Genomic DNA, 144,179 nt, shown 5'->3' on the forward strand with positions numbered 1-144,179 from the left:
GCTCAGCAGAGTCTGATGAGCCTCCAGGCTGAGGGACCACTGTGTTTATGTGCTCGGTACAGGCAGTACGAGTCTACATGCAGTGCATATTAAGAACAGCCTTGCTCTGATGTGAGACATGCTGCAGAAGTGGGGGCTCTGTCCAGAATGACCCCCAGCAGAGTATATAAACAGAGTATATAAGCAGCTGCACAACCGGAGGTTGTGGCTTGCCAGACCGTTTAACATACATCTCTGTGCCCTCCAGTCCCCCAGCCCAGGCCCCCATTTGTCACAATGTGGTATCTCTGTGCCTATGCAGACATTGAGAACGCTGATAAAATGGCGACCGGAGCGAGGAGAGGGGGCGGGGCCTACTCTGAGAGCGGGCAAATGAGGTATACAGGGGAGGGAATCTTTCCTCAGTGAGGAGTGTCCGTTCCCTGTGCTGAACAGCCGCTGGGCGGAGCCGCACTGTCCCTCTGCATGACTGACATGCAGGGGCAGTGAAAATCGAAACTAGGCCTTAGGCGAAGCCGGGGCCTAGATTTAAACATGCGGCCAGCGTGCAGGCACCATCGGCGCGGTTCTCCAGTGAAAACTGGAGAACCGGCCGGAAATGTTAACACAGTCATAAAACACACTCTCCCTAATAAATAAAGTACAAGGGACCCCTGGAAAGACGACTTTCTGTGGTAAAAACGTCTCAGTACTTAGCTTGTGAGACGCAGGTGCCAGGTCCCTGGGGGGTGAGCGTTCCGTCCGGCAGGATCCTGAAAGGGCTGCGGATGGAGACCGGTCTCCTGCAAAGCAGTGAGAACCGTGATGGCTCCCACTTCAAGCCAGAGCCCCAGGGGATGGTGAAGGAGCACGGCATGTGAAGGCTCCAGCCTTGTAAAATCAACCTTAACAGCACCGCCGACACAGTGGGGTGAGACGGGACATGCCGGGAGTCCAGACTGGACCCGCTTTGCTTCCAAATCTTTGAAATCCAAAAAATCAAAAATCAAAAATCAGAGAATGCATGTGTGTGTGACCTCCTGAACACAAAGCATTGAAACTAGGACTGGCTACCAGGGGATGTATATGCTAGGAGGGAGGAGCTACACGTTTGAGTGTAGTACTTTGTGTGTCCTCCGGAGGCAGAAGCTATACACCCATGGTCTGGGTCTCCCATAAGGAACGATGAAGAAAGGATTTGCTTTATACTCTTTAATGAACATGAACATGAAGAGTATTTTGGTGATTTTGACTCTTCTCTTGATGAGCATTTTGGTGCGGAGAGGAGATTCCCAAAAACGTGTTGGCCCCCTTCTATAAAGAGCTTTGAAAATTCACATTTTGCTACAACTTGCTGCTGTGCTAAAATTTTGCGATATTTGCTCTGCTCAGATAGAGTGCGGAGCTGGGATGGGCGCAGAGACTGGAGTAGGATTAGTGGCGAGGCGCACAGAGGTCTATGCTATTCATTTGGCGCTCCTGATTCATTAATCACCTCTTCATTTGAGATGAGCGAACTGGAGGTTTGGTGTTCGGAGTTCATACCAAACAGACTTTACGCATGCAAAACACTTGTGCAAGCATCGCTGGGCTGGGGTACACTCTGTGTTCAGCCCAGTGTGAGCCTCTTGTAGTGTTTGAACGGCTCGTACTGGGGTAACAAAAGTGTGATCGGATATAGTGTGCCCAAAAAAAGAAATAAATACAAACATACCGGCCCCCTCACCCGAAAGTGTTCGGATTATGGCTGCATGTGGGCGAAGACCCAAACTGCACAATTAGTGACTTCCATTAGAGTTCAGGTCAAGTCCGGGTCCCAAACCGAATTTTATCTAAAGTCTGGATGAACCCGCCAAACCAAACTGTATGCGTTCGCTCATCTCTACTCATCATGACTCAGGAGTGTCTGACTCCAGCATACCCCCGAACAACACTGGTCTTGATGGATTGGGCACTGTATGGACACCTAGTCTATAAGCATTAGACTATTGTCGACCAAACCAGCTGATGTAGACTGGTTTGACCCACAGTCTAATGTGTACAGGGGCGCCGGCCGCCTCATGGGCGGGAGAGTTGCTCAGATATCTAACGGCCGACAGCAATCTAATGTTTTGGGGGGCCTTTTTTCTGGTTCTCTGGGTAATTAGGAAAGGAAGCTTAAGTGATTCTTTATACATTCTGTATCTTCCTCTTGCAGTTGTGAAGGTTTGGACCTTTCCTTTACGCTAGTGTTCCTAAATATGGCCCACACCTGAGGTTCCTGTACAGTGTGCTTCAGTCTTCTTGGTCCTGCTGTAGGAGCTATAGAGGTATCAATCTTAGATAGTCGTGCACCTTAGGGGACTACAGTTTCCTTTGCCAAAGATACTATATGCTGTAAATTCAGTTCAGAAAACACCAGGGATCCAACTGTAATAACCAAAATGGACTCTAGAAATGCAAATCATCTTGCACGGATTGTTATCCTTTGGTCACCCTGAATATTCTTTGTGCTTCTTTGAATATGTAATGTTACCTTGTGGTATACAGTATATACAATTTTTGACAACAGTACCTTGTAATGGTCTGAAGATGGCACTGTAGCATTGCGATCACTAATGAAACAACATGCCTCTTGTAATCCAGATAAAGGAATTTATGGCGCTTTCACCTGTGATGTACTGGCTGATAAGATGAGGAAACTAGAGTATGGCTATGTGCACACAGTGCGTTTTTCGCGGTGTTTTTGGGCGTTTTCCGGGTGCGTTGTTGGCCTCAAAACTGCAGGACTTTGCTTCCCCAGCAAAGTCTATGAGTTTTCATTTTTGCTGTTCGCACACAACTTTTTTTTTTAAGCTGCGTTTTTAAGCTTGAAAAAAAAAATGGACATGTCAATTCTTTCCTGCGTTTTTCTGCGTTTTCCCCCCATGCAATGCATTGGAAAAACGCAGCAAAACGCAGAGATCAAAAACGCACCAAATCGCGGTAAAAACGCACACGTTTTTTGATGCGTTTTTTCGACGCGGGTGCGTCCTTTCCATTCCAAGTGAAACTTTTCAGTATATCTGTGTGCACAATAGACATGTAAGTGCAATCCTTGAATAAGGCTCTACTAGCTGAAACATGTTGGATTTCTCTTAATGTGTCCCCCCTCACTGTTTTCATGATCGATGGATCTTTTTTAATAGAACCTCAATAAATATTTTTAACCTTCTTTGAAGTGCTGGAGATCATACTCTAGTTTCCTTGTCTGTGTTCTGCCTGAGGCCAGGGCAACTCCGTGCACCAACACCGATCCTGACCTGGACTTTAGGAAGGGTGAAAGGGTGAGCTGAACTACTTTTTCTATTTTCTGGCTGATAAGATGGACCTTTTTTTTTTTTTTTTTTCTTTCTTTAAGGCGCCATTGAATGTTGGTGAGATCTACCACCTATAGAAGAGGCTGCAGTCTAACAAAATAGAAACACATAAAATTCCTTTAATCTTCAATTACTGGGGACTAATGCGTTCCAGATTATCAAGCATTTTAGATTAGACAGTTATAGAAAAGTATACAAAATTTATTTTAGTTTTAAAAGACATCTCAAAATAATTAAGAAAAAAATGCCTCCATGAAATATACCATATTAATTTGTGGAATGCTGTAATTCTGCTAAATCCGAACATTGAAGCTCTGGGCTGGAAACAAGTGTAAACTATCAGAATTTCTCAAATATTGGATTAAAGGAAATTCATAGGAAATGCGTACATACATTGTGAACACTTATTATGGGTTATTACCTGGATCTGGTTACAACCATACAATCCTGATGCAAATAAAGCTTTATACATAGTGCTGTATGGCTCTTCCTTAAAGGGAATCTGTCAGCAGGTTTTTGCTGTGTAAGCTGAAGACAGCATGTTGCAAGAGTTAACACGAGAATTCAGGGCTGCCTGTCTTGTCACATTCCAATCTGTTGTTTATTTGCTGTTAGTTTAACCAGCAGGACTTCTTATTGGACTACAATGTCACATGGACAGCAGTCTAGCACGCCCCCTCCTCTGACTGACACCTAATTGTCAATGTACAATCTCTATAGAGAGCCTGGTGGGAGCTTGTGCAGATCTCTCAGCTCTGCTACATGGCTAAATCTAAAAATTCTGATTGTATCAGAACCGCTACACCCGGTAATCTAAGTGATACATCATTGTATTCAGGCTCTCTTTGCCTACATTATGCTACTCTCAGATGAGGTAGCAAAAACCTGCTGACAGATTCCCTTTAAGGCTAGTTTCACACTTATACAGTGCTCTATGTCAAGTGGCTACGTCTGGGTTTCCATTAGAATTCCTGAAAAACTATTGCGTTTTTGCGCATGTCTCAAAGACGAATACTGCAATCATGGAGTCTATACTGTGTACTCAGTGATTCCCATTACATTCAAGTGCAAACCTACGTCACGGCTTTGTCAGGGTTCCCATTAGAATACAGTTTTAGGGGATTCCGATGGAATCTCGACTTATGCATGGTATAGAGCACTGTATATACTGCCTAATCTAAGATTTGGATCAATATATGGACTCACTGTCTTTTTCAGATGGCTGCTACCCGAAAAAAAAATAATAAATGAACATAATGCACAGTGATATAAATACAGTATTCTTGTGCCCATGTCGTCTTCTGCTACTTCTTTTAACCATTTCAGAGTTTGGAAACTGAAGCTGTTGAAAGAAGAATCATGCCCATTCTTTGGGCGGCTCACTAGTTATAGTTTTATAATGGTAAAGTCCCAGAAAAACTAAACCGCATCAGGAAAAAGAATGACAGCATTTTCCTGAAGCAGCTTTGCCCAAGAAAACCTCGTTGGGTATGCTGACGTCTTAAAGACACCATGTGCACATACCCTCACACAGTTATTATGGCCTTATATTCCAGTGCCTTTGTTTGACAAAGACATGAAAAAATTCCTTGAACTTAAAAATGCTTGAAAAGAGTAAAAAAAAAAAAACAAACCTCTCAAATTGTATTCTTTACCCACTATTGACTCTTAGCTGATATCTGTCTGCGGTGTGTGTGTTTTTTTTTTTTTTTTTATACTAAAAAGTGCTGAGAAATGCTTGAATCCACCCAGATGATCCATAATCTGATGTGTTGTTTAAGCCCTAAAAATGAAGGCTACATATATATGTGATTGTATTGGATCTGAAAGCCTTTAACCCAGGAGAATACAGACACAGAGAGAATCTTTAAGTTCACGTTCACACATTGAGTATTTGGCGAGTTTTTACCTCAGTATTTATAGTTATAACCAGGAGTGGGGCAATCAGAGGAAAAATATAATAGAATCACGTCACCACTTCTGGATTTATTACCCACTTCTGGTTTTATCTTACAAATACGGAAGTAAAAAAAACCTCACCAAATACTCAGCGTGTGCACATGGCCCAAAGGAGTTTTCTGGGAATAATTAGTGTTCATTGCATTTTTAAACATTTCTATTTAGGCCTCTTAACCTTTCCCCTACTCTGCGACTGAAAAGTGATTATACATTTGTCATGTATAGTCACTCTACCTGGTGCCCTTCCTTTGCCTCCCACAACCTACTGCAGCTTGGACCTGTGTTCTAGTCCATTGGCATCCAAAGTGGCCACCACAGGGCCATAGGGAGCAAACGTAAAGGCCCTGTCACACACAGAGATAAATCTGCGGCAGATCTATGGTAGATCTGTGGTTGCAGTGAAATTGTGGACAATCAGTGCCAGGTTTGTGGCTGTGTACAAATGGAACAATATGTCCATGATTTCACTGCAACCACAGATCTGCCAAAAATTTATCTCTGTGTGTGACGGGGCCTTTAGTTTGAACCATGCCATCACAGCCCAAGAAAGGCAGGGGAGGCCTTGTCCAGCCTTCCCTATGCCGCTCCAATAACCACGAGGAGGACTGGAAGCTCAGTTTTAGTAGGGAACGGTAGTAGGAAGCAAACGCAAGTCACCAGGTTGGGTAACTATACATTATAAATGTATAGACATTTTTCAGTGCCAGGGTGGAGCTCCATTTTAATACACACCATAGTAAATTTCTCATCTTTGGAGGACTTCCTTTGGTGACTGAAATTACAGTTGCCTGAACGAGGCCTAGCAGAAATATTTTTGCCTCTTCTGATTTCTTAGACTTAAGGCCCTGTCACACACAGAGATAAATCTGTGGCAGATCTGTGGTTGCAGTGAAATTGTGGACAATCAGGGCCAGGTTTGTGGCTGTGACAAATGGAACAATATGTCCATGATTTCACTGCAACCACAGATCTGCCAAAGATTTATCTCTGTGTGTGACGGGGCCTTTATTCTTAGTTTTATCCTACAAAGGCCTTATTCACACAAAACTATTCTGTTCCGTTTTTTTCATCGGGGTTAGTAGGTCAACACCAGAAATCTTTCCAAAAAGAGGAGAGGTGCACAGAGCTGACCTGAATACTGTCGGGGCCTAACTTTGAAAAAGAAATTTTAGATGAGACGGCCATTTTCCTAGTCAATATAATCGCATCACTTGTGTCCAGTTTATTAATGGGAGTGGTGTATCCCTTATAGGATGTCCAATAAGTGATTTGCCGTATATATTATACCGGCAACATCATCTGTAAGTTTCTTCACAGAATGTGCGTTGTCCTTAGGGTTAAATACAAAAAAATAGAAATTGCATTTGTCCCCACGCCCATCCTCCTGCCGGTCTGTCCATTTGGTTCAATGCGGCCAATTATCCCCATAAGAACCGAGACATCTGCAGACGTTTCATAGGGAAACCTCCATCACCATGTGTTTTGAAGAAGGAGACGTATATCATCTTTTCAGCAAGTGCATTAGCTAGATAGAATACTATGTACAATATCTTTTACCATAATAAACAAAGCGGAACCTCACGACATATTTTTTTGTTATCTTTTTAGTACAAGATTGTCCCGGCTCTGAGAACTGCACCTGAGAAAACAGCCGGCGTGGATTAGTTTGGCCTTAAAATATGTAATATAATAAACATTAACATCAGCAGAGCCCAAAACTGTGGTTGGGGTAAGGGTGCAATGTTCAGGGTAAAATCCATAGCTTGATGATGCTTAGAAGGCAACGTTGGCTCAGAAGCACACTGGATCAGCGGGGGCTGATACGAGGTTGGCCGCTTTTTGGGTGCTGATGGACTGGAGCCATCTGTTGGCCTTTCTCCCATATACAAGAGATATCTCCCTTGGTTGTCCTGTGCAATCTTAAAGAGCTCGTATTCTGTATGAGGAAGCCTGATGCCCAACACGGTACAGCCTCCTGTCATTGTAATGTCTTGTTCTTCCCCTATAGCCCATGATCCCGCTGAACCACAACTTCCAATCCGAGAGGCATTCAGCATCCGTAAGATGGCCTGGTTCAAAGGTGTGACCCATACTTGGCTTACGGTAAACACCAGCTCTGTGCCACCTTTTACGTTTTTGGAAGGCACTCCTTTGGTATAGTGTCCCGCAGCTCGGAGTGTAAACGTATGCTGCTTGCAGATGGGGTCAGCGTAGTGGTAGTAAAAGCCTTCCCAGGTATGGTTATCTCCATGGATGGTCAGGTAACGAGTAAGAAACAGCACAGCAGGGCGAATTTCACATTGGCTGCTCACCCATTTACCTCCAAGATGGGCTGGTGGTTCTGTAACATCAGGTAGGATGGGTGGGTGGTGTTCGTCCCCGTTGTATATTAGGCCGCAGACGTCACATGGGTGGACGTGGTGCTGGAAAGGGAGGAGTTGTGAGGGTTAATAGAAGGGCATTGCAAAATGTAAAATATATGACTGAAGAAGGAATTCAACCCTGTAATTTGACAGTTTGAAATTTTTTTATTTTTTTTTAAAAACTAATGTTCACCATTATTACTGGCAATTTAATGCTAATTTATTTTTCTGTGTACAGCCCGTATATAGTTATGCATGTTATCCATATTTTTTTATATATCTCCTTATTTGCAAAAATTAAAGGCTTACTTAAAAGGGGAATGTAACTTTTCTAAAATTTCTTAATTTCCGACATGACAGAAATGAGGACACTTGTGAAGTCTTTAGATTTACAGAAGACACTCATTGGAGATTTTGGCAGTGATTGAGTCAAATAATAATCAAACATTGTGCCCCCTCTGTCTGTGACTGAGGTATGGCATGTCAGAAGATAAATGGAGGTGACAGTCTCCTTCAAAAGAGTCTTTGTGTAGATGACAAATTACTTTTGAAAACATTTTGTGGATGTTAGTTACCCATCTTACACAGATAAGTGAGACTACTGCATCTGGCATTGATCATTGGGAGGGTGACTCCTATCTACTGCTGGAAGCTAAGGGTTATAGGTCAGCTAGGGTCGATATACATTAGTTTTGGTTCTGCTGATCTGGGGCCACTGTCTGTCCGTTCCCAATGAGGAATATCTGTACTGCAGCCCTGCATAATCATCACAATGACTACTAGGGCCTCTAGACAGAGGGCAATTTAGTTTCTTTATCTCCTTTAGGCTATGTGCGCACTAGAAAAGTGATTTTTCTCAAGAAAATTTCTTGAGAAACTTCTGGGAGTTGAAGATTTTTGCACCTGCGGAAAAATCCGCGGGAAAAACGCATGCGGCTTTGCCGTGGATTTGCCGCGGATTTACCGCAGGTTGGTCCCTGCAGTTTTGCAATAAATAATATAGATAATCGATAGACAGATAATGGATAGATGAATAGATAGATAGATGAGAAAGACCTATATAATGTCCCACCTCCCTGCATTTTCTAAGCTGGCACCCTTTAATGACTTTCATGTAGCACTAAAGGGTGCTTAGCCTTGTATTTAGCCATAAAATAAATAAATAAATAATTAAAAAAAAAACGACGTGAGGTCCCCCCATCTTTTTTAGCCAGCTAGGGTAAAGCAGACGGCTGCAGCCTGCAAACCACAGCTGGCAGCTTCACCTTGGCTGGTAATCCAAAACAGAGGGCACCCCACGCTGTTATTTTACATTAAATAAATAATTTAAAACAAAAAACGTGGGGTCCCCCCCAAATTGCATCACCAGCCGAGGTAAAGCGGACAGCTGTGCTCTGGTATTCTCAGACTAGGGAGGTCCACTGTTATTGGACACTCCCCAGCCTAAAAATAGCAGGCCGCAGCCGCACCAGAAGTGGCGCATCCATTAGACGTGCCAATCCTGGCGCTTCGCCCCAACTCATCCCGTTGCCCTGGTGCGTTGGCAAACGAGGTAATATATGGGGTTGATGCCAGATGTGCAATGTCACCTGGCATCAAGCCCTGGGGTTGGTGAGGTCAGGTGTCTATCAGATACCCGACATCCCCAACCCAGTCAGTAAGAAATAAAAAATAGACAACAAAAAAAGTTTTATTTGAAAAAACACTCCCCAAAACCTTCCCTCTCTCACCAATTTATTGAAAAGAACACGTCCGGCGTAATCCAATAATGGGGGGGGGTCCCACGGCGATCCATACCATAGTCGCTGTCCCAGTCAATGAACAATAGCCCAGGTCACTGCATGGGATGCCGAGCGCTGCTGTCAGGAGGTTAGATGAGATCATTACATGCTGTGATCATCTCCTGTACTGCTGATGTCAGCGCTGTCACTGACTTCTATGCCCGCCGCGTTGTCAGAAGTATCGCCAGAGCCCGTGACGTCACCGCTAGTGACAGTCTCGGGCCGCTCGCGAGACGGGCATACACAGCAGTGACCGCGGTAACGTCAGGAGGCAGGAGATCGTCACAGCAGGTAATGATCTCACCTCCTGACAGCAGCTATCGTCATCCCCGCGGCTGCCAGCACTGCAGGGTGTCAGTGTCTGCCTGCGCTGCAGCGTGACAAGCTGCTGACACTGCGGGCAGACACTGACACCCTGCAGTGCAGTGTCAGTGTCTGCCTGCGCTGCAGCGTGACAAGCTGCTGACACTGCGGGCACACACTGGCACGCAGTGCAGGCAGCCGCGAGGCTGGAGCGGGACACAGACTGCACGGGCACCTGGAGGTCGCACGGAAGTGCTTCTGTGCGGCGTCCAGGGAGTGTGACGTGTGTGTTTACTCTACTCCGCTTCCTTTTCCTGGCATAATGACATCGCTTCCTGCAAAACCGCAGGCAGCGATGAGCATTACCGCAGGTAAATCGCGGCTATACCGGGGGTATACCGCACATCATTTGCTACCTGCGGTATACCCCCGGTATTTCGCGATTACATTACAGTGAATGGAGTGAAATTCCGGGGGTATTCCGCAGGTACCTGCGGAAAATAATGGACATGCTCATTTTCTCAAGAAATTCTTCTCAAGAAATTCTTCTCAAGAAAATTTCTTGAGAAAAATCCGCAGTGTGCGCACAGCTATTTTTTTTTCACATAGGATTTGCTGGGAAATGTCTGCAGAAAGATTGCAGACATTTCTCAAGAAATTTCCGCGGCAAATCCGCGGGTAAAACGCACTAGTGCGCACAGGGCCTTAGGCTGGAATCACATTTGTGCGTGTAAAATCGGTCCGATTCTCATGCTAGAAAGTCGGACGATTTTAGTTAACTTTTCATCAGTGTGCTGTCAGTGTGCAATCAGTTTTTGCCCTCATCAGCTGCTACTCATGTAATGTTATGTACAGAAGCATTTATATTGTTTCCTGCTACATGCGTGAAATGTATTGAGAAAAACGGATGTCACTAGGATTGTGTATGTGCCGTCCGTGTAACATCCGTTTTTTTTTTTTTTTCACGCACCCATAGACTTGCATTGGAGAGACTCGTGCGAGAAACTCACCAAAACGCAGCATGCTGCGATTTTTTTTCTCAGTCCGATTTGGACTGAGAAAAAAATAGCAGATGGGAGTTGCCTCATTGAGTAACATTGGTCCAAGTGCAATGTGAGATTTTCTCGCATTGCACTCGTGCGAGTTAATCGCAAGTGAGAAGCCGGCCTTTGGCTAAGGACACACAGCGAGTAAAATAGAGCAAGTGGAATGCGATAAAAAATCGCATCCCACTCGGACCAATGTTACTCTATGGGCCCGCTCCCATGAGCGATTTATTTTTTTCTTTTCTAATCAGACCGAGAAAACAATGGCAGCATTCTGCGGGTGGAATCCGATTAGTTTTCACTCGCACCATAAAAGTCTATGGTTGCGAGAGAAACATCGCATTGCACTCACATTACAGCAGAGTACAGTGTGATACACGCATCAGCTAGCAATGGAGGAGATAGGGCGATTAGCCCCTGCCTCTCCTCCGCAGCGCCCACCCCCCTCCTCCGTGGCTGTGCTGCGATCGCAGGATCGGATCACAGTGGCATGACACTCGGCTTACACTCTAGCAGAGCAGGAGCCGAGTGTCATGCGATGCACTCGCAGTAGTGTTCATGTGGCCCCAGCCTTAGTGACCAAATTTTTCAAATCTAACACGTGGCACTTTGTGGCAATAACTCTGGAACGTTTCAAAATATCCCAGTGCTTTTGAGATTATTTTTAGCCGACACATTATACTTAATGATAGTGGTAAATTTAGGTTGATCTGTTTTGTGTTTTTCAAAAATTTGAAATTTTCGAACTTTGAGGGCCCAATTCATCAAAGCTTTTTTATACCAGTATTCTAGTGTAAAAGCTTTGAAAAGTTTCATAATTTAGCAGTTTTGGAAATTTTGGCATTCTCACACCATTTTCGTCCAATTACAACAAAGTAGGCGGAGCTGGGGCAGGACAGGGATATGGCGAATTCATGACAAACAGCAGCGTTTGCTATGCGACAGATCGTACTCCAGCAGTGACTGGAGCTGACATTCCTCATTCATAAAGAGGATCTTCATGAATCGGCAATGTCTGACTTTAGGACATCTCATCAAGATCGGCATGAACAGCTCCGATGTTGATGAATTGGTTGTGAATGTTTATATCTTTAATATTTAATTTTTTTTCAAGAACATTTACAAAATTTATTTTTTAGGGACCTATTCAGTTTTGAAGTGTCTTCGGGGAACCTATATATTGGAAACCCCAACAATGACCATATTCAAAACTGCTGTCGGGTAATAAAAGTTTGTTATTGTTAACCCTTTAGATCCATTTCGGGAATTCATTTTTCATTCCTCTCATTCCACTTTGCATTAATTTTTATCACTAAATTGTTGCAAACATCGGAAAAGTCCTCTGTAGCTGGCAGACTCTAAGGCCATTACTTTGGCTTTGGTTTGCCATGACAGCCATCGGGATCACATAATTGCAATCTCAGGGTGCTGATAGAGTTAGAGGGAGCTCTCACACTGTTAACCATCTAAATGCAGCTATCACTATGGCCAGCAGCATCTATTGTGTTAACTGACCATGTGCTGTACAAACACCATTTGTGGCTGATGCAGCAGAGTGTGCGCTATAGTATACAGTCAACAGCTGCCACATTTTAACCCGCTAGGGGGTCACTATTCTCTTATATCTCAAGTCAGTAAAAAGGCATACTGGTGGTTACAGGGTTAAAGCATAATTATAATTTATTTATTTTTTCCATATATTAATAGAACATCTGTAAACAAGAAACTTTTTAATATATTTGATTAGAGAAATCCACTTGTATCTCCTCTTGGACTGATATCAAAATGCTCAATTCCCAAGTAAAATGTGTCTTCAGTGAATACAGACCTTCCCATTAATGAGATGACAGTTGGTGCTCATAAACTTCTATGGAGACCTGTAATGCTCTGTTCCCACTAGAAAAAGGATTTTTCCTCAAGAAATTTCTTGAGTCTGAAAGATTAGCGCACTTGCAGTCAAAAAACGCACCAATAACGCACCGAAAAACGCATGCGGTTTTACCGCATTTTTGTGCGTTTTTGATGCAATTTTTCCGCAGGTTGGTTCCTGCGTTTTTTTATCATTATCTATGGCAAAAAGCGCAGGTACCTGCAGAAAAGTAGTGACATGCTCAGGGCTGTATTTTGCCTTCGTGCTGCCCTAGGCACTTTAAGTGGTCGCGCCCCTTAGTGACAACGTAAAACTGAGTTTTCGCACACGACATCTGTTTAAGGCAGATCTACTCTGTAGCACACTTTAAAAAGTATCAATAAGAAACGAACCCCCCCCCCCCCAATGGGAATCACCACAGGCACATCAAAACATAGCATGAGTATAAAATATTCCCACCACACCGTCCCCACTTATATACTGTGACTGTGACACTGCCCCTAATAAACACCACACTGCCCTCCCTTATAAACTACTGTATATCCACCACACCTTCCTCGATTATGAAATATGATCTGTACATTGTGAGGAGGGAGCAGCATGATGTGAGGACAATGTCCCATGCATGCTGCCCCCTCCTCACAATGTCCCATGCATGCTGCCCCCTCCTCACAATGTCCCATGCATGCTGCCCCCTCCTCACAATGTCCCATGCATGCTGCTCCCTCGTCACAATGTCCCATGCATGCTGCTCCCTCCTCACAATGTCCCATGCTTGCTGCCCCCTCCTCACAATGTCCCATGCATGCTGCCCCCTCCTCACAATGTCCCATGAATGCTGCCCCCTCCTCACAATGTCCCTTGCATGCTGCCCCCTCCTCACAATGTCCCATGCATGCTGCCCCCTCCTCACAATGTCCCATGCATGCTGCTCCCTCCTCACAATGTCCCTTGCATGCTGCCCCTCCTCACAATGTCCCTTGCATGCTGCCCCCTCCTCACAATGTCCCATGCATGCTGCCCCCTCCTCACAATGTCCCATGCATGCTGCCCCCTCCTCACAATGTCCCATGCATGCTGCCCCCTCCTCACAATGTCCCATGCATGCTGCTCTCTCCTCACAATGTCCCATGCATGCTGCCCCCTCTTCACAATGTCCCATGCATGCTGCTCCCTCCTCACAATGTCCCATGCATGCTGCCCCTCCTCACAATGTCCCATGCATGCTGCTCCCTCCTCACAATGTCTCATGCATGCTGCCCCCTCCTCACAATGTCTCATGTATGCTGCTCCCTCCTCACAATGTCCCATGAATGCTGCTCCCTCCTCACAATGTCTCATGCATGCTGCCCCCTCCTCACAATGTCTCATGTATGCTGCTCCCGCCTCACAATGTCCCATGCATGCTGCTCCCTCCTCACAATGTCCCATGCATGCTGCTCCCTCCGCACAATGTCTCATGCTTGATGCTCCCTCCTCACAATGTCCCATGCATGCTGCTCCTTCCTCACAATGTCCCATGCATGCTGCTCCCTCCTCACAATGTCTCATGCATGCTGCCCCCTCCTCAGTGTCCCATGCATGCTGCCCCCTTCTCACAATGTCCCATGCATGCTGCCCCCTCCTCACAATGTCTCATGCATGCTGCCCCCTCCTCAGTGTCCCATGCATGCTGCCCCCTTCTCACAATGTCCCATGCATGCTGTCCCTCTCCATGAGCTCCTAATGCTGCCTTCCTCTTTTCCATAATGAGACCTTCATGTTGCCCCACTCATGCTAAGACCACCACACTAACGCTTATGCTGAGACCCCCCCCACACACACACTACCCCACTCTTGATATTGACTCCCCTACATTGCTCCACTCCATACTGATCCCACACATGCTGCCCCTTCTTTACAATGAGCTCCCAATGCTGCCGCCTCTTATTCTGAGTCCTTACACTCCCCCCACCCAATCGATTTTGTCATTGCACTATCCCTCATCCCTTGTCCTCTGTCTCTAGTATTAGCCCCTCTCTCCCTCTCCCCCAGCATCAGCCTCTATCTTCCCTCAGCATCAGCCTCTCTTCCCCAGTCTCAGCCTTTGCCTCCCCCCAGCCTCAGCCTGCCCCAGTCTCCGCCTCAGCCTCCCTCCAGCCTCCCTCCATTCTCAGCTTCAGCCTCCCTCAAGTCTCAGTCTCAGCCTCCCTCCAGTCTCAGCCTCAGCCTCCCTCCAGCCTCCCCCCAGTCTCTGCCTCTGCCTCCCTCCAGCCTCCCCCCAGTCTCTGCCTCTGCCTCCCTCCAGCCTCCCACCAGTCTCTGCCTCAGCCTCCCTCCAGTCTCAGCCTCAGCCTCCCTCCAGCCTCCCCCCAGTCTCAGCCTCAGCCTCCCTCCAGCCTCCCCCCAGTCTCAGCCTCCCTCCAGTCTCAGCCTCTGCCTCCCTCAAGTCTCAGCCTCAGCCTCCCTCCAGCCTCCCCCCAGTCTCTGCCTCTGCCTCCCTCCAGCCTCCCCCCAGTCTCTGCCTCTGCCTCCCTCCAGCCTCCCCCCAGTCTCAGCCTCAGCCTCCCTCCAGTCTCAGCCTCAGCCTCCCTCCAGCCTCCCCCCAGTCTCAGCCTCAGTCTCCCTCCAGCCTCCCCCCAGTCTCAGCCTCCCTCCATTCTCAGCCTCTGCCTCCATCCAGCCTCCCCCAGTCTCTGCCTCTGCCTCCCTCCAGCCTCCCCCCAGTCTCTGACTCTGCCTCCCTCCAGCCTCCCCCAGTCTCTGCCTCTGCCTCCCTCCAGCCTCCCCCCAGTGTCAGCCTCTGCCTCTCTCCAGCCTCCCCCCAGTCTCAGCCTCTGCCTCCCTCCAGCCTCCCCCCAGTCTCTGCCTCTGCCTCCCTCCAGCCTCCCCCCAGTCTCTGCCTCTGCCTCCCTCCAGCCTCCCCCAGTCTCAGCCTCTGCCTCCCTCCAGCCTCCCCACAGTCTCAGCCTCTGCCTCCCTCCAGTCTCAGCCTCTGCCTCCCTCCAACCTCCCCCCAGTCTCAGCCTCTGCCTCCCTCCAGCCTCCCCCCAGTCTCTGCCTCCCTCCAGCCTCCCCCCAGTCTCTGCCTCTGCCTCCCTCCAGCCTCCCCCCAGTCTCTGCCTCTGCCTCCCTCCAGCCTCCCCCCAGTCTCTGCCTCTGCCTCCCTCCAGCCTCCCCCCAGTCTCTGCCTCTGCCTCTCTCCAGCCTCCCCCAGTCTCAGCCTCTGCCTCCCTCTAGCCTCTTCCCAGTCTCTGCCTCTGCCTCCCTCCAGCCTCCCCCCAGTCTCTGCCTCTGCCTCCCTCCAGCCTCCCCCAGTCTCAGCCTCTGCCTCCCTCCAGCCTCCCCACAGTCTCAGCCTCTGCCTCCCTCCAGTCTCAGCCTCTGCCTCCCTCCAACCTCCCCCCAGTCTCAGCCTCTGCCTCTCTCCAGTCTCAGCCTCTGCCTCCCTCCAGCCTCCCCCCAGTCTCAGCCTCTGCCTCTCTCCAGTCTCAGCCTCTGCCTCCCTCCAGCCTCCCCACAGTCTCAGCCTCTGCCTCCCTCCAGTCTCAGCCTCTGCCTCCCTCCAACCTCCCCCCAGTCTCAGCCTCTGCCTCTCTCCAGTCTCAGCCTCTGCCTCCCTCCAGCCTCCCCCCAGTCTCAGCCTCTGCCTCCCTCCAGTCTCAGCCTCTGCCTCCCTCCAGTCTCTGCCTCTGCCTCCCTCCAGCCTCCCCCCAGTCTCTGCCTCTGCCTCCCTCCAGCCTCCCCCCAGTCTCTGCCTCTGCCTCCCTCCAGCCTCCCCCCAGTCTCAGCCTCTGCCTCCCTCCAGCCTCCCCCCAGTCTCTGCCTCTGCCTCCCTCCAGTCTCTGCCTCTGCCTCCCTCCAGCCTCCCCCCAGTCTCTGCCTCTGCCTCTCTCCAGCCTCCCCCCAGTCTCAGCTTCTGCCTCCCTCCAGCCTCCCCCCAGTCTCTGCCTCTGCCTCCCTCCAGCCTCCCCCCAGTCTCTGCCTCTGCCTCCCTCCAGCCTCCCCCCAGTCTCTGCCTCTGCCTCCCTCCAGCCTCCCCCAGTCTCAGCCTCCCTCCAGCCTCCCCACAGTCTCAGCCTCTGCCTCCCTCAGTCTCAGCCTCTGCCTCCCTCCAACCTCCCCCCAGTCTCAGCCTCTGCCTCCCTCCAGCCTCCCCCAGTCTCAGCCTCTGCCTCCCTCCAGCCTCCCCAGTCTCAGCCTCTGCCTCCCTCCAGTCTCAGCCTCTGCCTCCCTCCAGCCTCCCCCCAGTCTCAGCCACTGCCTCCCTCCAGTCTCAGCCTCTGCCTACCTCCAGCCTCCCCCCAGTCTCAGCCTCTGCCTCCCTCCAGCCTCCCCCCAGTCTCAGCCTCTGCCTCCCTCCAGCCTCCCCCCAGTCTCAGCCTCTGCCTCCCTCCAGTATCTGCCTTTGCCGCCTCCCCCCCCCGCATGCGCAGATCTCTGGTCTGCATTAGAGACACTCCCACGCTCCTTATGAATCCACTTACCTGCTCCAGTGCCCGCCGCCATCTTCCTGGCTCACGTGAGTATCCTCTTCTGACACCGGCTTCCATCACGGCGTCCTCCACGGCGTCCTGCTGTGAGCTCTGCATGTGACGTCCACACAGCAGTGGACGCAGCACAGAGGAAGGAGCTGATTGGCGCGCGCCTGTGACCCCGGAAGTGCAGGCGCCGGCAGTTCCGGGGTCAATCAGCTCCCTGTGCTCGGCGGCCACAAAAAAAAAATGTAAAAAAAAAAAAAAAAAAAAATAAATTTTTTTTTTTTTTTTTTTTTTTTTTTGCTGCCAGAAGGTGCCGCCCCTCACAATCTGCCGCCCTAGGCACCGGACAACGGGTGCATAATGGTAAATACGGCCCTGGACATGCTCATTCTTTTTCTCAAGAAAGTCTGCTGGGGAATGTCTGCAGAAAGGTTATAACCATTTTCTCAAGAAATTTCTGCAGCAAAAACGCAAAAAATCTGCGGGTAAAAACGCAGTGTGTGAACAAGGCCTAAATGTTGCTGCAGAATGTCTTTCTGCCTCGAGCTCCTCCTCACTCCATAGAATTTTAAAATCACCAACTGTCGTCTCCTATCTCCGTATTGTCAAAATATGTAATGACTGAATACAGATTTTACCCAGGAGTTGAGAGTAAATGATCAATCTAGGAGGGGAAATAAGAAAATTTCTCTAAGATATAATCTAAATGTCCTTATTTTCATGTGTACTTTTGAATTATTAAAACAATAGTTACTCTTTAAGGGTACAAGATGTCACTACAAACTATACAGGATTCTCTTCATGTGCATTCTGTATAAACACTCCCTATTCCATGTAGCCTTTTAAGGTGGACCTGGTCCTCGTTAGGTGGACCTAGGCACATCCAGATACTCATCATGGCTGCCAAAAAGAGCTTGTTTCTCCCCTGATCATATTTGATCATGGGGACCTCTTGAATGACGGTTGTGGAAAGTTAGAGCTTATATTGTATACCAGAGCATCGTCCACATTTGTATCTTCCATCATTCCTTGCGGAGTCGGTCTGTATAGACCTTCCAAACTGAAAAACACGCTCAGGTTTTCTATAGTAATCTGATTTAGAAGGAAAATCTGTTATAGGTGTTATTTATGACAAGCTTGTACACTTGTGAATAACAGCCAGCAGAACTATGAGTGCAGCTCTGCAGCATAATACAAGCTTTATCTAAAGGTGGATGTACAATATAAAGATTTGGTGTCAGATAGTAGGACAAGCCTCATATATGAGACCTCAAAGGCACATTGGGATTGTATCAAATTGCCTTTTAATAAATCAACTGAGAAAAATGTAACCTGAAGATAAGACATGTTTGTTTGTTTTTTTTGCGGACATGTAATTTCACAAGAGAAGCTGATATTTACGTTACCGTCATTTTTAGCTAGGTTATACTCACCAGGGCGCTCTGTAAGGGCTGCTGGTATCCATTAGGTCTGTAATGGATTCTCTCTGACGTGTCTGTGTGGATATCTCCCAGGAAGAGCTTCTCCACCAGTCCGCCCCTCTCCGGGGAAATGTACTGTTTCTCCAGTCTCACCAGGCTAAGCTCATGCATGGTAAAGTTGAGCGCGGCCGTGCAGTCTCTGTCCGCCTTGGCACTGAGGAGCTCGTATATTCTTCCTGGAGCCAGACTTCTACCAGTAGATACAAAACCCACACAGGTCCTGTTCATCTGGGCTCTGATATTACTCATGGCCTCATGGGTGTAGAATACAATCCCAACTTTATGCAAACTATAGTCTGCCTCTGTAGCCCCCCTAGTTATCCACGAAGCCTGGCGAAGGCGCATTTTACCCTTGATCACAAGAGAATACAGGGGTCTTTGGCACTGCGGGTCCGAGTAATAGAACTGAAGGGCCTTGAACAGCCGGTTGGGGTAGAATGTGTATGATCTTGTAAGGAACTCTGGTCCAGGTCGAACTTCACATCTAATGGAGGACATAAAGTATAATTAATATCATGCCAAGTCCAACCTCCAGTTTTGCACTGGCCAAGAGCTGAAGAATGTATTATGCTCCAGAGCAGTATTCACAATTAACTATTCCCCAGCATTATTAAAGGTGAAATAAACTATCGATACACAAGCCAGGTCGTCCAAAGTGGGAGAGACACAAAGAAATAGATGAGGGTCCTGAATGGTTGGTAGACCATCTACCAATACTGTAATATATGAAAATTTGATTTTCAAACCAGTCAACCCCTAAAAGGTTAATTCCATCTCTGACTATTTCAAGAATATAGCGTGTTGTGTACTGTCCGGATTGGAGAGGTGGTAGCGTGAAAATTGGCAGGTGCGCCTGGAAGCCATTTTTGGAGTTTTCATACTAATGAATGGAGAGAGTCATGCATGGCCACCTCTCCACTGACCGCCAGACTATATCACAACTATCACTCATTTATAGCATATGACATAAACGTGCGAGAAGGGATAACTAAGAAAACTTGATGTTGCATATATATATATATATATATATATATATATATATGTATATATATATATACATATATATATATATTTATTTTTGTATATATATATATATATATATATATATATATATATGTATATATATATAGATAGGCATTGGCATACTGTTTTCTTACCCTGTGGAAATCCAATGACCTTCTATATTAGGCGGTAAAACAGAAGAAATACGCGCCCCGTCCTGTAGATGGCGCAGTTGGTACTGACATTCAGGCTCCCAGGTCAGTTTTCCAGGACCAGAGAACTGATCAGAAGGGATTGGCACATCCCACAGTTTATCTCCATAGACCAGTGCTGAAAATACAAAAAATAAGCAAAAAAAAAGTCATATCATTGGTGAAAAAGTTAATATAATGTGCAGAGGATATTATGTGGTATAAATTACATCACTACAGGGTGGGCCATAAGTATGGATACACCCTGATAAAATAGAAGTGGTTACTGATATCACCCTACCTTTTTTAGCATATTAGTACATGAGGGGCAAAACACTTGAGGCCGGGTGATGCCCATGGCGGCCATCTGCAAAGCCGCCATTTTGATTTCATCTTTACTCTTTTTTTTTTTTTTTTTTTAATATATATCAGGGTGTATCTATACTTATGACCCACCCAGGGTGTATCCATACTTATGGCCCAACCTATATTTTATTTAAAGTTATAGCAGAGCTGAATTTATCACTTTATTCTTTGGAATCGAATATTTGAGATTCAGGATAATATTTGTTTTGTGTAAAACATTTTGTAGTCCCATGTAAATAGTATTTGCTGTGTTTTATACAGCAATTTCACATAATGTTATAAACAACTGCTTCCTCTACAGAAATAAGAAAGAATCTTATGAGAAATGTTGTTAAAAATGTAAATCCACTTTAGGACATATTGAAGGGGGGGCCCAACTTTTGGGACCTTCCCTGCACCCAATTGCCAGAATAGTGGTCCTGTATACCCAATTTGGTTGGAGCAGAGATGCACTTCAGCTCTATTTTAAATAGGTTGTCCCACAAATTTTATTTTAATCAATAGATCTTGAAATAATAAGTTCCAAAATTGGATTATTAATTGTTTTTTTATTATTTATATATATATATATATATATATATATATATATATATATATATATATATATATATATATGCACCTGCTATGTACTTTGTAATGTGTAACATATTCCCTAGACCGCGGGAGGAAGTATAAAAAGTATACAGACATTACAGCATGAGATCGCAAATTATTCTTTCTTTGAGTTAAAACATTTTTGAAAATCGGGCAGCGAAAAGTTTTACCTCACAAAAAGAATCAGCTGTGACCCCATGCTGTAATGTCTGTACACTGTCTTTAATGTCCTCCCAGCCCATGAGCTGTGTTATGACCAGACCATGTCCCTGTACGGTCATCACACAGTACATAACAGGAGCAAATTAGGCACATTTACAAGATTATCTCAGCACAGGGACAAATTTTTTTTTTTAAACATCCAATTCTGGTCATTATTATTATTGCAAGATCAATTGATTAAAATGAACTTTAACTTTGTGGGGAAAACCCCTTTGAGTCTATGGGACTGATGCAGATTGCAGAGTGCAAGGCTTCGCAGTCTCAAAAGTCCTATAGGTTGAACCCCGAATAATCTAATTATAGAATGTGGAAAGGCGATAACTTGTAATAACCAGAATACCCTTACCCTTACAGAATACATTTCAGACATTCTTTAATATTAACTACAGTTTTAATATTTATTTTCATAAATCATAAGAAGTGAAGATAAAAACTTTTGTAACGTATCTTATTAGCGAAAAAGGCCTCTTTCCCAATTTATGAGCCACTTCGCTCCTGCACTGGTCATTCACTCTCAAAAACTGCTAAGAATTTTTCTACTAATCTGTCTTCAGTAAAGATGAGCGGACCTGTGGAAGTTCGGGTTCGGCCGAACTTTAGTTAAACGATCGGTTCAGGACCCGGACTTGACCCTGGACCCCGTATCCCATATAAATCAATAAGGACCCGAACTTTTGTGCTGTAAAATGGTCATAGTAAGGGCTAGGAGGCTGCAAAAGGAAGCAAAATAGGGGCAATTGCCCTGCAAATGTGGCCATTGAATAATAAAAAAAACAGACAGCTATAGGCTGCAAATCTCAGCTGTTAGCTTTACCTTGGCTGTTTACCAAAAATAGATCATATATACTTTTTTTTTTTTAATAATGTCCAAATAATTAAAAAAAAAAAAACAGCTTGGGCTCCGCTCTATTTGTTTTTATAATCAGCCAATGTAAAGCAGACAACTGCAGGCTGGTATTATCAGGCTGGAAATGTCCATGGTTATTTAGCTCCTCCCAGCCTAAAACTATCAGCCCACAGCCACTCCAGAAATGGCGCATCCATTTGATGCGCCAATTCTGGCGCAATGCCTGGATCGGTCCAACTGCCGTGGTGCGGTGGCAATCGGGGCAAAATTTGTGGCTGTAAATTGACAGCTAACATCAAGCCCAGGAGTTAGTAATAGATAGACGTGTATCAGACACCTTCATTGCTAACCCGGTAACTGTAGAGTTAAAAAAGATACAGACACAGAAAAAAAAAAGGTTATTTGCATAAAGACCCCCCCACACACCGTCATTCACCAATTTATTACTTCAAATTAAATCCTGGCAGTTCCGACTTAATCCAACTCATAATGTCCTACAACATCCATTGATTTCTATGGAGCGTTTTATCTATAAATGAGTGTTAGCAATGGGGGTGTCTGATAGACGCCTATTCATTACAAACCCCTGGGCTTGATGCCAGCTGTCCATTCACAGCTGACATCTACCTCAAAAATATTCCCAATTGCACCAGAGCGATCGGGAACAGCCAGGTAACACGCTGTAGCTGTCTGCTTTACCTGCACTGGAAATTAAAAGTAGAAGGAACTCAACGTCATTTTTTATTACTATTATTTATTTGTTCACAGCAGCTTACAGGCAGCTTACCCATGCTGAAAAGTTGTTGATTAGCTGCCCTGCAGCCTTTCAACAATCTTTATTAACATGTGATAAAACATCGCATTCCACTCGGACCAATATTATGTGCCAGCACCCATGAGCGATTATTTTCTCAGCCCTAATTGGACCGAGAAAACAGTCACAGCTTGCTGCAGGTGCAATGTGAGACTCTTTCTCTCGCACCCATTCAAGTCTATCATGCGAGAGAAAAATCGCACTGCACTCGCAGTACACCGGTGTACTGTGAATGCAGCGCGAGAATGGCAATAGCCGGCAACGGAGGAGAGAGGGAGAGAAATCCCTCCCTCCTCTCCACAGAGTCGGGCCGCCCCCCGCAGCTGTGGTCCGATCACAAGATCGGACCTCAATCGCAGTGACACTCGGCTCCCGCTGTGCTGCCAGCATGGGCCGAGTGTCATGCGAGGATCGCAGTAGTCCATAGTGTGTCCCCGGCCTAAGCAATGTGTGCACATTGAGTATTTGGTTACAGACATTCCTGTACCAAATCTTCATCTCCTGGCAAAAAAAAACACATCAAAACTGCATGCATTTTGCCTAATCCAGTAATTTGGCATTGAGTTCAATGACTTCACATGAGGTAAGGTCAATGATTTCACCAGAGGTCAGTTCACTTAAGGTCACAGCTGGGGTACCATGGGAACGAACCTTCAGCTGTGATGTCAGGTGAACTCTGTGACATTACCGCTCACAGTTGCAACTCCGTTAGTGTCCCTGTAGCTGCAGTGTTTGGTCACGTTTTCTAATGTGACTGCACACTGCGACCTCAGATGTAACAGAGCCAGAGTCATTGTGGGACCTTGTGTGGATTACGTTGGACCTGCAAGGGTGTTTTGGGGGGTTAATAAACTGGTGACAGAGGTTTTTTTTTTTTTATACTTGCAGGCTTAGTAATGGGGGGTCATTAACTAACATGAGGCTTGATGATAGCTGTGTGTTTTGTTTTTTTTTATAAACCACAGCTGTCATTAACCCCTTATATTACCCCGATTGCCACTGCACCGGGGCAGTCAGAATGAGCTGACTAGTTGAGACATTTTCTTAAAAAATAAAGCCCAGTACATGTTCTTATTATGCTATATCAATAAATATGTCTTCTTGCAGTGAGAGGCCATCTCAGGGCTGTGGACAAGAGACCTATCAGCAAATACTTGCTTTTCCAATATTAAAAGAATTCTAGACTATCTTTTCTAGCACATAATACTTTTGGAAATATCTGTATAGACTGGTAAAGCCGAATTTCCATTCTCATTGTCACCTTATTGACATTTCCAGGAGCAATAACAGAGAAACGTCAAAATGTATAGTTCTATGAAAAGATTATTCTAACTTATTATTTCATGTGGAGTGTTCGGTTTTACAAAGAAAACTGACGTGTCTTCTTTAAAGGGAATCTGTCAGCAGGTTTTTGCCACCTAATCTGAGACCAGCATAATATAGGGGCAGAGATCCTGATTCTAACGTTGTCATTTACTGAGATGCTTGCTATAGTTTTGATAGTCTCTTGCTGATAAAACAGTTATTTTGTTTTATCATTTGAAAACTAGTAAACCTGCCAGGTAGTCCTCCATATTCATGAGCTCTTGTACAAATCCGCCCATACTCACATAATGACCTTACAAGGGTTTGTCATGCTCACCCTTCAGGACAATACCTGCTGGATTTTATGGTTCTTCTAGTTATTATTGTAATAGCTTTCCTATTAGGGAACTGCTATTTATGCATAACCTTTTTATTGTATAGACATTTCCATAAAGAGTGAGAATGAGAAATGTGCAATAATTCATTATCAGAAGTCATCTGTAACAAGATCTATGTTTTTATAAAAATGTCCCAAACCATCCATTATTCCTCCTCATGGTCGGAGACCGTGAATCATGACACTTCCCACCGACCGTCCTCCCTGCTCTGTATCCTGGGCAGCATATGGCAGCTCCAGTTGTCTGGAGACTGTGAGACAGGATGGCACCCTGTTAAACCACATGGAGACACCCTAATCCTTTCTGAATCTCCAGGAGTACAGCAGTGCCTTATCGCAAACACAGCCAGAACATTATACAATATCACAGACTCCCTTTAAAGTCTTATTAGAGAGCACAAGAGAGTGGTGTTTTAATGCCGCGCCAATAGATCACTTCAGATGATGTTCAGACCAGTGTTACTTTATTGTTTTCCAGGTCAACGCGTTTCTGGGGCATCTGCCCCCTTCATCAGGACCACCAAAGAAACAGATAACATCCAATCTGTCTAGTACAGACAATGTATACAATATATAGACACATTGACATCACAGGCACATCCCCTAAAGAAAAAAACGAGCGGGAAGGACTGCCACGTTGCATGGAATGACGTCAAACAACCACTTAACATAAAAAAAAAAAAAAAAAAAAAAAAAAAAAAAAAAAAAAACCAACACAACAAATAAAAATAAAAATCAAAATTCATCCATATTTGACATGTATTAACATATATTTCCTTATACAGGGATACACATTATTTTCCGTATTGTGTAAAAGAGAAATAAATATATATATATGTGCACAATAAAAGGCAAATAAAGAAAAGTGTGTAAAACCATTCATCTGCAATATGTGAAATAATACGTGTACACCCATGGATATTAAACTTGTCTTATACGCCGGACAAGTCAGCGATTTCACAAGGGAGGGATGAGAACCCTCGATTTAATATGTGTAATCCACTTCAGACATTTCAAAGCCACGGCATTATAACCTGCCGCCACCTGTGCTTTTACATCTTTCAACCACCACCATGAAACAGCAAGTGCAGTGTGCCTAACGAAAGAACTAAAGAGATTCAGAAGAACCGCTTCTGATCTGTGAACTCAGACCGCAGTTCAACCCAGGACAAGACCGTGGGAAAAAAAGCAAGAGAGCATGCGTCGAAGCAAAGTACAGGTAATGAGCCGGCACAAGTTCACGGGAGTGCAGGAGCGTGGGAACCAAAACCATTACGCATGCTCAGCCAATCTAATTCATAGACGCCCTGCAACAACCTATAGAACCTGTATAACCTCAGACTTTGAGCCGACCATGAGATTACTCATGATCGCGCTAAGATCATACTAGGGTCAAAAAATGATCTTAGCGCGATCATGAGTAATCTCATGGTCGGCTCAAAGTCTGAGGTTATACAGGTTCTATAGGTTGTTGCAGGGCGTCTATGAATTAGATTGGCTGAGCATGCGTAATGGTTTTGGTTCCCACGCTCCTGCACTCCCGTGAACTTGTGCCGGCTCATTACCTGTACTTTGCTTCGACGCATGCTCTCTTGCTTTTTTTCCCACGGTCTTGTCCTGGGTTGAACTGCGGTCTGAGTTCACAGATCAGAAGCGGTTCTTCTGAATCTCTTTAGTTCTTTCGTTAGGCACACTGCACTTGCTGTTTCATGGTGGTGGTTGAAAGATGTAAAAGCACAGGTGGCGGCAGGTTATAATGCCGTGGCTTTGAAATGTCTGAAGTGGATTACACATATTAAATCGAGGGTTCTCATCCCTCCCTTGTGAAATCGCTGACTTGTCCGGCGTATAAGACAAGTTTAATATCCATGGGTGTACACGTATTATTTCACATATTGCAGATGAATGGTTTTACACACTTTTCTTTATTTGCCTTTTATTGTGCACATATATATATATTTATTTCTCTTTTACACAATACGGAAAATAATGTGTATCCCTGTATAAGGAAATATATGTTAATACATGTCAAATATGGATGAATTTTGATTTTTATTTTTATTTGTTGTGTTGGTTTTTTTTTTTTTTTTTTTTTTTTTTTTTTTTTTTTTTTATGTTAAGTGGTTGTTTGACGTCATTCCATGCAACGTGGCAGTCCTTCCCGCTCGTTTTTTTCTTTAGGGGATGTGCCTGTGATGTCAATGTGTCTATATATTGTATACATTGTCTGTACTAGACAGATTGGATGTTATCTGTTTCTTTGGTGGTCCTGATGAAGGGGGCAGATGCCCCAGAAACGCGTTGACCTGGAAAACAATAAAGTAACACTGGTCTGAACATCATCTGAAGTGATCTATTGGCGCGGCATTAAAACACCACTCTCTTGTGCTCTCTGTTATCTACCGTTTTGGTGGCTGCAGCCTTGGATTGTGTGATACATGCGATTACAGTAGTTGTGGCTTCTCACAACTACATCTGGTGAGTAGTTTCACTCCCCCACCCCCACCCCTCACATATTGGGGTAAGACCCTATGCGCTTGTTTTTCCACAGCTTTTTCTCCGTGTTTAAAGTCTTATTGAGACAGCCTGTTTACCATGAAATAAAATCTAACTTTTATTCACAGTAAGCAATCAGAGAAGTGAACAATAGTGAAGAATTTAACCAGAAAGTATTTCCAAATGTTGTTCTATTTTCTATGATAATCATTATTCCTAAAAGACTTAAACCCTTATCCATACGCTACAACATATTTGTCTTATAGATATGCAGGTCCCACCTCTGGGATTTCGAGAAAGAGGTCCCGTCTCCTGCTGCTAGGGCTGGAGAGGTGGCCACGCATGCATATCTCTACATTCACTTCTGTGGACGTTCAGAATATTCGCCAGCATCTATAAAACATTTATGACCAATCCTGTGGATATAAGAATACCCCCTGGAAACAGGAATACTCCTTTAAGAAGGCAAATTAAAGGTTATATTATGGACTTAAAAAAAAATGGTATGCCCAAAGACTAACAGACAAACAGGCAGGTAGTTGCTACCTGCCTGTTGTGCCCGATGCCGTTCTTCACCAGCACAGAGCCGTCAGAGTCCGCTCGTGCCAAAGATACAGTGGCTTTGTCAACACAGCGGAGGTTTCTTTTACGGCCTACTCTGTAGACAGGGTGGGACATCTGACGTCATTCTGACTGACAGCTGCCTAACTGGGGGAGGCAGCTGTCAATCAGAATGACGTTGGCTGACACACCCCATCTAGAGAGCAAAGTAGATGAGAAGCCGCCACTCTGTTGATGCAATGAGTAAATGTTTCTTTTAGGCTGCTTTCACACCTCCGTTTTTTGCTATGCGGCACAATCCGGCACTTTGCAGGAAAATCGCAACCGTTTTTTTTTGCTGCCGGTTGCGTTTTTCCTGCAGAGACTTTAATTAGTGCCACATTGTGCCGCATGGTCTTGCGTTCCGTCCGGTTTTTGCCGCATGCGGCAGATTTAGCCGATGCGGCGGCCGGATGGAACGTTGCCTGGCACTTTTTTTCGTGCGGCAAAAAAAAACACATCGCGCCGCATTCGGCCGATGCGGCACATTTTTCAATGCATGCCTATGGCGGCCGGATGCGGCGCGATGCGGCAATAACCGCATCCGGCCGCCGCATGCGGTTTTTGCCACTGCGCATGCTCAGTAGCATGCCGCAAGCGGCAAAAACCGGACTGGCCGCAAAGGAAAAACTTATGCAAAGGATGCGGTGTTTTCACCGCATCCGTTGCATAGCTTGCACAGCCGGATTGAGCCGCAGAGCTCAAGCCGGATGTGTGAAAGTAGCCTTACATTCTACTCTAGACAGGGTAGGACAGCTGACGTCCTGCTGATTGACAGACGGCTCCCTGCTGCCTACCTTGGGGAGGCAGCTGTCAATGAGTATTAAGTTGGCTGTCCCAACCAGTCTACAGAGCAGAGTGGATGAGAAGCCGGCGCTCTCTTGACCCAATGTCAGCGGAAACAGCTGACTACCCAGCAGGAGCGATCTGTGCCTGTGAAGAATGGTACCAGGCACAACATGAAGGTAGATAGCAACTACCTGGCAATTAGTGCTTAGGCACATTTTTTTTTAAAGTCCTGCATATACCCTTTAAGGACAGAATTTTCTGATACATTTTTCACCATTACAATTTCCTCCATCAATATCATCAGCAATGAGTTTTGTGCATCAATATGTAAATTTATTAAAGGTCCTAAAGTTTTACAGACTCAACTAAATCCCTGCTCAGTTAAATGAAAACAGGAACAAATCTCTTACTTGTTCTCAAATCTGTTCTTGTCTATGCTATTATTTCTTTAGCTTAAAACTTGGCTGTAAATGTTCTCTAATGTTTAATATGATAGAGATCTCCATACAGGAGACAACTATTTGGCGCTGTTTGTCCTGTGCTATGTATTAACAAGATATCACTCACTTTTTTTTAATAGTCGTCCAAAGAAAATCAAATAGAGTTCAGTTTTTTATTACTTAGCTATGGCTCAACATTCCCAGAGTTGGATTACGTGCCTTTGTGCCTATCATAAGGATTTGTTTTAAGACCATGTTGTGATCTAGTTTTTGTTTTCATTTTTATAGTTTCACTCTTTAGGCATAGGTTGGGGTAAATGTGGATCCCATCGCTGTTCCACTGTCTTTTACAAATCCCTACAATTTACTAATATATTTCTAAAAGTGGTTTGTGGATTACAGCAGTAATCTGATTGCTATGGGAAGCAACTACACTTTTTTGGTTGGAGGCCCTACACAGATTGGACTGGATGACAAATTCAGCCATGCACAGATGCATCCATAATAAGGCATTGAGTTCACTGGATGTAGATCAAAAATGATACATATCTACACCTACACTGCAGAATTATTAGGCAAATGAGTATTTTGATCACATGATACTTTTTTTACATGTTGTCCTACTCCAAGCTGTATAGGCTTGAGAGCCAACAACCAATTAAGTAAATCATCTCTGTAATGAGGAGGGGTGTGGTGTAATGACATCAACACCCTATATAAGGTGTGCTTAATTATTAGGCAACTTCCTTTCCTTTGGCAAAATGGGTCAGAAGAGAGATTTGACGGGCTCTGAAAAGTCCAAAGCTGTGAGATGTCTTGCAGAGGCATGCAGCAGTCTTGACATTGCCAAACTTTTGAAGCGTGATCACCAAATAATCAAGCGTTTCATGGAAAATAGCCAACAGGGTCGCAAGAAGCATGTTGGGCAAAAAAGGCGCAAAATAACTGCCCATGAATTGAGGAAAGTATGAAGCTGCCAAGATGCCATTTGCCACCAGTTTGGCCATATTTCAGAGCTGCAACGTTACTGGAGTATCAAAAAGCACAAGTTGGGCCATACTCAGGAACATGGCCAAGGTAAGGAAGGCTGAAAAACGACCATCTTTGAACAAGAAACATAAGATAAAACGTCAAGACTGAGCCAAGAAATATCTTAAGACTGATTTTTCAAAGGTTTTATGGACTGATGAAATGAGAGTGACTCTTGATGGGCCAGATGGATGGGCCAGAGGCTGGATCAGTAAAGGGCAGAGGGCCCCACTCCGACTCAGGCGCCAGCAAGGTGGAGGTGGGGTTCTGGTATAGGCTGGTATCATCAAAGATGAACTTGTGGGACCTTTTCGGGTTGAGGATGGAGTGAAGCTCAACTCCCAAAACTACTGGCAGTTTCTGGAAGACAACTTCTTCAAGCAGTGGTACAGGAAGAAGTCGGTATCGTTCAAGAAAAACATGATTTTCATGCAGGACATTGCTCCATCACATGCATCCAACTACTCCCCAGCGTGGCTGGCCAGTAAAGGTCTAAAAGATGAAAAAATAATGACATGGCCCCCTTGTTCACCTGATCTGAACCCCATAGAGAACTGTGGTCCCTCATAAAATGTAAGATCTACAGGGAGGGAAAACATTACACCTCTCCTAAAATGTCTGGGAGGCTGTGATGGCTGCTGCACGCAATGTTGATTGTAAACCGATCAAGCAACTGACAATGTATGGATGGTAGGCTGTTGAGTGTCATCATAAAGAAAGGTGGCTATATTGGTCACTAGTTTTTTTGGGTTTTGTTTTTGCATGTCAGAAATGTTTTTTTCTAAATGTTGTGTAGTTATATTGGTTTACCTGGTGAAAATAAAGTGAGATGGGAATATATTTGGTTTTTATTAAGTTGCCTAATAATTCTGCACAGTAATAGTTACCTGCACAAACAGATATCCTCCTAAGGCTGTTTTCACACATCAGTTTTTTGCAATCAGGCACAATCCGGCGCTTTGCAGAAAAAACGCATCAGTTTTTGTTGCCGCCGGGTGCGGTTTTTCCTCATAGACTTTTATTAGCGCCGGATGTGCCGCATGTACTCGCGTTTGATCTGGTTTTTGCCGTTTGCGGCAAAAATCATCACTCCAGCGCCCGCACAGGACGCAGAGAGGAACGTTTTTTGCCAGCGGCAAAAAACTGCACAGCGCCGGGTGAGGCGCTGTGCGGCATGGTGCATAATGAAAGTCTATGCACGCCGGATATGGTGGCATGCATCAAACGCCAGAAGCATGTACCGGATTCGGTTTTTACTTCTGAGCATGCCCAGAAGTGATATAAATTCATTGCTTGTCAGAAAATCAATCACTCTCTCTCGCTCTCACTCACTGACTCACTTTCACCCACTCACCGGTGCGGCACTGCACGGCTGTCACACTGCTGGCAGCTTCTCATGATTTGAAAATGCCGGCCGCCCATTATTCAATCTCGTATTCACTGCTTTCCCCGCCCACCGGCGCCCATGATTGGTTGTAGTCAGACACGCCCCCGTGCTGAGTGACAGCTGTCTCACTGCAACCAATCACAGCCGCCGGTGGGCGTGTCTATATCGTGCAGTAAAATAAATAAATAATTTAAAAAAACAGACGTGCGGTCCCCCCCAATTTTGATACCAGCCAAGATAAAGCCACACGGCTGAAAGCTGGTATTCTCAGGATGGGGAGCTCCATGTTATGGGGAGCCCCCCAGCTTAAAAATATTAGCCAGCAGCCGCCCGGAATTGCCGTATCTATTAGATGCGACAGTCCCGGGACTCTACCCAGCTCATCCCAAATTGCCCTGGTGCGGTGCCAATTGGAGTAATAAGGGGTTAATCATGGCAGGCGTCTATGAGACAATTTCAATGATTAACCTGTAAGTGAAAGTAAATAAACATACACCCGAAAAAATACTTTATTTGGAATAAAAGAAAAAAACACCCTTTTTCACCATTTTATTAAAATCTCCAAATACCCCTGCAGGTCCGACGTAATCCACAGAGGTCCCACGACGATTTCAGCTCTGCTACATGAAGCTGACAGGAGCGGCAGGCGGCAGTAGAACACGACCGCTCTCTATCAGCTCCACGCAGCAACTGAAGTGAATCGCGCTGTCAGCAGGGACGTCACTGAGGTAATGCCAGGGTGTGTGCGGTGATGATGCATGCGGTAGTGCCTGTGTGTGCGGTGATGATGCGTGCGGTAGTGCCTGTGTGTGCGGTGATGATGCGTGCGGTAGTGCCTGCGTGTGCGGTGATGATGCGTGCGGTAGTGCCTGCGTGTGCGGTGATGATGCGTGCGGTGTGCAGTGATGATGCGTGCGGTAGTGCCTGCGTGTGCATATTTGTGTGTATATATATATATATATATATATATATATAAAAATATTTCATTTCGCCTCACCATTGCATATATATTAGCGATAAAATTAAAGTATTTGGCACCTAAGCAGTTACTTTTTTAAATTTCCAAGGGGGCATTTACCAGAGAGATTTCAGTAAGGCCGTGTACTTCTTCCTCTTTTTGATGCTGACCAATCTAAAGCAGGTAGCAACGTAACGGGAAAAGAACACAGCCAACCCCACCACAATATCTTAGTACAGGCTGAGTATGAGAGGTATTGAAAAACCGTCTGCATTCCTTATTGCAGAGTGATGTCATGCTGGAGCACAGCAGACCTGAGTGTGATTATATCACAGTTTACATATTTCATATCTGGCAGTCAGTATGGGGGAAGGGGTAGTGCTGCAGAGTTGAGTCTCAGTATAAAAACGTTTAGCAGCTGTCATTTCAAAATTCCGTCAGCTCTGCCAATCATAAGGAGGTATCCACATAGAAGGTGAAAAGGAACATGCCCCCCTGCATATGAGACATAATGACACTGTCGTCTCTCTTCATACCAGCGTGATTACATGTGCCACAGCACAGCAGACCTCATCATGATTAACAGTTTTCATCTTCAGGTGTGTGCGTGCGCCCTTGGCAATGCTAATGTGTATAGGGTCTTGCCGATAAAACTCATTTGATTTCAAAGGAGATCTAGTAGATGTGTTTGTAATGAGAGCTAACTTCCGCAGTACTGCCCCCACTCAATCTGACTGCTGTAGATGAGAGCTAGAAGCTGTCAGTTGAGCACACTCAGGTGTTCTGTGCGCCAGCACATCACCACTCTGCAGTAAGGAGAGCAGACTGCCTGTCAATACATGTCTCACACTGAACCTGTTCTAAGCTAGTGCGTGCACATGTGCGTGTGCGTGTGTGTGTGTCGGAATGGGGGATGTGCTCTTCTTTCACCAGTCTGTTGCTGCCTGCTTATGATTGGTCAGCATCACAACGAGGAAGAAGTACACGCCCCCAGGTAAATCTAAAAAAAGAATACCTATTAGGATAGCTAAAATTTCTGCAATGGAGAGACGAAATAAATAATCCCAGACATTTTTTATTCTGCTCCGCAGCCACTATTACATCATTTTTCCAGTTCAACATAGAAAAAAATTGATCAACGTTCTTCTTTATGGTCCCCAGACGCTTTAGACTAAAGTTGGGCAAACTTGCTTATATTTGGGGACTCGTGGATAGTCTGAAGTGTATTGATGCCCCCTGACTCTCCCCTGATAGATGAGCCAAGAGTTACTGTGTACGGAAGGGTCAGGGGAGATAGCTGCAGGCCAAATGATAATTCGGCTGACAACTATCTAATGTGTATGCGGGGCTCAAGGGAGATAGTTGTCAGCTGAAGTATCATTTGGCCTGCAGCTATCTAATGTGTATGGGGGGTAGATTTTTTTTTTCTCTCAAAACAATTTTTATTGATTTTACAAATTTTATACAAAACTATAACAAAAGAAGTATGATTGCAAGAGACAGGCATTCAACTGCCAGAATATGCCAAATAAAAGGGTAAAACCCCAACTTACTATTCCAAAATATTCTTCAATTTGCAATGATATAAAATGAGTCAGGATTAGAAAGTCCAAACGTAACACATGTAAAACAAACCCCTGAACCCCTGTGTCATTCTTTAATAGTTCCAATATCGATGTCGTGCCTTGATATTTCCATGACGTCTCACCTTCGTCCTCACCTCGAGTCCCCGCTAAATAAACCTCAATTTTCCCAAACTACCCTGGATTTCATTCAGAAGGTACCACTCCGTATGCCTGAAAGGTGTCACCATAGTGGGGTACCACAGGGGTCAGTATTGGGCCCGCTTCTTTTCAACATATTTATAAATGACCTTGTTGGGGGCATGCGGAGTAGAATTTCAATATTTGCAGATGATACTAAACTCTGCAGGGTAATCAATACAGAGGAGGATAATTTTCTATTACAGGGAGATTTATGTAAATTGGAGGATTGGGCTGAGAAGTGGCAATTGAAGTTTAATGTAGATAAATGTAAGGTCATGCACTTGGGTAGAGGAAATAACATTTATGATTATGTACTTAATTGTAGAACACTGGGTAAAACAGACACAGAAAAAGACTTGGGTGGATGGTAAACTTCACTTTAGTGGACAGTGTCAGGCAGCTGCTGCCAGGGCTAATAAAATAATGGGATGTATTAAAAGAGGTATAAGTGTTCATGAAAAAAATATAGTTCTACCTCTGTACAAGTCACTAGTGCGACCGCACTTAGAATACTGTGTACAATTCTGGTCACCGATATATAAGAAGGACATAGCTGAACTGGAGAGGGTGCAGAGAAGAGTGACCAAGATTATTAGAGGAATGGGTGGGCTGCAATACCAAGACAGGTTATTAAACTTGGGGTTATTTAGTCTGGAAAAACGAAGGCTTAGGGGGGATCTAATCACAATGTATAAATATATGAGGGGACAGTACAGAGACCTTTCCAAAGATCTTTTTACACCTAGGCCTGCGACTGGAACACGGGGGCATCCGCTACGTCTTGAGGAAAGAAGGTTTAATCATAATCACAGACGAGGATTCTTTACTGTACGAGCAGTGAGACTATGGAACTCTCTGCCGCATGATGTTGTAATGAGTGATTCACTACAAACATTTAAGCAGAGCATGGATGCCTTTCTTGAAAAATTTAATATTACCAGTTATGTATATTAGATTTTATGACAGGGTATTGATCCAGGGAACTAGTCTGATTGCCGGATGTGGAGTCAGGAAGGAAATTTTTTCCCCATTGGAACTTGTTTGCCACATTGGGGTTTTTTTTGCCTTCCTCTGGATTAACATGTTAGGCTACGGGTTGAAGTAGATGGACTTAGAGTCTCCCTTCAACCTTAAAAACTATGATACTATGATACCAAATTATTTATTTCTTCCCGTGTGAAATTAATTTCTATAAAAGTTTGCCACCTCCCAAAAAACTTGGTTGTCTTATTGTCTTTGTCCCTTTCTGCTTCTAATTTCTCCAACCTCAAAAGATTATGTAGTTCGTCAATGACTTCCCTTGTAGGTGGAGCCTCTTCCTGTATCCAGTGCCTTAAGATGCACCTTTTAGCTCTCATGGCTATGTCTTGTATGATTGCAAATGTCTTTTTGTCCCGAGTATTCAGTCCCCCTCTAACTCCACCCTCAAAGAAGTGAAAAATCCACACCATTAACTCTGATTTGCAAAAAATTCCCCATGTTGTCTGGAGCAATGTTCTAACTTGATTCCAGAACCTCTTTATTGTCCTACATTCCCACAAACCATGTAGCATGTCTGTTTTTTCTTCGTGGCATTTAGGACACCATGCATCTCTGCCCGGTATGTTGAAACCCAAAACAGCCCTGTGTAATATCCTAAATTGGGTGTCTCTCCAACTCTCATTGGTGACCTGCTTCCGCATCTGTACCCATCCTTTCAATATGTCACCCACCACTTCTTGTCCTTTCAGTTATTTCTCCCACGCTAAAAGTGTACAACTATCTTCCCTGGATATTAGCACTCCTCTAAATGTTCGATATATTTGAGAAACATTTACATTTGTTGCATCACATTCCATAAGCTCGTCAATTATACTCTTGTTCAGTTCCCTTCCAATCTCACCAAGATCTCTAATTACTCCATGCTTCAATTGTTCGTACTGAATAATGTGGAAACTGTTGAGGTCATATTTATCAAGAACTTCCCGTCCTGTCAGCCACCTTCTCTCTTCAACATTTATAACATCTATCATTCTCCTACTGCCCTTCTCTTTCCATCTGAGAAATAATTTATTCTCTCGCTCCTGAGGGAAGTTTGGTGATGCCCAAGGATTTAGGTATTTTGATACCTTCCATGAAAGTCCCAATTTCCGTCTTACCAGTCTCCAGGTCAACATGGTGTCTTGGAATATAATTGAGTTTCTTATGTGACCTTCGACCTTAGACAATGGGGAGTGGAGAATGGACGTCAGGTCCCATGGTTCTGCATACTTGTGTTCCATACCATAATCTGAGTGTCTGCTCATTCCTCTCAGCCAGTCAATCACGTATCTCATGATGCACACAATGTTATACCCCCTGACGTCTGTAAAATGTATTCCTCCCTCCTCCACTGACTTCATCAGCGTACGGAGCTTTATTCTGTGTTTCCTTCCCCTCCAAACAAAATCTGCATACTCTGAGTTGAGTCTGTTGACTTCGTTTAGTGTTATCAGTAACGGAATCGTTTGGAAGGGGTACAGCAGCCTAGGAAAGCTCATCATTTTTATAAGGTGGCATCTTGCCAATAGTGGTAAGGGTAGTCCCTTCCAACCCTTCAGTTGGTTTATGATTTTTCTGATTAGTGGACCATAATTCAGTTTGTAAATTGATTCCACCGTCCTCCCTATATACACTCCCAGGTATTTAACTGATGATTGTGCTATATGGATTCCATGTACATAACCCTCACTTGAGTTTCTCCCAATTGGCCCTTGACCTCCCCTCAAGAATAGAATCTCGCATTTCTTTTTGTTCAACTTAAAACCTGAAAAGGATCCAAATTTTTCGATCATGTCAAGTGTCCGGGGCAGGTCCTCACCAGTGTCCCCCATATACAAAATCACGTCATCAGCGAAAAGCGCTATCTTCATTTCTGCTCCCCTTATGTTGATCCCTTTGAAACTATTGTGACCCTGCAGCACCCTTGATAATGGCTTGATTGCCAGATTAAATAATAGGGGGGATAACGAGCATCCCTGTCTCGTCCCTTTCATCAGGGGAAACACGTCCGACAGGAAACCCGGGGTGTGAATCCTTGCTCCCGAATTAGCATATAAGCTTTTGATGTAAAGTCTCATCTTACCTATGATCCCCGCAGCCTCCATCACCTTGTCCAACCAGCCCCAATTAACATTATCGAACGCCTTCTCAGCGTCGAGTGTGACTAAAGCAGGTCTTGCCCTTCCCTCAGTATGCCCCAATCTAACCGCATCAACCACTAAAATCATCTTCCTGATGTTGGTCACCGCATTTCTCCCTTTGATAAACCCTACCTGATGTTCTGAAATTAACCTAGGTAGGACCATGGCCAATCTATCAACCATGATTTTAGACATTATTTTTAAGTCCTGGTTGATGAGCGAAATGGGCCTGTAACTCGAGGGGTCATCCAGATCTTTGGTTCCCTTAGGTATTAATTTAATGTATGTTGTATTGGCATTTCTACGGATTTCTGTTCCTCCCAGGATTGCATTAAAGACTGAGGTTAAATCCAGTGTAATCAGATCCTTAAACGGTACTTTGCACACTACGACATCACAGGCCGATGCTTGCGATGTCGAGCGCGATAGTCCCAGCCCCATCGCAGCAACAGCAGTAGCGAACATTATCGCTACGGCAGCTTCACATGCACTTACCTGCCCTGCGATGTCGCTCTGACTGGTGACCCGCCTCTTTCCTAAGGGGGCAGGTCGTGTGGCGTCACAGCGACGTCACACGGCAGGCGGCCAATAGAAGCGGAGGGGCGGAGATGAGTGGGACGTAAACATCCCGCCCACCTCCGTCCTTCCGCATAGCCGGCGTGAGCCGCGGTGACGCAGGTAAGCTGATGTCCCTCGCTCCTTCGGCTTCTCACACAGTGTTGTGTGCTGCCGCAGGAACGAGGAACAACATCGTACCGTCGCTGCAGCGAAATTATGAAAATGTCAGACACTACACCGGTGATACGATTACGACGCTTTTGCGCTCATTAATCGTATCAAAAAGGATTTACACACGACGATATCGACAGCGACGCCGGATGTGCGTCACTTTCGATTTGACCCCACCAACATCGCAGCTGCGATGTCGTAGTGTGCAAAGTACCCCTAAGAGCTTTATAAAATTCGCTATTGAAACCATCGGGTCCTGGTGCCTTATTAGTGTTAAGTTCCCCGATTGTTCTTGAAACCTCCTCCACTGTAATGTCTGCGTTTAGGGCTTCCAGTTCCTCCTCCATTAAGCTAGGCAATTGGGCTCGTCGTAACCACTCTGCCTCATCAGTCATGTCGTTATGTCCTGGCCCATATAACTTCCTATAATAATCTCCCAACACCTTGTTAATTTCCTTGTGATCTGAAGTCACCCCCCCACCCTTTGTTTTCAATTTAGAGATTACCGTCGTTTTTCTGTTACCCCTTGCTAAATTTGCCAACTTCCTCCCCGCCTTATTATCAAATCTATGAAGATCAGCTTCCTTGTGTGACCAAAATAGTTCTAGCCTCGCTGTGAGAGTTGTAGTTTTCATTCGTCTTCCGTTTAATTGTAAGATCTGTTAACATTTACATATATAGGTTAGAAGACTGTGGACTTTTCCTTGTTATGCTGCCACCTACTGTCAAAACAAAGAACAGCAGGCACAAACCCCTACTACTTGATTTACTTGGTACAGTCCTGAACAGGATGTGCAGAGGAGCTAGTTTGGTTTGGTAGCTGTTTTGATGCAGAGAAGTGTGTGTCCGGACGTGCGAAACAAGGCAAGGCCGCATTCTGCCCTGCTGAACAAGGTCCAAGTACCTGAGTGTTGCGTGACATCTCCCCAAGACACAGATCCAAGAAAGGCTGGATGTGGAGCGAGGAGCCAGACAGCACGGGCAAATTACAGATCCGGGACAAAGACTGAACTTTAGAGGTGTCTGCCGGCGGAATACGGGCCCCAACGGTGACGAGGTACCCCACGCTGAAACCTGCAGTTAAGCGTGCACACTACTTTAGTTAGGGACAGATAGGAAAAGCCTCTGCACTGTGTTATACGAGTAAGATAACAAGGACGCTGCGTTTTTTGTTTAATAAGGATTTCTGTGTTTTGCTTTTGGGAGTACAATCTGAGGCTTCCTATCCTTGACAAGTTATTCAAAGTAGTTGTATATATATTGCATTATCTCTACTGCTGTGCTCCTTTCCCGCATTTTTCCTCCACCTGTGTTGTGCAATATGTTATTAAATTTGCATTGATTAACCCCCGTGGTTCCGTGCAGTCCTTGCGTATCCCGTTACCTGCAGGTTATTACATTTGGCGTAGTCGGCAGGATACGCAGGCTGGTACGGAACAATGGACGGACAGGGGGGTGTCGCTGATGGAGGTGTTCTAATACAACCTGATGGGGGAATACCAGCAAGGCAGCTGTCCCTGGGGGCTATGCTGACCCATATACCAAAATTTACTGGCAGCAATGTACCTCTCCATGACTGGGCGCAGAGAGTGAGGGGCATGTTGAGAGTAGCAGGAGTGACTGCAGAAAATCAAGTGGAGATACTGTTGATTGCCCTTGAAGGCCATGCTCAAGAGACTATTTTATTGCGCCCTGAGAGTGAACGGAAGACGTTAGAGCAGGTGGTGAAGATTCTTGAGAGAGTGTATGGCGGGAAACCAGAAGCAGGAGATTTACAGGCGCAACTGTTCTACAGGCTGCAGGGTGAAGAAGAAGGTCTGCCACAGTATGCAAATGCACTCCAGAGAATAATGAGACAAATGCTTACAGCAGAGCCAGAGCTAGCACAAACCCCCGGTTATGCTGACCGTACCCTACGAGATCAATTCCTCCGTGGGTTACATAACCCCAAGATTAAAGGTGCCCTCCGTGAACGGCTAAGGGTAGAAAAAAACCTAACTTTCCAGGAGATATTGGAAGAAGCAGTCTCCCGCACACAAACTGAAAATTGCGACCCGCAGAACGCCTGTGGAGAAGTTTGTATGCATAAGGTAGTCCCGGGTGAGAAAAACCGAGAACCGAGCCAGCTTGAGGCTAAAGTGGATCAGTTACAAGAGACTGTTACTGCTCTACAAGAGTTGCTGAAGAATATGCAAGCCCCGGCGTCAGAAGTAAGAACGACAGCACCGCGGCCAAATACCCGCACGCATACCTATCAAGAAGAGAGGGGACAGATCGAGCAGAGACGATCAAGACCCGCTGGAGACTACCAGTGTTGGAACTGTGGAAATCGGAACCATTTATTCCGACACTGTCCGGAGAGGAAGACGTCTCAAGAAAGACCGCCGTTAAACTAGTGCCTCCCTCCATGGATGGGCACATGGCGGGGAGACCAACTGAGTAGTGATGAGCGAGCATGCTTGTCACTACTCGGTACTCGCACGAGTATCGCTGTACTCGGGCTGCTCGGCGGGGACCGAGTAATCTCGCGATACTCGTGCTGTACTCGTGGTCTTCATTTCTGCATGTTGGCGCTCTTTTGAGAGCCAGCCCTCATGCAGGGATTGGCTGGCAGACCACTGCAATGCCACAGCCCTGTTAGTTGTGGAATTGCAGTGATTGGCCGGCCTGCACAGCGTGACCGAGCCTTTATATCGGCCGGCGCGCTGTGCTCTGCTCACAACTATCCAGACAGTCAGTGCAGGGAGAGTGTCGCTGATTCAGGGAAAGCTTTGCGGCCCTTTATAGTTAGTTCCGGAGCAGGGCTGCAAACAGTGTGACCAGAAGTCCTTCTCAGGACTATTCTAGTTGTATACAGGCAGGCAGGGTATAGCCAGGTCGGAGTACAGTAGCAGAGTCCTTCTCAGGACTATTGTTGCTATATACAGGCAGGGTATAGCCAGGTCGGAATACAGGCTAGTGACCAGAAGAGTCCTTGTCAGGACTATTGTAGCAGTATACAGGCAGGCAGGCAGGCAGGGTAGTGGTGACCGTATACCAGCCTTCATCATATCTGGGGCTGGTGTACACAGTGTAAAACAGTCCAGATAGTGTCAGACTTCTCAGTAATTGTCGCTCCTAAAAACCAGTTAGGTTCTTATTGCGTCCGTGCTTGCATTTAAAAACAGCACGTGTGTGGCAGTCAGTGGCAGCGTACAGGTGCGCGTTTTGCACAAACTATTATATAACGCACAAGTCTAGTGTATAATAATACACGTCAGTCAGCAGTGTCTGATAGTGTCAGACTTCTCAGTAATTGTCGCTCCTAAAAACCAGTTAGGTTCTTATTGCGTCCGTGCTTGCATTTAAAAACAGCACGTGTGTGGCAGTCAGTGGCAGCGTACAGGTGCGCGTTTTGCACAAACTATTATATAACGCACAAGTCTAGTGTATAATACACGTCAGTCAGCAGTGTCTGATAGTGTCAGACTTCTCAGTAATTGTCGCTCCTAAAAACCAGTTAGGTTCTTATTGCGTCCGTGCTTGCATTTAAAAACAGCACGTGTGTGGCAGTCAGTGGCAGCGTACAGGTGCGCGTTTTGCACAAACTATTATATAACGCACAAGTCTAGTGTATAATAATACACGTCAGTCAGCAGTGTCTGATAGTGTCAGACTTCTCAGTAATTGTCGCTCCTAAAAACCAGTTAGGTTCTTATTGCGTCCGTGCTTGCATTTAAAAACAGCACGTGTGTGGCAGTCGGTGGCAGCGTACAGGTGCGCGTTTTGCACAAACTATTATATAACGCACAAGTCTAGTGTATAATACACGTCAGTCAGCAGTGTCTGAAAGTGTCAGACTTCTCAGTAATTGTCGCTCCGAAAAACCAGTTAGGTTCTTATTGCGTCCGTGCTTGCATTTAAAAACAGCACGTGTGTGGCAGTCGGTGGCAGGGTACAGGTGCGCGTTTTGCACAAACTATTATATAACGCACAAGTCTAGTGTATAATACACGTCAGTTAGCAGTGTCTGATAGTGTCAGACTTCTCAGTAATTGTCGCTCCTAAAAACCAGTTAGGTTCTTATTGCGTCCGTGCTTGCATTTAAAAACAGCACGTGTGTGGCAGTCGGTGGCAGCGTACAGGTGCGCGTTTTGCACAAACTATTATATAACGCACAAGTCTAGTGTATAATACACGTCAGTCAGCAGTGTCTGATAGTGTCAGACTTCTCAGTAATTGTCGCTCCTAAAAACCAGTTAGGTTCTTATTGCGTCCGTGCTTGCATTTAAAAACAGCACGTGTGTGGCAGTCAGTGGCAGCGTACAGGTGCGCGTTTTGCACAAACTATTATATAACGCACAAGTCTAGTGTATAATACACGTCAGTCAGCAGTGTCTGATAGTGTCAGACTTCTCAGTAATTGTCGCTCCTAAAAACCAGTTAGGTTCTTATTGCGTCCGTGCTTGCATTTAAAAACAGCACGTGTGTGGCAGTCGGTGGCAGCGTACAGGTGCGCGTTTTGCACAAACTATTATATAACGCACAAGTCTAGTGTATAATACACGTCAGTCAGCAGTGTCTGATAGTGTCAGACTTCTCAGTAATTGTCGCTCCTAAAAACCAGTTAGGTTCTTATTGCGTCCGTGCTTGCATTTAAAAACAGCACGTGTGTGGCAGTCAGTGGCAGCGTACAGGTGCGCGTTTTGCACAAACTATTATATAACGCACAAGTCTAGTGTATAATACACGTCAGTCAGCAGTGTCTGAAAGTGTCAGACTTCTCAGTAATTGTCGCTCCGAAAAACCAGTTAGGTTCTTATTGCGTCCGTGCTTGCATTTAAAAACAGCACGTGTGTGGCAGTCGGTGGCAGGGTACAGGTGCACGTTTTGCACAAACTATTATATAACGCACAAGTCTAGTGTATAATAATACACGTCAGTCAGCAGTGTCTGATAGTGTCAGACTTCTCAGTAATTGTCGCTCCTAAAAACCAGTTAGGTTCTTATTGCGTCCGTGCTTGCATTTAAAAACAGCACGTGTGTGGCAGTCAGTGGCAGCGTACAGGTGCGCGTTTTGCACAAACTATTATATAACGCACAAGTCTAGTGTATAATAATACACGTCAGTCAGCAGTGTCTGATAGTGTCAGACTTCTCAGTAATTGTCGCTCCTAAAAACCAGTTAGGTTCTTATTGCGTCCGTGCTTGCATTTAAAAACAGCACGTGTGTGGCAGTCGGTGGCAGCGTACAGGTGCGCGTTTTGCACAAACTATTATATAACGCACAAGTCTAGTGTATAATACACGTCAGTCAGCAGTGTCTGAAAGTGTCAGACTTCTCAGTAATTGTCGCTCCGAAAAACCAGTTAGGTTCTTATTGCGTCCGTGCTTGCATTTAAAAACAGCACGTGTGTGGCAGTCGGTGGCAGGGTACAGGTGCGCGTTTTGCACAAACTATTATATAACGCACAAGTCTAGTGTATAATACACGTCAGTTAGCAGTGTCTGATAGTGTCAGACTTCTCAGTAATTGTCGCTCCTAAAAACCAGTTAGGTTCTTATTGCGTCCGTGCTTGCATTTAAAAACAGCACGTGTGTGGCAGTCGGTGGCAGCGTACAGGTGCGCGTTTTGCACAAACTATTATATAACGCACAAGTCTAGTGTATAATACACGTCAGTCAGCAGTGTCTGATAGTGTCAGACTTCTCAGTAATTGTCGCTCCTAAAAACCAGTTAGGTTCTTATTGCGTCCGTGCTTGCATTTAAAAACAGCACGTGTGTGGCAGTCAGTGGCAGCGTACAGGTGCGCGTTTTGCACAAACTATTATATAACGCACAAGTCTAGTGTATAATAATACACGTCAGTCAGCAGTGTCTGATAGTGTCAGACTTCTCAGTAATTGTCGCTCCTAAAAACCAGTTAGGTTCTTATTGCGTCCGTGCTTGCATTTAAAAACAGCACGTGTGTGGCAGTCAGTGGCAGCGTACAGGTGCGCGTTTTGCACAAACTATTATATAACGCACAAGTCTAGTGTATAATACACGTCAGTCAGCAGTGTCTGATAGTGTCAGACTTCTCAGTAATTGTCGCTCCTAAAAACCAGTTAGGTTCTTATTGCGTCCGTGCTTGCATTTAAAAACAGCACGTGTGTGGCAGTCAGTGGCAGCGTACAGGTGCGCGTTTTGCACAAACTATTATATAACGCACAAGTCTAGTGTATAATAATACACGTCAGTCAGCAGTGTCTGATAGTGTCAGACTTCTCAGTAATTGTCGCTCCTAAAAACCAGTTAGGTTCTTATTGCGTCCGTGCTTGCATTTAAAAACAGCACGTGTGTGGCAGTCGGTGGCAGCGTACAGGTGCGCGTTTTGCACAAACTATTATATAACGCACAAGTCTAGTGTATAATACACGTCAGTCAGCAGTGTCTGAAAGTGTCAGACTTCTCAGTAATTGTCGCTCCGAAAAACCAGTTAGGTTCTTATTGCGTCCGTGCTTGCATTTAAAAACAGCACGTGTGTGGCAGTCGGTGGCAGGGTACAGGTGCGCGTTTTGCACAAACTATTATATAACGCACAAGTCTAGTGTATAATACACGTCAGTTAGCAGTGTCTGATAGTGTCAGACTTCTCAGTAATTGTCGCTCCTAAAAACCAGTTAGGTTCTTATTGCGTCCGTGCTTGCATTTAAAAACAGCACGTGTGTGGCAGTCGGTGGCAGCGTACAGGTGCGCGTTTTGCACAAACTATTATATAACGCACAAGTCTAGTGTATAACACACGTCAGTCAGCAGTGTCTGATAGTGTCAGACTTCTCAGTAATTGTCGCTCCTAAAAACCAGTTAGGTTCTTATTGCGTCCGTGCTTGCATTTAAAAACAGCACGTGTGTGGCAGTCAGTGGCAGCGTACAGGTGCGCGTTTTGCACAAACTATTATATAACGCACAAGTCTAGTGTATAATACACGTCAGTCAGCAGTGTCTGATAGTGTCAGACTTCTCAGTAATTGTCGCTCCTAAAAACCAGTTAGGTTCTTATTGCGTCCGTGCTTGCATTTAAAAACAGCACGTGTGTGGCAGTCGGTGGCAGCGTACAGGTGCGCGTTTTGCACAAACTATTATATAACGCACAAGTCTAGTGTATAATACACGTCAGTCAGCAGTGTCTGATAGTGTCAGACTTCTCAGTAATTGTCGCTCCTAAAAACCAGTTAGGTTCTTATTGCGTCCGTGCTTGCATTTAAAAACAGCACGTGTGTGGCAGTCAGTGGCAGCGTACAGGTGCGCGTTTTGCACAAACTATTATATAACGCACAAGTCTAGTGTATAATACACGTCAGTCAGCAGTGTCTGAAAGTGTCAGACTTCTCAGTAATTGTCGCTCCGAAAAACCAGTTAGGTTCTTATTGCGTCCGTGCTTGCATTTAAAAACAGCACGTGTGTGGCAGTCGGTGGCAGGGTACAGGTGCACGTTTTGCACAAACTATTATATAACGCACAAGTCTAGTGTATAATAATACACGTCAGTCAGCAGTGTCTGATAGTGTCAGACTTCTCAGTAATTGTCGCTCCTAAAAACCAGTTAGGTTCTTATTGCGTCCGTGGTTGCATTTAAAAACAGCACGTGTGTGGCAGTCGGTGGCAGCGTACAGGTGCGCGTTTTGCACAAACTATTATATAACGCACAAGTCTAGTGTATAATACACGTCAGTCAGCAGTGTCTGATAGTGTCAGACTTCTCAGTAATTGTCGCTCCTAAAAACCAGCTAGGTTCTTATTGCGTCCGTGCTTGCATTTAAAAACAGCATGTGTGTGGCAGTCGGTGGCAGCGTCAGGCTCCATATTGTCCCTGGATAGAGACGTGCATGATGGCCTGTAAACATGAAGTGCCCATTGTAAGGAAGTGGGTCTATTGTAGTATAGCCCTTAGGCAGGGCAGCCAAAAATTGGGAGGCTCCACGTTGTCCCTGGATAGAGACGTGCATGAGGGCCTGTAAACCTGAAGTGCCCATTGGAAGGAAGTGGGTCTATTGTAGTATAGCCCTTAGGCAGGGCAGCCAAAAATTGGGAGGCTCCACGTTGTCCCTGGGTAGAGACGTGCATGAGGGCCTGTAAACCTGAAGTGCCCATTGGAAGGAAGTGGGTCTATTGTAGTATAGCCCTTAGGCAGGGCAGCCAAAAATTGGGAGGCTCCACGTTGTCCCTGGGTAGAGACGTGCATGAGGGCCTCAAAACATTGTTCCCATTGCAAAGGAGCGGGTCTCCTGTCGTTGTAATGTCCATTCTGCAAAGAATGGGCGAAAAAATTTACCACTGGGGGTATACCTGAAACAAAGGCCTAAGTATTGCAATTTGTAACGGTCATCATCATGGTGGCGCATGAGGAGAAGGAGGAGCAGTCCAGCGATTATCCAAAGTCCAGAAGTGTGTACCCATGGGTGAGTGGAGGTACATGGCAAACTTTAAATTCCGCTCTCATTTGCTGGTGGTGTGGTGAAGTCTGGCCCAATCCAACCCTTGTTCATCTTGATCAGAGTCAGCCTGTCAGCATTTTCAGTTGACAGGCGGGTGCGTTTATCTGTAATGATTCCACCTGCGGCACTAAAAACACGCTCTGACAAAACGCTAGCAGCAGGGCAGGCCAGGACTTCCAAGGCGTAGAGAGCCAATTCATGCCACGTGTCCAGCTTGGATACCCAATAATTGTAAGGCACAGAGGAATGTCGGAGTACAGTTGTTCGATCTGCAAGGTACTCCTTCAGCATCTGGGCAAACTTAGGATTTCTTGTGGCACTACCCCGCACCTCAGGGGCTGTGGTACGTGAGGGGCTGAGAAAACTGTCCCACATCTTAAAGACTGTTCCCCTACCTCTGGCGGATTGGACTTGTGCCTCTCTCGGCTGTACGCCTCGGTTGTCCACTGATTCATGACCTATGCCGCTAGCGTTTTGTGAGGGGAATGCTTTGCCTACTTCCGTGACTATGGCCTTCTGGAACTGCTGCATTTTGCCTGACCTCTCCGCCTCGGGAATAAGAGACATAAAGTTCTCCTTTTAGCGTGGGTCTAACAGTGTTACCAACCAGTAATGATTGTCGGCCAAGATGTTCTTAACGCGAGGGTCACGAGACAGGCAGCTTACCATAAAGTCAGCCATGTGTGCCAGACTCTTAACAGCCATCACTTCAGTATCCTGACCAACACGATGACTGAACATGCTGTCCTCCTCCTCCTCCTCCTCATCATCTACCCTGTCCTCTGGCCAGCCACGCTGAACCGAGGATATGACTGCATGTCATATCCTCAATTTGGCCAGAGAGTTGCTCCATGTCTTCATCCTCCTCCTCGTCATAGTCCTCCACTGCACGTTGTGATGAGACGAGGCTGGGCTGTGTGTTATCATCACCCACACCCACTACTGTTTCTTGCTCAAACTCATCGCGCTCCGCCTGCAATGCATCATGGTTGTTTTTTGAGCAGAGACCATTTTAGAAGGCAGAGAAGCGGTATGGTGACGCTAATAATGTCGTCATCGCCGCTCACCATCTTGGTGGAGTCCTCAAAGTTTTGGCGGATGGTGCATAGGTCGGACATCCATCTCCACTCCTCAGGTGTTATGTGTGGAGTTTGACCCATTTCCCGACGACTTAGGTGATGCAGGTACTCAACAACTGCCCTCTTCTGCTCACATATCCTGACCAACTTGTGCAGAGTTGAATTCCAACGCGTGGGGACATCACACACCAGTCTGTGTGCCGGAAGATGCAAACGGCGTCTTAAGCCGGCAAGGCCGGCTGAAGCAGTAGGTGACTTTCGAAAATGTGCAGACAGGCGGCGAACTTTTACCAGCAGATCAGACAGCTCTGAGTATGACTTTAGAAACCGCTGAACCACGAGGTTGAGCACATGGGCCACGCATGGAACATGTGTCAGCTGGCCTCGCCTCAAAGCTGCCACCAGGTTCCGGCTATTGTCACACACGACCTTTCCTGGCTTTAGGTTCAGAGTTGTGAGCCAGTGATCTGCCTGCTGTTTCAGAGCTGTCCACACCTCTTCTGCATTGTGGGGTTTGTCACCTATGCAGATTAGCTTCAGCACTGCCTGTTGCCGCTTCGCCGAGGCAGTGCTGCAGTGCTTCTGTGTCGCCCTGGACAAGCCAGGGGCCACAGAGCACAACACTTAAACACCCCACACTCCCTGCAGGCATATCATAGTCAAAACACAAAATCCTTGTTGCCTTCCCCAGGGGCTGTTGTCCACACCAGGGTGTGGAGCCAGGCGGTTGGTCTCCACCCACCGAGGAGGAGGGAAAACACAGGCAGTGAGAGTTAAGCTAAGGAAGTGGAAGGAGGAAAGTAGTAGAGAGGAGAAAAGTGACAGCAAAGAGCCTGAAGTTGGTCCGGGTGTGTGGCCCGGACAGGACAGCAAGGTTGGCAGGATGTGGTGACCGTCTGCAGTGGAGGCCGATTGGAGTCTGCCGTAAGGACCGTGGACGGGTGGTGACCCGGCCGTACCGGACCGGTATACAAAGAGAAGCCAGCACCATTGGCAGAGGACTTTCGGATCCCGGCAAGGCTTGGTGTCGCCGTGAATTTGACAAATCCGTTAGTGAAGGGAACCTCAGGGTTTCCAAACAGCCAAGTCCAGATAGAAGGCAACCGTACAACCGTGAAGGGGAGACACAGCCACCGCCAAGGGCAACCGTCTCCCAGGGCCAGCGCCTGTGGGCAAAAGGGGCTCCTCCGGCCCATATCCAGGTCGGGGAGCGGGTTACCGTTGGGAAACCATCACTACCAACACTTAACTTAGGTGCAGGGAGAGACAGTCATCACTAACCTGCAGGGAGGAACAACCGCAGCCGTCCGAGTGACCCGTCCATCCAGCCACTTGTTTAACCGTGAACTGTGTCATCATCATTGGGCTGAGTGAGTACCTCCGTGCCGTGCGGCACAGCGCTGCCCCTGCGACCCTGCACCTCATCAGGCCCCGCAACCCGCCTGTCATCCATGTCTACCCCATCACCAGGCCCCGGGACAACCAACCCCCCTACCCACGGAGGGGAGAAATAACAACAAAGCTGCTCCCTGTCACAGGCTCCCGGGATCCCCGTCCAGAGCAGCGGTGGTGTCCACACAATCACCACAACCGTGGGTGGCGTCACGGACAATATCCCCAAAACCCAAACCACCCCTTTTCACTCACGGGCGAGTAGCGCCGCTCGAGTCCTCGGGATCCAGCCATCGCTCGAGCCAACGAGCAGCAGCAGCCATAGAGCAGCGTCAGCCGGACCTGAGCAGTGGGAGAGCGCACCGTCCCCTCCTCCGCCCGCGACACTTCCAGCTTGGGACTGGTGTGGAGGGTAAAGTGGATCAGGATGCGCAGGAGGAGGAGGAGGCTGAGGAGCATGACATTCCGGAGCTGTAGAGTGTGTGTGAAACCCTGACTGAGGTAGGGCCTGCAAAACTTGGTGTGTGAAGGACGTGTTCCGTCCCTCGCTCAGACTGGGTCCCAGCTTGCACAATATTAACCCAGTGTGACGTCAACGAGATGTAGCGGCCTTGCCCACATGCACTTGTCCACGTGTCTGTGGTTAGGTGGACTTTGGCTGAAACAGCATTGTTCAGGGCACGTGTGATGTTTTGTGACACGTGGTTATGCAATGCGGGGACGGCACACCGGGAGAAATAGTGGCGGCTGTGGACCGAGTAACGTGGGACAGCTGCCACCATCAGGTCGCGGAATGCTTCTGTCTCAACCAGCCTAAAAGGCAACATTTCCAGCGCAAGCAGTCGCGAAATGTTAGCATTTAGAACTGTGGCATGTGGGGTGTTGGCAGTGTATTTGCGCCTGCGTTCAAAGGTTTGCTGAATGGATAACTGAACGTTGCGCTGGGACAAGGATGTGCTTGATGATGGTGTTCTTTCTGCGTAGGCAACTGCAGGTGCAGGAGTGGAGGAGGCTTGTTCGCAGGCAGCATGGACAGGGGATTGGCTCGCATGCACAACCAGCGAAGACGTAGCAGTGACATCAGCAAGCACTGCTCCTCGACTCTGTTGTACTTCACACAAAGTCGGGTGCTTGGCTGACATGTGCCTGATCATGCTGGTGGTGGTCAGGCTGCTAGTTTTGGTACCCCTGCTGATGCTGGCATGGCAGGTGTTGCAAATGGCCTTTTTAGAATCATCTGGAGCCAACTTAAAAAACTGCCAGTGTCAGAGTTCCGGGTTTTCCAGTTTTCTTTTGAAAGAGCTTGCCCTTTGTTAACATGGAGTTTTCTGTTCTGTTGCCCTACTTCCTGTCCATCTGTTTAAAAGCCGCCCCTAAAGCTTAGTCCAGTGCCTGAGTATACTGCTTCCTGTGTGCTCCTGCCCTGCTGCTTTTGGTTCCTGATTGTTATTCGGATCCTCTTGGAAAACAACCGACACCGACTCTGGACTTCATCTGGTATCATCTAGCTGTGCCCGGACTCCGTTTGCCGTCTTTGGTCGGCACTTCTGCCCGGTTCCTTCCGTTTAATACCACTCTGGACTCACATCACGTACGGACATTTTTGGACTTACCTATTGCCCTTTTGTGTCCCGGCTGCTGCGCATTTAGGGCTTCTGGGGTGATTGCCAGACAGTCCCTGTATAGGGGTTCGCTCTTGGTGGTCTCCCTGGGGGAGTCCGGTGCGCGGTCCCGGGAATTCCCTTTCGCTCCGTCCCTGGAAGGTATTTCCTGTATTTATGTTCTACTGTGTTTTTGTTCCGTTTATGTACATATTTGCTGGTTGCATATTATAAACGTCTTGCACCAAGAACTCGTCTCTGGTTGTCATTGCCCTAACGCAATCGAAATCCTCAATACATACAATAGTATTACAGCCAGACTCGGGAAGACCTAACATTTGTACAGGCACCTTGTGTCGTGTTGTTCCGGGGAACAGTTGCCTGACGTCTGCCTGGGGCCACCACTCTGCTTCTTACTGCCTGTTGTGATGCTACGCCTCCCTCCCCCTGTGCACTGCTGTCCTCGCTCTGCATATCCTCCTGCCAGGTTGGGTCAGTTACTGGATCATCCACCACGTCGTCTTCCTCTTCCGCACCCTGCTCCTCCTCCTGACTTCCTGACAATTGTGTCTCATCATCGTCCACCCCTTGTTGAGACACGTTGCCAACTTCGTGAGAACGTGGCTGCTCAAATATTTGGGCATCTGTACATACAATCTCGTCATGGCCCACTTCAACAGGAGCTGGCGAGAGGCCAGAATTTGTGAATGGAAACGTGAACGAACAGCTCTTCCGAGTGTCCAAGTGTGGGATCAGTAATGTCCGTGGACGTGTACTCGGCCTGGTGGTAGGAAGGAGGATCAGGTTCTGAAATGTGCGGTGCAGTATCACGGCTACTGACACTTGACCGTGTGGAAGACAGAGTGTTTGTGGTGGTGCCAATCTGACTGGAAGCATTATCCGCTATCCAACTAACAACCTGTTGACACTGGTCTTGGTTCAAGAGCGGTGTACTGCTGCGGTCCCCAAGAATTTGGGACAGGACGTGCGAGCGACTAGATGTGGCCCTTTGTTGTGGCGAAATTAGAGCTTGCACACAACCTCGGTCTCTGCCTGCACCACCATCACGTCCACTTCCTTGTTCGTTGACAACGCCCTTGCGCATTTTGCAATGCTGTGCTGACGTGTATTCACTAGACTTGTGCGTTATATCCAAGTTTTTGCAAAACTCACACAAATGCAGCGGAAAGCTGCCACGAACAGGCACACACGTGCGGTTTTTAAATGCAAGCACGGAGGCACTAAGAACCTAACAGGTCTCTATCCAGGGACAACGTGGAGCCTCCCAATTTTTGGCTGCCCTGCCTAAGGGCTATACTACAATAGACCCACTTCCTTACAATGGGCACTTCAGGTTTACAGGCCATCATGCACGTCTCTATCCAGGGACAATGTGGAGCCTCCCAATTTTTGGCTGCCCTGCCTAAGGGCTATACTATAATACACCCACTTCCTTACAATGGGCACTTCAGGTTTACAGGCCCTCATGCACGTCTCTATCCAGGGACAACGTGGAGCCTCCCAATTTTGGGCTGCCCTGCCTAAGGGCTATACTACAATAGACCCACTTCCTTACAATGGGCACTTCAGGTTTACAGGCCATCATGCACGTCTCTATCCAGGGACAATGTGGAGCCTCCCAATTTTTGGCTGCCCTGCCTAAGGGCTATACTATAATACACCCACTTCCTGACAATGGACACTTAATGTTTTGAGGCCCTCATGCACGTCTGTATGCAGGGGCATTGGTGAACCTCACAATTTTGGACTGCCCTGGCAAAGGAAAATACTACAAAGACTCAGTTCCTCAAAATGGGCACATTAGACTCAAGAGGCCTTCATGTACGTCTCTTCTCAGGGACATCGGAGTGCCACACAATGTTTTCACGTAAAATCTTTCATGTATTAATCTCAAAAAGTAACATACACCAGCTCTATCTCACTATTGGGTATGTGCCCTTAACATTTCCGCCATGAAAAATCATTTTGGGGTCATTTTGGAAGGTTTTCTGGTGAGTCCGTAAAAATGGCGTAAAACGCGGACAAAATTGTTCACAGCTGTGACTTTTCAGTGATAAATGCTTCAAGGGGTCTTCCCCATGCTGTTGCCATGTCATTTGAGCACTCTTCTGAGACTTTTGTGCCATTTTTAGGGTTTCTCCATGCTGCCGGGGGGTCATTTCACAAAAATACTCGGGTCTCCCATAGGATAACATTGGGCTCGTTGCTCGGCCCGAGTACACGAGTATCTTGGGAGGCTCGGCCCGAGCTTCGAGCACCCGAGCTTTTTAGTACTCGCTCATCACTACAACTGAGCTTAGAGAAAACCAACGCCCTGAAGAGATAGCAGCCTGCACGCCAACGATCACGGACGAATTTGAAGGGAAAGAAGTAAGATGCCTGATGGATACTGGGTCCCAAGTGACCACCATGCCAGAACAGTTCTTCTACCAACATTTTGGACAAACTGTATCCATTGACAAAGGGGCACATATCAAACTGAGGGCTGCAAACAATCTTCCCATTCCGGTTGTAGGGGTCGTGTGGATGGACATACGTGCCTGTGGCCAGAACTTAGGCAAAAAAGGGATTGTGTTAACGAAGGGCCGGTACGACAGAGAGGTGCCAGCTATCGTTGGCATGAACGTCCTGAAAGAATTAGACCAGTTACTCTTCAACAAGGGGGGCTGTGATTACTGGAAGACAACAGTTGCTAACAGGCCCGCCCAAAAGGTCTTCCAACACCTTATCCGTGCCCGAGGACTGTGGAAGAATGGCGGGAGCCGCTACCCAGTGGGGAGGGTTCGAGTCCCAAGACAGACAACAATTACTCTACCTCCAAATCGTGAGCCAGTCCTCACCTTGCCAGTCGGGGCCCACCGTACACTCGAGGGGATGGAGGTGTTGGTGGAGCCTTACCGTGGTGAAGAGAATGGAGATGAACCGTTGGTGGCTCGCACTTTAGCAACAGTAAGAAATGGAAGGGTCCCTTTCCGTTGCGTGAACACCGGTGAACAGGCCTACACCTTGAGCTCGGGAGTTGTTCTGGCCCATGTCTACCTGGCGCATGAAGAGGTGGCGGCCGCAGAATCAATTGAATTGCAGCCCATGGCAGGGGAAGCCTGGACTTGGGCTGTTTCCATGGAAAGAAAAGAGAAACCCACTGATCAATGGAACAGTCGCGTCATCTTAGGGCAGATGGGAGTGGACCTGAGCCCCTTCGATTCGGAGCAAGCCCAAGCCATAGAGGACTTTATTTGGGAGAATCAAGCCACGTTCTCCCGTCACGCAGAAGATTTCGGCTGTACTGACAAGATTCAGCACGAAATACCCACAGGAGATGCCCCACCGATCAGGGAAAGGTACAGGCAAATACCCCCAAAGTACTACCAAGAGGTAAAAGAGCTTTTGGCGCAGATGCTGAAGAGCGGGGTGGTAAGAGAAAGTCAGAGTCCATGGGCTGCCCCAATCGTGCTGGTCAAGAAAAAGGATGGGTCTACCCGCTTCTGTGTTGACTACCGCAAGCTTAATGGATGCACGGTTCGTGATTCCTACCCTCTGCCCCGGATAGAGGAGTCCCTGTCGGCATTGGGAAAGGCACGTTACTTCTCCTCCCTCGATCTGGCCAGCGGATATTGGCAGGTCCCTGTGGCAGAGAAAGACAAGGCCAAGACCGCATTTATTGTACCCATGGGACTCTTCGAGTTCAATCGCATGCCGTTTGGACTAAATAATGCCCCAGGAACTTTTCAGCGCCTCATGGAAAGTTGCCTTGGAGACATGAACTTTGAGGCCACATTAATTTACCTGGACGACATAGTAGTGTATTCTGCAACCTTTGAGAAACATCTAGAAAACCTGGGCCAAGTGTTTCAGCGGTTACGGGCCCATGGGCTTAAACTAAAACCAAAAAAATGCCGGATCTTTCAGGAAGAGATTGAATATCTCGGACACAAGGTGTCAGAAGCCGGCGTACAGCCCTCCGATGGGAAAGTGAGAGCAGTGCTACAATGGCCCACACCCAGCACAGTGCGAGAGGTTCGAGCTTTCCTGGGGCTATCCGGATATTACCGTCGCTTTATCAAAGATTTCGCGAAGGAGGCAGAACCTTTGCACGAATTGCTCCGAGGGACTGCGAAAGGACCAAAAGCACAGAAAATTTGCTGGGGACCAAGACAAGCAGAAGCCTTACACCGATTGAAAGAGGCCTTGGTTAGCGCCCCTGTGCTTGCCTATGCAGACTATAACCTCCCTTTTCGGTTGTATACAGACGCGAGCCTCTACGGCCTGGGTGCAGTACTGGCCCAGGTACAGAATGGTACTGAACGGGTGATTGCATATGGAAGTCGGACGTTGCGAGAAGCCGAGCGCAATCCCGAGAATTACAGTTCCTTTCGGCTGGAGTTACTGGCACTAGTATGGGCAATAACCGAAAGGTTCTCGGAATATCTCACGGGAGCCCAAATTGAAGTCTATACGGATAATAATCCCCTGGCTCACATCTCCACCGCCAAACTGGGAGCAATGGAACAGAGGTGGCTGGCACGACTCTCCAGATACAATTATCATGTTCAGTACCGCTCTAAGCATGAAAATCAGAATGCGGATGCCCTTTCTCGTGTTACCACCGAAGCCCCAGTGGGGGAGAGAGATGAACAGTTGGAGGAAGACGAAATTCCGGACTTCAGTAAATTCACCGCTCAAGTGGTAGAGGCTCGTATGCTGGAAATTACATCGGGCACGACATCACGCCTGCTTGGCCAAACCAGAGAGGAATGGGTGAAAATCCAGTCATCTGACCCAGAATTGCTTCAAGTGAAAGAGTGGGTGATCCAGCAGAGCAAGCCTAGAAAGGAAATACGGGCCACGCTGTCGCACGTGGCCCTCCAGATTCTCAGCCAGTGGGATAAGCTGTCGGTGCAAGAAGGGATGCTGTATCGGAAGGTGCACCTAGCTACAGAGTTGGAAGTACGGTGGCAAGTAGTGATACCCCAGAAGATGGCAGTACCACTGGCCCGAGAGGCGCATGAGAAGGGAGCCCATTTCGGACCAGACAAGACTTACCAGTGGTTGCAAAGAATAGTATACTGTCCTCAGATGCTTCGGGCAGTAGAGAAGGCCTGTAAACTGTGCCGTTCCTGCGAGTTAAGTAAGGCTCCCCCACAGCAAGCACCAGTACAGACTATTGTAACCAAAGAGCCGTTGAAAGTACTCATGATTGATTATCTGAAGATTGGCCACTCCCACCGGGGCTATCAGTTCTGCCTTGTGATGACAGATCACTTCTCCAAATTTGCGGTGGTGACGCCCACCAGAGATCAGACGGCTGAATCAGCTGCTCGAGCCATCAGTGATGACTTTATCCGGGTGTACGGCTGCCCCAAAAGAATACATTCCGACCAAGGGGCTTGCTTTCAGGGCAGTGTCATGAGAGAGCTGCAAAGGATTTACGGAATGCAGAAGTCAAGGACTACGCCTTATCATCCGCAGGGCAACGGAGCCTGCGAGAGATTTAACCGGACCCTCCTACAAATGCTACGCACGTTGGAGGATGATCGTAAGAATCACTGGCCCGGCTATCTCGCAGAACTCGTGTGGGCGTACAATAATCGTGTCCACTCCACCACTGGGTACACCCCGTACGTGCTACTGTTTGGAAGAGCCGGAAGAGGCATTGAAGAGCTGAACCTAGCTCCCCCCGAGATCAGTGAAGGTCAGAGCGTAGGTTCCTGGGTTGACTGTCACCGTCGACGGCTGGAGACTATCCATCGAATTGTCACCAAGCGGCTGCAAGAAAAGACACACCCACAGCGGAAACCTGTGTGTGAAGCCCCGTTCGTGCCAGGAGACCGAGTACTAGTTGCAGAGAAACACCCGAGACACAAGTTGAGTGAGCGCTGGAAAACGGAGCCGTACATTGTGATCAGAAGAATCTCTCCCCACGGATCAGTATACGAAGTGAGAGGCGAGCGAAGAGGCGACACCCTCATCCTGCATCGTAATATGCTGAGGCCCTGCTATTCAGAAGACAGGACCAGACAAAGCACCTCGGAGACGGTGCCCGTGCCCGTTCCTGTTGCCGTCGAAGAGGGCTCTGACGATGAAGAATGGTGGCGGGCCCCGACCAACCCAGCAGACTGGGAGAGATCCACACCCCCATCCATTCAAGACACAGGTGCCACCCCTGCAGAGCAGGAGTCACCAATCGCCAGCGATGGGGACGAGAATACTGTACTCCCTGATACGGCGCCGACGTCTGGTGACTTAGCCGTAGTACCACGCCGGACTGAGCGGGCTAATGCTGGTATTCCCCCTGATCGGTACTTGGCAGATGAATTTGTGTGTTCTGTCACTGGATCCTGTTTTAAGACATTGGCTCCCAAGCACCAGGTTGTGAAGCAGGGCAGGAGTTGCCACCGTGTGCCCCTGTGCAGAGCGCCTCAGGAGAGTATCGGCCGGGACGGCCGAGGTTAAAGAGGGGGGGAAATGTAAGATCTGTTAACATTTACATATATAGGTTAGAAGACTGTGGACTTTTCCTTGTTATGCTGCCACCTACTGTCAAAACAAAGAACAGCAGGCACAAACCCCTACTACTTGATTTACTTGGTACAGTCCTGAACAGGATGTGCAGAGGAGCTAGTTTGGTTTGGTAGCTGTTTTGATGCAGAGAAGTGTGTGTCCGGACGTGCGAAACAAGGCAAGGCCGCATTCTGCCCTGCTGAACAAGGTCCAAGTACCTGAGTGTTGCGTGACATCTCCCCAAGACACAGATCCAAGAAAGGCTGGATGTGGAGCGAGGAGCCAGACAGCACGGGCAAATTACAGATCCGGGACAAAGAATGAACTTTAGAGGTGTCTGCCGGCGGAATACGGGCCCCAACGGTGACGAGGTACCCCACGCTGAAACCTGCAGTTAAGTGTGCACACTACTTTAGTTAGGGACAGATAGGAAAAGACTCTGCACAGTGTTATTACGAGTAAGATAACAAGGACTCTGCGTTTTTTGTTTAATAAGGATTTCTGTGTTTTGCTTTTGGGAGTACAATCTGAGGCTTCCCACCCTTGACAAGTTATTCAAAGTAGTTGTATATATATTGCATTATCTCTACTGCTGTGCTCCTTTCCCGCATTTTTCCTCCACCTGTGTTGTGCAATATGTTATTAAATTTGCATTGATTAACCCCCGTGGTTCCGTGCAGTCCTTGCGTATCCCGTTACCTGCAGGTTATTACATAATCATGGCCGCATACCCACCCAAACGCCCTCTCAAGACCGCTTTCGCCGTTTCCCAGAATAGTACTGGGATCACCCTGTGTTTCTTGTTACTTCTGTGAACTCTTCCCACCACTCTTTTATTATCTTGTGGAAATTGTCCTGTCGGAGGAGAAACGACGGGAATCTCCAAATAATGTCTGATCCTCTCTTGAATTTCTCTCTGAGGTCCACTCTCACTGGACTGTGATCAGAGATCACCATATTCTCAATCATGTAGTTTTGTACTCCATTCACAAGTTCCATAGACATCCAAATCTGATCTATACGTGACCAACTGCCATGCGGATGAGAGAAGTGCGTCTACTCTCTGTCGTGCGGGTGAGTTAGTATCCAAATGTCTTTTAGACCTACATCCTCTAATGAAACATCTCTATGGGCTGAACTCTTGCCCCCGGATCCCAACTCTCTCTCTCCCCTCCTTCTATCCTCAGCTGAGTCTGGCACAGTATTGAAGTCTCCCACCACTATGATGTTAGGTTCCTTGTCTGATAAAATTATGGCTTTTATGGTGTCATGAAACATGTTCTATTGTGAGTTTGGACCATAAACATTATATATACTGAGTGTTCCCGCTGGACTAGTAATTGTTAAATGTTGCCATCTTCCTTGATCATCCGGGGGGTAGATTTTTCAAACGTTAAAACTATATATGACAAATGAAAATATTCACTTGTTACAAATGAGGGTCATTGTCGCTTTAAAATAGGAACCGCATGGAACTGGGTTACAGATAAGGGTTTGGCGGTTCAGCTTTATCTAGAGTCCCCTTCACATGTTCGCTATCACTTTATTTCTGGACTTATCAACTGAGTCAATTCATGGCTTTGCTGATTATCCTCACATGTGGGTTCCCTTGTCTTGCCTGGATGAAAAACAGATTGTGCATGTGTTTTGTTTCTGTGTAGACGGGAAGGAGTGGGGTCACTTAGAGAGACACGGGATCTTACACTTTACAGTCACTGTCAGTAGTGACCCGTGCTTCAGCACGTACCTCATATGTTTCAGATGTACAGATGGTTCCAATGCCGGCCATTAATAAGCAGGCACGATAACAGACATGCAATGGCTTACAGCACAGTAGATGTCACTCTGACACCTTATGCCCAGATATATTCTTCAATGATATTTCTGGTTTTAGAAATTGTTTTATGTAAAGTACTGTACGAAAATTCTAGGCAGGTGTGGAAAAAATTCAGCAAAGTAAGAATAAGCATTAATAGCTTATTTTTATCAGTTAAAATGCAAAGTGAAAAAACAATAGAGAAATCTAAATCCAATAAATATTTCGTGGGATTTTAGCCTTAGGGTACCTTCACACTTAGCGATGCAGCAGCGATCCGACCAGCGATCTGACCTGGTCAGGATCGCTGCTGCATCGCTACATGGTCGCTGGTGAGCTGTCAAACAGGCAGATCTCACCAGCGACCAGTGAACAGCCCCCAGCCAGCAGCGACGTGCAAGCGACGCTGCGCTTGCACGGAGCCGCCGTCTGGAAGCTGCGGAGACTGGTAACTAAGGTAAACATCGGGTATGGTTACCCGATGTTTACATTAGTTACCAGTGTGAGCAGGGAGCAGGGAGCCGCGCACACTGAGCGCTGGCTCCTTGCTCTCCTAGCTACAGTACACATCGGGTTAATTAACCCGATGTGTAATGCAGCTACATGTGCAGAGAGCAGGGAGCCGCGCACACTGCTTAGCGCTGGCTCCTTGCTCTCCTAGCTGCTGTACACATCGGGTTAATTAACCCGATGTGTACAGCAGCTACATGTGCAGAGAGCCGGAGCCGGCAGCACAGGCAGCGTGAGAGCTGCAGAGGCTGGTAACTAAGGTAAATATCGGGTAACCACCTTGGTTACCCGATGTTTATCTTGGATACAGCTTACCTCAGCTGTCAGACGCCGGCTCCTGCTCTCTGCTCGCTTCATTTGTCGCTCTCTCGCTGTCACACACAGCGATCTGTGTGTCACAGCAGGAGAGCGGCTTTGAAGAAAACGAACCAGGGCTGTGTGTAACGAGCAGCGATCTCGCAGCAGGGGCCAGATCGCTGCTCATTGTCACACACAGCGAGATCGCTAATGAGGTCACTGCTGCGTCACAAAAAGCGTGACTCAGCAGCGATCTCGGCAGCGAGCTCGCTGTGTGTGAAGCACCCCTTAAAGGGAACCTGTCATCAGAAATTTTGCTTTAAACCTAAAAGTTTCCCTCTCTGCAGCCCCTGGGCTGCATTCTAGCAAGGTTCCTGTACTTTTTGTCGCCCCTTTTAAACCAAATTAAATACTTTATAAACTTGTACCTTTTGCTATGTAAATTTTGTAAATCGTCCATGGGGGTGGGCTCTCTGGTGACCGTTGCTGTTCCTCCAGCAGATTTACGCCCCCCCAACGCTGAATTTCATATCTCAGGACGCCGCCCCTGGGCGCCCGTGGTCCCACGCATGCGCTGTGCGACTGTAGCGGGACTGTGCACTGTGTGCACGTGTGACCGCTGGTGATGTTTTGCACAGGCACGAGGTTATGGGCGGCGCTGTGAGTGTCATCAGCAAGTGCCGCCCATAATCTCGTGACCGCACTTTCCCCTCTTCCTCCAGCGTTCTGCGCAAGCGCTTGCTGGCCAGATGACCCGACGTCACCTCTTTCCCATCTTGCCTTGCTGCAGGGTAAGATGGGAAGGAGGTGACGTCAGATCATTTGGCCGGCGAGCGCTTGCGCAGAACGCTGGAGGCAGTGGGGGAAAGCGCGTCCACGAGATTATGGGCGGGCACTTGCGATGCAATCACAGCACCGCCCATAATCTCGTGCTTGTGACACACGTCACCACCCATCCTGGCGTGGGCGGCATCTCGGGCGCAGTGGGCGGCGTCCTGATGGATGAAATTGAGCGTGGGGGGACGGCGTCAATGTGCTGGAGGAACAGCAACGGTCAGCAGAGAGCCCGCCCCCATGGACGATTTACAAAATTTACATAGCAAAAGGTACAAGTTTATAAAGTATTTAATTTGGTTTAAAAGGGGCCACAAAAAGTACAGGAACCTTGCTAGAATGCAGCCCACGAGCTGCAGAGGGGGACACTTTTAGGTTTCAAGCTAACTTCCTGATGACAGGTTCCCTTTAAATTTTAAACCAGAATCAATTCTTCTAGGTACACTTGCACAAAGGTTTTGGCAGTGGTTGTTCCAAAAAACTTGTAGGCCAAACCACAGATTTCTTCATGAAATACCAGACAGAATAGATGATGAGATCAGGGCTCTGTGGAGGCCATATCATCACTTCCAGGACACGTTGTTCTTTACGCTGATGGCAGTCCTTAATGACATTGGCTGTATGTTTGGAGTCCTTGTCCTAATACTATATAAATTTGGAGCTAATCAGACACCTCCCCGATAGTATTATATGATGGATAAGTATCTGTTTGTATATCTCTGTAATGTAAGAAAAAGACTGATGGCACATCCTATATTTCTAATGTGAACAGGTGCAAACTGAATATGAAACATAGTAAAAAAGGAGACAGTTGCACACTGCAGTGCTAAGATATGTGGAACACTGAATATGGGACTATAGATATGCATTACTGCTATGAAATGAATATTCAAAAATTGAAATGCTTAGCATACAAAATTGGCCAGATTTTATGTGAATCCAACAGCCAGCGGCAAGGTGACCTCATTTTTGTTGGGTCCCTATCAAACTAATGCCTCTCTTTGGGTTAAAAAAATAAATAAAATTTATGGGCGGACAGGAATGCATGTCTATATTCCCATATTCATTGTTCCACGTATCTTAGCACTGCAGTGTGCAACTATCTGTATATTTCAGCATTGAGGAAACCATAAATCCTGACCAAATCGAGAACTCCATTTGCTGAAATGCAGCCCCAAATTTAACGGACCCTCGACCATTCTTCACTGTTCTTGCAGACACTCATTATTGTACCGCTCTCCAGCCCTTCAGCGAAGAATCTGCCTTCTGTTACATCCAAATATTTCATATTTTGGCTCATCAGTCCAGAGCACTGCTGCCATTTTTCTGCACCTCAGTTTCTATGTTTTCATGCATAGTTTAGTTGCTTGGCCTTGTTTCCATGTTGTGTATGGCTTTTTGGCTGAAATTCTTCCATTAAGACAACTTCTGGCCAGACTTCTCTGAACAGTAGATGGATGTTCCTTGGTTGCTGTCAGATCTGAGATGATGGCACTGCTGGACATATTCCCATTTTGAAAGGAAGTAACAATGATGTGTCTTATCTTCTGCACTAAGTTTCCTTGGCCGGCCAATGAATCTACGGTCCTCAGCACTTTCTTAGTGTTTCTTCACACATCAGTCTACTTTGAAGTCTTTTCCTGGTAGAGGCCTTGCTGATGCTGAATAACTACCTGGTGCCTTGTTGCTCTGCTCAACCAAAGCACTTGACCTGCCAATAATACAAATCTATCATACAGAGAGCTACAACCCACAACATGATTGTAGTCTCTTTCTACCATACTCTGTACATCGATCACCACACCTCCCATAATGACCAAATCGTGGCCATACTACTATTCTGTTGTAATTTATATATAAAACTTTACAACTTCCAACATGACCGGACCACGGAACATGATCTTAACACATTTCTACATTGCTCAACATGTTGCAGAGTGTTGTTTGTGCTAATGTGATGTGCCTGTGTGGCCTAAACATGCCACCCCATCCTGCATCATTTCCAGACTCATCTCCAATTGAGCACATTGGTTGGCAACTGAAAAAGCAGCTGCCAGCAGCTGATCTTGATCATTTGCCCAAATGCATTCAGTGTGGCAGAACATTCCTCAAACAACCATTAATAACCTCACTGATAGCAGCCAAGGCGTGTAAGTGCAGAGATTTCTATGTGTGGCACTTATACTGAAAATGTTCAAAACGTCTACATTTATTCAGAATTATTTCTATTTTGTCATCATTTGCACATCATTGTCATGTCTATCTATCCTTTTCAGAATTTCTCCACTTTTCCTTCTTGGTGGTGCAAATTCAGTGTTGAGAAGTGCACTATTCATAGACTACTACAACATGACATACAGTGCCTTTCGAAAGTATTCGGCTCCTTGAATTTTTGAATCTTTTCCCACATTTCAGGCTTCAAACACAAAGATAAAAATTTTAATGTTATGGTGAAGAATCAACAAGTGGGACACAATTGTGAAGTTGAATGAAATTTATTGCTTATTTTAAACTTTTTTAATAAAAAAACCCTGAAAATTGGGGCGTGCAATATTATTCGTACCCTTTAAGTTAATACTTTGTCGTGCCACCTTTTGCTGCGTTTACAGCTACGAGTCGCTTGGGGTATGTCTCTATCAGTTTTGCACATCGAGAGACTAAAATTCTTGCCCATTCTTCCTTCATTCTTGCAAACAGCTCGAGCTGAGTGAGGTTAGTTTTCAGCTCTTTCCACAGATTCTCGATTGGATTCAGATCTTGACTTTGACTTGGGCATTCTAACACCTGGATACGTTTATTTGTGAACCATTCCATTGTAGATTTTGCTTTATGTTTGGGATCATTGTCTTGTTGGAAGACAAATCTCCATCCCAGTCTCAGGTGTTTTGCAGACTCCAACAGGTTTTCTTCAAGAATGGTCCTATATTTGGCTCCATTCATCTTCCCATCAATTTGAACCATCTTCCCTGTCCCTGCTGAAGAAAAGCAGGCCCAAACCATGATGCTGCAACCACCAAGTTTGACAGTGAGAATGAGGTGTTCAGGGTGATGAGCTGTGTTGCTTTTACGCCAAACATATTGTTTGGCATTGTGCCCAAATAGTTCGATTTTGGTTTCATCTGACCAGAGCACCTTCTTCCACATGTTTGGTGTGTCTCCAAGGTGGCTTGTGGCAAACTTTAAACAACACTTTTTATGAATATCTTTGAGAAATGGCTTTCTTCTTGCCCCTCTTCTATAAAGGCCAGATTTGTGCAGTGTACGACTGATTGTTGTGCTATGGACAGACTCTCCCACCGCATCTCTGATCAGTCTTCTTGTTTGAGATGAAAGTTTGGATGGACGGCTGGGTCTTGGTAGATTTGCAGTGGTATGATACTCCTGCCATTTAAATATGATTGCTTGCACAGTGCTCCTTGGGATGTTTAAAGTCTTGTAAATCTTTTTGTAATTAAATCCGGCTTTAAACTTCTCTATAACAGTATCATGGACTTGCCTGTTGTGTTCCTTTATAAAATATATAAAAATAGGAAGACGGGTTTTAGCCGCGCTGAAAAAACCACTGGTACAGGATTAATGAAGGGGTTTCTTTTTTATTTCAGCATTTCCAACGCGTTTCAGAGACTGGAACCGTCTCCTTCCTCAGGGAAAAAGAAATCATTTCATAATTTTTTTATTTCTTTTTCCCTGAGGAAGGAGACGGTTCCAGTCTCTGAAACGCGTTGGAAATGCTGAAATAAAAAAGAAACCCCTTCATTAATCCTGTACCAGTGGTTTTTTCAGCGCGGCTAAAACCCGTCTTCCTATTTTTATATATTTTACAATTGCTAGCCACGGGGCCGCTGCTTTCAAACCAATCTGACACTCACATGCGATCTCAGGAGTTGTGACTGGCACAACCAGATCAGGTGAGTGTACTCTTATTTCTGTCATCTCCAGTCATACCGGGTAAGACCCTATTTGCGCCTTCTGTCTCCCCACCTCTAGCACCTGTTGTGTTCCTTGGGCTTCATAATGCTATCTGTGCTTTAAACAAAACATTGAGACTATCACAGAGCAGGTGCGGAGACTTGATTATACACAGGTGGCTTATATTTATCATCATCAGTCATTTAGGACAAATTGGATCATTCAGAGATCCTCAATGAACTTCTGGAGTGAGTTTGCTGCACTGAAAGTAAAGGAGCCGAATAATATTGCACTCCCCACTTTTCAGTTATTTATTTTGTAAAACAGTTTAAAATAAGCAATACATTTCGTTCAGCTTCACAATTGTGTCCCACTTGTTGTTGATTCTTCACCATAACATTAAAATTTTTATCTTCATGTTTGAAGCCTGAAATGTGGGAAAAGGTTGAAAAATTCAAGGAGCTGAAAACTTTCGCAAGGCACTGTACTTAGTGCACTAAAACCACTAACAGGCTTCTCAGGATTAGCGGAATACAATTCTATTACACTCTATATCAGGGGTGGGGAACCTCCGGCCCGCGGGCCGTATACGGCCCGTGACGACTTTTTATGCGGCCCCCGGGCACATTCCCGGGGACCATTGTGCTTTGGTGGCAGCCGCGCTTTTCCCGGCTGCCGGCCCTTTAAATCCCACAGCCTGATGCCCTGTGGGTAGATGCTAGAATGTACGGGCTCTCTCCAGATCCTGACTTCCAGGACCTGACTGCAGCCCATACATTCTAGGCTTATCCCCGGCCTGTGTGCTCTGGTGGGCGGGTAAGCAGCAAGCTGCGATAAAGTCACACAGAAGAGCTGCAGCAGGTTTACCAGCCTCCCGAAACTGTGCTGTGTGTGTGTGTGACTCTCCCTCCCCCTCACTGCGAGTACTCAACCCATCGCTGCCCCCCCCCCCCGCTCAGTGCTGTGTACACCCTCGTACTGTGTGTACCCCCCAATGCTGTATGTACCCCCCAATGCTGTGTGTACCCCCTCGTGCTGTGTACCCCCTCGTGCTGTATGTACCCCCCAATGCTGTGTGTACCCCCTTGTGCTGTATGTACCCCCTAGTACAGTGTGTACCCCCTAGTACAGTGAGTACCCCCTAATGCTGTGTGTACCCCCTAATGCTGTGTGTACCCCTTAATGCTGTGTGTACCCCCTCATGCTGTGTACCCCCTCGTGCTGTGTACCCCCTCGTGCTGTGTACCCCCTCGTGCTGTGTGTACCCCCTCGTGCTGTGTGTACCCCCTCGTGCTGTGTGTACCCCCTCGTGCTGTGTGTACCCCCTCATGCTGTGTACCTCCTAGTACAGTGTGTACCCCCCAGTGCTGTGTACCCCCAGGTGCTGTGTGTACCCCCTAGTGCTGTGTGTACCCCCTAGTGCTGTGTACACCCCAGTGCTGTGTGTACCCCCTCGTGCTATGTGCCCCCTAGTGCAGTGTGTACCACCTAGTGCAGAGAGTACCCCCTAGTACAGTGAGTACCCCCTAATGCTGTGTGTACCCCTTAATGCTGTGTGTACCCCCTAATGCTGTGTACCCCTTAATGCTGTGTGTACCCCCTCGTGCTGTGTACCCCCTCGTGCTGTGTACCCCCTCGTGCTGTGTACCTCCTAGTACAGTGTGTACCCCCCAGTGCTGTGTACCCCCAGGTGCTGTGTGTACCCCCTAGTGCTGTGTGTACCCCCTAATGCTGTGTACACCCCAGTGCTGTGTACCCCCTCAGCGCGGTGTAACCCCTCACTGCTGTCCGTGCCCCCCTAGTGCTGTCTGTACCCCCTGGGTGATGTCTATGCCCCCCCACCAGTGCTGTCCGCACCACCTAATGCTGTCCATGCTGCCACCAGTGCTGTCCATGCCACGGTGAGTGCTGCCTGTGTCCCCCTTATGCTGTCCATGCTCCCCAGTGCTGTGTGCCACCCCTCAGTTCTCTTAACTCGCTACTGCTGTCTGTACCCTCCCACTGCTTTCTATGCTCCCCAGTCCGTGCTCTCCTATTGATGTCTATGTTCCCCCAGACCTGTCTGTCTCCCTAATGCTGCCACCCAGTGCAGTCCGTGCTGCAGCCAGTGCAGTGCGTGCTGCCACCCAGTGCAGTGCGTGCTGCCACCCAGTGCAGTGCGTGCTGCCACCCAGTGCTGTGCGTGTCCCCAGTCATGTCTGTGCCACCGCCAGGGCTGTCCATGCCCCCTACTGATGTATATGCCCCAGCCCCTCCTGTGATGTATATGCCCCAGCTCCTCCTGTGATGTATATGCCCCAGCCCCTCCTGTGATGTATATGCCCCAGCCCCTCCTGTGATGTATATGCCCCAGCCCCTCCTGTGATGTATATGCCCCAGCCCCTTCTGTGATGTATATGCCTCAGCCCCTCCTGTGATGTATATGCCCCAGACCCTCCTGTGATGTATATGCCCCAGCCCCTCCTGTGATGTATATGCCCCAGCCCCTCCTGTGATGTATATGCCCCAGCCCCTCCTGTGATGTATATGCCCCAGCCCCTCCTGTGATGTGTACTCCCAGTGTCTCCTGTAATTTATGCGCCCTGGCCCCTCCTGTGATGTGTATGCCCCCAGCATCTCCAGACAGAGACAAACCTGGAAAAGCAGCTGTGAGAAACAAGATGATCAATATCACCGAACATTACAATCGCACCAAAGAGAAGCAGCTCCGGCCACCACAATAGGGGTGAGTTAATCGTTTGACCAAATATAGCAGGGTTATTTTTCAGGTTGATAATGTTGTGCGGCCCCCAAAGGTTAGTAGGAAATTCCAAATGGCCCCCGGCAGTAAAAAGGTTCCCCACCCCTGCTCTATATGTAGAAGACTACAACTCCCATGAAGCCCCGACCACTTGAGATGATCATAATACAATTCTATTGTGCTCTGTTACAGAAGAATACATGCCCCATTAGGTTCTAGGACACATATGATACGACTTATAGGGAACACGTATATTCTGCAGACAGAAGAACCTTTATTTCCCCGGCACGTTCTGCCCTTGAGTAAATCTACTTTATTGTACCTAATCCTTATGGCATTTCCTTTCGGGTGCTGGACAATGAGGTCACGGCTGCTGCAGATCTTCCGTCCTTTATGATATTGGGATGTTTGATAGAGAACACATGAGGCTGGTTCACCGCCCGCCATCCAGCTGTACAGTGTAATGTGAGTAATGAGCGCCTCATATGAATGAGCTGTATCTGAACATGACATAGTGATATTTTACCACTTTACCATCAACTGCTGCAGAACATGATAATAAATACCTGAGTTTATGCTGTACAGAATAATATACGGAACATCTCAGCTGCTGCGGAACCTCATCATACACAGTTCACACCTCAGATGTTGCAGAATGTCATAATACACAACTCAGCTAATGTAGAACATCATAATACACACCTCAACTGCTGCAGAAGATCATAAAATAAATTTTAGCTGCTGCAGAACCTCATGATACACAGCTCCGTTGCACAACATCATGATATACACCTTGGATGCTGTAGACAACATAATGTGAAAAATATACCTCATGACCATAACTATGCAATTTAAGTTCACGGATGCCCCCTGTGGGGGCCAACCATGACTAGCAGTAAGGGGTACTTTGCACGTTGTGACATCACTACTGCGATATCGTCGGGGTCAAATCGAAGGTGACGCACATCCGGCACCAGTAACGACGTCGCAACGTGTAAAGCCTAGATGCACCGATAAACGATCGCAAAAGCGTCGAAAATCGGTGATCTGTGTAGCGTCGGACATTTTCATAATGTCGCACCAATAGGAGATATGATGTTATTCCTCGTTCCTGCGGCAGCACACATTGCTGTGTGTAAAGCCGCAGGAGCGAGGAACATCTCCTTACCTGCCTCCACCGCCAATGCGGAAGGAAGGAGGTGGGCGGAATGTTTAAGTCCCGCTCATCTCCGCCCCTCTGCTTCTATTGGCTGCCTGCCGTGTGATGTTGCTGTGACGCTGCACGACCCGCCCCCTTAGGAAGGAGGCGGGTCGCCGGCCAGAGCGACGTCGCAGGGCAGGTAAGTGCATGTGAAGCTGCCGTAGCGATAGTGTTCGCTACAGCAGCTATCACAAGATGTCGCATGTGCGACGGGGGCGGGTACTATCGCGCTCGGCATCGCTAGCATCGGCTAGCGATGTCGCAGCATGCAAAGTACCCCTTACTCCATGTATAAAAAAACAGGAGAACCAGAGTAATCAAATGTGAAAAATATAACAATGTTTATTAATACAAATACACAAGACACACAAAAAGGAAGGAATGGCCATAAAAATAAAACCACTAAAAACACCATGGAAAGGGGAAGAGTGACCCTTAAGCAAGGACAGAAAAACAGCTACATAGCTGTAAAGTGCATATAACCTGAGCCAATAATAACTGTCTCATGTGGAATATGTCATACATTGATACATCATATGTACGGTAACAGTTTGCAAAAACAGAGGAGACATAAATTATTGCATCTTGCCAAAAGTAGAAGTATACAAAGGCCTATAATAATAAAACTATAATGGACATATACCAGCAATATTAAATATAGCCTGTAGGGTACAGATATGGCAATCAGTGGTAAACAGGTTACTGGAAGCAAAAAAAGCAACAAAACAAACAAACAAACCAAAAAACACAAAAAAGGTGCTGTGTGTAAAAGGTGCTACATGTCCCAGAAAAGGGGGTCCCCTTACAGATAAGCCCCCAAACCATCCAACACACGTTTCGCCGTTATATAAATACCATTGTGATTACAGCTTCATCAGGGAGGGAAGGCGATTGTCAATTGACACCATAATCCACACCTTAGATGCTGCATAACAACATAATACTTATCTCAGCTGCTGCAGAACCTCATAATACACATCTCAGCTTCTGTAGAATATTATCATATACACCTCATCTAATGCAGAGTCTCATCATGCATACCACAGCTTCTGCAGAACATCTTGATACACACCTAATAATGTCCCTTTGTCTAAAGCTGGCTTTACACGCTACGACATCGCTCAAGTGATCTTGTTGGGGTCACGGAATTTGTGACGCACATCCGGTCGCTTTAGTGATGCCGTTGCGTGTGACACCTATGAGTAATTTTGCATCATCGCAAAAACGTGAGAAACATGAGAAATCGCTCATCGGTGACATGGGGGTCCATTCTCAAATATCGTTACTGCAGCAGTAACGAAGTTGTTCCTCGTTCTGCGGCAGCACACATCGCTATGTGTGACACCGCAGGAACAAGGAACCTCTCCTTACCTGCCTCCCGGCTGCTATGCGGAAGGAAGGAGGTGAGCGGGATGTTCGTCCCACTCATCTCCGTCCCTCCGCTTCTATTGGGCGGTGGTTCAGTGACTCTGCTGTGACGCTAAACGAACCGCCCCCTTAGAAAGGAGGCGGTTCGCCGGTCACAGCGACGTCACAGGGAAGGTAAGTAGTGTGACGGGTCCGGGCGATGTTGTGCGCCACGGGCAGAGATTTGCCCGTGTCGCACAACCGATGGGGGGGGTACGCACGCTGGCGATATCGGTACCGATATCGCAGGGTGTAAAGCGGTCTTAATGCTTTGATCATGGCATGGAGCTATGGAGTCCTATTTGCTGACTGGCACCTGGGGAACATCGCCCCACATCCGTATCCTCTAGCTATTCCTCAGCCCAAATTTACCTTTGTTATCTGCATTTCTACTATTAGAAGGAGTAATGCAGTAATACAGCAAGTAAAAGTAGGTCCCCTCTATTGCCCTTGCAGACTATTGGCAGCATAGAATTTTAGGGCAGCTTCTATCTGTATATATAAATCTCTACTATGTAAAATGTTGGCTCACCTGTGCAATCTACAGTGTGTCCACCCATATCCTGTCCACCGCCATTACCTTGAGAACGGCGGCAGATATAGGCATAGAAGTGGTGTCTATAGTAAAGTATAGTAAAGTGAAACCACCTATAGCGCCACCTGGTGTAAAACAACGGAGTTAGCATTTTTATCTCGAAAACGGAACGAGATAGAGAAAAAATGTGAATTCAAAAATTGTAGGTCATCATCAATTCAATACGAATCGACACCTTGCATACAGAAATGCTATGATATGAAACCCATGACCCCCCCAAAACATTGAATGCTAGTCACGCATATTGCACTCATTTAACTTTGATGCTCAAAGTGGCCACCGTCAGCTGCAATGCACATCTGGACTCTGGACAGCATACTGTATCTTGCTGCACATTGTGCAATATGGTAGGTGACACGTTTGCACAGGCATCTGTGATACGTCGTCGTAGGTCTTGCAATGTTGGTGGAGGGGGTCACATACACCTGCTGTTTGATGTGACCTCACAGAAAGAAGTCCAATGGGGTCAGGTCAGGTGAGCGTGGAGGTCACTCCACGCAGCCACCATATCCAATGACTTGTAGGAAGGTCTCCATGAGGTATCGCTTCACGTCCGCAGCCTTGTGAGTTTTACACGTTCTAATCATAGCATTTCTGTATGCAAGGTGTCGATTCGTATTGAATTGATGATGCCCTACAACTTTATAATTCACTTTTTTCTCTATCTCGTTCCGTTTTCGAGATAAAAATGCTAACTCCGTTCTTTTCCACCAGGTGGCGCTATAGGTGGTTTCATTGCGTAGCGCATGGCTACTTTACTATACCTAGACACCACTTCTATGCCTATAGCTGCCGCCGTTCTCAAGTTAATGGCGGTGGACAGGATATGGGTGGACACACTGTATACTAGAGGGGTAGTTTAAAATCCTTCCAAAAAAAAGCGCCACAACCGTCTAAAGGTCAAGTTTGGTACTGCAGCTTAGCTTCATTCGCTTCAATGGAGCCTAGATGCAATACCAGTCACAAGCCAAGATCTAGAGCGGCGATGTTTCTGGAAAAAAAAAGAAGTTGTCAGGTTTGTTTTTTCAACTTTGGACAACCCTTTAAATGTGTCTGCTCCAGAGATAACGGGAAGAATTTAGTGGACAGAGAACACATTATATATAATAATTTGTATCTATCGGCTTAGGATGCAGGGGCTCAGAGTTATTTGTAGCTGTGAGACCCTCTGGGTCATGTCGCTAATAGAAATATAAAATACCAAGTCATGGAGCGCGGTTCTAGCTAATGAACACAAATATAAATCTCACTTGCAGTGAACTGGCAGAAAATGAGATCATATCCCGATGTTAAACACCATCATCCATAGGCCGGGGTTATAAGATCATCGCCAGACAAAGCTTAATGTCTTCCTTCCCAGGGAATTAATCGAAAACATAACAGTCCGGAACTTATAAAAACAGCTCAGCCTGGCCCCGTGGGGCCCCAGAGGAACTTGGCCTGTTTTTATTTGCCTTTTAATTTCGGTAGATTGAACTTTTTATAAAGTTATTTTAGCTATGGGGGTGTCAGCCTTATAAATGGAGGGCTGAATGGGGCATCAGACGCGATGATGTGTCATACATATTGGTATGTAGATAAAGATGAGCTAGGCCTAGACTGGACCATTTTACTTGGGGACGCTGGTCATTAACAGAGCAAATTAGAGCAAGACATGTTCTATAGACAAAGGTATTGGGGCAGAGCTATGAGGACAAATTTAGATGTCCGTGAAGCAAGCTCTGAGTATGGACGATGATGTATGGACTGGCCACAAGTCTCCTGACCGAAACTCCACAGTCTCATATATGCCTAACATACACTGGAAATCAAAATTAAAGGACAATGTATGATCACTGGCTTTTTTCAGAGATAATGTAATCTACATTGATCAACATTTGAAGGTTTTTTGTGTGGGGTACACCTTGCCACTAGAACAGTGTTTTACAAAAGATCCAAAGTTAAGCAAAGTAAAACCTTTATTTTGCCCAAAACGTGATGCTCATAATGAGAGAACAATGAATGTAGCACAGAGAAAGATTATAACTATATTTTCTGAAGGTAACAACAGTCACGAATCAGTAGGACGTGTACAGACCATTGCTTTGAATTACTTCAGCACATCTACATGCACAGGACATCACTAGTCTCTCACACTGCTCTGGTGTGATTTTGGTCCACTCTTCTAATTCTCTTCTGATTTTGGACGGACATCTGTCTGGGATGATTTAGTGAATCCTGCTTTGAGCAGGGGGTTGGACTAGATGACCCAGGAGGTCCATTCCAACTCTAATATGCTATGATTCTATGATTCTTCCAGTCTCTTCAACAGTTCTTTGACTGCTGTCGGTGTCTTGGCCATAACTTTGTTACCAAGGATTTTCCAGAGGTTTTCTATTGGGTTTAGAGCAGGACTCTGGGCTGGTCATTTCATTGTTTCAATGTTTTCTGTTTCAAAGAACTGCTTTATCCATTTTGCTATGTGACAGGGGGTATTGTTCTGCAGGAAAATTGCTGGCTGATTAAATGATGAATGCAAGTAAGGAACCACGTGTTGTTGAAGAAGGTTCTGATACACACTTGAATTCACTCTGCCATGTAGCTGTATGAGAGGTCCAACTCCTGCTGCAGAAAACATTCCCCAAACCATGACATTTCCTCCACCCCCTTTCACTGACTTCTTAACACACTTTGGGTTCAGTCTTTGCCCAGTTTGTCGACGAACATAATGTTTCCCATCAGACCCAAATAAATTAAACTTTCTTTCATCAGTAAAATTAACTGTGAATCACATCTCCTCTATCCACACAACATGCATGAGTCTAACCTTTTGATTCTTTCTGCTAATGAGAGCTTTGGTCACTGCAGAGTGGGTTTTCAGTCCAAATGCTCTTAAACGTCATGACACTGTAAGACGAGACCGATCTATACCCTGTTCAGTGCTGAACTGGCGAACAAGTCCAGCATCAGTGTTGAAACGATTACCCAAGGAGATTCTCTGCATTATCCTGTCCTCTCTTGCATTTATCTTTTGAGGGGGACCAACCTTCTTGGGGGGACTTGAAAGACTTTTTGATGTTGTACAGATGCAATATTCTCAAAATCACAGACTTGGAACAATCAACTTCTTTTGCAAAGGCTGATAGGGTCACCCCTTTGGCCTTCATCTGGACAACCTGCTGCTGGAGGGTTTCAGTCACTGTGGAATGGCCCACCATTTTTGCAAAGTCAGTGGAAACTGGATAGTTAGGCTGCCAGTTAAATAGGGTTTGTCAGATAATTAAATAAATTAACTTCTCTCTGACATCAGATGGATGAGGTTCAGTTTGTCGAACGCCAGGACAGCATTACCTGCCTGACAGCAAAGTGTCAGCTGTAAAGTTTGATGAGGGAAATACTGAAGGGTCTTTTCAGGACTTGGACTATGCTACCAATGAAGGGGATCTTAAGGGAACCTGTCATGTTAAATAAATGCTGTTAAACTGCAGATATGGGGCTAATCTGCAGGTTAATAGCATTCTGATGCCATGCGGCTGTCACACAGAGAGCCCCACTGCCAGGAGGAAATTAACTTTATTCCTTCTGGCATCCTAGGGCTTTCAGTCAAGGGGTGGGCTGCTGTGGTTTCAGTAAATGCCCCCTGGCACTGATTGACAGCTGGCTTTAATGCTGAGAAAACTATCAGTCATTGCCAGGCGTGAGGTTACAGCTGTTGCTCACTATGCAAAGAGCAGTGACTGAAACCATGCCGGCCCAACTCTTGACCAAAAGCTTGAGTCTGCTAGGAGGAATAATTTCTTTCAGCAGCGGGCTTTAAGTGCAGGCGCTGGCCATTTTCAGAACGCTATTAACCTGCAGATTAACCTCATATCTGCAGGTTAATAGCATTTTTTACATGACAGGTTCCCATACACTACTCAACGTATGGCATTAAATCTCCACCGATCAATAAATACTGTATTTAGCGATCAGTGGTCATGTAATAGCCTGTGTACACAAGCAGATCAAACTTGACAATGCGCATTGAGCAATCTGTAGTAGATGTTCAGTGCACATAGGTTTTCATAGTTCTCGGTAATGCAAGTAGTCCAGCATATTCATGAGCTCTGTATAACTGTTAAATCTGCAGCAGAGAAATATTGATTTTTATCAAAACTACAGTAAACAGCTCAGTAAGTGAGACATAGCTGGAATCAGGATCTCTGTCTCTACATTATCCTGCTATAAGATGGGGGAGCAAAAACCTGGTGGTCCCTTTAATGCTTCAGCATAACAATTTGGATAACCATGAGGCCTCACAACAATTTTGGAGAAGATTACTACTTGGTCATGATCTCCATCAGTAGCAAATTAAGAAAATTACTTTTTATTAGGAATGATCACAAACCCTCTTGTTGGATGTGCCCCAAATCAGTTGGTGTGTCTGCTGTGCCCTTGTCCTTCACTATGATCCTGGTGGCCTAGAAGCATTGGATGGCCCATCCAAAGCATTAGAGATAAGTTTAAGATTGCTGAGGCTGTGATCGAAGAGGTACATCCAAGTGGAGGACCGACGATGTCGAGAACGTTTATCACGGCTCATCTAATGATGGTCATACAAAGGCACCTTAAGTCCATTGACTATTTATAGGGGAAATTTATAAAGCAGAACTCTGTAGTATTATACATAATTAAACAGTCCTTATTTCGTAGATGACACCAATGCTTGATTCCGACTCACTTGTGATTGGTAGGGGGTCCCACGTCTCGTGATCGGTAGGGTTCCAAGCGATCATAGATTGATCACCTATGGATAGGATATACTTGCAGTAAAACATAAGAAAAATGACTCCTATCATCTTGTAGATTTCTTTATAGTCATACTGGCATACATGAGCCTGTGTAAGGTACTGGACGGGGCCATTTCAATTGACGCCTAAGACTGGGGAATTATTAGGCCCGTTCCTAGGATTTATGGAGAGAAGGAGCAACTTTTGATTTTCCAGTGTGTTTTGCATGTAGCGTATTTTGCTTGGAATAAATGTGTGAAGAACAATCCCAGATGACCAGATATTTATTTTAAGATGGAAGTTTTGAGCCTTGGTCCCGTGATACAGATCGGCAGCTGTATTCAGTCTCTCGAAAAGAATGAGAACTATGTTCTGAACACCGCACTGTTTATCGGGGTCCAAAAGGCAGAATATTCTTGTGTATATACACAATGGGCCACATGTATAAATACACATACAAGTGAAGGTCCATTAGAAATCGGTCTATAGTGCACATTCATGACTGTCTGGGCGAATTCTACCTACATTTTAATAAAGCTGCAGGCACAGAGTTTTCAGCCAATTCATGGCTTATACTGTGAGTCTATTGATTTCAATGGACACCGTGTAATGCTTCATTCCTCCTGTGCCAATACTGCAGGGGAATTGACCACTAGCTGCAATGTTCTGTAGAGCTGCCATGCTCCCCTGTAGATTAAAGCTGATCACTGAGAGTCCTGGCAATGTGAACACTACACAGTTTACAAAACCAATGTGATCCTAAAACTTCCACTATCCTAGAGGCTACAATTAGTCCAGCCTAAGTTCAGAACAAGATGAGAATCAAAGACAGGGTCAATTCCAGGCAATGTAACAACCAAGATTAGATGTCTATAGAAGTCACATAAGACCAAGCATGCACTTCATTTGGAAAGGAAATCGGTGAAAAAAACGCCACAACTTATTGGTGATACCAATGATGTCACCAAAAATTGTCATGTGTCTCAAAAGACTAACTTTTAGGAGTTTTCCTCAATTCTTTAAAGAGGTTGTTCACCTTAGCAAACTATTTAACTTTTTTTACTATTTAAATGCAAGTAATTCGGGCTAAGTATCATTTTTTGCAATTGGGTTCCACAATTTTTTGGCACCAATTGCCTTTAAAGGTTCTGTATTGTCTATTACTTGCTGCAGAATGCGTTAATTGAGAATCCATTAGTGTACTCTTTTTGATGGGGCATTTGTAACTCTTTTATGTCTATTTTTCTGAGCCATCCTCAGCTGATTTATAACCATAGAGCACATCAAAGTTGAATGTGTAGGGGAACAAAGAGCCTGTAAAAACCAAATAGTGCAACAATTTTAATTAAAGCCAATTACAAAAATGACCTTTTTTTAGCCCAATATGCATGCATTTAAGTAAAAAAAAACAAAACAAAAGAAAATATTGTCCTCTAAAGTGGGCAACCTTTGAAAAGCCATGCTTATTTAGGGCTCATGCGCACGTAACTGCAGAATATTCTGTAGCGATTTGACAGCACATGTGCGCGTCAAATCGCTGCAGAAAGACTGCATAATTAATGCAGTATTTTTGTTAAAAAAAAGACGATTTCATGCGCTCGGGATGCTGCTCCCACCATAGACAGAGCGGGAGCTGCATCCAGAATGCAGAAATAATTGACATACTGCTTTTATGAACGCACGGATTTGGGTCAAAATTTTAGCACCCAAATCGCTGCGTTCAAAAACGCAACGTGCGCACGTGTCATGCACAATCTACATACATTGTGCAGGGGACGCAGGACGCATGCATTTACGCTGCAGTGCAATACACAGCATAAATGCATGCTATTACGCAACGTGTGCATGAGCCCTTAAGCTAAAGGGAGGCCATGCTTATCCCCATAATCTGCCTGGAGACCATTGAAGTTGAAGGGGCAGAGCAGGTCTTCTACTTCCATCACCTCCAACTGACCAGAAAGAAATGACATTGAGACCACTAGTGACCCGACTGCTGAGACCACTGATTGACAAAGGGCAAAGAGCAGTCTATACCAATGTTGCAAGGGATCCCATAGAGCCTCTGGATTTAGGGCCTTATTTTCAATTTAAATCTCCCATTATTGATCTGCTACTATAATGCTACTTTTTCCTTTGTGAGGGGGGCACAATACAAACATCAAACTGCTCCCCATTATGGTGCCAGGTTAGCATTGTAGATGGTTTTCAGAGAGGGCAGTCCATCACAAGTCCATTCCACCTAATAACAATGGAGATTTGTGCCCTCTGTCTCCAGGGACCACAGGCTCCCCCTCTGTGTTATGTGCAACCTTTCTGTTTCGTCTTTGGTATATTACATTTCCTTTATAGTGCAATTGTTAACAATTTTGCCATGTTAAAGGGATTGTGTCAGCAGGATTTGATTCCCAATCTATTTATATGTGTATGTAGCTCTTTGAAAGACAAGTACAGATTTACCTTTACATGGCCCGTCTGTTTCTCTGTTACTGAGAAATTAATGTGAGAATTGATTTGCAAATAGAACTAAATGGACTATGGTAGATCTGTATCCTCTGTCACTCCAGCTCTATTCCCACCCAGTGGCTCCTCCTCCTACTTGAGTGATGGCTCTTTTGCCTGAAGTCACACATCATAAATGCTGTCTGTCAAGCAGTAAGAGGTGGCCCTGGTGAAGAATAGATCTGGAATGACTGAGGCTCCAAATCTACCATTGTTCTTTAGCCTCATTTGCATATCAATTCACATGCCAATTTCTCAGTAATGGAGGGATGGACTGACCATGTAAAGGTATTGCTGGATTTGTCCTTGAAAGAGCTACATGCACATATACATAGTTTGGGTGTGAAATCTGATGACAGATTCCCTTTAAAATGCTAATTGCACAGTAAAACAACGTTTTTATGAGTCATTTTTCATTTTTTTAAATCGGTCCACTTATATGAATATTGAGGCTGAAAAGTGATGAGCTGGTATTAATTCTGTAATTCTATAAGGAAGGAAACAGTAAGAAAATAAGCAAGGTTAACATTTCCAGTGGTTTATTAAAGCATTTTCCCGGGAAAAAAGCCCACAACACGAGTGATCACCGGCTACATTATCACCCATAATCACTCTGTATTGGGATCCTCTGCTGAAGAAGTCTTGGTCAGAAACTGCAGAAGCACTGCCATGTGGAGAACATTATGTCAAAGATGATGATACAGTGTAATGTACAGAATCGGAGCATTTCATCTATATTTAAACATAAATATGATTATCGAAAATGTTGATGATAGATTTTCACAAGAAGCTATTTCATTACATGTCCTGGCAATTTCAAAACTTTGCGGTCCAGACCACATTGGCATCAGTTCGGGTACAAAAACAGGTCACGGTTATTTTCTGGATGAAATATGGAAAAGAAACTGGATTGTTTTAAAGGGGAAAATATTATGATAGCCTTATTCCGACACCCTTATATTTTGCATACGAGAAAACAGGAAAAAGTTCCAATCAGTGTGCTGGATCCAATTTTCATCCATGATTGGCCCGTGAGTTGGTTTTCATCATCAGTTGGCAGACTTTTACTCATATGCAAAAATATAAAAGAAAAATTAAGTTTTTCTAATCTTCTCTTACTCATTAAAGGAAACCTTTTAGCTGACACGTGCTGCCCAATCTGTGGGCAGCATGTACAATCGCATGTAAAAGTTTGATTCCCCCCTGGTCAAAATTACTGTTATTGTGAACAGTGAAGCAAGTTGAAAATGAAATGATCTCTAAAAGGCATGAAGTTAAAGATAACACATTTCCTTTTTTCATCTTTGACATTTTAAAATGAACAAAAAAGGACAATGGGCTGATAGAAAAGTTTGGGCACTCTTGGAGATTTGTGTGTTCAAATAACTTTGACCAAGGTTTCAGACCTTAATTAGCCTGTTAGGGTTATGGTTTGTTCAATATCATCATTAGGAAAGACCAGGTGATGCAAATTTCATAGCTTTATAAAAACACAGCCTCCTCTAACCTTGTGCCAAAAAACAGCAGCCATGGGACCTTCTAAGCAGCTGCCTAGCACTCTGAAAATGAAATTGGTGGCAACCCACAAAGCAGGAGAAGGCTACAAGAAGATAGCAAAGTGTTTTTAAATTGCTTTTTCCTCAGTTCAATATATTTACAGCCTGTATCACACACTGGCTGTTTTATTTCAGCCACATATGTTTGACTCAGCCACTGACTAAGCCAAACAGAAGACTAGTCAGACAGGCGGGTCGCCGGAGGCTTCTTCCCACCGTGCCTTTGGACTGACAGGTCTCTGCCTCCTATAAGTGTACGTAGGCAGATACATGCCAATCCAGGCCAGCGAGAAGCCACTGGGGACCTGTCACATTAGTGCACAGCGCATCTTGTTCCCCAACAAGCTTTTAAAGTATGTTCTTCAAACATACCTGGCTGAAATAATACATATCATTGCAGTTACCTGCTGACAACGGATTGAGCATCATGTATTAGCTGACAGGTTTCCTTTACCTCCTTTACAACCTAGGATGTACATATACATCCTAGGTAGCATCCATCCTTGTGCGGCAAACCCACATTTTTCCCAGCACTTGTCTGCTAATCTGATCAGCAGATGTGTGCAGCTAACAGGCGCAGTTGGATCGGAGATCCACCCGCACCTGCTAACCCCTTAAATCACGCTGTCAAATTCTGGCAGAGCGATCCAATGCGCTCCGGCAGGGATTGAGCTGGTCCCTTCCGTCATCAGCAGCCCTGTGACCCAATCACAGGGCACCAATGAGTTGTCATGACAACATGGGAACAGCTGATGACCCCTGTCACTGTCATAACCCACTTCGTCTGAGCGCCCGCATTCACAGGAGAACAGCAATTCTGGCTCATCATCCCTCTGATCAGTAGAAGCTATTGGACAATACAGGTATAAAGTCCCCTAAGGGGGCTAGCAAAATCAATAAAAAATGTAAAAAAAAACAAAACCTAAAAGTTCAAATCACCCCCCTTTTGTCCCATGGAAAATAAAACAATAATAATAATAAAAAAATAAAAAATAATAATAATAAAAAAATACATATATTTGGTATTGCCTTGCTCAGAAATAAATCAAAATAAAAAGTTAAATTGGTAAAGCCGTCACACAGCCCCAGATCCTAAAAAATGAGAATGCTATGGGTCTCAGAAAATAGCAACAAAAGTGCATTTTTTTTTTAATTTTATTTTTCACCACTTAGATAAAAGTAAAACTATAGATGTTTGGGATCTACAACCTCATACCGAGCTGAGGCATCATACTGAGACATCAGTTATACCATATAGTGAACGTGGTAAATAAAAATAAAAACAAAACCATTTGTGAAATTTCACTTTTTTTTGCAATTTCACCACACTTTAATTTTTTTTTACCATTATCCAATACAAGATGGGGCAGAATTAATGGTGTCTTTCAAAAGTACAACTTGTCCCGCAAAAAACAAGATCACATATGGCTATATTAATGGAAAAATAAAAAACTCATTGATCTTGGAAGAAGGGGAGGAAAAAACGAAAAGGAAAAACGGAAAATCGCCCCTGGGGAAAAGGGGTGAAGGAGTAAAAAAAATGGACAGCAATTGGATGGCCCACTAGTAAGGGGGTGGACTTGGACTAGGCCCGTATGCTCCTGCACTGAAGACATCTATTGCAATGTATTATAGCAGTGTGAACTGTGTCAATGTATCTGCTGTGTATTTAATGTGTTCATGCATAGAATATAAATGTGGGCATCTAGTGGCGGTTTTAGGTATTGCTCCTAGGTATAAAGATTAGAAATTGCCTAGTGACAGGAGGACTATAGGCATGTAACAGTCAAGCTCTGTGGGTAGCACCCAGGAGGAGCCAGCTGCAGGATACAGACTCACTCCATCTTGTTTTAGTTAAGAGTGAGTAGTTAGTAGAAAGCCGTCTAGTGGGTAGTATCGCGAGTAGGAGTGTACAAGCCAGATAGACACCATAGGCCACAGTAAGTGGGTGTTTGTGGTATCTGTCACTTGATCTTTGAGTCACCACTGGAACAGAGCATGTGGGAAGGACTCCAATTGGGGATATGTAGATGGTCACCACCTTCCCGCAGTCATGAGTTTCAGGTCTGAACTTTACCAATATTTCCCTGTCAATATACTGACTCCCAGCAGTATGATTCCTCAAGTGGAGACTTGGCATAGACCTGAGTGAACAGGTCAGCACAGAAATATACATTAGACGAGGAGAGTTCAATGGTGGTCGACACCGTTAGAGAAAACGGGTCCTGGTGGGTGGGACGAGACTCTGACCAGGGAGGAGGAGGACGGACAAACAGCAGCTGTAGTACTGGAAGGGAAAGCGCAGCTTAAAGTAAAACTGTGTTAAGTAAAAGACTGTTCATTATCCGTGTCTGTGACTCGCCAGTGGAAGAATCCTGGTCTGCACGATGGCCTAATCACAGGCATGGCTTGCATACACCAAATCCACACACCCAGCTAGGATCACCACAACCAATTCCTTCCCCCTTGATCTGTGGAGGTGGCCGGGGCGCGGTCCACCGAGGGACTGAGCCCCTCACCCACGACTACCACTCCGAGCCACCCCCACACACTTTAGGGACAAACAAATGTGTGAACAGCCCTATAGACTGTAATGGGTGCATGTTCTATTTGTGACAAACATAGATAAGCCACCTATGTGAAACACGCGGTCGTCGGAACGTGATAGGTATACAAGATGTCTATGGATGTTTAAAAGCATAAAATCTCATAAAGATAAAAAATGTTAGCAAAACATTGAATGCAAACATGATTGGTTTTCTTTATAAGGTCATAAAGACGGGACAGACTTGTCCCTGGCTGGTCCATCTGTTTATCCTCCCAGCATCCTTGTGATCTTGTGATGAGCGAGTACTAAAAAGCTCGGGTGCTCGAAGCTCGGGCCGAGCCTCCCAAGATACTCGTGTACTCGGGCCGAGCAACGAGCCCAATGTTATCCTATGGGAGACCCGAGTATTTTTGTGAAATGACCCCCCGGCAGCATGGAGAAACCCTAAAAATGGCACAAAAGTCTCAGAAGAGTGCTCAAATGACATGGCAACAGCATGGGGAAGACCCCTTGAAGCATTTATCACTCAAAAGTCACAGCTGTGAACAATTTTGTCCGCGTTTCACGCCATTTTTACGGACTCACCAGAAAACCTTCCAAAATGACCCCAAAATTATTTTTCATGGCAGAAATGTTAAGGGAACATACCCAATAGTGAGATAGAGCTGGTGTATGTTACTTTTTGAGATTAATACATGAAAGATTTTACGTGAAAACATTGTGTGGCACTCCGATGTCCCTGAGAAGAGACGTACATGAAGGCCTCTTGAGTCTAATGTGCCCATTTTGAGGAAGTGAGTCTTTGTAGTATTTTCCTTTGCCAGGGCAGTCCAAAATTGTGAGGTTCACCAATACCCCTGCATACAGACGTGCATGAGGGCCTGTAAACCTGAAGTGCCCATTGTAAGGAAGTGGGTCTATTTCAGTATAGCCCTTTGCCAGGGCAGCTAAAAATTGGGAGGCTCCACATTGTCCCTGGATAGAGACGTGCATGATGGCCTGTAAACCTGAAGTGCCCATTGTAAGGAAGTGGGTCTATTTCAGTATAGCCCTTTGCCAGGGCAGCCAAAAATTGGGAGGCTCCACATTGTCCCTGGATAGAGACGTGCATGATGGCCTGTAAACCTGAAGTGCCCATTGTAAGGAAGTGGGTCTATTTTAGTATAGCCCTTTGCCAGGGCAGCCAAAAATTGGGAGGCTCCACATTGTCCCTGGATAGAGACGTGCATGATGGCCTGTAAACCTGAAGTGCCCATTGTAAGGAAGTGGGTCTATTTTAGTATAGCCCTTTGCCAGGGCAGCCAAAAATTGGGAGGCTCCACATTGTCCCTGGATAGAGACGTGCATGATGGCCTGTAAACCTGAAGTGCCCATTGTAAGGAAGTGGGTCTATTTCAGTATAGCCCTTTGCCAGGGCAGCCAAAAATTGGGAGGCTCCACATTGTCCCTGGATAGAGACGTGCATGATGGCCTGTAAACCAGAAGTGCCCATTGTAAGGAAGTGGGTCTATTTCAGTATAGCCCTTTGCCAGGGCAGCCAAAAATTGGGAGGCTCCACATTGTCCCTGGATAGAGACGTGCATGATGGCCTGTAAACCAGAAGTGCCCATTGTAAGGAAGTGGGTCTATTTCAGTATAGCCCTTTGCCAGGGCAGCCAAAAATTGGGAGGCTCCACATTGTCCCTGGATAGAGACGTGCATGATGGCCTGTAAACCAGAAGTGCCCATTGTAAGGAAGTGGGTCTATTTCAGTATAGCCCTTTGCCAGGGCAGCCAAAAATTGGGAGGCTCCACATTGTCCCTGGATAGAGACGTGCATGATGGCCTGTAAACCAGAAGTGCCCATTGTAAGGAAGTGGGTCTATTTCAGTATAGCCCTTTGCCAGGGCAGTCAAAAATTGGGAGGCTCCACATTGTCCCTGGATAGAGACGTGCATGATGGCCTGTAAACCAGAAGTGCCCATTCTAAGGAAGTGGGTCTATTTCAGTATAGCCCTTTGCCAGGGCAGCCAAAAATTGGGAGGCTCCACATTGTCCCTGGATAGAGACGTGCATGATGGCCTGTAAACCAGAAGTGCCCATTGTAAGGAAGTGGGTCTATTTCAGTATAGCCCTTTGCCAGGGCAGCCAAAAATTGGGAGGCTCCACATTGTCCCTGGATAGAGACGTGCATGATGGCCTGTAAACCAGAAGTGCCCATTGTAAGGAAGTGGGTCTATTTCAGTATAGCCCTTTGCCAGGGCAGCCAAAAATTGGGAGGCTCCACATTGTCCCTGGATAGAGACGTGCATGATGGCCTGTAAACCAGAAGTGCCCATTGTAAGGAAGTGGGTCTATTTCAGTATAGCCCTTTGCCAGGGCAGCCAAAAATTGGGAGGCTCCACATTGTCCCTGGATAGAGACGTGCATGAGGGCCTCAAAACATTAAGTGTCCATTTTAAGGAAGTGGGTGTATTATAGTATAGCCCTTAGGCAGGGCAGCCAAAAATTGGGAGGCTCCACGTTGTCCCTGGGTAGAGACGTGCATGAGGGCCTCAAAACATTGTGTCCATTTTAAGGAAGTGGGTGTATTATAGTATAGCCCTTAGGCAGGGCAGCCAAAAATTGGGAGGCTCCACGTTGTCCCTGGGTAGAGACGTGCATGAGGGCCTCAAAACATTAAGTGTCCATTTTAAGGAAGTGGGTGTATTATAGTATAGCCCTTAGGCAGGGCAGCCAAAAATTGGGAGGCTCCACGTTGTCCCTGGGTAGAGACGTGCATGAGGGCCTCAAAACATTGTGTCCATTTTAAGGAAGTGGGTGTATTATAGTATAGCCCTTAGGCAGGGCAGCCAAAAATTGGGAGGCTCCACGTTGTCCCTGGGTAGAGACGTGCATGAGGGCCTCAAAACATTGTGTCCATTTTAAGGAAGTGGGTGTATTATAGTATAGCCCTAAGGCAGGGCAGCCAAAAATTGGGAGGCTCCACGTTGTCCCTGGGTAGAGACGTGCATGAGGGCCTCAAAACATTGTGTCCATTTTAAGGAAGTGGGTGTATTATAGTATAGCCCTTAGGCAGGGCAGCCAAAAATTGGGAGGCTCCACGTTGTCCCTGGGTAGAGACGTGCATGAGGGCCTCAAAACATTGTGTCCATTTTAAGGAAGTGGGTATATTATAGTATAGCCCTTAGGCAGGGCAGCCAAAAATTGGGAGGCTCCATGTTGTCCCTGGGTAGAGACGTGCATGAGGGCCTCAAAACATTGTTCCCATTGCAAAGGAGCGGGTCTCCTGTCGTTGTAATGTCCATTCTGCAAAGAATGGGCGAAAAAATTTACCACTGGGGGTATACCTGAAACAAAGGCCTAAGTATTGCAATTTGTAACGGTCATCATCATGGTGGCGCATGAGGAGAAGGAGGAGCAGTCCAGCGATTATCCAAAGTCCAGAAGTGTGTACCCATGGGTGAGTGGAGGTACATGGCAAACTTTAAATTCCGCTCTCATTTGCTGGTGGTGTGGTGAAGTCTGGCCCAATCCAACCCTTGTTCATCTTGATCAGAGTCAGCCTGTCAGCATTTTCAGTTGACAGGCGGGTGCGTTTATCTGTAATGATTCCACCTGCGGCACTAAAAACACGCTCTGACAAAACGCTAGCAGCAGGGCAGGCCAGGACTTCCAAGGCGTAGAGAGCCAATTCATGCCACGTGTCCAGCTTGGATACCCAATAATTGTAAGGCACAGAGGAATGTCGGAGTACAGTTGTTCGATCTGCAAGGTACTCCTTCAGCATCTGGGCAAACTTAGGATTTCTTGTGGCACTACCCCGCACCTCAGGGGCTGTGGTACGTGAGGGGCTGAGAAAACTGTCCCACATCTTAAAGACTGTTCCCCTACCTCTGGCGGATTGGACTTGTGCCTCTCTCGGCTGTACGCCTCGGTTGTCCACTGATTCCTGACCTATGCCGCTAGCGTTTTGTGAGGGGAATGCTTTGCCTACTTCCGTGACTATCGCCTTCCGGAACTGCTGCATTTTGGTTGACCTCTCCTCCACGGGAATAAGAGACAAAAAGTTCTCCTTGTAGCGTGGGTCTAACAGTGTTACCAACCAGTAATGATTGTCGGCCAAGATGTTCTTAACGCGAGGGTCACGAGACAGGCAGCTTACCATAAAGTCAGCCATGTGCGCCAGACTCTTAACAGCCAGGACTTCAGTAGCCTGACCAACAAGATGACTGAACATGCTGTCCTCCTCCTCCTCCTCCTCCTCCTCCTCCTCCTCATCTACCCTGTCCTCTGGCCAGCCACGCTGAACCGAGGATATGACTGGTGTGCATGTCATATCCTCAATTTGGCCGGAGAGTTGCTCCATGTCTTCATCCTCCTCCTCGTCATAGTCCTCCACTGCACGTTGTGATGAGACGAGGCTGGGCTGTGTGTTATCACCCACACCCACTACTGTTTCTTGCTGCAACTCATCGCGCTCCGCCTGCAATGCATCATGTTTGTTTTTCAGCAGAGACCGTTTTAGAAGGCAGAGTAGCGGTATGGTGACGCTAATAATGGCGTCATCACCACTCACCATCTTGGTGGAGTCCTCAAAGTTTTGGAGGATGGTACATAGGTCTGACATCCATCTCCACTCCTCAGGTGTTATGTGTGGAGTTTGACCCATTTCCCGACGGCTTAGGTGATGCAGGTACTCAACAACTGCCCTCTTCTGCTCACATATCCTGACCAACATGTGCAGAGTTGAATTCCAACGCGTGGGGACATCACACACCAGTCTGTGAGCCGGAAGATGCAAACGGCGCTGAAAGCCGGCAAGGCCGGCTGAAGCAGTAGGTGACTTTCGAAAATGTGCAGACAGGCGGCGAACTTTTACCAGCAGATCAGACAGCTCTGGGTATGACTTTATAAACCGCTGAACCACGAGGTTGAGCACATGGGCCACGCATGGAACATGTGTCAGCTGGCCTCGCCTCAAAGCCGCCACCAGGTTCCGGCCATTGTCACACACGACCTTTCCTGGCTTTAGGTTCAGAGGTGTGAGCCAGTGATCTGCCTGCTGTTTCAGAGCTGTCCACAGCTCTTCTGCATTGTGGGGTTTGTCACCTATGCAGATTAGCTTCAGCACAGCCTGTTGCCGCTTCGCCGAGGCAGTGCTGCAGTGCTTCCAGCTTGTGACTGGTGTGGAGGGCACAGTGGATGAGGATGCGCAGGAGGAGGAGGCTGAAGAGCATGACATTCCGGAGCTGTAGAGTGTGGGTGAAACACTGACTGAGGTAGGGCCTGCAAACCTTGGTGTGGGAAGGACGTGTTCCGTCCCTCGCTCAGACTGGATCCCAGCTTCCACAATATTAACCCAGTGTGCCGTCAACGAGATGTAGCGGCCTTGCCCACAAGCACTTGTCCACGTGTCTGTGGTTAGGTGGACCTTGGGTGAAACAGCGTTGTTCAGGGCACGTGTGATGTTTTGTGACACGTGGTTATGCAACGCGGGGACGGCACACCGGGAGAAATAGTGGCGGCTGGGGACCGAGTAACGTGGGACAGCTGCCGCCATCAGGTCACGGAATGCTTCTATCTCCACCAGCCTAAAAGGCAACATTTCCAGCGCAAGCAGTCGCGAAATGTTAGCATTTAGAACTGTGGCATGTGGGGTGTTGGCAGTGTATTTGCGCCTGCGTTCAAAGGTTTGCTGAATGGATAACTGAACGCTGCGCTGGGACAAGGACGTGCTTGATGATGGTGTTCTTTCTGCGTAGGCAACTGCAGGTGCAGGAGTGGAGGAGGCTTGTTCGCAGGCAGCATGGACAGAGGATTGGCTCGCATGCACAACCAGCGAAGACGTAGCAGTGACATCAGCAAGCACTGCTCCTCGACTCTGTTGTACTTCCCACAAAGTCGGGTGCTTGGCTGACATGTGCCTGATCATGCTGGTGGTGGTCAGGCTGCTAGTTTTGGTACCCCTGCTGATGCTGGCACGGCAGGTGTTGCAAATGGCCTTTTTTGAATCATCTGGATCCAACTTAAAAAACTGCCAGACTCGGGAAGACCTAACATTTGTACAGGCACCTTGTGTCGTCGTGTTGTTCCGGGGAACGGTTGCCTGACTTCTGCCTGGGGCCACCACCCTGCTTCTTACTGCCTGTTGTGATGCTACGCCTCCCTCCCCCTGTGCACTGCTGTCCTCGCTCTGCATATCCTCCTGCCAGGTTGGGTCAGTTACTGGATCATCCACCACGTCGTCTTCCTCTTCCGCACCCTGCTCCTCCTCCTGACTTCCTGACAATTGTGTCTCATCATCGTCCACCACTTGTTGAGACACGTTGCCAACTTCGTGAGAACGTGGCTGCTCAAATATTTGGCCATCTGTACAGACGATCTCCTCATGACCCACTTCAATATGAGCTGGCGAGAGGCCAGAATGTGTGAATGGAAACGTGAACAGCTCTTCCGAGTGTCCAAGTGTGGGATCATTAATGTCCGAGGAGGACGTGTACTCAGCCTGGTGGTAGGAAGGAGGATCAGGTTCAGAAATGTGCGGTGCAGTATCACGGCTACTGACACTTGACCGTGTGGAAGACAGAGTGTTTGTGGTGGTGCCAATCTGACTGGAAGCATTATCTGCTATCCAACTAACAACCTGTTGACACTGGTCTTGGTTCAAGAGCGGTGTACTGCTGCGGTCCCCAAGAATTTGGGACAGGACGTGCGAGCGACTAGATGTGGCCCTTTGTTGTGGCGAAATTAGAGCTTGCCCACGACCTCGGCCTCTGCCTGCACCACCATCACGTCCACTTCCTTGTTCCTTGCCAATGCCCTTGCGCATTTTGCAATGCTGTGCACTGCTGACGTGTATATTCACTACTTGTGCGTTATATCAAAGTTTCTGGAAATTGCACACAAGTGCACCTGTACGCTGCCACCAACAGGCACACACGTGCGGTTTTAAAAACCAAGCACGGACGCAATAAGAACCTAACAGGTTTTTTTGGGGAGCGACAATTACAGACAAGTCAGACACTATCTGGACTGTTTTACACTGTGTACACCAGCCCCAGATATGATGAAGGCTGGTATACGGTCACCACTACCCTGCCTGCCTGCCTGTATACTGGTACAATAGTCCTGACAAGGACTCTTTTGGTCACTAGCCTGTATTCAGACCTGGCTATACCCTGCCTGTATATAGCAACAATAGTCCTGAGAAGGACTCTGCTACTGTACTCCGACCTGGCTATACCCTGCCTGCCTGTATACAACTAGAATAGTCCTGAGAAGGACTTTTGGTCACACTGTTTTCAGCCCTGCAACTGAAAAAGCTATAAAGGGCCGCAAAGCTTTCCCTGAATCAGCGACACTCTCCCTGCACTCACTGTCTGGATAGCTGTGAGCAGAGCACAGCGCGCCGGCCGATATAAAGGCTCGGTCACGCTGTGCAGGCCGGCCAATCACTGCAATTCCACAACTAACAGGGCTGTGGCATTGCAGTGGTCTGCCAGCCAATCCCTGCATGAGGGCTGGCTCTCAAAAGAGCGCCAACATGCAGAAATGAAGACCACGAGTACAGCACGAGTATCGCGAGATTACTCGGTCCCCGCCGAGCAGCCCGAGTACAGTGATACTCGTGCGAGTACCGAGTAGTGACAAGCATGCTCGCTCATCACTAATCTTGAGTGGTAGTGACTCCGTTAGATAAGAGCACGGGTGGAAATATGGATTATAGTACATGTTTTCTCAGAGTTTATCAGTTTATAGATAGAATGAGATCAATAAATGTCCACTAGTGATGGTGACAGGAGGGAGCTGCAGGAACAGTTCACCTTTTAGATAAAACCTGTCAAGCAGAAATGGCTTGTTTCCCAGACTGACCTATGTGAGGAATTCCACAGATTTCATTCACAAGTGTGAGGAGTTAGCGAAACAGATCAATCTAAATGTCAGAGCTGCTATGTTCTAGATAGAGCTTCAAAGAACGAGTGAGGGGCTCAGTGTAAGGAAACCAGATCAGCCATGTAAATGTGGACACATAGGATAGCACTCACATGCTTTACATACCTCACCTTTTTGACATTTAGCTGGACATTAAGTCTGCATTGACACGTTGCGGTCATTTTGCAGCTTTTAGCTGCAAGAGCCTGTACTGCTCTTTTTATCATTTTCCTTGCACAATAACTTAATATTGCAGGGAAACAGCTAGTGGTTTCTTCATTGTTCACTGGAGTGATAAAAAAAATGAATGGAAAATGATAGTAAAAAAAGATTTCACATAAACTAGGAGAAAACCATCCAAAAAAACCCGGTGGCTAACACTGAAGGAAAAACGCTCAGGAAACAACTGAAAAAAAAAACACAAAAAGGGAGTTTTCTGAAGCATCTACTTCATGAAAAATTCGGTCTGAGCTTAAAAGACATTGTGTGTAAACATCCTTAGGCTATGTGGTGCACACGGAATCTTTTTGCTGAGTTTTCATCGCAGAAACTGGCTATGACTGTTTGGAGAGGACACTGAGCAAAACCTGCACAGAAACTCTCCAAATCATACTCTAAAATCTAAAACTCCTCAAAGACTTGACATTTCTGCCCAGTTTCTGCTCCAAAACCTCAAAAAAACCCACAAAACCTCTATGTGCACACACCCACTACTATGTGCTCTCTGAGTTTTTATTTTTTAGACGGTTTTGGAGCATAAACTGAAAATAAATGCTTCAAATCCTATTCAAAAATACAAAACTCTTCTAAACTTGGGGGCTTCTGCTCAGTTTCTTCCCAAACGCCCAACAAAAAGGCTCCATGTGCGCATAGCCAACTTTGGAAACTGAAAGTTTTTAAGGAGACTTGAGATTTGAAGATGTATTTGGAGAGTTTCTGCTCAGTGGCTATGTGCAAACAGAGTTTATTTTTTTTTAGAGATTTTTGGAGCAGAAACTGAGTGCAAATGGATAGGAAACTCTCTAAACCCTCCTCAATAATACAAAACTCCTCAAAAACTTGGAGATTCTGCTCAGTTTCCCCTAAGGGGTACTTTGCACGTTGCGACTTCGCTACTGCGATCTCGTCGGGGTCAAATCGAAAGTGACGCACATCCAGCACCGGTAACGACGTCGCAACGTGTAAAGCCTAGAAGCACCGATAAACGATCGCAAAAGCATCAAAAATTGGTGATCTGTCTAGTGTCGGTCATTTCCATAATTTCGCTGCAGCGACAGGTACGATGTTGGTCCTCGTTCCTGCGGCAGCATACATCGCTATGTATGAAGCTGCAGGAGCGAGGAACATCTCCTTACCTGTGTCCTGCCTGCAATGAGGAATGAAGGAGGTGGGCGGGATGTTTACGTCCCACTCATCTCCGCCCCTCCGCTTCTATTGGCCGCCTGCCGTGTGACGTCGCTGTGGCCGCACGACCCGCCCCCTTAGGAAGGAGGCGGGTCGCCGGCCAGGTAAGTGCGTGTGAAGCTGCCGTAGCGATAATGTTCGCTACGGCAGCTATCACAAGATATCGCATCTGCGATGGGGGCGGGGACTCTCGCGCTCGTCATCGCTACAATCGGCTAGCGATGTCGCAGCGTGCAAAGTACCCCTTAGGCTTAACCTCAGCAAAAAGACTCTGTGTGTACGTAGCCAGTTTCAGTTCCAAAAACTGTCCTCTTCAAACTGCCACATAGCTTTTTTTGCTCCAGGAAAACAAAAATGTGTGAACATACCATTAGGATCCTACAGTTTCAGCCATAATTTCAACCAAGAGAACATACAGCAAAATATTGAAGTATTCTCGCTAAATTCTGTCGGAGATTTATCAGATTATGTTTATTTCTGGTTGAAACCTCAAAAACACAACTTTGAGCCAAAATGAGCAAATGTTCTGGCCAGCTGCTACTTTTTACTGAGAGACCTCTAATCTCCCTTAATGAATCTTCCATGTCGCCCATGTGATTAATTATCCACAATACACAAGAAACAAACTGCTTTGTCAAGTTGTACTGGATACATGCAGAATAAATTTACAGCGTGTCCATCGCCTACGCATGGAGAAGGTGGCCATGTTAGAATTTGATCCGGCATCCCTAAGGATGCAGCCTATCAATTCTCTAGATGTGATAATAGGAAGTGTGATGTCTGCAGCCAATGTAAAGCCACATTTATATTCTGTGTTGTCCAGCAGTTATAGTAATAGGCTTCCACTTAACTCCTCCATAATGTATTCTGCAGGGTGTGCGGGTTTGGGTTGCACCATCTAATTCCATGTAGTTATAGGTCCCAGAAAGTTCTAACTGTTATATGATATATCCTGGGTGGATTCCTTGGGCATGGTACTTATTTTTGCAATAGATTTTTTTTCTTTAAATTCCAATGCGTATGAATGGGGTTGTATAAACATCATTTATAGGCAGATGATATTATGGGGAAAGAAGGGTCAGACTTGCTGTTGAATTCCATAAGACAAGATAAGTAGTGTTAAGCGAGCACTACTATTCTTGGGTGGTCGATACTCGTTAAGAGCAGTTTGATGCTCGTAAGGGCGCGACTCAAGTACCTTAATATAATGGAAGTCAATGGAGGACTAGAGCATTTTTCCTAAAGATTTCACTGAAAAATGCTCAAGTGCTCCATTAACCTTCCACTATACTTGGGTATGTGAGTCGTGCCCATCTGAGGGTTCAGCTGTTCTTAATGAGTGCACCTGAGCATGGTAGTGGTCGCTCATCACTAGATATAAGCCATCACTAAAGGTTTCTAAAGGTAGCTTAAAGGCTTGTTATCACCTGATAGGATAGGTGATAACTTGTTGATCTGTGGAGGTCTGATCACTGGGACCCCTACCAGTCCATAGAATGGACAAGCGCAACACTGTGCCATTCACTCTCTAAGGGACTGTTGCAAAAAGCGGAATGCTGTCTCAGCTACCTCTGGAAGTCCCATAGAGAATGAATATAGCAGATATACAAATGCCCAACCACCTCTCCATTCAGTTGGGATCTCATCCGTTGATGTCCTGCTGAACAACAAAATTGCATCCTAAGAACGGTCAGTCTTGATCATTGGATTATGCCATCATATCACTAATCATCCGATCATCAAAAGATTGGCTTGTTTACAAGGCTCTAAAATCATGGCTGTAACAGCACATTTCCAGGTGTAAACAGGGGAGTTGGTGCAGATAAAATGTAAACTGTATGGGGGCTCAAAAAAATCATATTAATGATCACTCAGTCCCTATATAGTTTGCATCTCTCCATAAAAAATGAGCCTTGATTAATTTGATAGAACAGCTATCGAATAACACTTGTTTTGGCCAGAAATCTGTCTGCATATACCAAGTTTGATCAGAGTGTGATTAGCATAAATGATCCGATTTTCTCGTCACACAGGCTGGGGGCGCGACTGCCACTAATCACAGATTCCAGGACGGCCGGTGGGTGGAGAAAGCAGTGCGTATGGATTAGTAATAATGAGTGGCCCAGAAGCAGTTACAGCAACGCTGGAGACTTGGTAAGTAACGTGCACTTGCTCCTATCCCCCTATTCCTTCTACCACCATTTTTAATCGCTGGATTCTGGTCCCCATAGACTTATATGGGGATCGGAGTCTGGTCAGATAACCGGGATCAATCCCGAGCTGGAGCCATGATTTCTTTTTACCGGTTAGTCCTGCCGGTCCCAGTTATCTGCGAGTCTGCACATCACTATGAGCAACTTTAGTCACGTCTGTGTAAATTACAGGGGCAGTTTGTTAAACAACAACTTTGCATAGTCTCAGTCCTCAGCCACAGGTGATGCTCTGAATGTAGAGCCACCAAAATATTGATGTACATAATTTATATGTCTCTGGGCCCAATTCATCATTTGCGACTCAGTGAAGTCACTTTTATTTTTTTTTGTCTTTTGGTATGTGTTGATGTCTTGGCAGCCAAATTCTTTAATCTAGAACACACTGTTGAATTTTTGGACACAATTAAAAAATTATTTTTTTTAGATCTTTAATCAGTTTTTGCAGGAAAAGTTCGGTTACGGTTAAGTGTCGCGGGCGGGGAGGAGGGTGTCAGCACACCGCGCTCACCCCTTCTGCTCGGGTCCGGCAGCTGCTCAGTGGTGGCTCGAGCTGTGGGCCGGATCCCGGGGTTTCTCGAGCGACACTCCTCGCCCGTGAGTGAAAGGGGGATGTTTGTGGTTGGGTGTGGGGATTGTTATAGTTCGTGACGCCACCCACGGTTGTGGTGATTGCACCACCGCTGCTGAGTGTGGGGGTCCCGGGGATGGTGATGCGGAGCAGCCAGGTGTTGTGTTGCCCCTCCGTGGGTAGGGGTTGGTGATCCCGGGGCCCGGTGATGAGATGTGAAGTGTAGGGCCTGGAGGGCGCAGGGACGCGGGGGCAGCGCTGTGCCTTGCGGCACTATGGTACTCACTCAGCCTGACACACGGACACAGTTTGTACGGTAAACCAACGGCTGGTAGGACGGTCCCACAGACGGCTGCACCTGCACTCCCGATAGGTGACGGTGATGTCCCTCTTCCTTGCACCTGTGTTGACTGATGGTAGCGGTGGATTCCCTCCGGTTACCCGCTCCCCGGCTGCAATCTGGGCCGGAGGAGCTCTACACCTTGCCCGCAGGCGCTGGCCCTGAGAAACTGGTGCCGTGGCGGTGGCGGTGTCTCTCCAATACGGGTTGGGCTGTTGCCTTCAATCGGGACTTGGTTGTTGGGGGATCTGCGTCCCCGTCACTGACGGATTTGGCAAATCTGGCGACTCCTAGCCTTGCCGGGGTCCGAGAGGCCCCTGCCCTGGTGCTGACTGTCCTTCGGAACACTGCTCCAGACCACCGGGCACACAGCCAACGGGGTCCTTCCAGGAACTTCCAAACGGTCCCCCTCCAGACAGTCACCGCCGTTGCTGACCTTGCTGTTCTGGCCCTCACAAAGCTGGACCCTTCAGGCTGTCTTTCTCTTTTGTCACTTTACTTGCTTTTCTCCTTTACTACTTTCCTTCCTTCACTTTCACTTAGTTGTTTACTTTCTCACTTAGCTCCTCACTCCTGCTCCTCCCTGAGCTGTCTGTACTCAAGCCCTGCCTGGGCTAATCTGCCTGGTTACTTCCTGCCTCCAGAGCTGTGAGCTCCTTGGTGGGCGGAGCCAACCGCCTGGCCCACCCCCTGGTGTGCATCATCAAACTCCTGGAGGAAGGCAACAAGGATTTGTGGTTAGCTGTGATGTGCCTACCTGGAGTGTGGGGTGTGGTGGTGTTGACCTGTGTCCCCTGGCTTGCCCAGGGCGACACATTCCCCCTTAGCAAAATGCAGACCGTCCGCGGGCTGCCGTCCTACACCGGTTTTATTTTTCTGTAAAAAGGGGATAACAGGGTTAAGCAAACATAAATACATTTTTAATCAAAACTCTTCCCAAGACGGGAGGCACATTTACTTAAACGTTGCAACGGTGTACGGTCACGGTTTCCGCTCTCTCCCACCCAAGCATCCTGGCCCTGATGCTGCCCCTAAAACCCAGGCAGCACCCCTTGACCCACAGTCCAGCACAAGTCACCCGAGCGGGATCTGTCCTTCCCCTCCAGAGGGTGGCCACCGGTTCCTTTGGTGGCTGGGCCCCAGCCTGCTCTGCTGAGGGTCCTCCCTCCAACCTGCCTCTCCGGAGGCGGCATTGCGGAAACGGTAACGGTACCCAACATATTTACAAGTCACTTAACGTTTGTGGTGCCCTGCAAGTTCACGGGCTTGTCCATGGATAGTTCCCATGCCATTTAAACTTTAAACGGTCCCCACGGGGACAACGGTGCCGGCTCCTGCCGGTTCAATCACAAGGCAAATCAGGTGAAAAACTCGGTATCATTTCACTTATCATTTCAACAACTTTTTCAAACAAACACAACTTCAGTGGTGATCCCAACGGGGACTGCTGCTGCGGGCATCCGCTGCCCTACGGGGTGTCTTCGTCCTCCTCCCCCGGTTCGGGGTGGAAGGACACGGGCATTAGCCCCTCCAGTGCATAGCAAGCACGGCGTGGAAGGGCCGCCCGATACCCGTTGCCTCCGGTTCGGGGGATATAAGTGGCCTCCATGCCAGGCAGGGCAACGACCTCCTCCTCTTCTTCCGACACAGGCTCAGTGTCAGGCCCGGGGTCGCTATCTTCTGCCCCCGCCGCAGTCACAGAGGGAGACACACCGGACGGGCCAGGTGCGGTGCAGCACGCGAGTGCGTAGGACGGAGGTAACACAGGAGCCAGGGGCAGACCGGGTCCCTCAGCCGCAGCGGCCGGTCCCTCGGGGACAAAGGGGCGTGGGTCACTCTCCAGCTCCTCCATCACGGCCTCCACTCCATACACGCGGGCCACAGCAACTAGCGCTTCCACCTCCGCGGCCCACTGCTCCATCAGCCCGCCAATCTGACTCCGATAGTGACGGCAGATCCCCGCCGCCCGGGCCCTCAGCCATGCCGCTGTTCCGGACACCGGCTCGGTAGTCCCTGCAGGACTAGGTGGAGCGGACATTTTCCGTTAGGGTCGATGGACCGGGGGGGGGTCCCAGTGTGTTTGTTGCGACGCCACACTTACATGCGTCCAGCCGCCATCGCGTCCCCCTTAGCTCTTTCCGGCCCCTCCTCTCTCGGGGCGGAGTTTTGGCCTTCGCGCTTCTACTGCTCGAGAAGACGCTCGAGCGGGAACTTTTCGCGCCAAAGATGGCGGCTTCTGAAATTTTTCTGCCGGATGCCTCCGGCGGTAACAAGGCGCACCTCTACCTGACGGCAGAGCGGTAAGATCCTGTTCGTGACGCCAAGTTGTCGCGGGCGGGGAGGAGGGTGTCGGCACACCGCGCTCACCCCTTCTGCTCGGGTCCGGCAGCTGCTCAGTGGTGGCTCGAGCTGTGGGCCGGATCCCGGGGTTTCTCGAGCGACACTCCTCGCCCGTGAGTGAAAGGGGGATGTTTGTGGTTGGGTGTGGGGATTGTTATAGTTCGTGACGCCACCCACGGTTGTGGTGATTGCACCACCGCTGCTCAGTGTGGGGGTCCCGGGGATGGTGATGCGGAGCAGCCAGGTGTTGTGTTGCCCCTCCGTGGGTAGGGGTTGGTGATCCCGGGGCCCGGTGATGAGATGTGAAGTGTAGGGCCTGGAGGGCGCAGGGACGCGGGGGCAGCGCTGTGCCTTGCGGCACTATGGTACTCACTCAGCCTGACACACGGACACAGTTTGTACGGTAAACCAACGGCTGGTAGGACGGTCCCACAGACGGCTGCACCTGCACTCCCGATAGGTGACGGTGATGTCCCTCTTACTTGCACCTGTGTTGACTGATGGTAGCGGTGGATTCCCTCCGGTTACCCGCTCCCCGGCTGCAATCTGGGCCGGAGGAGCTCTACACCTTGCCCGCAGGCGCTGGCCCTGAGAAACTGGTGCCGTGGCGGTGGCGGTGTCTCTCCAATACGGGTTGGGCTGTTGCCTTCAATCGGGACTTGGTTGTTGGGGGATCTGCGTCCCCGTCACTGACGGATTTGGCAAATCTGGCGACTCCTAGCCTTGCCGGGGTCCGAGAGGCCCCTGCCCTGGTGCTGACTGTCCTTCGGAACACTGCTCCAGACCACCGGGCACACAGCCAACGGGGTCCTTCCAGGAACTTCCAAACGGTCCCCCTCCAGACAGTCACCGCCGTTGCTGACCTTGCTGTTCTGGCCCTCACAAAGCTGGACCCTTCAGGCTGTCTTTCTCTTTTGTCACTTTACTTGCTTTTCTCCTTTACTACTTTCCTTCCTTCACTTTCACTTAGTTGTTTACTTTCTCACTTAGCTCCTCACTCCTGCTCCTCCCTGAGCTGTCTGTACTCAAGCCCTGCCTGGGCTAATCTGCCTGGTTACTTCCTGCCTCCAGAGCTGTGAGCTCCTTGGTGGGCGGAGCCAACCGCCTGGCCCACCCCCTGGTGTGCATCATCAAACTCCTGGAGGAAGGCAACAAGGATTTGTGGTTAGCTGTGATGTGCCTACCTGGAGTGTGGGGTGTGGTGGTGTTGACCTATGTCCCCTGGCTTGCCCAGGGCGACACATTAGCACATCCTTAAAAAAGAAAAGGTTGCAAAAATGCACTAGGTTGAAAATACCTCCAGAAAACGTACCCCAGAGGAAAAAAGGAGTAGTACACACAAAAATGCAATAATTCTTCAAAATTGCGTTTCATTAATCTGAAAAATATGGATACGCAAAGTTATTGAGGAAGAATAGAAAAAAACCCTTAATGAAATACAACTTAAAAAGTGTAGGAAAGAAATAGAGAATATAAGACACAACTAATAAAACCACTAAAAAGGAGCAAATTACTCCAGAAAAGTGACAAAACAATGATGAATCAAGGCCCAAGTCTAAACTTCATAGACTTTACAAGGGCTTAACCATCACGGCTGCAGATAGTGCGACCAGGCCTGTGCAGGAAAGGGGCCCACAGATGACAGCTCCGCTTTTGACTAAAGCGGGCTTTACACGCTGCGACATCGCTAGCAATTGCTAGCGATGTCGAGCGCAATAACACCCGCCCCCGTCGTATGTGCGATATGTTGTGATCGCTGCTGTAGCGAACATAATCGCTACGGCAGCATCACACGGACTTACCTGCCAAGTGACGATGCTCTGGCCGGCGAACTACCTCCTTTCTAAGGGGGCAGTTCGTTCGGCGTCACAGCGACGTCACACGGCAGGCATCCAATAGAAGCGGAGGGGCGGAGATGAGCGGGACGTAACCTCCCACCCACCTCCTTCCTTCCGCATTGCCGATGGAGGCAGGTAAGGTGATGTTCCTCGCTCCTGCGGTGTCAGATGCAGCGATGTATGCTGCGACAGGAACGAGGAACAACATCGTTAATAAGAAGAAAACGATTTTATGTTTCAGGACGACCTCTCCGCGGCAAACGATTTTGGCCGCTTTTGCGATGTTTAAGGTCGCACATAAGTGTCACACACTGCGATACCGTTAATGACGCCGGATGTGCGTCACAAACAACGTGACCCCGACAATAATTCATTAATGATATCATAGCGTGTAAAGCCCGCTTTTTAGTGTATTGTGGTGAAGAGACACAGCAGCTTACGGTGCCACAATAGCTATAGTGACCATCGGCCTATCAAAGGCCATTAGCTGACATAAAGGCCCAGTCACACACAACGACTTACCAGCGATCCCGAAAACGATGCGACCTGATAGGGATCGCAGGTAGGTCGCTGGTAGATCGCAGGTGAGATGTCACACAGTCAGATCTTACCAGTGATGCAGGAACAATACAGGTCGCAGTAGCGACCTGTATAACGATCTCAGCAGTCACTGTGACCCTGTCACACAGCGTCAAACACAGCGATGTGTCCTGCCCAGCAGGACATCGCCTTTGAAGAAAATGGCCTGGACCATTCTGCAACGACTAGAGATCTCACAGCAGGGGCCTGATCGATGGTAGGTGTCACACATAACAAGATCGCTAACGGGATCGCTACTGCGTCACGGAAACCGTGACTCAGCTGCGATCTCGCTAGCGATCTCGTTATGTGTGACGGTACCTTTAGTATAAGCGTGCCTGTTGCAGGTGTCACATGATGTCACTACCATGAGCTTCCTGCCCACCTGCGCCGGTTTTGAAAGAGAAAGAGGATGCCACTTGCTGCTGGAGAACGGACACATAAGAAGAATCATTTATTTTTTGGTATTTAATAGTGTTTGAGGAGGGAGCAAGGACGGGCCCACGATGGGGGACATTATGTGAGGCACTTCAGGTTTGTCACCTGCATGCCCCCTGACTGCTATGTCCTGTTAAGGTTATTAAAGTGAACCTGTCAGGTCCCATATGCCTTATAACCTACAAGCAGGGTGATGTGTGGCCTAAAAACCCCATCCTACCCATCCCTTTGTTGTAATATTATGTAAAATGAATGTAAAAAAAGGTTTTAAAACTTACGTGTTCCCTATGTAAATGAGAAGAGGGACCAGTCCCCAGGGCATCGCTTCGCCCCGGTATCACGCCCTTGTGGGCTTACAAGCGTACACCCGACTAGGAAGGTTGCACGAATGAGAAGTGCGCATGTGCGGAATTCCCAGGAGCTGATGGTGACGTCACTCATGTAAATTCATGATATCATGCCCACAGGGGCGTGTACCACGCAAAGAGGGCAAACTAGATGGGGCGAAGTGACGCCCTGGAGACTAGTCCCTCTGCTCATTTACATAGGGAACACGTAAGTTATAAAACATTTTTTTATACATTCATTTTACACAATATTACAACACAGGGATGGGTAGTGAAGGATTTTTAGGCCACACATCACCTTGCTTGTAGGTTACAAGGCATATGGGACCTGACAGTTTCCCTTTAAATGGTTAAACCTCATCCCACGTAATATCCCCATTTTCCTCCTCCCTATGATGCTTTTTTCCCCTCTTACATTGGGCTCCTTAAATTCCCCTGCCTTTTCGGTTCCGGCCTCTTTTCCTTTGCGAGGCCTGGAGCTCATATCCCACCATCCCTCCTTTCTCTTCTTCAATTGTTTATTATTGTGCCGCCTTACAAGCCAGAGTAGTTTTCTAGGCTAACTCGAAGACGTTCGTGCATCGGGAGTCCGGTCAGAAGAGCACACCGCTTCGTTGCTGATGGTTTTTCGTTGCCGCCGGTTGCCTGATGATGAGAGCTGTGACCTAACCCATCCACAAAAGATGAGAGTGTTATTGTTTCTACCTCTCCAGTAAAGTTTAGAGTTAAAGTTACACTTGTGTGGTGTGTTTGTTACGTGGGACTTTGGATCGAATTATTGGGCTGCGGTAGTCTTTTACATAAAGGATCCAGGACTGCTGACACTAATAAAAAATGTGGGACAGGATGGGGATATTATTAAAGAACTGGCTCAGTGTGAGGGACAATAATACAGGAAGGAGCTCAGGATGGAGGACATTAAAGAATGAGGGCTAGGTTGAGGGACAATATTACAAGATGGGGCCAGGATGGAACATTATTAAATAAAGAGGCCAAGATAGAGGCCATTATTACAAGTTGGAGCCATTATTACAAGATAGGGGACATTCCTATAGGACAGAGGACATTAATTACTACAGCGGCCAAAAGAACTGACTAACATGCTCTTGGGGGTCCTTGTCCAAATTTTGTACCGGACCCATAGCACATTAGTTATGCCACTGGTCTTTTGCCGTCTGTAGTTCCAGCCTTTCTGGGAAACAGGTTTAAAGTTCTCCATAGTCTGTCTATCTAAAAATAATGAAAGTGGAATTCCCCTTTAGGCTGTTTGTCCATGATAAGTTTTTGTTGGGATTTATAGAAATTTCATACCCACTGTGTTTCTTTTAAACTGACCTGCATTGTGTATTTCAAATCCGCAACATGCTAATTTTTCATATTTTACCTATAGACTTGCATTAGATGCAGGTAAAAAACGCACATGCGTTGTTAGTGCATTTTTCACAGCAGAAACGCACTAAAAATGCATGTAATATGCACATAAAGTTTTGACAAAGCCAAATACCAGGAAGTATGAAAAATATTAAAAACTAAACAGCTTTATAATATGACAAACATCGCAGCATCATAAAAGCAATAAAAATGCATGTAAAAAAAAAGCATTAAAAATGCAATGAAAAAAGCAAGTAACTGAAGTTACTTAATAGGTGCAAAAATGCTGTAGAAAATTCTACATCAAAAGCTCACCATGGGAATGTTGTTTTAAGGTTTCCTTGTACACTAGGTAATGACTTTGATGTTCTAATAGTTTGTTGTTTATGCTAAAATTGAGAATTGCATAATTTTCCCTGTGTGTTGTGAGTCATTTGTGTAGCAGGTCCACATTATAGAAAGTAACCGCTAGTTTTTCCGTAGATTGTACGCTTCTCTGATCTGGCGCCCGCTGTTGTGCTAGACGCCTTTAGACTCCCCGTGCAGTTCCGAGATCCGCGTCTCATCACAATATGTGGTATAATAAACAGCACATTTATAACTACATCTGGAAGCCATGTACAGTTAGGACTTCAGTAAAGACCCCCCGTAATTATAAGGGCAGCGTGGGGTCCTGCAGCTCTGAGGTCCTGGGTTTGATTCCAACCAAGTGCGACATCTGCATGGAGTTTGTGTGTTCTCCTCTTGTTTCTTGGGTTTCCACTGGGTTCTCCAGTTTTTCACACTCCAAAAGCACATACTAATTACACCGAATCAATTCGTTCACATAGTCACAATTGTCCATGGCCGCCAGATTGGAGATCTGTGACAGAAGAGGGCCCCTGTGCGAGAACAGGCCCTCTGCAGTTCAAAAGGTCATCATAATTCACTTCCTCCTACTTTGGAGGTAGAAATGGCCCCCTTACCTCTGGGGCCCCTGTGTGGCACATGTTGCACCAATGATACGTGTGCCACTGCATGGCAATGTAGCTGCTTGATCTGGGTATACCGACACAGGAGGAAATTGCTGCAGATTTTACCTTTGTATTTGTGCAGATAAAAGCCACCGTGGATTACTATAGCGGGCAGGTGGATGCAATTTTTTGCAACATTTATGCTGTAGATTTTCACAGCTGATTTTATTAGTGCACCGCCAGGATTTTTGCTACGAGTCAGTATAAAAATCTGCATGTGTTACATTTTGCTATGGTTTTATTGCATCCTGATTGTAAATTGCTGCAGAATATGTTGGCGCTATATAAATAAACTTTATTATCATTATTATTGTTATTATTATTATGTGAACCTACCTTTAAGGCTAACAGAGAATATGGTGTTTAACAGGATGCTGCAGACCATAAATTAAGGAATAATAATTTATTTAATTGCAGTACGCATTTCAAGGACTGTGTTGTCCTCTTCCTCAGGTGCTCTTACATTGTGGTGAACAAAGATAATCTATACATATGTGCCGCCCCCACGTCAGCAACCTGCCACTGCTGTTTGGATCCGGATCCGCGGTGGCTCGAGAGGTCTCCAGACCCGGGAGTCGGGGTTGCGCGGCCACTCGGAAATAAGGGGGTTATTTACAGGGGGGTTGTATGGTCAGTTCGTGACGCCACCCATGGTGCGTAGTAAGGTGAAGTACCACCGCTGCTATGGAGACTACTCGGTGGCGATGGTGTGGGCAGCCAGATGTTTACCCTCTCCACAAGTAGGGGGTTGCCCCGGGACTCGGTGATGGTGACAGGGAGGTGCCATTGGGATGGTGGGAGATCACTTAGGTACTCACTCAGTCCAAATAACGCTAGACCACCGTCGTAAACCAAAGTTCTTGATACCGCTACTGCAGGGAGGGAGCACGCCTAGATCCCGTGCCCGTTGGTGTTGCTTGTTAATCTGTGACCTTTACCTTGGTACCTCGTTTTCTAGTTGGTCCCTTTAGCCTGAAACTAATCGGGTCCTGCTCACCAGTATGGCTAACTGATGTGCTTGCTCTCAGGGTTCACGCTTGGGATTTTCTGGACTATGTAGTGGGAAAGTCCTATCCCCCTCGTTGTGCTTGTACCCCGATTTTGGAGCGGGTGGAGAACGCATCTTGAAGGCTCTGTCCTCATCGGGTAAATTGTCAGGACGCCTGAAGCTCCTTCCTGACCTAGGATCCACGTACCCCGTCGTGCCCTGGCCCCTGCCCGGTGATGGCACAAGGCCGCCGACTGTCCTCCTCGACAGTTCGTGCCCCTTGTCACGATCCCATGCGACCGGGGTCCAGCTCCTACCAGGCCCAGCACAACGTCTGCCACCTAGTTGTCTCAAGGAGCCCAGTTCCTGACCTCTCCTCTCGAGAGTCACTTCTACACACTGACTGTCTCCTGACACTCCCCCCCTTAACCAACCCCCAAGTGGACGACCCTATTCCCTTCAGGCCAGCCACTGGTGTGTCTGGTGCGTGTGGTGCAGAGTGTTCCTAGGATTTTGATTAGCTTGATCTTAGCAACACCAAAGGTCAGGGACCCGTAACCAAGGAGGAGGTGGATACTGTGCAGGATGGCAGATTGCACAATACCCTGTGATGACCTGATAGGCCAGGGCGTCACATATATAAAACAGGACATGCAATCAATTAAACAATTAGTGTAAGTGTGGCGCCCCTGAGGCTGCCATCGTCACAGAGGTACTGCACCTCAGTCAGAGGTGTTGTGCCCCATCCTGGGTAAGAAAGAGGCCATCTATCGGTTCACGCACCAAACACGTGCAAACACCCAATTATGAGCTCACACATTAGATCAGGGCCGGGGCAGGTCCCATTAATGCTTAGCGACCAGTAATCTGGTTATGGCACTTAAGCCCCGTGCACTGTCTCTAGAACCATCCAGGGGGTGGAGCTTAGTGGGTGAGCTGTCTGAGGTAAAATGGGCGGAGCTAATTTTGAAAGTTGACAGTTGACAGAGTCAGTCAAGACGATACTTCAGGACTTCCTAGTAATACTGGAGGCCAGGGTGGCTATACGCACCCTTGGGCCACAAGCAGCACACAAATCTGCTGGAAGGGGGCCACAGAGGACCAGGGAGTCAGGCAGACAGAAATCCCTTTGAAGGTTCCCAGAGTGAGCCAGGCAGGCAGAAGTCCCATTGCTGGTCTGCAAACCCTAACTCAGGGCACTGTGTGTGGAGGCGCAGGACAGAAGGGTGAAAGTCAACGCAGAGAGACGTCCAGGAAAGGCAAACAGAAGAAGAACAGGTACTGGCCTTGGACTTATTCGGGATCGGTGGTTGCCCATAACTGAGGATCCCAGTACACTGTGGATGGACTAAAAGGGCTGTAAAGCTTGAATCAATACAGTGAGTAAAAGACTTGTTGCAAAGCCCTGGTGTCGTCTCCATTCCTCCTGCGTCACAACCTGCCATCATAGACTTTTCTTATAATCAACGGTTGCCCTGGGGTCCCGCTCCATCTGTGGGGAGCATGAACACCTCAGCTGCACCATCACCAACTGCCCCGGGGAACACTCAGCACAGCGGCGGCCCATATAGCCGCAAAACCACAGGTGGCGTCACGAACTTTAAAAATATTTAAAAATACAACTCCCATCATCATCCCCTTTATTATTTAAAAGACACCGCCAGGGTCACGGAGCCGGACTCCCACCACCGCTGACGTCCCGGGACTAGTCCGGCCCGGTTCCGAGTACCCTAAGGCCCTGGAGCGGACGTGTTATATATTCCTACATACCTTTAACCTCTTCACGACACATGACGTACTGGGTACGTCATAGATCCTATAAGGTTAATCTCTGCCTGCTGCCGCGGGCAGTCGGCAGCGATCGCTGCACATGTCAGCTGATTTGAACAGCTGACATGTGCGGCAATCAAGCATGAGTGGATTCGCTACCCACTCGTACCTGTTAACCCTTTACAACGCGCTGTGACATTTTCACAGCGCAATGTAAAAAATTTAAAAAAATAAGAAAACCTAAAAGGTCTAATCACCCCCCATTCGCCCCTATGAAAATTAAAGGGTTAAAAAAATAAAAAATATACACATATTTGGTATCGCCGCATTTAGAAATGCCCGATCCATCAAAATATAAAATCAATTAAACTGATTCCAAACACCAAAATTACGTTTTTTGGTCGCTGCGAATTTTGCGCAAAATGCGATAAGTGATCAATGCGTAGCATCTGCACAAAAATGGTACCGTTAAAAACGTCAATTCAAGACGCAAAAAAAAAGCCAACACTAAACGGTAGATCCCAAAAAATGAGAACACTACAGATCACTGAAATGGTGCAAAAAGTGCGCTATTTGTTTGGACAAACTTCTGAATTTTTTTTAACCCCTTAGATAAAAGTAAACCTATACATGTTTGGTATCTACGAACTCGTATTGACCTGAGGCATCACACTGACACATATACCATATAATGAACACTGTGAATAAACTATGCCAAAAACAATCATGCCATCACATTTTTTTTGCAATTTTTTTGCACTTTGAATTTTTTTGCCGTTTTCCAGTACACTATGTGGTAAAACTTATGATTTCATTTAAAAGTAGAACTCGTCCCGCAAAAAAATAAGCCCTTATATGGCAAGATTGACAGAAAAATAAAAAAAAGTTAAGGCTCTTGGAAGTAGGGGAGCCAACCCCCCCCGGAAAAACGGAAAATCGGTAAATCGCCTGGAGGTGAAGGGGTTAAAGCTAGGAATGCACAGTGACTTTGGCCATGACAGCCAATACACCACCAGAGGGGCTGCTGCTACAATGCATTGATCCAAGCAGAAAAAGTAGTAAGTCCAGCACATAAAAAACCTTGTTTTTTATGTTAACATTGTACTTTTTTTTTTCTGTTTTCACATACAGCGATACATTAAAAAAAATGTCAAAATAGTCCAGATTTACACGTTTCAAGGGTAACCTCTTAGTCATAACCTGACTAAATCATCATCTAAGACAAATATGTAAAGGGACTTGGTTGAAAAAAAACACAAAAGGTAGGTGGAGAAATTTTTTATTACGATGTTGAAATAAAAAACAAGTTTTTTTTTTTATGTGCTGGACTTACTACTTTTTTCTACTTGGATCCTTGAAGGAGAATGTCCATGCACTGGGTACAGGTGGGCTGGTCTATTTTTGTTTTTTCTACATTGCATTGATATAGAAGTGAATACATTGTGTTGTCTACACTGCCAAAACTGTGATAAGCAAGTCACAAAAATTCAACAGGGTCTGATTTTTTTGTGACTTGCTTGTTGTAGTAGTGTAGATATGGTACTGCGACCAGATTCATTTCTATAGCACCATGTTGTACTAGCGGCACCAAGCAACTTCAGTCGCGAGATGGCTGTCGTGGCAAAAGTCGCCATGTAGTCCAGGGATAACATACTGGAGGTCACATTACTTGTTTACTTGTTACTGATTAGGTAAGAATAGGGTCATGAGCCAGGTCTTGGCCCAGAAGCTGATATCCAGTTACCAGGGTGAAGGGTAGAAGTCTTTAAAAACAAGTGACATGACTATAAATATTGAGTCTTTCGATAAACTTCATGTGTTCGTCACTAAAAGTTTAAAAACGTATGAAATGTGGATAATTGAACTTCAGTAACCATGGAAACAGCTGATTAAAGAGTGAAAAACACTGAAGCAACAAACTTTGTGAAAATCAAACTTTGTGTCAGTCTCAAAGGTTTTGACAACAAGTGCAGATCTAAAGTCATCAAATATAAGCCCCTCCCTACAATTCCCTATTTTGGTGTAGGACTCTTTTATTTAGATAGCTTCACATTAAAAGGAGTTTTCCCAAGATGGAATCCATAAGTTTGGAATAATTTACTGATGTCTGGGTGTCCTTCCACTGGGACCCCAGTGATCAAAAAAAAAAAAAAAAATCAAGGCTCTGCAGGGTACTGTCTAACTGGATCAGAGACTTAGCTATTTTCAGCAGTCCCATAGATGGATGGAACAGAGATCAATCTTGCAATGATTGGAAAACACCTTTACATGGTATTTCAATCTTCTTTTTAGGATATGCTAGAAAATTCTGATTGGTGGGGATCTGATCTGTGTGTTCTCCAATAATCCCAAAAATAGGTATTTGTAGTTGCAGGAAAACTGGGTATCATGCCGTACTTATCACCAAATCCAGGATGCAGATAGGGTTAATCCATGTCTTTTATTTAACAAGAGAAGATACAGGTCAACGCGTTTCAAGGGACTCAGCCCTCTTCCTCAGGACATATATCAATGACAGGATAAACCTGAGGAAGAGGGCTGAGTCCCTTGAAATGCGTTGACCTGTATCTTCTCTTGTTAAATAAATGACATGGATTCTGCCTCCTGGATTTGGTGATAAGCACGGCATGATACCCAGTTTTCCTGCAACTACCAATACCTAATTTTTCGGGGCTGCAGCTGATTCACCCTGTGACCACGCTAATATAGGAGTTGTGACTGGCACAACCCCTATAGGTGAGTTTTTCCATTTACCCTTTCTATGCTGTTTAGCAGTTAAGACTCTATTGCGGTTCTTCTCCACAGTCTCCCCTCTAGTTTGATAATCCCAAAAATGAAGCTGTAAGAGGGTTAGAGCCCAGCAATGTTAGGTATATGGTTATGTACAGTATAATGTGTTTTGTCTATTGCTCTATGTGTAAGTTGATATGCTATGCTGCTAGTTGGTGCAGGTTCCAGATACAGTATAGTGGGACTGTTACCATAGGTGCCACCTAGTGGTTGGGCTGAGATAACAGCAGGATGGAAAAGATAGAAGTGACAGATGTGGGAAAGAGGTTGGTTGGGTGGTTTCGAGAGGAGCAGTTTAGATTAAGGTTCAAGTGTGCTAAGGCCAGTCAGAGAACCCTGAGGTGCTCTGGAGCCTATGGATAACCCCAGAAGGCTTAGAGAGTCATCTGACTAGAGAACTGCCGGGGCCCAGAATTGGGCGAAGATGAACCAAGTCAAGGGGAAAGGTGACACAGACACCAGAGCTTGAGGATAACAACCAAGATAGCAGAGGGGGACAAGTTGAGAGGTAGTACCTCACATTGAGAGGAAGGAAGTGAAAGGATGGCCATGTATGTCATAATGGTATGAAGAATAAAGTGAACCAGTGGGGTGACGTACACCGCCCTGAAGAAACCAGTAAGTGTCGTGCTCACCACCCGAAGTCACATCCGCACACAGTGGCTCCTTAGCGAAGGAGTGGAGCCCCCGAGCAGCCCAGGGCCGACACCTTCCTTCAAAGGAATGGCAGTTCTCCTGTACACAATGCTGCTATTAGCTGTCTGTAGGAACTGAAACACAGCCACATTCAGGTGAAGAAGCACCATGACACCTTTATAAAAAGGTCCTTGGGTTTTGCCAAAGCTGTCTATCATTTTGATTGTAAAAAAAAGCTGAGCAATCTGCAACAGAAACTGCTAACACACGGAGCACAAATGCAAAAACAATGTCTCAGATAAGTCACATGTGAGCATACCTGACAATGCTGACAATGCTTATTATAAAAATGGACAGTAGAGCTTTTATTGCCTGTTTCTTGGTATTGAAAATGTTCATTAGTTGTATTAATGATGTACAATTTGTGCCATAATTAGCTCTATGACCAATTAGAAAACCATCAGTGAATTGTAAGAGAAAAAAACTGTCATCCATACTCATGCATAAATGTATCCGTCTTCTGTCCACATCCCTATGTATGTCTGTCTATATGTCACATAAATGTGTCTGTCAATGCTTGACACACTTTTGTGTCCATCTATATGTCACAAAAATGTATTTGTCCACACATCAAATAAATGTGTCCCATTTATACGCCACATAAATGTGGGTGTCAGTACAATATGTACATACACTGGAGATCAAAATTAGAGGACAACACAGAATTTCTGAAATGTTAAGGTCACTGTGTAGTCCTAGGTGATTATATCCTCACATGAGTAAACTAGCAGTATTTTAAGCTTATGCCATAAATTTAATTTTTTCAGAAGCATACATAATAAAACATAATAAAAATGTAAATGAGCTAAATGTTAAAGAACACTGATCAAAATTAGAGAACACTTTCAGATACCTGCATGTTATTGGTGTTAATCTGGTACCTGGTGCTAATTTCCTTAATTATCTGACAAACCCTATTTAACTGGCAGCCTAACTTTCCAGTTTGCACTGACTTTGCAAAAATGGTGTGCCGTTCCAAAGTGACTGAAACCCTCCAGCAGCAGGTTGTCCAGATGAAGGCCAAAGAGGTGACTCTATTAGCTATAGAAAAAGAAGTAAGTCGTTCCAAGTCTGTGATTTTGAGAATATTGCATCTGTACAACATCACAAACTCTTTAAAGTCTCCCAAAAAGGCTGGTCACCCTCTAAAGACAAATGCAACAGAGGACAGGATAATGTGGAGAATCACATTGGGTATTCAATTCAACACTGCAGCTGGAATTGCTCGCCAGTTCAGCACTGAACAGGGTAAGGATCTGTCGTGTCACACAGTGTCACAACGTTTAAGAGCATTTGGACTGAAAGCCCACTCTTCAGTGACTAAACCTCTCAGCAGAAAGAATCAAAAGGCTAGACTCACCTTTGGTGATGAGCATGTTGTGTGGACAGAGGAGAAGTGGTTCATAGTTCATTCTAGTGATGAAAGCAACTTTTATTTATTTGGGTCTGATGGGAAACATTATGTTCATTGGCAAACTGGGGAAAGACTGAACCTAAAGTGTGTTAAGAAGTCAGTGAAAGGTCGTGGAGGAATTGTCATGGTTTGAGGAATGTTTTCTGCAGCAATTGGACCTCTCATACGGCTATATGGCAGAGTGACTGCAAGTGTGTATCAGAACCTTCTTCAACAACACGTGGTTCCTTACTTGCATTCATCCCTCAATCAGCCAGCAATTTTCATGCAGGACAATGCCCTCTGTTACACAGCAAAATGGGTAAAGTAGTTCCGTGAAACAGAAAACATTGAAACAATAAAATGGCCAGCCCAGAATCCTGATCTAAACCCAATAGAAAACCTCTGGAAAATCCTTTTTGATAAAATGATGGCCAAGAAACCTACAACAGTCAAAAAGCTGTGGAAGAGCCTGGAAGAAGAGTGGACCAAAATCACACCAGAGCAGTGTGACAGACTAGTGATGTGCGGTAGCTGCAGATGTGCTGAAGTCATTCAAAGCAAAGGCCTGTACACTTCCTACTGATTGCTGACTGTTGTTACCTTCAGAAACTGTAGTTATAATCTTTCTCTGTGCTACAGTCATTGTTGTTCTCTAATTATGATCATGTTTTGTGCAAAATAAAGGTTTAATGTTGATAAACTTTGGATGTTTTGTAAACACAGTTCTAGTGCCATGGTGTACCCCTTACAAAAAATGTTGTTCAATGTAGATTACATTATTTCTGAAAAAAAAAAGCAAGTGATCATACATTGTTCTCTAATTTTGATCTCCAGTGTTCATCCTTCCATACATCACATAATTGTGTCCGCCCATAAATTACGTACAGTATATATCTCCGTACTTACATTATATACATACAACATTCCATACATTTCGCACATACGTCCCTCTTTACATCACATAAATGTAGTCACTTCTACTACATTGATTGTCTGTAACAGGAGACCCCATAATGTGTCTCTCCTGAGGGTTAACAACAAGTCTCAGAACACCCTCACAGCTGACAGGTTAACTAGAAGTAATAGTTTCACCTTAGCTAGAGACACAGATTCAAGACCCTTAAACCTTTAGAAATGACCTCCAAGGGGTCTTATCACATTATCACTATTAATTGGTCTCCACTTAACTAGACTCTCTCCTCTGCAGTCCATCCTTAATGCTGCAGCCAGGGTCACCTATCTTGCTAATTGTTATTTGGGCGCTTCCGCTCTGTGCCAGTCATTGCACTGGCTGCCTATACATTATAGGATCCAATTTAAACTGCTTGTTCTCACCCACAAAGCTCTCCACAGTGCGACACCCCCTACATCTCCACCCTTATCTCTGTCTATCACCCTGCCCATTCTCTATGCTTCGCAAATGACCTACAACTAACATCCACACTAATCCGACCTTCCCACTCCTAGCTCTAAGACTTCTCCCGAGCCTCACTAATCCTCTGGAATGCTCTACCCCAAGAAACTAGGACGATCCACAACTTACACAGCTTCAGACAATCCCTAAAAACACATCTTTTTAGAGTGACCAATTACCCTCACCAATTGAAATTAATTCATATACATCCCCTTCATTATTTCTCAGAACACAATTCTCTCTCAAACTCCTTTACCTAAAAGCATTACAAACATTGGCTGGTGCGTGGTTCATGCAGCCTTTATCTATGCCATATTTCTTTGTGATGGCTGTACCAATCTTTGCAAATAAGCACCTGTACCTTGTGTATCTCCCACCTCACCCCTTTGTAGATTGTAAGCTCTTACGAGCAGGGTTGTCTTTGGTTTTGCTATAATTATTGTATCTTCTATAACTGTTACTTATGATTGTGTCTATATGGACCTCTTAATTGTAAAGAGCTGTGGAATATGCTGGCGCTATATAAATTAAGATTATTATTATTAATAATAATAACGGAGCTTCATCATATAATCTAAAATATAAAACTGGTGAAAAATGGCGACTCTGTGAGCTAACAGACCGACCAATCCAGCTTGCAGCACTAGATGATCTAATGCTTACATATAGAAGTCTTAAGGTGGCCATAAGAGTAAGGGGTACTTTGCACGCTGCGACATCGCTAGCCAATTGTAGCGATGGCCGAGCGCAATAGTCCCCACCCCCGTCGCACATGCGATATCTTGTGATAGCTGCCGTAGCGAACATTATCGCTACTGCAGCTTCACACGCACTTACCTGCCCTGCGACGTCGCTCTGGCCGGCGGACCCGCCTCCTTCCTAAGGGGCGGGTCGTGCGGCGTCACAGCGACTTCACACGGCAGGCGGCCAATAGAAGCGGAGGGATGGAAATGAGCGGGACGTAAAGACCCCGCCCACCTTCTTCCTTCCTCATTGCAGGCGGGACGCAGATAAGGAGATGTTCCTCACTCCTGCGGCTTCACACACAGTGATGTGTGCTGCCGCAGGAACGAGGAACAACATCGTACCTGTCGCTGCAGCGAAATTATGGAAATGACCGACACTACACAGATCACCGATTTTCGACGCTTTTGCGATCGTTTATCGGAGCATCTAGGCTTTACATGTTGCGACGTCGTTACTGGCGCCGGATGTGCGTCACTTTCGATTTGACCCCGACGATATCGCAGCAGCGATGTCGCAACGTGCAAAGTACCCCTTAAAGCAATGAGGTCCAACCCGCGGGTTTTGGCAGAACTGGACACTAGGTTATGTGTATGGGGACCCCCTGGGGATAAAATGATCAGGAGGTTGAATTTCACTACCTGATTATTTTGCCATCAGGGAGGATGATTCACTGGAAGAAGTGTCTGGCAGCGGCTTAGTTCCATCCGAGAATACATGCATGCTCAGCTAAATGGAGTACTCATATACATAGGGGAGGAATACATGACGGATGACAGATTTTGGGCACCTAGACCTATTTAAACATCTTTTACTCTAGTAGGAAGACCTGGCCTGTACTGTGTATACATTATATGTACATAGATAAACTTATACCAGTCTCATGTCTGTTATATCCTCCAGAACATTAACTTCTAAACTTTTTACCATCAAAGAAAGTAAAAAAAGTGTCCTTTCAGGAAAATCCTTGCAACTATCCCTCTCCTATATCTTTGGTAACTGTTGATCTCTTTCGGACAATCCCAATTTAGCCAACAGCATGTAGACTGATGGCACAGGTTGGCAGGGCTAAAGCTGGCAATGCATGGCAAGATAACAAACCTTCAATGTCACCACATTGTTTAATATCAAAGCAATGGGTATCAAAGGGGCAAACACTATAGGATCTCTGCAGTGACAAGGATGATCTTCCAAGTAGGAAATCATTTGTAACGCTGCAGACGTCCTTCATGTAAATTGCTGTTCCTTCATTTTCATTGTATACATCAGTGTAACAATTAATCATGAGACATAGTAAAGACAAGTTGTATACTGCTTCCAGTGGAGCAATTCTCCCATTATAGGGAATCATTGTAATTTAAAAAAGAAATCACAAAAAAACACATGAAATACCATAGAATTTTCCATCGTGTGGGACCATCTTTAACACTTTTGTAGTCGGATCACAGGATATTATTACGTAGTTATCTAGTTTACGGCAAGGCGATTGTAATCGGGGGCGGTAGGAATATTGTCATAAAATATCATGGGCCAAAATGTAACTTTTTTTTATTTTTTATGACTTTATGTCACTTTTTGGAAACCCTTTTCAAAACTGTGACGGCAACTGGAAAAACGCCTCTAATGCCATGGTGCACCAGGCACGTCATGTAATCCAGTAAATAGCACCCGAATACATTGCTCTTGGAGCTGCCAACACGTGTGGAACAGCAGAGATGACTTTTCAATTTGGACCTCACTAGGGACAGTACAAATAAGTTCACCTCTGCTACATCTGTATTTCTGGAACCTAACTTTACATATTAACTATGCAAACTTTTTAAAGATTTGGAAGTATATACAGGTCACATTGATAGAGTTAGTATAGAGCAGGCTGTATACGTCATAGGAATCTGCAAAATGAGTCACCTGTTCATAGGTGACAACTTTTCATCCTGACAAACACACTAAACTATATCATCACATACAACCACTAGGGTAAATGCACATGGAGCAGATTTGATGCTAATTTTCCGCAGCATTTCTGCAGTAAAATGTTTGCTGCAATTTTCCCCAATGCATTGCAAAGGGGTAAATCTGCATAGAGAACGGAGATCTTATGGATTTACAAAGGAACACACCGCAGCTGGGTTTATGTGCGTAAATATCTGCAGTTTGTGGGACAGATTTGTAAAATTTCATCCGCAGATTTTCCATCCAGATTTGGAGACAGATAATCCACAGATGCAGCAAAGTCAATGACATGTTAAGCATTTCTTCCATACGCTGCGGATCATTTCCCTGCAGAAATTGACCTGCCACGCAGATTTTTAAGTTCGCGGCATGTCCATTTTTTTTTGCAGGTTTTCACTTTGCAATACATAAATCTGTAACACAATCCGTTAACACGTCACCCTTAGATTTTTCTGTCACCTGTGACCTTAACCTTCCATTTCGGATTTTCCGTACAGAAAATCGACACCAAATACGCATCGTGTGCACTTACCCTTAAACATTGATATAAAGTCTTAATCATAGAATCGTGAAAGTCTAAAACAATCCACATTATATAGAAATGACAAAAAGCCACAGATTTTACATCCAGGTTCATTACAGCTGTGAAGTGTCTCAACACTCACCACCGGCCATTCAGCATTCATAATAAGTGAGGCAGCCTGTGGCTGGGTGTTGTAGTCCTACAACATCAGGCACATCACTTGTCGCTGCCTACCTAGAAAGCATCCCAGGGTGCAGTAACGCTGTGCCATCGCTCCGCAGGAATATTCCTTCCAGGAGATGGGGGTCTTGGTAGCACAAGGAGTTATGGAGCCAACTTTGCAGTGATGATGAGGGTCTGCGCTCCCCTGAGCTGGCCAGTGTCAGCACTTTGTGTGTAACACAGGGGCTTGTGGTGGGGAGGAAGGCTGCGTTCCCTCAGATCACATACTAATGTTCTCATGAAGCCAGTCAGTCCACAGTGTGTTGTTAGATTTAATGGAGCTTGGCAGTTATAGGTTAAAGTGAGAAGAGGTGGAGACTGCGGGGTCCTGCAGACTATTCTTACAATCTTCATTCATAGACTGAAGCTTTCACCCCATCCCACTCTCCCCACATACTCACACATAGGGTCCTCTCACACTGGCGTATAAAATGGACGAGTGAATGTGAGAAAAATCGCATTACACTCAGACCAGTGTTAGTCAATGAGGCAGAGCAGATGGGTGAGTGTCTCCTCAGCTCAATCGGACTGATGAAAACATCGCACCACGCTGTGACTGCACTCGTCTATCGGACACGACTTGTCAATGCAAGTCAATGGAAGCGAGAAAAAAATGGACAGGTTTTGGTACTGTGTTAGCCAGTTGAAAAATTATTGAATGTTCTCCGTGAGAGGAACAAAATTATAATCTTGTGATACCTTTTAATGGCTAACTAAAATAAAATAAAGTGGTGTTACAAAGCAAGCTTTCGAGACATCTCAGATCCTTTCATCAGGCATGGTGAAGGGACCTGAGATGTCTCGAAAGCTTGCTTTTTAACATCCCTTTATTTTATTTTAGTTATCCATTAAAAGGTATCACAAGATTATAATTTTGTTCCTCTCACTGAGAACATTCAATAAAAAAATGGACGGCACAGGCATATCCGTTTGGCGTCCGTTTTTTACCATTCTGTAATGTAAATGACTGTAGAATAATAGTTGCTGAGGAAAAAACCCGCATGTCATATGGAAAAACATCACACACTCTCATAGCACTCACATTACATACAAAATACCAAACGGATTTCACTCGTCCCATTTTTTTGGATGAGAAAGGGACTGATTTTTTTATTACACCAGTGTAAGAGACCCCAAAGACTGAAACTTTCACCCCATTCCCACTCTCACCACATACTCATACATACATATACACTCATCAGCCGCTCACCTACAGGATTCCAAAAACTGGACCAATGGCTGCCAAACGTCATTGATTGGCCCCTGACTAAGGTGTAATCCAACCTGTTCACCTCCAAAGAGGGATATGGCCGTTGTACAGCTGCCCATAAAATATTCTTTGCCATCTGTACCTTTTTATAATAGATTTTAAAACCTTTTCACCCTGAAATGCTCATTTCCACTAACGGTCATTTTCTTGGCTGCAATAAGGTTATGGTCACTTTTTTTCCATGCATCACATATATTGCGGATTTCTGCCACAGAATGGTATTTTACTAAATCTCAGCCGCACATTGTGAGAAAAAACCCACAGAGTAAACTGAGCTGTCATGCTGATTTTAAATCCCCATCATGTTAGTTTTTGTGCAGATTTCGCAATGCAAACATTTAAAGGGGTTGTTCAGGACCATTTTCTTTTATTATTTTACTTTGAGCTTAAGACCGCACAGGTATGTAGTTGTTAACTACTTGCTTCTTTTGTCTGGCACCTATCTCTGCCGACACGGAGCGATCACAGTTGGCCTCTGCTTGTAGGAGGGTCAAGGGTACACCACCCCTGCAGAAGTGGCACACCGAGAGTGTTATGAGATGTATTAAATTGTAACGTGTATTTTGTAAATGGCCACCAGGTGGCATTGTGGCTTAGTGACGGCTATCCTGGCACCTAGGTAGGTAGAAAAAGGGTTAAGTGAAAGAAGGAGTGTAGTGTATAAATAGGACACGATGCAGAAGGAGGGTAGGATAATCCCCAGCAGGAGAAAGAGAGAACAAGCCAAAAGATTCGATGATTAAAGATCCTAAGGGTCAAACCTTTGACACAGGATATGCGGGGTCCTGCTCTTAAGAGAACTGTTGGAACTACGTCCCCAGAATAGGGGTTGAGTTTAGTTGGTCGGGGTGGCGTCCGTCTTTCCTGGATTGAAAACACAACAAAATCCCCTGAGAGACCAAAGGTCAGTGGACTGTTAAAGGAGAAGAGTAGGTCCTGGCCAGAAGCACGGGCAGATGAGTGCTAAGGAGTAATAATCCCCTTAAATAGGATCAGCTAAATCCCTGTGGATGGGACGGAGAGGCTATAGGACTTTTTGAATCAGCCAGTGCATTATTACATCAGCCAGGGGAATGGGGGGGCTTAGCGGTCTCCAAAGAAGCTCAGGTGTGAGGAAAGCGGTTGGCTGGCAAATTCTATTATGGAATGAAGTCTGGAGGGAACCCCATCGGGGTCAGAAGCGGTGCCCGTGGTATTAGAAGATGAAAGTTTCCCTGTAACGAAATCAAGTAAAGTTCCGCTGTTTGGAGAAAGTTTATCTGTGTCTGATTTTATTGATTCAGTGGAAGCGTGTAATGTGGTGAAAGCATACCTGCAGTGGAATGGCGACTGGGAGGCAAGGGGTTACCAGACGGCTGCACTGCAGCCTGGTAACCCCTGCACACACTATTACTATTGCCTGCCCCGTCTCCTCTGTACGCTGAGGTTGTGTCCACAGTGCAGTTGCTTTTCTTCTGCTCTCCTCTGTTGATGGGGCGTGACTGCTGACGGCTAATTGAGAGCTAGCTCCCGAGCTGCCTAACTGCAGGAGTCGGTTATCACTTAGCATGACATCAGCAGTCGCACCCTGTTCACAGAGCAGAGTGGAAGAGAAAGAGCTGCTCAGTTAAAGTGAAACACACAAGCATTTAGCATCCGATGCGAGAGCATTGGATGCGTTATCCTAATGACCCTCGGTTTCCGCTCTGCTGCAAGTGTAAGCCAAGTGTCATACTGTAATGCGATCCTGCAATCGGATCACAGCTGCAGAGGAGAGGGAGGGATTAATCTCGCTATCTCTATTTTGAACTGATGCGTATATCGCACTGCTCTTCGGTGTAATGTGAGTGCACTTCGATATTTCTCTCGCACCCATAGACTTGTATTTGTGCGAGTGAAAACAAATCAGATTGTACTTGCAGCATGCTGCGACTTTTTTCTCAGTCCAATTAGGGTTGAGAAAAAAAATCGCTAATGGGAGTGACCCCATAGAGTAACATGTGTCCGAGTGGAATGCGATTTTTTTTATCGCATTCCACTCTCTTTGTTTTACTCGCTGTGTGTCCTAACCCTTTGTCTGGGGCTACACAGCACCTCAAGCCTGTATAGCAGCCAACGTTTCTGTATAGATTGTAAGCTTGTGAGGAGGATCCTCACTCTTCTTGTGATTGTAGGACTGTCTATTACTTTTTATTGTCTTTATTGTCTGTTTATGAACCCTCTTAATTGTAAAGTGAATATGTTGGTGCTATAGAAATAAAGATTATTATTATTGTAGTGTAATTTCAGCATATGCACACAGCATAGCACATTGAACACTGCAACAAAAACTATGCCAAGACCTAGTGCAAATTCTGTATCAGCCATTTTTAGGATTTTTATTGATATATTTGCAGCATTTTATTATTCAAAAACTGTAGTCACATGTTTAGTTTTTGGCGTTTTGCAGTATTTTTTGAGTCGGTGATGAGCAGCATGCCCAAATTATGATTTTTTTTTTCATGGCTTTTCTATAGGACATAAAAACAATGCATATACAAAATTCTAGAAAATAAAATAAAAACATCCAAAAGTTTGTAAGAAAAACAAAAACCCCAAAATGTACTAATGCTGAAAATGAACAGCTGCATATCCCATATAGTTTGTACATTATATATTGTAAAGAAAACTTAGTCTGCGCTTTACTTATCTTTTCCAAGATTCAAATTTGTCATGAACAACCGAGGGAGTCACTCAGATATCCCGCAGCTGTTCGCTGGTTTGTCACAAACACGACTACTCTCTAGCGCCCCCCTTGTCGGCAGGCCACATTTGGTACTGCAGGACAATGCATAAGATGAGGCTGCTGAGCTGATAATGCCAAATATTGGAGGTCTCACAGCAACGGTAAATGTATATCACCAATTCCCGCTAATGGAATATATGTATATATATATATATATATATATATATATATATATATACCTCGGTACCCTTCATGATAGCACTCCAATAATTCTATGCAATAACAATTACGCTGCCACCACCCAGCTTTTCCGGGATAGCTGGGGACCCGTTTCAGATAGCATAAGGCCCTTCGAGTTTTTTTTTTGTTTTTTTTATTGTCTCAAATTGTCTATACATGTCCCCTCTGAATTGTAAAGCGCTGCGGAATATGTTGGCGCTATAGAAATAAAACTTTATTATTATTATTATTATCATTATTATTATTCCAAGATCTCTGTTTGCTGTCAATGAAGGGACGCATTCTTTACATCCAGAGACTGAGACCTGTGCAGACCTAAAACGTATCAATGGTAAGGGTTTGTCACTATTGTATCCTGCGCAAAATACATCAACTAGTTTTTTTTTTCATTAAAAATGATAATGTGAAACACTAAATGATTAATTTATTAACAGCAGCATTTTTTTTCCACCAGGGTAAGACCGCCTTAAAAATTAAGAGCATTTCTTGCAGTCTGTGTGCCAGAAAACGAACATTTCTGGCGTAAAATAGAGTAAATTTCCAGTGGCTGCTCCCCCTTCCGCTAGGATCCTTGTACTAAGCTGCGCAAAAGCTGAAAATTATTGCAAAAATATGCCGTGGACCATAATTTGCTATTTTATTTACTCCACGTTTTAGTGTAGAGAAAGGGAACTTTTTATCAATGCATCAGTTTAAGGGGTCTCTGTCAGTCCAATAGAAGTGAATGGAGCGATGGTTGGGCAGATGGATGACAGCTCCATTGACGAAAGGAACTTTGGAATCATTGTAGATATTGTGATCACAACCCAATTATCACCTATCCTGTGATTAGGTAGTAAATGTATTTTTGGGAAACCCTTAAGGTGGATCTTAGTTATAAATGATGGCACCTTATGACAAAATTGCATAGGGCAATAGGTAAAGTAGTAATCTGGAAATTGGGGGTGCTAATTACTGCCTGAAACTACTATTATGTATTATTTATTCATATTAACAAATAAGGATTAATACAATTGTTTGCCATGGACTTATTTAAGGGGTTCTCCACTTTGGTCAATGCCTTTTTGCTGAATGAGCCCTAAAAGTTAACTGATGCTTTGGTTTCCCACTTATAGAGCTTCTCATATTAGGCCAATACTTTGCAGCACAGCAGACGACATTATATCGATCAGTACACTATTTAGGTCCCTCTAGTGGCCGCTAAGGAGAAATACAGGGTTGACAACATTGCAGGCAGAGGTCGAACAGCCTGAGATGAACTCCCCATATTGTCATGATTAATTACGGTGTTGACCTGTCATGTGTCATAACTGTGAATAAACGTGTTAGCTCGTACATCCAGGAATTTCTGAGATTTTTTTTTTCTATCATAGTCCACATGTAATCCTTTTACTTCCCAGTTTGCAACTGTTTCTAATTACTAGTGATAGTCTGTTTTGGTTCTAATTCATCCATCAGCCCTATATTTATTTCAGTGTGTCTCATCCATATGTCATGGCCTGGCTGCTAATGCAATGCACAGACGACTGGGAATGTCATCTATGTATCACCTAAATCATAAGGAAAATGAAATTGTTTTACATCCGCCGAAGTAAAATCTAAAATTGGGACAATTGCAAATATTTATGTAGAGATGCAATAAAAATTGGACAAGACTGTCAATTCATTAAGGGGAAAGCAGAAATCCTTACAATGCAGAAATCTAGAAAAAGCTCTACGTCAGAGCAAGTAATGGATATGTCTGATATTACTGCAGAAACAGCTCCACTCTTGTAGTTTGTCTGTGTCTTAAAGTGGACCTGTCATCTGCTATAAATCTATATATTTTTTTACCTGGTCTAAATGCCGCTGATCTCCTGAATCCGGCATTGCTTTTCTTTAGTTCCTGTGCCTCTCCATTCCTGATATTCCCTCTCTTCCTTGTTTATAAATCCTAGGTCATATGAAAAGGCTCGGCAAAGGGCCACTTTTGACTTTTAGGATTGCTACTTCCAATAGGTGGCACTAGAGTTTGTCTCCTTCATCTCTAAAGAGACAATTTGAATATTTCCCAGATGAGAATTGCAGCTATAAGACTCCTCACCGCTGACAGCCAGATTGGTTTATCAATCTCTGCAAGGAGAAATGTTTTACCCTTAGACCCCACTATAGCTTCTCATTCAGCCAGATCAGATCTCGTACTTTGCACTGACGAGGGACAATCATCCTGAAACACTGTGTTTGAGGTTCTGATCTGGCATATATCCTAGGTCATATGAAAAGGCTCGGTAAAGGGCCACTTTTGACATTTAGGATTGCTACTTCCAATAGGTGACACTAGAATTTGTCTCCTTCCTCCCTGAGGAGACAATTTATAAATAATATATTGATAGACAAGTGGGTGTTGTCCTCAAGAAGACACCCACAAGGTGAATTGAGGACATGCCACTTGGCTAAAAAGACTACATTTACATGCAGAAAAGGGGCCATATCTCAGGAATGGAGGGGCACAGGAACGAAAGAAAAACGACTCCAGATTCAGGGGAACAGCGGCATTTCAAACTGATAAAAAGTTACTTATTAATAGAAAGTGATAGGTATTTTTAAATTGAGTTGACGATTATTCTTGATCATTGTTCCCAATCATTAGACAGTGTAAAGATGGTCAGCAATCAGCAGACAAATGATCAACCACCAGGGATGTGCGTCTGACAATAATGGCAGGAGGGAGTACGACCGACAAAGAACGCCTAACCTAGTCAGGATTTTTACACAGACCTAATCCATGAACAACCCCTTTAAGCCAGGATTCAATTACTGCTTTACCTATCTAATGTTTTTACTGGTGGTTTAACATTTATTGACTTTTTTTATAGTATTACTTTAAAATCTTTAGTAAAATCTAAAACTCATCATGTACAAAGCATTTCGGTTTGTGGCGTCTTATCAGGCTTCTCTATAGGACTCCAGTAAAAAATGCATGCAAAAATTAATGAAGTAGAAAATACCACTCAAAATGTTTGTAAACAAAAATAAGGCCATGGACAATATCCCCCCACCTCCAGGTTGTTCAGCAGTATCTCTCTAGCAGAATTTTTATATCACAGATTTATACATATGATTAAAAATAGAAGAAGATCATGTAAGGGAGTTTTAATGGATTGAAAAAAACATAGCTGCTTTGTTATAAAAACAGCGCCTCCCTTGTCCATGGGCTATGTCTGGTATTGCAGCTCAGCTAATGGGCCCAGATCATAGACAGTAGTGGTGCTGATTCTGGAATAAAGCAGCCCTGGCCCAATACAATCCCTTTAAGCATAGACAAAGAAAGTGTTAAAAGGGAAACTGTCAGCACACTTTTATATATGGACATTCAACTTATGGCTGAATAGATGCTTGTCTCCTAATAGAAATGCTAATAAAAATTATAGCCTTTTTGTAGAGATCCGATGTGTCTATCATGAGAAATCTAGGGTAGAAGCCATATGCAAATCAGGCTGGAAGTGCACTGGGGCGTGTCAATGTAGTTGTCCTGCTTCTTGCAGATGCACTGACAACCCCCCCCAATACGCTTCTACACTAGATTTCTCATGACTAGCACATCAGATCTCTACGATTAAGGTATCAATATTATTGAGGGACAAGCTCCAAAACAGCCATAACACTAATAAAAAATGTTGACAGGTTTCATTCAATAGTCCTTAAAGGGGTGGTCCGCTACACAGCATTATGGCCACATCGATGTAAAGCTCATAAAGAGGGCTTTTCTCAAATAGCTTGTGTAGTCAATCGTGCCTCTGAGCAGCGCTATTGCGGTCCCACCACGTGACCCCCGAGTGCCGTGACCTCTGAGATCTGGTAATGTCACATCAACTTCCAGTTGACCCGACATCACCGAGGCGGGACCCAGTCTCCCTGAATGACTGGGCTGTGGGCGGAGTTTCACCACTCATCACAGCCCAGCATCGTTTGTGCTTGCGGTGCTCTGCAGCTACGGAGAGAGTGCGCGAGATGCTGGGCTGTGACAAGCGGTGAAACTCTGCCCACATCCCAGTCACTCAGGAAGACTGGGTCCCGCCTCGGTGATGTTGGGTCAACTGGAAGTTGACATGACATTAGATCTCAGAGGTCACAGCGCTCGGGGGTCACGTGATGGAGATGTGCGGACCGCAATAGCGCTGCTCAGAAGCACAACTTTGCATTGATGTGGCCACTACGCTGTGTACTGGACCACCTCTTTAAAAGTGTCAGTCTTACCAATAGTGAGCTAAACATGGAGGTTTGGTTACTCAGCAATTGTAGATGGGACATGCTGCAATCTCATCCCCAGTTTCGATATCAACCTTTTTTTTAGATTTCTTTAAGTGGGCATGCTGGGCCACTTAGTTCTGCTATAAATGTGTACCGCCCCGTGCTCGGCTGCTCGTATCCGGGCTCGCTGGTGGGTGGCTCGAGCGTCTCCGGACCCGGGGGCCCTGTGGTCACTTCGATCTGAAAGGGGATGGCGGTTTAGGGGACGTAGGTGTACGGTCGGAGCCGTGGTTAAGTTCGTGACGCCACCCACGGGAAGTGGTGAAGGTGGACACCACCGCTGCGGTTTACGGGGCACCCGGGGGAGATGTTATGCAGCAAGTTGTTAACCCCTCCATGGGTAGGGATGGTGGCCCCGGGATCCGTTGGGGGGGTGTTTGGCGGTGCAGGGAGATGGGCGGCCGGAGGGCACTGGTGTACTCACGATTAGAAACACACACAAGTCTCTGGTAAACCAAGGTGACGGTGGTCGGTGCCCGCAGCCGGCTGCAGTCTGGTCCCCCACCCGGTTGGTGGTCTCTGCCTTTCTCCTGTACCTGTTTGTGATGATGGACTACCTGAACTTGCAATACAGGAGTCCACTCCCCGGCTTGTAGATGTCCGAAGAGCTCTTTGCCCACAGATGCTGGCCCGTGGGATCTCTCTGCCGTGGCGGTGGCTTGCTATCCCCCTCGTTAGGCTGTTGTCTTCAGTCGGAACTTTGGGTGGGAAAGGACCTATAGTCCTGGCCGCAATCAGTTAATTAGCTAGCCCCCAGTAGCTTCTGGACCTAGCTTCAGGGTTTGAGTACCCCCCTTTGTGCTCCGGTTTACAGTCGGTTCCTTGGGTCAGTACCAGCGGGCACTACCCTGTCCCGGTCCACCTCGGTTCCACCGAGCCGTCTTCCCGGCTCCTGCAGGCAGAGGCCTCCGTATGCCTCCTAGCCAAAGGTGCCTGGGCTCCAACCCTGCCACCTGTCAGTCTGCTGCAGGCCTGTCACACAGGCCTGACCTCCTCCACTCAACTCTCAAACTGATCTGACTGTGTTTTCCTGCCTCAGGCCCTCTGAACTCCTCGGCGGGTGTGGCCAACCGCCTGGCTCCGCCCCCTGGTGTGTCCATCCAGCACTGAGAAAGGTGACTAGGGTTTAATGGGTTGGCTGCTGACACCTTGTTAGGGGACTGGTGTTGTGCGGGGCGCTATCTGTGACTACCTGGCTGGTCCAGGGCGTCACAAATGGACAATGACCCTGATTCACCATTGCTGATGCTCCAGTTTTCCTGGATTATAGTCATGGCTGAAAGTGTTGGCACCCTTGAAGTTGTTCCAGAAAATGAAGCATTTCTCCCAGAAAATTATTAAAATTACACCTGGTTTGTTATGCACATTCTAATTTCCTTTGTGTGTATTGGAACTACACAAAAAACATAGAAAAAAGGTAAATTGGACATCATTTCACCAAGAAAGAAACAGAACAAAAATGGTCTAGACAAAATTGTTGCAACCTTTCCAAAATGCTGGTTGAACAACTTGATTCAAGCAGTGATACTCGTTCAAACTCACCTATGGCAAGTAACAGGTGTGGGCAATATGAAAATCACACCTGAAACCAGATAAAAAGGGGAGCAGTTGATGCAATCTTTGCATTGTTTGTCTATGTGTGCCACACAAAGCATGGAGAACAAAAAGATAAGAGAACTGTTTGAGGACTTGAGAACCACAATTATTGAAAACTATGGTATCAACATTCTCAAGGTTACCAGTCTATCTCCAGTTACCTGGATGTTGCTTTGTCCACAGTGTGCAGCATAATCAAGAAGGTTACAACCCATGGCACTATTGGTAATTTCTCTGGACGCAGGCGGCAAAGGAAAATTGATGAAAGGTTGCAATACAGGATAGTTCGGTTGTTGAATAAGCAGCTTCAATCGAGTTCCAAAGAAATTCAAGCTGTCCTGCAGGCTGAGGGTGCATCAGTGTCAGCGTGAACTATCCATCCACCTTTAGATTAAATGAAACACTTTGGCAGGAGATCCAGGAGGACCCCACCGCAGACACAGACATAAATAAGCTAGACTGCAGTTTGCTAAAATTTGCTTGATTAAGACAAAATCCTTCTGTGGACAGATGAGATCAAGATAGAGCTTTTTGGTTGGTAAAGTACATAATTCTACTGTTTCCGGAAACTGGAATGAGGCCTACAAAGAAAATAACAGTCCCTACAGCCATATGATGAAGGTTCAATGATGTTTTGGGGTTGTTTTGCTGACTCTGGCACTGGGTGCCTTGAATGTGGGCTAGGGATCATGAAATTTGAAGATTACCAAAGGACTGTAGTGGCCAGTGTCAGAAAGCTTGGTTCATGTCCTAGGTCATGGGTCTTCTAGCAGGACAATGACCCCAAAAATACTTCAAGAAGCCCCCAGAAATAGATAGAAATAAAGTGCTGGAAACCTCTGAAGTGGCAGCAATGAGTCCGGATCTAAATCCCATTGAACACCTATAGAGAGATCTTAAAATTGCTGTTGGGAGAAGGCGCCTTCAAATATGAGAGACCTGGAGCAGTTTGCAAAAGAAGAGTGGTCTAAAATTCCAGATGAGAGGTGTAAGAAGCTTGATGATGGTTATAGGAAGTGATTGATTGCAGTTATTTATTCCAAAGGGTGTGCAAACAAATATTAAGGCAGGCTTTATACGCTGCGACATCGCTAGCATCGGCTAGCGATGTCCAGCGCGATAGCACCTGCCCCCATCGTACATGCGATATATGGTGTTTGCTGCCGTAGTGAACATTATCGCTATGGCAGCTTCACACGCACATACCTGGTCGGCGACGTCGCTGTGACCGCCGAACAATCTCTCCTTCAAGGGGGAGGTGCGTTCGGCGTCACAGCGACGTCACCGCGACGCCACCAAACGGCCGGCCAATAGCAGCGGAGGGGCGGAGATGAGCAGGACATAACATGCCGCCCACCTCCTTCCTTCCGCATTGCTGGTGGACGCAGGTAAGGAGATGTTTGCCGTTCCTGAAGCTTCACACACAGCGATGTGTGGTGCTGCAGGAACGACAAACTACATCGAATCTGCAACAGGAGCGACATTATGAAAATGAACGCCGTGACACAAATCAGCGTTTTTTGTCACTTTTGCGCTCGTTCATCATCGCACCTAGGCTTTACACATTGCGATGTCGCTACCGTCGCCGGATGTGCGTCACTAACGACGAGACCCCGACGATATATCACTAGCGATGTCGCAACGTGTAAAGCCCCCCTAAGTTGAGGGTGCCAACAATTTTGTCTGGCCCATTTTGGGGGCTTTGTGTGAAATTACGTACAAGTTGCCTTTTTCTCTTTTTCTTTTTTTTTTTTTGTATTGTTCCAGTACTCACAAAGGAAATAAATGGGTGTATAATAAAACGTGTAATTGCAAGAATTTTTTTCAAGAAATACATCATTTTCTGGAACAATTTCAAGGGTGCCAACACTTTTGGCATGACTCTATTTGGTGTGTATAGCACTGGTATTTAAAATTTAACCTTTATTAATTTAGTATTGTGGTTTTTCATTTTCAGCTCAACATGCCTCTGACAATACAGCCTCCCTATCCCCTGATGAATCGCTTTTGAGGAAACACGTCGGGAAGGAGGTCGTTGAGTATTTGATGTTACCTTAGGGGTATTGTGTGGTGCACTAGTGAGTCCCCCCCCGCTTATTGTAAGGTAACATATGATTTCATTGGTGAACAGTGGGATTGACGGTGAGCATAGGTCCCACTGCCATCATTGATTTGCACTTTTTGAGCACTAATTTCACTAAAACCGTTTATTCTCCTCCCTGTTTATATTCGAGTGTTATCTGTGATCTGTGGATAATCACTAATTTTGCACATAGTCACTTTCAAAAAGAGTGTTACTCATAGGGCAAGGGTGCAATTTTTGGGAGGACAACGGTTTTGCACAATGTCACTTTAATTCTATTTGGATTAATACGTTTGAACCAGGAGGACCGTGAGGGAATTGTGCATAACTCCTGTTGAGTCTTTGTAGACATCCAAACTGTACGTTGTGTTAATTACCTTGTGGTATCACTTGTTTGGTTTTTATAATAATTTTAATACTAAATCAATAAAGGTTAAATTTTTTAATACCAGTGCTATACACACCTTGTCATATTGGTATTAATCCTCTATACATGACTCTATTTGCTCTATTTTAGTGACTTTAGTATTTGTGCTTTATCCTTTATACGTTTTACACTTTTTAAGTTGTGTTTCTTTTTTAAGTCTTTTATTTTTATTTTTCCTTGACAACTTTGCTTATCCAGTTGTTTTGGGTATATGTATGAGAACTTTTACCAAATGTTACATTTTTTTTTTTATTTGATGCCTCTCACTATCATCCCTGTCTGGAGTAGATTTCAATTTGGTGCGTTTTTTTGATGACTTTTTAAAGGATTTTTATCCTTTTGGTGCTAAAAAGTCCCAAAACTGGTTAAAGACAAAAATAATGAGCGTTTTTAAATTTTGCATTAAATACATGAACGACATGTGCCATTTTGAAGAATTTGGCACAAAAAGATCAGCGAAAACCGCAGCAAATACCCCATTGTGTTGCATTGAGTGGATTATATACATTAATATTTAAATGGTTAATTGCCCTGGTCAGCAGAAATGTTTGTGATCAATCTTCCCGTCCTCAGTTGTGTTTAATGGCATGCACATACTCCGAGACACTGGTTTCATCTTAATAGACACTCAGTGACAATAGGTCAGTGGTCGAATTGCAAATAGACAGTTGCTGATGGGACCTCCTGGCGAGCGCTGAATAGAGGCGTCACGGTCGTTTTGACATGTATCAATCACACAGCTGAAACCCTCCAGTGATAAGAGTCTTATTTTGGATTCCTGCAGGACCTTTGCTAACCTGCATGCACTTATCTCACAGGGTCTTATTGTCTACTAGCCCCCCAGCCGGCCCCCAGATAGATGACAAACCCTGTCAGACTTTCTGTTGACTGTTTAATCTTCATTCCTGACAGATTTCGGTCAGCCAGATCAAGGCTTGGTTAGAGAATGGCACCTGCCCGCTGTCACCAGGGGCATTCATATCTCCTGCAGGTTCAATGGAAGGAGCAAGAGCTGCCTGGCTGCTGTATATGTCCTCTCACAGAACAGCGATATTCTGGGTAGGGATTATCAGGAAGGTCACCTACCCACATGTGGCTCAGGTCAGACATTTCCACTCTTAGGCCACATTCACATGTTTAGTATTTGGTGAGTTTTTTACCTCAGTATTTGTAGCCAAAACCAGGAGTGGAGCAAACAGAGGAAAAGTATAATAGAAACACGTCACCACTTCTGTATTTTATACCCACTCCTGGTTTTGGCTACAAATACTGCAACAATTTGTACTGTGCATTTTCTCCTGTTAGCGTTGCGAATATTAAAGATTTGGAGTTAAACCTTTCGCGACCAAGGACATACTGATATGTCCTTGGCCGTGTCTGTCGTGTTACCATGGACTCCCACTGCTGATCTGATCAGCAGACATGGGAGGCTAATAGGCCTCACATCGCTCTGATCAGCAGAAGCGATTGGACAGTGTAGCTATAAAATTCCCTAGAGGGACTAGTTTAATCAGTAAAAATAAGTAAAAAAAGAGTTTTAAAAAAAATGAAGAAATCCTAAAAGTTCAAATACCCCCCTATTGCCCCATTGAAAATAAAACAATAATTATAATTAAAAAATACATATATTTGTTATCACGACGTTCAGAAATGCTCGATCTATCGATATAAAATCAATTAATTTGATCGGTACACCGTGTAGCGAGAAAAAAATTCCAAACGCCAAAATTGTTTTTTTGGTCGCCGCAACATTGCATTAAAATACAATAACAGGCGATAAAAACATTGTATCTATGCAAAAGTTATATAATTAAAAACGCCAGATCAAGACACAAAATATAAGCTGTCACTGAGCAATAGATACCGAAAAATGAGAACGCTACAGGTCACGGAAAATGGCAAGCACTATTCTTTTCGTTTGACAAATTTTTGAATTTTTTTTACCAATTAAATAAATGTAAAATTATACACGTTTGGTATCTACAAACTCATACTGACCTGGGGAATCATAATGCTGGGTCAGTTTTTCAAAATAATGAGCTTGTAAATAAAAAAACCTCCAAAACAATTGTTGAATTGCACTCTTTTTGCAATTTCCCAGCATTTGGAATTTGTTTTACTGTTTTCCAGTATAATATGTGGCAGAATGAATGGTGTCGTTCAAAAGTACTACTTGTACCGCAAAAAACAAGCCCTCATATGGCTGTATTTACAAAAAATTACAGTACAAATATTATGCCTCCTTGGAAGAAGGGGTGGAAAAGAAGGAAAAACAGAAAATCGACCAGGCGTGACATGGTTAAAGCAACATTTTTGTGGTAAAAATGTTTTTTTTTTCATTTTCACAGCTCAACATTATAAAATTCTGTGAAGCACCTGGGGTTTCAAGGTGCTCCCTAAGCTCTTAATAAATTCCTAGAGGAGTCTAGTTTCCAAAATGGGGTCACATATGGGGGTTTCCACCGTTTAGGCACATCAGAGGCTCTTCAAACGTTACATAGTGTCCACTATCTATTCCAGGCAATTTTGCATTTAAAAAGTCAAATGGCGCTCCTTCCCTTCTGAGGCCTACCATGCTCCCAAACAGTAGATTGTCACTACATATGATGTACCAGCGTACTCACGAGAAATTACACAACAAATTGTAAGGTGCATTGTCTCTTGTTACAGTTTTGGAGATGCAAAATTTGGGGTTAAAGTAACATTTTAGTGGGAAAAAAATAACAGTTTTATTTTTTCCATCCACATTTGAGGGGTGCGGTTGTTAGAATGGTGTCACTTTTGGGTATTTTCTGTCACCTTGGCCTCTCAAAGTCACTTCAAATGTGATGTGGTTCCTAAAAAATGGTTTTGTAAATTGTGTTGTAAAGATTAGAAATTGCTGATGAACTTTGACCCCTTCTAACTTCCTAACCAAAAAAATTATGTTTCAAAAATTATGCTGATGTAAAGTAGACATGTGGGAAATGTTATTTAGTAACTATTTTGTGTGACATAACTCTTGGGTTTAAGGGCATAAAAATTAAAATTGCTAAATTTTAAAACATTTTCTCCAAATTTCCAATATTTTCACAAATTAACGCAAAACATATTCTCCTCAATTTACCACTATCATGAAGTCCAATATATTACGAATAAAACAGTCCCAGAATCACTGGGATACAATGAAGCGTTCCAAGGTTATCTATATATATAATTGCCTTATTCTGTCTGTCTGTCTGTCTGTCTTGCTCCAAAATTGTGTCCTTACAGTGACAACCGTCGGATTGGCCGCTGGGCTCGGCCTGGCCCCGCCCCTCCACACGGATTGGCCGCCAGGCCCACCCCCCGCACGCGATGCCCGCTGGCCCCGCCCCCCGCATGGATGAACCCTTTGGCCAGGCCCGCCCCCCGCACGCGATGTCCGCTAGGCCACGCCCCCCGCACGCGATGCCCGCTAGGCCATGCCCTCGCACGCGATGCCCGCTAGGCAACGCCCCCGCACGCGATGCCCGCGAGGCCAAGCCCCCCGCACACGTTGGGCACCTGTACACCACCCCCAGGACTACTCCTCCCATTATACTCCTCTTTCCCCAGGACTACTCCTCCCATTATACTCCTCCTATTATACTCCTCCCTGAGGGGTTCGCAGCATGGGGGATGGAGCACTATGGTGAGTGCAGCATGGGGGATGGAGCACGATGGGGGGTGCGCAGCATGGGGGGTGGACCACGATGGGGGGTGCAGCATGGGGGTGGACCACGATGGGGGGGTGCCCAGATAGGGGGATGAAACACGATGGGGGGTGTGCAGCATGGGGGATGGAGCACGATGGGGGGTGCATAGCATGGGGGATGGAGCACGATGGGGAGTACAGCATGGGGGATGGAGCACGATATGGGGCTGCAGCGTGGGGGATTGAGCACGATGGGGGGGTGCAGCGTGGGGGATGGAGCACGATGGGGGGTGCAGCGTGGGGGATGGAGCACGATGGGGGGTGCCCAGAATGGGGGGATGGAGCACGATGGGGGGTGCGCAGCATGGGGGATGGAGCACGATGGGGGGTGCGCAGCATGGGGGATGGAGCACGATGGGGGGTGCACAGCATGGGGGATGGAGCACGATGGGGGGTGCGCAGCATGGGGGATGGAGCACGGTGGGGGGTGCGCAGCATGGGGGATGGAGCACGATGGAGAGTGCAGCATGGGGGGTGGAGCACGATGGGGGGGTGCAGCGTGGGGGATGGAGCACGATGGGGGGTGCCCAGAATGGGGGGATGAAACACGATGGGGGGTGCGCAGCATGGGGGATGGAGCACGATAGGGGGTGCGCAGAATGGGGGATGGAGAACGATGGGGGGTGCGCAGCATGGGGGATGGAGCACGATGGGGGGTGCGTAGCATGGGGGATGGAGCACGATGGGGGTGCATAGCATGGGGGATGGAGCACGATGGGGGATGCCCAGAATGGGGGATGAAACACGATGGGGGGTGTGCAGCATGGGGGATGGAGCACGATGGGAGGTGCGCAGCATGGGGGATGGAGCACGATGGGGGGTGTGCAGCATGGGGGATGGAGCACGATGGGGGGGTGCACAGCATGGGGGATGGAGCACGATGGGGGGTGTGCAGCATGGGGGATGGAGCACGATGGGGGGTGCGCAGCATGGGGGATGGAGCACGATGGGGGGTGCGCAGCATGGGGGATGGAGCACGATGGGGGGTGCACACCTCCCCCCAAAACACACACACACACCGCCACGCACGCACCGCACAACACACCACACACACACTGGGAACCACAAACACCGCCCTACACAGACACCCACACACACAGACAACGCCGCACACACACAATACCAACACACAAACACCGCGGCACACACAAATATGCGCACATACCGCACAACACACACATTGCACAAAACATACCTCCCCCCAAAACACACACACGCACTCCACACCCAAATAAACCGTGCAACACACACAGCACCACACACACACACAACGCTACAGACACACAGCGCTCCACAAACAGCGCAACACACAAACAACACCGCTCTCACCCGCCGCCACACCCAGACAACACCCAGAACATTTACAGCGCCCTACACAAACACTTGGTAACTACACACAACAACATCTATATATATATAACAAAAATCATACATTAACTACATAATACGTAAATTCTAGAATACCCGATGCGTAGAATCGGGCCACCTTCTAGTTACATCATAAATTGACACCGGTCAGAATTGAAAAAAAATGGCCCGGTCATTAAGGTGAAAACCAGGCTCGGGGGCGAAGGGGTTAAAGAGTAACCATTGTTTTTATTTTTATTTTTTTCATAAATCAACAGAGCATCTTAAATTTAAAAAAACTGTGTAACATATCTTATCAGAGTAATCTGTTTATTTCTCCTGATGGACTGATCTTTCAATCTCAAAATTTTCAGTTATAGGGTAAAATTTGTCTTCAATGAATACAGACTTTTCGAATACTGAGATAGATGACAGTTGGTGTTCATAAAGTTCAATGGAGGAAAATAACTGTCATTTCTGGAGAACTTACAGCAGAATGTCTGTTTCTATCTCCGTCCTTCTGCTCCATCGCCCTCTTTATAGAATTTTAAAAACACCAACTGTCATCTCCTATCTCAGTTAAAGGTAACTCTGTCTTCACTGAACACAGAATTTATAGATTTTACCCTGAATTGAAAGTGATAGACCAGTCCAGGAGGAGAAAGACGCAAATTCCTCTAATAATATGGAGCAGGTGAAATAAGTATAAAACATGTCACCAATTTTCTATGTAAAAATTTTTCAACAGTGCTAATGACATGAATTTCTCACCAGATGTTGGTAACAAGCTATCCAATCATCCACACAGGTAAATAAATCAAACCATAGACATCCGTTAATTTAGTTATGTGTAATAATAAGACATGACACAGGGAAGAAGTATTGAACACATGCAGATAGAAAGTGCAAAGTGCCATGGAAATTCTTGACGAGCTGAAATCTGTCAGTAACTATAAAGCAATCCTTCCACTTAGTGAAAAATATCAGCTGGTTCAACTGATGGCCTATAAAAAGGTGTCTCATTACAAAGGTGCCACACAACAAACATCGCAAGATGGGTTAAAACAGTAAGCTGTATCACATAATTTGTAACCTTATTGTTGCAAAACATACTGATGGCATTGGTTACAGAAGAATTTCTAAACTATTGAAGGTTCCATTGAGCACTGTTGGGGCCATAATCCAGAAGAGGAAATAACATAATTTCACTATAATCTGACCAGGACCAGGTGCACCCCATAAGATTTCAGACAGAGGAGTGAAAAGAATTATCAGAAGAGTTGTCCAAGTGCCAAGAAACACCTGGGAAAAGCTACAGAGAGACCTGGAATCAACGGGTACAACTGTTTCAAATAAAGCAATAAGTAATGCACTCAACCTCCATACATGCACGCTCACCACACAGTATGGAATGTGAGGGGGCTCATACAGTAGAGCTATGTGGAGGCTCACGCTGTATAAGAGGCTATGTGGAGGCTCACCCTGTATATAAGAGAAAATGTGGGGGCTCCTGCTGTATATCAGTGACTATGTGTGAGCTCATATTATATATAAAAGGCTATGTGGGAGCTCATGCTGTATATAGGAGGCTATATAGTGGCTCATGCATAGGATCTATATGGCGGCTCGTGCTGTATATGGGATGCTATGTGGGAGCTCATGCTGTATATAGGAGGCTATATGGGGGGCTCATGCTGTATATAGGGAATGTATAGGGGCTCATGTTGTGTATAGGAGGCTATGTTGGGGTTCAAGTTGTATATAGGAGCCTATGTGGTGCCTCATGCTGTATGTCGGGGGATGTGTGAGAGCTTATACTGTATATCTGTATATAAGGTGGGTCGTCAGGATACTTAATTCTGCTCACTATTAAGTGATACTATTAATATGAAACAATATTTATAATTACGGTAATAGGTTAATATTGAGTAGATTAAATTTTAGCCTAATGGTTTTGCCTCCACAATAGTCATGGTATCTCATGTAGCCCTCAGGAAAATGTATTTCCCACCCCTGCTCTATTATGTATATTGCTAAATTATGTATAGCGCTCTACATAAGGGGAAATAATTTGCATGACGCCTTTCACGTTTTATGTCTCCAGATATACACCAGTGCATTAATGACTTGATTTATCACAAGATCTATCAAAGGGGATTGTGACATATCACATGATACATCCGGCTGGGAGGGCAGCCTCACTTTCTTAACAGCCCTGGCCCAGGCTACTCTTAATTGGCTCCTGTATGGACATACTGCCCACGTTCCCCCTTGAAGACATCAGTGTTGTTGCTGTCATGCGTATTATGTCATGCATTATTGTGATGATATGTAAAGTGTAATGTGAATTGTGATAGGTGTTATAGTGTTGAATATGTTTTGCCCAACAGTAGGGACAGTAAGAGTTAATATTTGGGACTAGCCCAGATTGTGAGGGGTTAGTGTAAAGGGACAGTGATGGTTTCCTGTAGGAAGATCAGACAGGACCCAGCATTTGACAGAAGCAGACCTAAGGTCTGGTTAGTAGCAAGCCACATGACGTGGGTGTCCCTGCAGTGAGAGGAGACTGAAATAGAGGATAGCATCATCCTGAGTTAGAGAAGAAGAGAAAGAGTAACTGACGGAAGTACAGAGCACTGAGAGCAGATAGGTCTTGGGACAGGACGCTTAGCATCATCGCCCCAAGTTTCTAACTCTTTAAGGCAATGGGCCAGGATGCAACAGAAACATGAGATGAAGTGAGTGCTCCAAGCAGGAGCTCCTTAAGTGTCAGGAAACTTGAAGCTAAATTCGGCTACATTGGCAAATCTGTTCTCATCCGTCACAGATAAGACGTGTAACTGCGGTTGTAAAACATAACTTTCATGGACTGTACTGTGGTGCTAAGTTGGCTGGTGGTAAAGCGAGCAAAACTGTTGGAGGAAGGCACGAGTGAGGTTGATGAAGATGTAAAAAGACTGTGTAGAGATACCCTATGTAGAAGACGAAACATACGAGAAGGTATGTGCCCACTATTTACTGTATATAGTTGGCATCCAATGGCTATTTAGTAAAACATTGTTTATTAAGAACAGGTGGTCTCCCTCATTGAACTGGTTAACATCTGGTCTTGGTCAGCTGAGGTCAACAGAATCATGTGACCTGTACGGTTCAAATGCACACACCCAGCTAGGACCCCTCTTTCATGTAATGTGTCGGGGAATAAGAGATGACTACCTTGACCGCAACTACCGCCCAGCGCCCCGTTACAATGTTACAGGTATGAGACCTGTAAATCAGGACAGCAAACTCAGTCATTACATGTCTCACACTGGTAACACCCACTTTATTTTAAAATAAGCTCAGAAGGCAGAATCTTATTGAGATCTGTGTCCAGCCATAGATCTTAACAGCTCTTTTATATCTTAAGAAAAACATGGCTATCTCTGGAATAAGGCATCAGATCTGCGATATGAAGCTTTCATTTTATTCAACTTTCTATGACCTACGTGCCCTTACAGACAGCTGAGGAGGGTTGATCCTACTGACAGATTCCCTTTAACAACATGTTAGAAGTGGGTGACCCAGGGGGTAATCATTTCCAGGGGTTATTTTATTATACAGGGAAATGTTTCTTAACTTTCCTGCCATACAATGCCAAGAGCAGTCCCCCCTGCATGGAGTACACAACTCTACCCCTTATGAGGGGATTAATGCTAATGCGCCAAGTACATAAGAGCGGAGTCATAAAAAACATGTATTAGCCAAGTTATCCAAACATCTCCCTGTGAATAACATGGGCGATGATTGCTTAAACCAAGCTGGCATATAATAACCACTTCATTCTGGATAATTGTACTAGGAAATGGTTTCTCACAGAGGCATATGTTACATATAATTTATCACAACGGAACCGGCAAACACAGCAAAAGAACAATTTATATTGTGTACTACGTTGTAATTGTGTCCACATGTGCGACTTTGGGCCATCGATCTGTCCGCCACGTCCTCCCTCCTTCTCCAAACACAGCAATCCCGCCAACAGGTTCACCTGGTACCCACCCTGGATAGATAATCTCTTATGGTGTGAATGGTCCTTGGCTTGCACTGTGTGTTCCCGTGATAAAGAGCAGCAAAGTATTATTCCTCATCTAAAGTTTGGGGTCTGTCAAATTTTCCAGAAGTCTGGTCTGCTACCTGTTGAACTTGGCTTCCATTGATCCGAATAGGAATTTATAGCTGTCCATGTTATGTCCCAGTAGAAAGTGAACCTCCCAAGACAAACAGAATTAAAAAACAGAGCACGGAAGAGGTTAAACTATTTAGTTCGTGCTCTGGCAGCTGTTTGTGTCGAGGATTATTTAATCCCGTTTGCTTGCATGGATAAGGATAAAATTGTCGTGCCAGGATCTCCCAAGGAGTGCAGTATGCGAGATGGGAAATGAACGCACAACCCCATATAGCAGAGCCCTGCACCTGAACCGCCCCACCACACCTCCAGAAACATCGGAGGAGCCTCAGGGAATGTTAAAAATCAAGCAGGCATCATTTTCTAGTGTTAGAATCCTGGCCTGTGGGGAAAGAGCCAAGAACATTTACAGGTGTATAGGATTGATATGGGAAATGTATAATGCTTCATTTCCACCTCATTGAAACTGCAAGGGTAAATTACACATAAATAATATAATTTACAACACACACGACGATTAAAGGGAATCTGCCAGCAGAAAAGGACTGTTCAAACTAAGCACTGTTGCTCCGTGTACCCTTGGTGTGGCCAAACAGTTCAGTTCTCCTTTCCACCTACTTGTTTTCCCTCTATCTCTTCCTTTCGATGACTCTCTAAAGCTAGAACCGTCAATCAAAGAGGAGGGAGGGGTTGAGACAGAGGGAAAACAAGCTGGTCGGAAGATGCAAATATATGTTTGGCCACACCATGGGTGCACAGAACGCCAGTGGTGGGTTTGAACAGTCATCCTGTGTCTCCCTTTAAAGGTAGTCTATCAGCACAGAATATTTGTTGTAGGTGTACCCTTGACGTGCAGATAACATTTAACGCACCTTCCCACCTATTTGTTTTTCATCTATCTCTGCCCTCCTCTTTCTTGATTGCCAGCTCTGGCACTACAAAAGGTGGGAAGGTGCATTGAACTGTATGGCCACTCCAAGAGGACACCAAGCACCTACCACGGTTATATTGTGCTGACAGACTCCCTTTAAAGAGGTTTAGCTCTTTCCTACAGTACAACCTATGTACCAATCACTAAACCTGCAAGATAGGCCCCATTGGTAATGTTGTTGATAATACTGTATATCTAAGATGCTATATGAAGTTTTTTTCTTTTATTCTGTGTATGCACTGTATATAGTAGAACAGTTCCTTAACACTAGAAGTCCCAGAAATTTCGAGCTCCATAGGGTTCCAATGGTAGAAATGTTAAATGACCCCTCTCTCGGACTTCTAGTGTTAAAGCGCATCAATCACCAGGATTTTCCTATATAACCTAAAGCCAGTGCTATACTGGCACTATCATGCTGATTCTATACATACCTTTAGTTGTCAGCTTGGATGTATAGGTTTTGAAACACAAGCAAGTAAAGTTTGTAAAATGAGCAGCTTTTTGATTGGCAGTAGCTGCCGATCAGCTGATAGCTGGGCTGGGTATTCATAGTGATTCCCACCCCCTGCCTGTCCATCCTCCCCCTGTTATTTATGCTAATTATATTATAGAATAATTTTACTAAGTGACTAGAAGGACCTGTGCTGATGTCATACCCATGTGACCAGAATGTAAAATGTTAATGGAAATAGAAGGGAAAAAACGGGCACAGTCTCCAGCCAGCAATCAATGCAGGAACACACCTGTCATGATAGGCAGGGGAGTTTGTTTGCTAGTATGGAGCTGCCAGGCAGGATGCACCTCACAGAAAAAGGCAAACGAGCAATAAATCATAAAATTATGAATGGAAGGCACTCACCATTTTTAGGCAGAAGAAAACTTTTATTTATTAGTTACATGGAGAAGGCATAAAATAGGACGGAGGGGAGAGGGACTGACCACACGCGGACGACGTGTGGTCAGTCCCTCTCCCCCTCCGTCCTATTTTATGCCTTCTCCATGTAACTAATAGATACAAGTTTTCTTCTGCCTAAAAACGGTGAGTGCCCTCCGTTCTTATTTTCAGAAGGTAAAATGTATCTGTCCTTTTACACCAAACTTCTAAAAAAGCATGTCTTTTCTGTCCTTATCCCCAAGATAAAACGTCTTTACCAATCTAATATATCCAGGAACTCTCCCGCTTCTCATGCTCTGTAACTTGCCATTAATGATTTTTTTCCGTTGGTAGTGCCATTTCATAAGTATTCTGCCAGCTCTGTAGGTGTTGGAACTTCCTTTTCCCACTTCCCGATATGCATTTGTGGCGCCCCTGACCTGGTCAGGCACCACTGAGTACTGCACCCATGCTGGGGACAGTACAATACAGGTAATCCAGAAGGCTGACAGGGGTGTGGAACACAGGCGCATAGTGATCAGGTCTCACACATGTACCCATGAGAGGACCCCTGGGGATCCCAGGAGGGGGCAAGCCTTCACCTTCACTGGAATAGTGGAGGGGGTAGAGCCTCCATCTCCTCTCAGGGGGTGTGGTGGAGAGTCTGGTTGCTAGGTGGCGTAGGCAAGAACAGGAGAGGAGGAGCAGTGAGTCAGTTAGAGCAGAGAACTCCATAGGGCTCAGTGAGGAGCAGACCTGTGGGGCTGATGCTGTCTAACAGCGCCCGCGCAGTGACTACAGACGGGGGAGAACGGTCAACTAGGAGTGCTGCCTGAAAGCCAGCTTCAGCTAGAGAGTGCACGGAGTGGGAAGTAAGGAGACTTCTAGAGAGCACCAGGCCCAACCGGGCGGCAGATCCCGAAGCGAGGATAGATTCACCTTTCCCTGCTAAACCTGCCGGTGTGGGGCTCTTACAGCCCACACCACAACAACCAAAAGCCGCAGCCACGTAACCGCAAGTAGGGCCCATAGGTCACAGGAGGCAAGAGGCTGGAGTGGCCTGGCCCGGGGAACAAGCACACGGCAAAACAAGAAGGGGAGAGAGGCTTGGAGCATCTTCCCTGGGTGACCCCCATAGGGACTCAAAGTCGGGGTCACCCCAAACCACCAAGGGCTAAGGAAGGCGAGTTTGTAGTCACCCTCATACAGTCAGCCGGAAGGATACCTGGTTCCCACCTGGTTCATCCCAGCTACGCCCGGGTTACTCACCCTGCCACCTGAAGTGAGTAAAAACCCTGAAAGACACTCTGCCTGTGTGTGGTCATTCTGCGACTTGTGGTACTACAGCTTTACAAAGGGCCCTGGGGCTTGCCTCACTCTCAGGAGGCTACTACACCCGACTGCACCCACCATCAGCCCCAGGCGTCCTCTAACCTGCAGTGGCGGTCCCCTCTGACCGCAAATACTGAGAGTGGCGTCACGATCAAAAACTGAAGATTCCCTACCTGTGACCAGCACCAGCTACGTGGAGTCCCTGAAGGTATGCACTGATACAACACCTGCGGGGCTTCACATCTGGCGTCACGAACAGGATAAGGACTAGACCTGTTCAGACAGGTGACCATGTGCCTGGGCGGTCCGCTTGAAAAATTGGAAGCGCCGCCATATTGCCACCATGAAAAGCGCGCTGAAAAACAACAGCAGCCCGCGCTGGAAGAAGTTACCGCCCACGAAGAGGTGTGGCTACCCAGAGATCCCCTGCAGAGTTCTGACCTTGCCAGCTATGAGAGTGGAAGCGTCCAGAGACGGCGGGAAGGAAAGGAAGCCACAAGCCTGCTGCTGGGAGAGGAGCTGCTGAAAGAGGCGGAGCAGAAACTGGACAGCTTGTTACAGGAGGCAGCGAAGAGTCCACTGCTGGGAGACCGTGCAGAAGACGGCGCAGAAGAAATGGCGTCTGACCGCAGGAACCCAGAACCAGGCTCCGCTGCCTGGTGGTACCGAGAGCTGGCCCAGTTTTGCAACCGGCTGGAGACCCGGGTCGTGGAGCAGATTCGGGAGGAACGGATGGAACTGCAGGAGATGACCGCGGCGGTTCGGGCCTATGAAGGGAGAGCTGCGCGCCGGGTGTCAGGCGGGACGGCGACGACGCAGACCCCAGTGCTACCAACAACGGGTGAGTCGAATGATGCCCCGGCCCGCGCAAGTGCCCCGACCCCTGCTGCCACGTCCGCGGTCCCTGAAGAGGCGTCCGGTGCGGCGACGCTGAAGCAGGCCGCAGCCACGCCAGGTGCGGCCCTCCAAGCCCCAGCGGCTGCAGCGATGCCCTGCTCGGCCCACCAAGACCCAGTCCCTGCAGCGATGCCCTGCCCGGCCCGCCAGGACCAGGCCGCCGCCATCCTGGGCGCGGCCCGCCAAGACCAGGCCGCCGCCATACAGGGCGCGGCCCGCCAAGCCCAGACCGCTGCAGCGACGTCCAGCCCAGCCTGCACAGAGCCCCCCTGCAACAGCGACACTGATCCAGGCCGCCGCCATGCCAGGCGCGGCCCGCCAAGACCAGGCCGCCGCCATGCCAGGCGCGGCCCGCCAAGACCAGGCCGCCGCCATCCCGGGCGCGGCCCGCCAAGACCAGGCCGCCGCCATACAGGGCGCGGCCCGCCAAGACCAGGCCGCCGCCATGCCAGGCGCGGCCCGCCAAGGAAAGACTACCTCAGCATTTACCCCGGCCTGTAAGGCCAGAGCAGACACCGCTCCCCGGTCCACAGAGGTTCCTGATAGGCAGCCCACGGTGGGTGAAGACCCTGCATATTGGCAGATGAGGGCTGACCTGGAGGCCAAATTTCCACAATGGTTGGTGAGCCAGTACATACCCCCTCCGCATACCCCAAAGAGTCTCCTGCTAACTCCTGCAGCAGCTACACCAAGGAGTCCCTCACCTGGGCCGGCCGAAGAGCAGCCATCCCCGGCACTGCCACAGCTGGAGTGCCAGGAAGAACTAAGGGGGAGAGGAGGCCAGGAAGCAGAAGGGTTGACTCCGACTCCAGTGCCACCAGTAGCAGTTGTATATTCAGAGCCGGAAATGCTGCCATACTCCCGCTGGGACGAGGAGGACCTGACCCCCTCTGCAGAAGAAGAGCTGCCTAAGAGCTTCACCTGGGAGCCCACAGGCATGGATCCAGCCCGCAAGACACGGCGCAGAAGAACACAGTTTGCTCCAGCACCACAGTCTCCTGAACAGAGAGCAGTCACCGCCAGAGACCTAAAGGAGAAGCGTTTGTTGAGAGAGTCCAAAAGCCAGGCTAGAGGACCCCTGTGTTATGGCGTAGTGGAAGACTTTAATCTGAAAAGCGGCTATGGATTCATTGTAGCACCAGGAATAAAAGAAGGGATATTTGTAAACCGCAGAGATGTGAACGCTCATCTGCCAAGAGGACACCCTTGCAGAAATCTAAAGATGGGAGATTCCGTTCAGTTCACCCTGCATCAAGGCGAAAGAGGATTGTATGCTCTGGACGTAACGCTATGTCCCAACAAACCTTACAGCCATCCCCTGCAACAAGAAAGACAAGAAAGACAAGAAAGACAAGAAAGACAAGAAAGACAAGAAAGACAAGACAGAGATAAAGAAACAGATACAGAAAAGGAATCAGATGCAGACCAAGAAAGGAAAGACACAGAACCTACAGATGAGGCAACCACAGATGAAGAAAGAGACAAAGAGCAAGAAAGTCACAGGTGCCAGTGCCCAACGTGCCCTCGCCCTAGTGAAAAAGAGGAGTAAAGTAAAGTACAGAAAAGAAGTACAGAAGTTAAAGTTTTGAAAGTTTTGTTTGCAACGTTTAAGAAATGCGCCCACAAAAACTATTGTGAGAAATAAACTTTAAGGCTATGAACTTGCTATAGCCACAAACTCTCGCAGTGTAAATAGTTACACCAGTGGCACCACCACCAGGGCCAGCCTGTTTAGGGGCTTGGCTCGTCTGCAACCAGGGGGGGCCCGTCCGTAGAAAAGGGCCTTGGCTCACCTGCGACCAGAGAGCACGCCTGTTTATGGGGCCTTGGCTCACCACCACAAAGAGGGTACCTGGTCAGCACCAACTGTGGAGGCCGCCTCTGCATCCTGCCAGAAGAGGCTGACGGCGCGGATCCACCAGGCCAGGTATACCCTGAAACCACCAGCCCATGAAAGCCGCCTCTACATCCTGCCAGAAGTGGCTGAAGTCGCGGCCAACGGGAGAGGAAGATTGGAGGAAAGGTCTGGGGAAACGGATGGCCCAGACCTGGTTACCAACAGGACCGGTGACCTGCCTCCTGAGAGGGTTTTGGGTGGGTTAACGGACTTGTGGGTGGAGGGTGGTGATGTCTGATACCTGGTGGTTTTAAAAATGTTTTACATGTTTTAATGTTTTATGCATTTTAAAATGTTGTCTTGCAGCCCGAGGACGTGCTGGTGATAACTAAGGGGGAATGTGGCGCCCCTGACCTGGTCAGGCACCACTGAGTACTGCACCCATGCTGGGGACAGTACAATACAGGTAATCCAGAAGGCTGACAGGGGTGTGGAACACAGGCGCATAGTGATCAGGTCTCACACATGTACCCATGAGAGGACCCCTGGGGATCCCAGGAGGGGGCAAGCCTTCACCTTCACTGGAATAGTGGAGGGGGTAGAGCCTCCATCTCCTCTCAGGGGGTGTGGTGGAGAGTCTGGTTGCTAGGTGGCGTAGGCAAGAACAGGAGAGGAGGAGCAGTGAGTCAGTTAGAGCAGAGAACTCCATAGGGCTCAGTGAGGAGCAGACCTGTGGGGCTGATGCTGTCTAACAGCGCCCGCGCAGTGACTACAGACGGGGGAGAACGGTCAACTAGGAGTGCTGCCTGAAAGCCAGCTTCAGCTAGAGAGTGCACGGAGTGGGAAGTAAGGAGACTTCTAGAGAGCACCAGGCCCAACCGGGCGGCAGATCCCGAAGCGAGGATAGATTCACCTTTCCCTGCTAAACCTGCCGGTGTGGGGCTCTTACAGCCCACACCACAACAACCAAAAGCCGCAGCCACGTAACCGCAAGTAGGGCCCATAGGTCACAGGAGGCAAGAGGCTGGAGTGGCCTGGCCCGGGGAACAAGCACACGGCAAAACAAGAAGGGGAGAGAGGCTTGGAGCATCTTCCCTGGGTGACCCCCATAGGGACTCAAAGTCGGGGTCACCCCAAACCACCAAGGGCTAAGGAAGGCGAGTTTGTAGTCACCCTCATACAGTCAGCCGGAAGGATACCTGGTTCCCACCTGGTTCATCCCAGCTACGCCCGGGTTACTCACCCTGCCACCTGAAGTGAGTAAAAACCCTGAAAGACACTCTGCCTGTGTGTGGTCATTCTGCGACTTGTGGTACTACAGCTTTACAAAGGGCCCTGGGGCTTGCCTCACTCTCAGGAGGCTACTACACCCGACTGCACCCACCATCAGCCCCAGGCGTCCTCTAACCTGCAGTGGCGGTCCCCTCTGACCGCAAATACTGAGAGTGGCGTCACGATCAAAAACTGAAGATTCCCTACCTGTGACCAGCACCAGCTACGTGGAGTCCCTGAAGGTATGCACTGATACAACACCTGCGGGGCTTCACACATTTCTTCTGCTATTGTCTGAAGACTTCTATGTCTATCCTCTCTGGTATGCTACGTCGTCTCTGCTGCTTGGATTACACTTTACAACAGGCAGAGGACTGCACCCTACACAGAAGGGAGACATCTAGTGGTCGGTACTTTGGAGTGATTTTTCGGGGGTAAAACAATATCATTTTTATATAAAGTGATTTTTAGATTGTTTTATGTAACTGATTATCTATCTTGTCTTCTAAAAGTGCAGCGACTATTTACAATTTTACCAATTCTTCCCCCAAGTCCTGGGATTTGTACTTTCAGGCAGAAGCAGATATTTATTATAAGAAAGTCTGGGACCCTTCTAAGTGTATATTTTCTAACACAGCACACATTTCACTACATCAATTCTATATCATCTCATATATGATCTTATCTGTAGCCGGCCATTTGGATCTTATTGCCTATAACTAAATGTGACAGAAAAGTAAATTTAAGAAAGAATCCCTGTAAGACGATGGCTCTTTCTATCTAATGTGTGGGGAGAGGTCAGAGGTGAAAAGGCTTAGAAGAAATACTGTCTAGCATGCAAATACTGTCTAGCATTAAGGTTAAATAATGTCTAAAGTGATCTATGGGACAGAAAGCAGCCGCAGCACCCATTGTGCGTCACTCTCTGCTTTCTGTCCCCGGCCAGGTATT

The 144,179-nt window shown here is 46.3% G+C and overlaps 1 protein-coding gene across 2 annotated transcripts; it reads right to left on the bottom strand.

Moving 5' to 3' along the window:
- Positions 1 to 3,440: 3,440 nt before the first annotated feature.
- On the bottom strand, positions 3,441 to 114,493 carry APCDD1L (APC down-regulated 1 like). 2 transcript variants are annotated; one of them, XM_075350356.1, is made up of 4 exons: positions 114,258 to 114,493; positions 19,738 to 19,912; positions 18,533 to 19,064; positions 3,441 to 7,699 (listed from the first exon to the last, which is right to left on the bottom strand). In XM_075350356.1, the coding sequence occupies exons 1-4, from the start codon at positions 114,292 to 114,294 to the stop codon at positions 6,938 to 6,940; spliced, it is 1,506 nt and encodes a 501-aa protein (XP_075206471.1). In that variant the 5' UTR covers positions 114,295 to 114,493; the 3' UTR covers positions 3,441 to 6,937. The 2 variants fall into 2 exon arrangements, with proteins under 2 accessions (XP_075206471.1, XP_075206472.1); XM_075350357.1 differs by lacking the exon at positions 114,258 to 114,493 and adding an exon at positions 114,166 to 114,251.
- Between the last annotated feature and the right edge of the window lie 29,686 nt (positions 114,494 to 144,179).

Source organism: Anomaloglossus baeobatrachus, chromosome 5 (assembly GCF_048569485.1).
Source record: "Anomaloglossus baeobatrachus isolate aAnoBae1 chromosome 5, aAnoBae1.hap1, whole genome shotgun sequence".
NCBI classification, from domain to species: domain Eukaryota; kingdom Metazoa; phylum Chordata; class Amphibia; order Anura; family Aromobatidae; genus Anomaloglossus; species Anomaloglossus baeobatrachus.

What these genes read in the sequence shown, in the direction of transcription:
- APCDD1L (XM_075350356.1), bottom strand. Translation starts at nt 114,294, where the DNA reads ATGGCACAGCGTTACTGCACCCTGGGATGCTTTCTAG. An exon ending in CACCCTGGGATGCTTTCTAG is followed by an intron (nt 19,913 to 114,257) that starts GTAGGCAGCGAC and finishes TTGTATTTTCAG; the next exon opens with CACTGGTCTATGGAGATAAA. An exon ending in GGTCATTGGATTTCCACAGG is followed by an intron (nt 19,065 to 19,737) that starts GTAAGAAAACAG and finishes GTCCTCCATTAG; the next exon opens with ATGTGAAGTTCGACCTGGAC.